Source organism: Anser brachyrhynchus (genome assembly GCF_964034855.1).
Source record: "Anser brachyrhynchus genome assembly, chromosome: 14".
NCBI classification, from domain to species: Eukaryota; Metazoa; Chordata; class Aves; order Anseriformes; family Anatidae; genus Anser; species Anser brachyrhynchus.
The window spans coordinates 3540289-3684467 of record NC_137709.1 but is presented as its reverse complement, the minus strand read 5'-3'; the positions used below and the strand labels follow the sequence as shown (position 1 = coordinate 3684467).

The following is a 144179-nucleotide window of genomic DNA, read 5'->3' as shown; positions in this document are numbered from 1 at the left end:
AATGAGGCTAATCTGGGACAAAACTAATGAGATTTGAAATATTTATTTGCATTGCAAAACAGCAAAGAGGGACTGAAAGAAGATACCAGAATCCTGTTTAAAAGCACACCAGCGTGTATGCCTGCACACACGCTCACTCACACACATACACATTTTTTTTCTTTAAGCAAAAGCAAACCAGATTGCATTACCCAATAAGATTAGTACTTTATTGAACCTCATTATAGGTTCACGTCCTCCCATAGTCATATCCCACTGTGTTATTTTTGGCACATGGAGCCATCATGATTTAGTATCCTGTGTGAGAAAAATGAAGTCTCTTTCTAAAATATGTTGACTATTATTCCAGATGTGGTAGTTGCCTGAGATTCTTTTCAAGCAGGTTTTTATGGCTGAGGCTGTTTGAATCAGGCATTATTTATTTATATGTTGGAGTTAAAGAAGGGGTGGGAGTAGTTTTTAATGAAAGCTAAAGGAAAAGGGATAATAAAGTGTGCTCACTGGAGAAAGAAATATTTACACATAACTCTTGTATGTTTCCCAAGAAAAATAAAATGAGGGTATATTGAAAAGCACAGTTATTATTTGGCATTCTCCTGCAACAGCAAAATCCCAGGAAAAGGCTGAATTTTAAGTAATTAGACTTTCCAGTTAATTAACTGGTTATAGCTAACCGTGTTATTGGCAGGAGGTCAGGGAGAGGCAATGAGTCACCGCAGATTCTTGCAAGGCAAGATCACGGCTTTGCGGATCGGGCCGAGGCGGAGGCAGGGGGGCGAGGGGAGCGGGGCTGGCTGCGGCCGCACGGAGCTGCCCTGCTGGCTGCCCGAGGCTTGATTTACGGCTGGCCCACCGCGAGCAGAAGAGGTGTTTGCACAACCCGACCGGGCACACACATGCAAAACGAACATGGGGAGTCAGAGGAGAAAGCCGCTCGGGCTAAGGAAGAAAGGGAAATTAATGCGTTGGGTGAGGAATAACAAGAGATGAAAGTGGCGATGAAACTACCCAGGGAATGAGAATTTTGGCACTGATGCCAGTCGGGTGAGGATGTGGCCCCCATGTGGAAAAGGACTGTGTCCATCGGTGTGCTTGTGGGCGTTAACTGGCCTGTAATTCTTACAGTTGTAGGAGAACTTTCTCCATGAGCAAATTCCTTCTCAATGCTCACGGAGGAGCCTCCCGTGGGTGGAAGACGTGATGCAGAGCAGCAGTTCCTCTGGAGCATGGAGTGCCAGCATCTCCACAGAGCAGTGGGCTGGGATTTGAAATTCAGATTACCAAGAATCCCCCCTAAGAAGGCAATATGTATATAGATATATGTAAACCTCCACAAATCCTGAAGGACACTCATCCAGAAGACAAGCTCATAAGGAAACATGTTCAGGCCCAAATTTCCATGAACCATCCAACCAGCTGATCCAGCCCCAAGTCTGTTCCCACAGGGGTTTTGCCTTCTATCTTCCCTCCTGCGTGTCTTGAGCAGACCTGGAAATGGAAGCACAGAAATACGACTGGGCAGAAAGCTTCCTCGTGGTGCTTCCCCATCGCTGGGAGGACCAAAGCCCTGGGAACTGTGCTGCATTGCTGGGCTGGTTTGGCAGAGCAAGACGGAATGGTCAGAGCTGAGCACAAAGGATGGGTTTGGATCTTTCTCCAACCTTCTTCGAGGGTTTGGTTTACCAGGATTCACCATCAGGAACTTGTTCGTGTGCTTGGTGATTTCTGGAGCTGCAGCCCCCCGCCAGCAGCCTCGCGGCCAACTTTGTGCTGCTCCGCGTTTCCATGACAGCTGCGTGCTGGGACATCTTCTAAACACAGACAGAATAAGGAGAGAGCCTGCTGTTGGGTTTTGTTTGTTTGCTTTTCCCTCCTGATATAACAAATATTTCCAAAGATGAAAAAAAATAAAATAAAATAAAATAAAATAAAATAAAATAAAATAAAATAAAATAAAATAAAATAAAATAAAATAAAATAAAATAAAATAAAATAAAATAAAATAAAATAAAATAAAATAAAATAAAGTAAAATAAATACTTCCACATCTGCGTTCACACCTAGACTCCCTCAGCAGTTATTTCAAATCCACATTTCAAAGGCCGAGCTGCTCCCCAGTTGTCTGGACAAGATGTGTAATTCCTCATGCCGTGCTTTTCACACACGAGCAGCACTTGTCCCTTTGTGCTGATGTCCCTCGTCCCTCCGAGCTGATGTCCCTTATCTCTTAGTGCTGATGCCCTTTTTCCCTTAGTACTGATGCTCCTCATCCCTTTCCAGGCAGTACGTAGGATATGTGGTTTGAAGATGTCAACAGCCACTGCTAATTGCAGGGTCGTAAGATCCCTGCCTTTTGTTTCTGTATTTCTGCCAAGCCACCTGAGGGTGTTGATGTAACCGCATTGGGAAATTTTATAGAGCCCAGCCCACAAACAGCCACGTCTGATCCAGCTCCTGCAGATCCTGCCCCAGATTGCTGCCCCATCCCTACACGTCCAGGCTGAGGGATTTAACAGAGCTGATCAGCGAGCAGCAGAAATGTATGAAATCAGTACAAATTGGCTCATTTGCTGTGTAGGGATATAACAAAAACCTACTTTTAATTAATAACAACATATCCTACATTATGCCTGAATCCAGTGGCAAGAGCTGGTTTATTATGAAAGCATCACACGGCTGGCAACACACCTGGATGCAGAATTAGCTCCTGGAAATTAATTCCTCGACCGCAGAGTTCCCTGCTCTGATAACAGCTCATGTGAATTTAGCTCACTCTGCACAGGAACGGATGAAGAGTGCTCGAACACTCCTCACAGCCTCTTGAGAGAGTGGGAGCAGGGACCTCGCTAGATTTTGTTGCTGCTTCATGAGCCAGTATTATCTCTTGCCTCATGAGCAGGCCCCGTGATTCTGTGTTTAGTACGTAGGGATAAAGGGAAAGAGAAGACAAGCTCTCAAAATCAACAATGAACAGAGCAAAATATCCTCTGGCAAAAAAAAAAAAAAAAAAAAAAAAAAAGGCACAAGCTTGCTGGGGTCTGCCTTCAAGAAAAAAAAAAAAACTCCATCCCAGGCACAATGTAATTCTTGTTTATTAGCGGCTCTGTGCAATGCAGTGGGAAAAGTGGCATGGAAATGGAAAAAAAAGTGGGGATCAGCTGGCTCAGAGCACAACAGGGGCCTATGTGCGGCCTGTATGAGGCCTGCAGGTGGCTTCGTGGGGCTGTGCCGACACCCGGCCTGCGCTCCTGCCCTCAATGCCTGCCTTTATCTGCAGGGCACGCGCCTCGGCCTCGCTCACACATGCACACACACACACACTTGTGTTTATAAAAGGGCTGAGAACTTCTTTAGAAGGGTAATACCCAGGAGATGACAAAGGAAACGTGGCCGGGAGAGGAGCGCGGGGCTGGGTTACGGCATTTTCGCACCCCCTCGAGCAGAAGCTGGTGGTCCCGCAGCAGGCCCGGGCTGGGCGTGAGGCTGGCCGGGGTCTGCGAGCGTCCCAGGGGACCTGGGGAGCCCGGCTTCCCTTCCTCTTCTGCCGGGCTGACACCGCTAGAGCCCCCCGATGGGCCTGCACGAGTGAGAAGAGAAATCGGCATTTTTTTGGCTGGCTTTTCAAAAGAGCACTCGGCAGCTCCCAGGGTTCTCGCTATTGGCAAAAAAATAAAGGGGATAAATCTAGAAAATGAAACGTATATCTGCTGCTCTAAATCTATTTGCTGATAGCCAGATGTTAGCTTTAATCTGAGTATTTCAGCTAGGAGGCACAGAAGGGCCGGCTACAGATCAGGTACAGGGAGGTTCGCTTTTATCCTGTGGCCTTCATCAAGTCCTCAGGAAACTGAGGAAAAAATATTACCCGTTTGATGCCGTGATAACGCAAACTAGGTTGGGCTGAGGCAAGGGCACGAAATGGAGGAGAGCTGCATGGGGAACCGCAGATCCTTTCGGATGATGCAGATATTTTCTAAAAAGCACCAGGCAGAATGCAAAGAGAAGGCAGAGCTGTTGTCACCCTGAAAATTGGCTGCCTCCCAATCTGCTGATGTGCTCGGGTGAGGTATTTGCACAAAATATCACATTTTCAAGCAATCTGGCCATTCCTACTGATTTCTCTCTGTCATGCTTCACCCTCACGGCGGCTCTTTCTCCAGCAGCATGCTGCCCCTGACCGCAGCTCCCAGCGCCGCTGCCCCCCTGCTGCCACCACGGGCACCCTGGTGCCAAGGCCCCCGCCAGTTCTGGCACTTTCCCATTGCCTCTTCAGAACACTCGACATGATTTTTTTTTTGTGCAGAACATTCTTTTGGGGGTAAAAAAAGCGAGAATTTCACGTTTCAGCCATTGCATAGGCACACCGAGGTACTAGCGTGAGGTTTAACATTTTTCCAGCATTACTCAGCACTCAGGAAAAAAAAATAAAAAAAAGTCAGACGATGGATTTATATCTTTGCATTTCAGTGGATGTGAAGGGTCTAAAATCTCCCTCATGTTTCTTTTTATTGATTGCTCCCAAGATGAAACAATTGGAAGTTTGAGTAAATTTATAACTAGCTTGTGAAATAAACCTCACATCTAGCAAAGATATTACACTGAACAGGAAACAAGCCCACAGAAATTCATTATGTTCCCAGAATTAAATGAAAACAATATAGTTTATGGAGCATAGAATGTAGTTACAGTAAAAATGAAAGGAAAATCCCCCCGCTGCACAGACAGCTTGCGCCGAGGTCCGGGGTCCTCGGGAGCGAGCACGTTGTAGCTGCCAGCTTTGTGTCATCACTTCGGCACTCCTGATCTCTCAAACGTGCACCAAACTGCAGCAGAAAAACACATGGGTACAGTCTCGTGCCTCTTTTCATCCCAAAAATGTGACCTGCTGAGCCCCTCCATAGCACTGGGGACCCCAGAGGGCAGGAGATGCAGTGATCCTCCTGGGGATGCAGCGTCCCACAACCGATGGCACAGCCTTTCGGGCTGGCAGTGAAAGGCGAAAGGCTCTTGATAGCCAGCCTCCCCGAGCATTTATTTTTAGAGAAAGAAGCATTCCTCTCCCACCTCCTCTGTGACCTGAGCTGAAGGGCTACAGTGGGAATCTGTTTGCTGGATTTGCAGAAGCGGAAAACTGCTTGCTGCTGGGTAAACATTGAGAAATATATATGTATATATATATATAATAAATGATGTTTCCATATCGCAGGCAGATGTTGGGATATAAAAGGGTAACTGTAGGTTCAAACACATCTTGAAAAGGCTTTAAAATCCTGACCAGCGATGCCCAAACCCATGACAGCAATGTGCAGCTGTTGGGCTGTGGCACCCAGTCCCCAGCAGCAGGGCCGTGGCTCAGGCTATTTGTTAATGGCCCTGCAGGTGAAAAGGGAAAGATATGGAGCACATTTAATGATGCTGGTTTTGCCCAGCCACCCCCGTGCTGTCCCCATACCATCCTTGGCCAGTTCAGCCCCGTTTGCAGCTATCGCGGCAGCGGCCAGAGCTGCATGTTTGTTGCTGATGAAAGCAAAGCTGGTTTCAGGCTGACAAAACCAGGTTGTATTAAACCGTGCTAATTAAGAACTCACCCGACATGGGAAAGCCTGCTCGGTGGCCCATAAAGAATAACTCTGACAGTTGTTAACAAATGGCCGAGGATCTCGGTGTGCAGCAAGCCCCGGTCACCAGGTTAATGGAGAGGCCGCCGAGCGAGACGGGCTCCTTCCCTGGACATACAGACACACGGACAGGGGCAACTGACGGCAACGGGCAAAGTGGGGACCAGCAGGTCTGGGGACACAGCTGGAAAGTCCCCATGGCCAGTGCTCACCCAAGCCTGCAGCCCCAGGAGGGTTTTAAAACAGGAACGGGGAAGGACCCTCCCGTGGCTGTGGCTCCCAGTTCTTGTAACAAGGGAAGAAAATTTGGCTGGGCAAGCACAGGAAGGGAATGGAAAGAATGAGTGAACCTGGCGGGTGTGGGGTCCCCTCCCAGTCTTTGTCCCTTGTTCCTGCCATCATCTGAACATGCATCCCCTGAAGAAGGGAGGGCCAAGTGCTGTGGCAGCTGCACGGCACAGCTCAGGCAGCCCTCCGCTGCCTGGGGAAAGCTGCTCGAGCAGCACCAGCCAGAGCTCACATCAGGCAAACGAAAAGCCATAAAATGGCCTCATCATCCCTGCAGTGAGGCAAGGAGGAGTGAAAAGCCAAAAGCGAGAGAGACAGCTTACAGCAGGGTCACTTCTGTAGGAATTACCGCATGGAAGAAATGGAGTCAGAACTGATTCATGGTCCCCGCTGCTCAAAAGGCTGGGGAGAGGGGCTGCGTGGGGAAGGACTTCCCTCCAACACCGCATTTCCAACAGGATCCTTTTACCTCTGGAAAAAAAGGTTTCCAATGCGCTGAAATAAGAGAAGATGTAACAAATAGCGTAATGGAAACCTGGCCAGGCTGGGTCCCTGCGCTGGCTTTTCCTGGTGCGTGCAGCGAGTTTCCAAGGGCTGCAGCCCAGCTCGCTCCTGCGTGGGGCGCGCCCCACGGAAAGGCAGCAGGAAAGTTTCCTGGCACCGCAGCCCCTTGCCCTGGCAGAGACGTTTAAAAGAAACCAGGTTCCCACTGCTAAAAAGCTGGCCCAACAAAGAGAAAAAAAAAAGAAAAAAAAAAGAAAAAAAAAAGTAGAAATGAGAATATTAACTTCTTTGTGAGTTTTAACACAGCTATTTATGCTGTGAACAGCAAAATTAATAAAGCCTGGGTCTCTCCATACTTTTCCTTGGTTTTGATTTTAAAGGTCAAGCAAGAGTGCTCTTTTCCAGGGCTGGGCTATTCAGAGCAGCTGTCACACCTGGGGGCTCCAGAGCGTCTTCTGCATAAGCCGGTCTGTAACAGTTCTCAACCAGGACAAACGTACATCGCTTCTATTTTCTTACACTTTTAAGAATTTAATTCTGAGCTCTCTCTTGCTGTGTGCCCAATTTGGATAAATCGATGATTAGGTTCAGAAGCTGCAGGCGGGCAGGAGAGGTTGGAGGGGGCAGGCACAGGCAGAGACATGAGCGCAGGGAAGCTCACTTCGTAATTCAGGCTCAGGGCTGCTCGACCCAGGCTGCCTTCATTTCCGAATAGCATGGAAGCGTCTGCAGTGTTATCCTTTCCCCAATTATGAGGAGTATCGGTCCTCTGTGAGCGGTGTTTCTGGCCAGGTTCAGCTTTGAGGTCATCAGGACTTCCAGTGAGTTGAGAACTGGGCACATCCTCAAACACTGCCCTCAGCACGCAGCAAAGAGCCTCCACCACCCGCCGTGACCTAATTGTCACGGGAGGCTGCTGGGTTCTCCAAACCCAAGCCCTGTTCGCACTGAGGTCAACACTAAAACTCCCTTCTGCTCCAGCGAGGGCGAAAGCTGGGCCAGAGCAAAACACTTTGGAAAAATCCCACTCCATTGAGGCATTTAGATGATTACATATGGCGATGAAAATTACAGATTGCTTAGATGAGATACCATTTATCCACTTGCAGACAAAGGCTAAATAAATAGCTGCAGATTTATCTCATGGTTTGACAGCATCTCTTTCAGGCCACCAAATTTCTGGGCTCTGTATATCTGCTACTGTGGGTCAGATGCCTTCATCCCTTGGGCTGAACAAGTCTTTTGGCCCCAAAAGCCATGGGCATGGACACGCCACAGCCTATCCCGTGTGTCCCTTCCACACAGAGAAAACCCTGAGTGCAGCCCAAAGCACTTCTGATGCTGGATGATTTTGGAAATAGCATGGCCAGCAGGAAGCCCAACCTCACGGGCTTCTCTTCTAATATTCAGAAGGTGCTTTTATAATAAATGTAAATATTTGTCACAATTTACAGCTGTTTCCATTTATTATTCCACAATCTTAATGGAAATATTGCAGAGGAAGCCAAACAATGAATCTTTTGAGCATCATCCACGTCTGGTGTGTGTGTACCAAGGCTCATTTCTTTCTCGCTCTCAGCCTGCTGATGTTCACCAGGACACCGACTACACGGCAGAGCTTTCTCAGCCTCCTGCACATCCAAAGGCTGCATTTAAATGGCAATTATTCCCGCAGTGACTTATGTGGTTGAGCTGCTGAGGCCAGGACTGGCAGGAAACACATGTTAGAAATTAGTGTATGTCTGGTACTGTCTCCTTTCTCTGTTTCTCCAGGTGGCTGAGCAACAGCAAGCGCAAGAACACTTTCTGATGCTGACCCTGGTTAATGTGAGCATAAATACAAGGTTAATACCCCAAGGATGGTTGATGAAGGAAAAAGTGAAGAAAAGTAATCAGGATGAGGAAAGTAATTCAAACAATTCATTGAAAAATGTGCACCTTTGCCTTGTATTCTGACAACAAAGAGCGAGGATTACCATGAAATAGGAGAATAGCATGTGTTATGTTACTTACTCCTCGGGAAGTAAATCAACACCGTACAGAAGATGTTAAATCTCGAAGTAAAGCTAACGCTGTCGCTGTCTTGAACCAGGCAGCGCGCCCCAGCAGCAGGCAGTGTGCGCAGGCCCCTCTGGGTGAAATCAGGTGGCTTTCCTCTATGGACGGATGATGTTTTCTTGCAATCTTACAGCTCAGGGCTTTCAAACCCATTGCAGGGGGGAGCGGAGCGGAGCCGTAGTCACTCAGCAGTCATCCCTGCATCACTGCGTGAAACGCTTCGTGCTCTGCCTCCTCCTCGGGACTCATCTCCTCTGCCAGGGACAGGCTCGGGGAAGCCAGCAGCGTCCCCAGGAGTGAGGAGCACCAGCAGAGCCGCTGCGTTCAGTGCTGGGGACCTTGGTGCAAGTCAGGATCAGCCAAAAAAGCAGAACTCTGTGATGGCAGGGGAATTGCTCATCGCCTCTGTCATTTTCTTGTCTTTATGTATTATTTCAGTACCACACTTAGCATTTTTCCTACGTCTTTGGGAAAGCAGCATTCTCCCACTTAGCCCTGCTGGGTAGGGCCAGAGGACCGTGAGCTTTTATTGTCCTCCTGGCAAGAGGAGACCAAGGGCCTGACAAGTTGGAAGAAACGTGCTGGTGGCTGAGGCAGGATCACATCCTAGAAGAACTGAAATGTGGTAAAATAGGAAAACCTGTGGTTTTGCCATTTACCTGGAAGAGACTTGACACCCCCATGGGTGGAGGCGGAGGCTCTGCACCTTTCGGGGAGCTGCTCCGCAGGATGCCAGAGCTGCCAGGGCATGCAGAAGACGTGACTGGGGAAGGGAGGCTGAACATTGCCCCCTCCCTTTTCCAGCCCTCTCAAATTGACCTTCCCCGAGCCATTCAATGATGTCATTTTGGGCAAATATATGCACTAAGTCCTGCATTTTTTAATGCCAGAGACTATAGCACTTTCCTGTGGGAAGGAAGAGGGAAATTCCTGCTCCCTCCCCCACCGCATACTCACTCAAAGCACAATCTGTCCCAGAGCCTTAATAAATTTTTATGCGTACTTCAGGCCAGTTTCTGCTCTCAAATTCATCAAGGTAAATCTGGAAGGAGCAGACTCCAGTGGAGCTGCTCCAGTTTCCCTAGGAGCAACGTCGCCCTTCCTCTGCCCAGAGCAAACAGATGAAAACGATGAGAAACGCAGCTTTGGCATCCCCCTCCCGGGCTGGACCCCTTCCTCTTCTCGCTTGTCCTAAGTTTTCCTTCATGACCTGTGATCTCCTTTGATTAGCTTATCTGCTATGTTTCACGTCCCTAGATGGGAGCTTGGGATAAGATTTGGGATGGCCACTTCTGCCTAGGAACGCTCTAGAAGCATCCCCAGCATCTGCGCAGCTCTGTCCATGCGAGGTCCTTCCACCCTGGGGCCAAATCAGCAGAAGCAGGTCCTCTCCTTCATCCATGGGCCTCTCACCTACGTAAACCTGCTCTCAGTCAAATACCAGCCTCCTGGATCCCTACCAGCACTGCCAGCAGGCACTCTGAGTCCCGTAAGAGCCAGCCAAGCTCCCAGCCCGGGCTGAGCAGCTCCGACACCCCTGGATCCCCACCCAGAGGTGCAGCCGTGGGGCAGCACTGCCCCTCGGGCTCAGCACCATGCAGCACCAAGCCATGGGCACGTCTCCAAGGCAGCCTTCAGCACGTGCAGGACACCACAGGGGATCAAAGCAGAGGGGCAAGAGATCCCTCCCCAGATGACGGAGGGATCAAGATAAGAGAAGTAGCTCTTGTTCATAAAAAGAAACATTCCCAGAACATTATGGCCAGCGCAGGAGCGGGTGAGTGTGCACTCACCCCCTTTCCTGATTTACAGCGTTGAGGATGAGCGTTAGGAAGCGCGAGTCTTTTCAAGAGAGAGGCTGCAGCACGAACAATAGGCAAGGTTATGAATACTTCTACCGCTGACTATAAATTCTTCCTGAATGTGTAGAGGGAGAGTTCAGAATGAGCTTGCTTGGTTACAAAAACATATTTCAAGTCATTTCAGACACAATGAAATGAAAATTAATACAATTTATGTTTCCAGCCTTCCATAAGGCAATAATCTCGTCAAACAGCAAAGCACAGCTCTCTTATTCTGCTCCTCTGCCGTCTTTGGGGGCCGCAGACCAGAGAGAAGACAAAGGGTTTTAACCCTCTGAAGTCATCCTTTTTTGCATCTTAGGTTCCCTCTGCCTGTTACAGCCTTTCCAATTCAGCTTGGTGTCTCGCTTTTTGCTTCTGGGTCGCTTTTGCCCTCCTACCTTCCAACCACGTGTCAGCCTGGGATCGGGGAGGGGAGGAGAGCCGAAGCTGGAAGAAGTCCCGCTCACGGCAAAAGTCCAACTCGAGGCGAGCTCCCTGGTGCCCAGCCAAGCCTTGTGCTCGGCTCGTCCTGGCCGTTCGTCTCCCCCTTGTTCCTGACAGAGCCGCGCTGCAGGAGCAGCACTACATCTTTATGTCAGCTGTGAAATAAGCCTTGTCAGGCCCCACCATGTCATCCGACCACCCAGCAATGCATTAAAATATACCACATCGCTTATAATCGCTAGCTGTAGACAAAGAGCCTGCCTAAACCACTCTTCCCTCAAAGAAAACCAGACGTACTTGCAAGACCTTCAATTAGCCCTTAAGCCACCTTCTCCTCCCTGCTCCACTCATCCCTGAAGTCCCTGGAAAACAGATGGTTCCTGCAGCTCGCCTGCGAGTTTAATAAATCTGGTGTCTGGTGGGCCAAATGAGAGGAAGCAGGTTTCGGAACGAGGGGGCTGCGGCGAGGAGCCCCCACCAGATACTCCCCCGGTCATTGCGAATTTCAGCTGATGCTCGAGCCCCTCGCTGGGAGGAGGAGGAGCTCCCTGGGCCTCTCCCCTTCCCTCTCTCTACCCCTCCAAGCTCACAAAATCGTTAAGGCTTCACCAGCTCCGTCCAGATCTGGAATTCCCCCCAGGAACACGCTGGCAGCCAGGGCTGGTCCCAGAGCTCTGCTAACGGGCTGCTGGTGTGAAATTCGGCCGGAGGAGCCCGAGAAAACCAACGCCTGCCCCTGGGGACAAAGACCACTGTCACCTCCCCAAGCGTGGCAGCTGGGAGCTGTGTCCAACACGTCCCTGCCCCGTCCCAGATAAATCATGCTCTGCGGACAGGAGGCAGATAATGTCATCCTACATGTGCTGTCTCAGAGAAGGAACAAAGGCTGAGTTTATCTCCTCAGGCACCCCAGAGGAAACACAGCCGCTGGCTTTCCTTTACTCGTTGGACATTTACACAATCCGCCCCTAATCGTTCACAGGGCGCCTTGGGGAGCGATGAAGCCATACCTGCCGTATTCCTTCATGGCTCTCCCTCTTAGATATTTCCTGCAGGAACCCCAGCAAATCTCCTGTAATGCCACTATCTGCCTGCTGCTCATAACCGGTAATAGGGATAAGCCCCTGCGTGCACAGACGTGGGACGAGTGATGGGAGAAAGCATCCCCCTTCCAACAGCAGCCCAGGAGAAAGCACCACAGGCATCGGCACCTCGCGCGCAGCTATAAAACTCAGGTCCAATCTGGACCAAACATGTGCCAAAAATATGGACATATTCAGCCCAGGGTAGCGATGAATACTTATAATCAGCTCATAAAGAGGACTTTTGTCAGCTGTTTAGGCAGTTTTCCTGGATGGGGAGACTGATGTGATGAGTTCAGGAGCAGTGGCTCGGGTGCCACCCTGTCCCCCTGCCCTGAGCTGCAGGGGGGCTGCACAAATGGTGGGGAAGAAGGAAATGAAAGGATGGATTTTGCTACTTTTAATTTAAATCTCAGTTTGTTGGAGAGTGTCAGATAGCTCTTATAGGTATACGCTGGGCTTATCTCCCCATTGCAGCTCCCAGGAAGGAAATCTCTTTGCAGGTTAGCTCAGGCTGCCCTGAGGTTTGGGTAACGCGATGTGGCTCACTCGGCCACAGACGGGGGTGTCTTCGCAGGTGCAGTCACCCCACGTTCTGCACAGGGCCATAAAACATCAGCCAGGCTCCATTTCCTTCCTCATCCTGACGGAGCATAAAGAAGAAATGGCCGTGATCCCCAAAGCCCCTCTGAACATGCAGAGGGCTCAGACGCTGCTGTAACGAGCTGCTATCACCATGGCCGGGGAGCTGAAGTATTTCAAGACGTTGCTCGTTGCGAAGTTAATGATCTGTTCGTGGCGAGAGCACACGCAGATTCAGGCTGGAGGGATGGAGTCAGCCTACCCGCCCTGAATCTTGTGAAATTAACCTTCTCCTGGAGTCTGACCTCAGGAATGGGACCGGGGAAAGCCATCGATGTACGAGAAGAAGCTGTGATTGCAATCAGGTGGAAGGCCCCGAGCGTGGCAGATGCAGGCATGGGTGTTTTCTAAAGAAATCTTCTTGCCTCAAACCTGGAATGGACTGACGGATGAGTGCAGCTCAGACACAGGTGAATGATATAAAAACAAACAAAAAAGCATACAAAGGTTCAAACAGAAAACAACCCACGTGAGTGGCTACCAGCCGGGCTAGCAAGAGTTAATTAGCTTTGTTTCAATAAGTGGAAAATTCTGCAGAACAAACCAACATAAAACCTCACCAGACTAATTCCAGGCGAAGAACAGGGCTGTTGCTTTAACGCACTTGAGTGTTAACAGAGAAAACAGAGGACTGTGTTCACATCTGAAGAGTGTGCTAAAAGAAACGCTTGAGTTTACAGGCAGAAAATTATTGAGAGAGAAAAGCTTGTTACATAAAAGTATATAGAAGTAATATAAAAGTACACCCTCCGAGTCCAAGCACTCGGATGCACGGAGCACAAGATCATCATCAGCGCCTGTTTTGCTGATGTGCGAGTATTTCAGTTCGCCGAAGTAATTTTGAAGTGTTTATATAAAAAGGAGAATTGTGGCGAACCACTTGGAAATCACCTCTAAACGCTGAGGGCAGAGCACTTGAGCATCCGAGTTTGCCAGGGAAGAAGAACTTGAGGGAACAGAACCTCGGAACAGCCAAGGACATTTCAATGCAGAGGGAAAATTAAGTGGACAAGATGAGAAACGGGGAAAGGCTGCTAGGCATATCTTCGAAAAAAAGCCTCTTCGCGTATCCGTGGCCTTGAGGACAAATAACTTTCAAGCACTCTTGCAAGCATGAGTGCAGGGGAATTGAGGGGAAGGAGAATTTGCTATTAACGTGGTTCTGACTCATTGGCGTGAGCTCAGCTCTTCTCGGTCTGAACACTCCTCTGTAGAGCAGCTCAGGTTTTGCAGGAGGAGAAGCTCGAGGCCCGCACAGAAGGGCCAGGGGCCAAAGGCAGACCAGGACGTGATCTTTCCGAGCCCCATCCAAGGCCTGGTAAAGCCACCAAGAAACATTTCAGGAGACGCTGAATCTGGCACGGGATGCTTGAGTGCCTCAGAATCTCACAGGTATTCCACGGGAAGCCTGGGAGCAAGAGATGTGTTTGAGGGAGGCTTTTATTTTATTGCAGGAGCCAAAATGAATATACCGTGCATTACTTCAAAATCTGGATTTTTGAAATGTCACCTTTTAGTGAGGAAGGCTTCTTTTTTTTTCAGAATCTCACACTCTGCATGTAATTCATTCTGGAACGCTACTCATTTTTAGACAGGAACCCCTTTCACCGCCAGCTCCGTGTGGGAAGAAAAAGGTTGTTTCCCTGGATGCCCACATGCAGAAGTCGAGGTGTGTCGCCCTCCCTGCTGTAAGCAGCCAGCTCTGGTCCCAGAACACATCTGCCGGCACTCGGTGTCACCCACCGGGGCGCTGATCGTGGCCCCCAGCCGGGGCTCCGGTGACGTGCAGGTCTTGGGTGAGCTGCAGCCTTCATTTTGAGTTGCATCGAATGCTGCTTTCAGTACTGGAGATGCTCCAAGACTGTCTTAGCTGTGGGAAAAATGAATGAATAAATAAATAAATAAATAAGTAAAATAAAATAAACATTTATTGTTTCAAGAAGAATCTCCTCTCAGGGGCAGGCAGGCAGGCAGGGCCTGCAGTGACGAGACCTGCCAGAGGATAAGGAAGGGCTTACTGCTCCTGATTCTGTAAAGGGGCCAGAGCTCAGGTCCCCCTTCTGCAAGGCAGCGAAACGCAGACTTAGTGTTTAGCACGGGAAGAGTCTCTCCCACTTAGGAGAAGCTTTTTTCCCCAGCACATTTAAAAAGATTGGACAGAAAACCAGGAGGAAAAAAAAAAATCCCACAATAAGTGGGAAACTGAGAAGGAGGTCTAATAATAATAAACGTTCATCGCTTCTCGAAGGAGTGTTTGCTGTCTCAGAGAAAAATCGTCTGTGGGTCTGAGCCAAGGATGTGCCGTGTCGCCCCAGGGCCACCTCCAGTGCTGGCAGCAGGGGGGTGTTACTTTTTTTTTCTGGAGCAGGGGGGGAGAAGGGGAGAGGAGGAAGCTTTTTTGTGGATAGCTCAGCAAAAAAAAATAGGAATATTTCCCCAATGTTGCAAGGTTTCTCTCAATGTACTTCACTCGGGCACTGTAACTCCACGTGCTGTTGCCCTGACGGGCGATCTCACGGTTCCCATTGCCCTCGGGAACGCCCTGAAACCTTCCTGCACACGCAGAGGCAGGGCTTCCTCCAGAAGGAGCCGCAGAATTTAATTAACTCTACTCCATGTTTGCAGTCCTGTGATTTCTCTTACCTTTAACGTGAACTCACATATGGATTAAAGTGAAATAAAACCTACAATTTGAGTTCAATTCAAAGCTGATTGGAAACATGTATTACCTTTCCTTGACCCGGCAGTCAGAAGGGAAGTTATTACAGTTCTTTAGTGAGTTTGTAAACTCTTTACTGCTGTGGCAGTTTTAATCCTGCTGAGAGAAAATTTGATCTGGAAAATAAATTGCTCCCATTTTATTCTTATGTTTCACAATCTCAGGTTGAGATAGCAAATAAGCATCAAGTTGCTTTGGAATCAACAAGCGAGAGCATTATCAGCATCCAGATGGCGGTTTTAGGTTAAATAATAAGCAACCATAAATAACGATAAAGAAGTGCTCTAGGTCTTGCAGACTTTAACATGCTGACATGAGACAGAAAAAAAAATAATAATAATGGAAATTTTAGAGATCCATTTACACCGGGACCAAGAACCAAGTTGTACGTCTGAACAAAACTAACTGACAAGCAGATAATGCGCTCCCAGAGAAGCCATCGGATTGTCACCAAGTCTGCAAACACTTTGGGGTCGCACAGAAGAGAAGCACATACTCGGGATGCTGAAATACTGGAAACAGTTTCAGGAAAGTGAGAACGCAACAACAGAGGGCCGGTCCCCCCGAGCCCAGAGCAAAGTCCCGTTGGCTGTGATGCGCTCACAGGCCCTCGCGGCTGGCGGCACATCCGCCGAACTGCACCGGGAACAAAGCGCGCACTCCGAGCGACGAAGCTGATTAACACGTTACGAAGGGGAGAATTAGATCTTCTCTCTCTTGAGGTCTTCAGAGCAAGGCAGGATGCGTTTCTTTCCGGAAGATGCGCTTTGGCAAAGCAGGAGTTACGAGGTTCCAGGCAGAAATCAGCTGGGCAGCGTTTATCGGCCCGTGATAGATGAGGTGTACCGGCGCTGTACCTAATCTAATGTTCCTCCAGCTTCCAATGCCACAAATCTCTGAGCAAGAAAAAACATGAAGGGTTTCACCCAGGAAGTCTAAATCAAATATCTGGTGCCTTTGCTCAAATTAAGCAAATCAAATACTCCGTGCAGGGCTGAAGTGCCTTGCCAGCTGGGGCAGTTCCACTCCCGTGTGCACTTTTTTGCATTTGCACCGTGGCGAGGCACTAATCTCCCGTGCAGTGTAAGGTTCTCAGCCTTTCCTTTCAGTGTACCACCACGAGGTGCTTCTGCTCGCTCTCACACTGGGGAGACCTCAGCCCGCTCAGATGCTGGAGCTGGTGTCCACAGGAAAGGAGCCAACGCCATCAGGGTCAAAGAACTTCTTATATTTTAGCAGCAGAGTGAAATGCCACCTGCTAAGGATTTTTCCATAATTCCTTAAAAATAAACCAACGAAGAAGGCTCAGGAAATAGGAAAAGAATTTTTTCCCTCTACTCCTAATTCCCCTGCCAAGCCGAATGCTTGTGGAAGCCACCTGGGCATCTGAGCACTTTGAAACACGCAGCCTGCTAGCAGGGTTTTCTCTAGCACCTGGGCACCCAGTACCCACGGTTGCTGAGATTCATCTGCCACATCATTAAGACAGAAATGTTAAACACTCCAGGATATTCAGCTGAAAATTGGGTTTTATTATTCTAAACGAGCTTCAGTCTCTCACCAGGCAGAAAAGATCAATACTATTTCTTTTTAACCCAAATAAATTATTCACACTGTACAGCAGCGTCAACACAAAATTATTTACAGGAACGAAATCGTGCCACCCCTTTTTAGTCTCTCCGCTTTTTGCATGGTGCAAGGGTAAGATGGAAAAAAAGATGGATTGATGCTGAAAGCAAATCAGAAGATGACCCAGTGTAAATGGAGCATAAGGGAAGAACTTTCTGGACTTGTTTTCTCTGCTGACATCTGTTCCTTCCGACACGTAACATTACAGAGAATGATACTCTGCTTTCATGGGCGAACAAAGACCTAATGGTAAAATGGAAATAAAATCAGAAGCACACAAAACGTGCGTAACGGGCCTCACCGCAGATGAACCAGCAGGCAGGGGCTGGTGCTCAGGCTTGCAAAAGGAGGAGGCAGAGGACGGATGCAGCGTGCTGCTTCCCCTGCCTCCTCTCCCTGCTGCCGCAAGCTGGCTTTCAGGGGCTCCTAGCCTGACATTCAAGCCCAAGCCACCGTGTTTCACACCGACCGGCTGAGCTGCAGGACTAGGATTTAGTCAGACCTCTGCTTCTACAAAAGGTACTGCCTGGTAATTTCACTGAGTGCTCCCTCCTTTTGCCTTACAGCAAAAAAAACTGATTGTCCCGTGCTCGATTCCTCTACCTACACACAGCTTCACAGATCCATGCCCTATTCCTACTCCACCACCTCCTTCCCGAGCTGAAATCCTTCTGCTTAGCCTCTCCTCTTCTGGCAGCAGTCACGTATTTCTGGCTCTCTGCATCGCTCTTCTCCAGACCTTCCCCTGAGCGAAAGCCTTCCAGCAGCCCCCACCTCTGGGCATAGCTGCTAAACCAGGAGCTCTGCAACAGCCCCAGCCCTCCCGTCCCCCCCGGCTGCCACGGGAGGGGACGGGGATGATGTCCCCCCGTCCCTGCCAGGGGACACAGCCCTGTCCCCAGCCCTGCTCCCGTCCCTCCCCAGCCCCCTGTACTGCTCCTGCGGAGGAGGACTGAGCACAGGATTTCTTCACATCGCTGCAACCAGCTGACTGCGCTCCCCCCGGCCCCGGTTTGACTTTGTATCATTAAACATCAAGGTAGGGTCCAGAATATCTAAAGCCTTTGAGTGGTCAATGTAACCTACACCCGTCAAAAGCTCCTGATCCACGGCCAAAGCTAACTCATTAGGTACCAGAGAACCAGCACTTGTAACACTGTTTTTCTTGAAAAGCTGACTGCAGTGGGGATATTATATGAGGAATGTTTAAATGGAATATATTTTTTACTCGGTCGGTAATAACCCTACGAGGTTTGTAATTGCTCAGGTCTTGCAGGTCATGAGTTATTAAAATGCAGTTATTAATTTTGCATACCTACCGATGTCTGGTGTAATGCTCCAAGAGCTACCCCACGGCTCAGGGATGCTCTGAGATCAGGAGGGTAAGAAGTGTCCTAGGGGACAGATCCTGCTCCTGGCTCACAAAACTCCTTGCTCACAGCAAAACATTTCAGCCAGGCTTTGTGGGCTGCTTTTGTTTCCTTTCTGCCTCTAAAAACCTGCCAGGGAAATGCTGTGCTAACACGTTAGCCAGTGCTGTGCTCGGCACATGAAGGGAGAAGGAGGGGGGGGACAAACACAGGCACCGAAACCCCGAGGTCACTGCGCCGATGAGAAGCACAGAGCAGGCTTTGTGCAGATCTGCCCTGCCAGCTCCCTTCATTCTTGACTTGAAACACTTGCTGATAATCCACTCCTTGACCTCTCCTACACAGGATGCAGTGTCACTATATGGAAGCCATATGGAACAAAGGGATCGCTCTCGGTACACGCTGAGCACACAAAACTGAAGTTTACAATGGCACCGGAGCCCAGGCAGCTGGGGCGGCTGCTTGCCAGCGTGCCCTCGTGCTGGCAGCTGGACGCTCGTGTGCCTGGTGTGATAAAGCCCAGCACATCAGCCTCTCCTCGGAGGCATTTCGGCCAGAGGATGTGTTTGTACGTACCTCTCCGTAACTGAGCTAGCTCCTGAATTTATCGTCCTGCTTTCTTTTCCCTTTGGATGTTCGTTAAAACTGTGAAATGTTTTCTAGAACATGAGAAACAGAAAGGATTCTTGATGTTCCCGTTCCTTTGAAGGAGGGTACCTGGTTCCCATTAATACCCTACGTGTTACGGGACGAAGCTACGGACGATTTGCTTCCTAGCGATTGCAGATTGGAGTACAAAGCTCAGCAATACTCAGAAAATGCACCGAGTTTCTGCTCCAAATGCTTTAAATGTGCACACATATGTCATGTCTAAAATGTAGAAATATCTCATTATTTGCTGATCGGTCCCCAGACAGGGCTTGAACAACTCCCTCCGGGATAAATGACCTGCGTGTGTGTTGAGGCACCCAGCTCAAAAGCAGCAGTATTTTACGAAGAAACAGCAAGACTCCAAATTTACCCCTTTGGTACAGAAACGAGCGCGAGGCTTCAAACAAGCCTGGCTGCAGATTGAGAAGGATGGAGCTCCGTGTAAGGCCTTGACCATCTCGTTCCATATTTCTTCGCTAATCTCTTTCTCTAATAGCAGAAACGATGTTCTGGCAGATGCAAAAGGCACCCGATGACCAAATTCTAGCTGCCGTTTCCATCCCACGTTTACCACAAGGTGCTAGTCGTGCCCTGCCCTGCATTTCCAGCACTTCTGGAGCAGATGGCTGGAGGCAGATCGCAACCAGCGCCTTGTCTCCCCGCTCCTTTGCCTTTCGGGAGGGTTTTATTGGAAATCTCATCTGCTCCCATTGGTTTGGTCCCGCGCCAGCTCTAAATGAGAAATGGCCCATTTCTTGCTTCATTTCCCCCTCAAAATTCACAGAGAGTGCTCAGGGAAGCCTGACAGCTTTGAATAAAGCCCTGTCCAAAAAGCCCAGCACGGGCTGAATCTGCAGCTGGAAGCAAACGCCAGGTCTTCAGCCCATCGGTGCTGCACCGGCACCACTTGGGGGTCACTGCTCTCTGCTTGCTTTTTGGCAAATCGTAGTGAAAATCAAATTTCTCAGTGTATGGCAAGGCACAAGCAATGGCTCCTTGACCAAGACAAGTGAAACCTTTCTCCAATTTCCAGCTGGGAAAAAAGAGGGTAATCTGGGGCTAATTGTTCAGGTATCAGGTTCAAGTGTTTGGTGTCCAGCAGGAAAAAGGTGGAGAAAAATGTGATGTGTTTTGAAGCAGAGATTGAGCGACCTTCCTCACACACAGATCCCAGCTTGCTTCTTTTGGGTGGCAAAAAAAAATGAAGGGCAAAATGTGTCTTTTCTTGTAAGCTAGCAGCTGACCTCAGCACAGCCTGAGGGCATTTTAAACCTATCTCCGTCTTTATTACGTGTGTCATATGCCCCTATTCATCCTTTGTAGTTTAAAGCAAAAATGACCTTTTATAGCTATCTAAAGCGTAATTTTGCTCGTGTTCTCCACTCTCACCATTTGTTTTGAGTTAAATATCAAACAGATGTGCACCCATTTTTAAAAAAAAAATGTTTAATATTAGAGAGCATGCCCTCATATAAGACTGGGAAAGCCTTTCAGGGAAATAAGCCTTTCAAATAAAAAGGCATATTAGTAAATTTTAAGGTGATTTTAACTGTATATTTTCAAGCATTAAAGGAAACAGATCCAGCAAGCCATAAAGTGACAAGTGGGAGGTGGGGAAAGATATACGGTACTAGTTTGAAAGAGAAATTAGACCAGGAACAGGGTGGAAAAATCCGCCTACCCTGGAGCTATTTGGATTCACGGGTCTGGGGGCAGGGAGGGAGGGAGGGCTGAAGGCTGGGAGGGGGCACAGGTACAAGCATCAGCTGCATCCCTCACCCCTCTCAGATGCAGGCTGCCGCCTGACCGAATCACACCACGGAGAAGGTGACAGCCCCAAGGCTTGTTTTATGTCTCATGACCAAGAGATAAAGAGGTTTTCTGAAGCCAGCTCTCGGGCTGAATCTTGTGCTGCGGCTCCGACGAACGGATCAATCAGCTCAGCAAAAGCTTTGCTCCAGTTCCCTTCCTGACTCTGCAGTGCTGCATTAAACATTCCACATCCCCTAATATTTCTTGGTGTTGCACATATTTAAAGCTCGGAACCAAATTACCTGGCTCCTATGCTCTGCAACAGCCATCTCCTCTGATGGCTAATGCTGAAATTAAAGTATTTCCATGTGGCTGCTTGGATTTCTTCTCCTGTAGGAAAGGACTTTCTCTGCTGACATATGCCTGCAAATTACATTTCCATTTGGCACCCAAGGTGGTTTGCACAGTATCATTCTGCTCTGTTCTGGGGCTGTTTCGTTTGCAGTTTGTGGCACTAGGGAGGAGAGCTGATACGCCTGGGGAACGGCGGAGCTGGTGGTGTTTTACAAACCCAGAGCTGTGTCCACTGGCACGGAGCAGCAGGATGTGACTGGTTATCGCTGCATTAGGCTGCTGCAGCGCGGCCTGGAACCCAGAACAATCCAAAGTCATTTTCCTTAATGACTGCTTAAGGGAAATCATCCCGTTACCATCTACTTGGGTCTGCCAATGCAGCCAAGCCCGGGGGTCTGTAGGAATGAGAACTTTGCAGGCTCGGGGAAATAATTCCCTCGCTTGCTTGCTCTCTGCCTCTTTTATGAGCCAGGCTGCCAGCCTGCACATCCACAGCAGCCCCGCGGGTCCGATTGTTTAGCTTTACTTGTGGTAAATTCAAGGTTTGAGAAGTGCACCGCGGACCTGGGAGGCACCTTCCCGACTGCCACCGTGCCGAGCGATCTCTGAACCAGGGCCTCACAGCTCCGAGAGCCCCGGAGCCTGGGGCAGCAGGAAAAGCCTGCGTTTGGGTAACCTTTGTGCACCCCTGGTGAACCTCACCCCGTGGGCAAACCTCTCCACACAGGCTGTGCACGAGGGCAAGCAGAGCCCCGAGCTTTGGCCTGACGCTGCACCAGCCCTGCAGCCCTCATCTGCCATTACCAAACCGTTTGCCTTCATATCCATGAGGGTCACTCGCCAGCCAGCTGCTCAATTCCACCCTAATGAAGAGCGTTGGCCTGTTTGCTTAACCTGGGGTGACTCCACTTAGCACTTCTGGTTTCTTGTAAAACTCCACACCAGCATTGCGTGCACCAGGCTCGTGCAGCGCCCAGCTGAGGCTGAACAAGGACCATCTCCTGGTGCCTGCTCCGGGTCCATCAGCTCCATCACCACGCCACGGGACAAGCTGCAGTCCCAGCGCCTTGCAGGTACGGCTGTGTGTTGCTCTTTCACGGCCACCCTCACTGGAGTCAGCGTGTGTTTTGCATGCTAACCATGCTGCAAGGTTTGTCCACTCTATCATGAATATTGGGGTCAGAAAGCATTGCTTTCATCCAGAGCTATTTGTCTCTTTGTTCGTCTCCTTAGCTAATTTATGAAGTCTATCATCACACCCTAGGTCCAGCACAGGGTCCTCAGTCCCTGAATTAGGGCGGATTTTGATTGTGTTCACTCACAAAAGAGCAGCTTGGCCACTCGGAGGCCTTCCAGCTGACTAGGGCCTGCTCCATCCCCCAGGCAGTGCTTGCATCTGGAGAGGGAAATTAGCACGAGTCAGATGGAGAACAGGAGCAAAACAAGACGTAGCTGTATTATTCAGGCAACTCAAATCACAACCCAACAGAACTCAATAGTGTTTTTTTTAAAAGCAGTCCATTAAATCAGGACAACTCTATAAAAGTAGCTTTTCACCCTAACTATTGAAATAGAACAATGAAATTACCGCTGCTAGCTGGACTGTTACTTAGCTCGGTAGGATTTTCCCATCCTTCACGGAGAACAAACACAGCAGCAGCCAGAATGTCAATGTGTGGTACCGAGCACTGAGAATCATTTAGATTCCAAACCAGCCCATCCTAATCCTTGCCTCCCCACTAGCCGAGTTATTTGTCGGATAACCAGAAACACCTGGGTACAAGGAATTTCCTGCTGCAATTCAGCCTTAATTTCCTCAGATAGTAAAAACCTAAGGCTCGCAAAGGTGAAAGAAACCAGCAGTCAATCAAGTAAATCACCACCACCACCACCGCAGCAGTGATAGTACATTCTAAATTAAATTTTAATTCCCACCTGATGGTTCACCGGGAGTTACTTTTATACGAACCATTCATCTGACCCACCTTTGTATTTCAGACGATTTGTTGGGGTCCCATTAGTTATTAACACCCATCCAAGTTCCAGGACGGCTTTTGCTGTACTTGTGATCAGAATCAAAATTCGAACCAAAGAAGGCAAGGTCTGTAGGTGTTAGCTGGACAGATACATTAAGCCTAAACAGACAGCAGTACTGTGGAAAGCAATGAGCAACAGAAATGCCAAGAAATTTCCCCAAATTAAAGCACATCCTTAAAGCCAGGTTTTTAAGAGGAATATTCATGGAGTTTCTATTTTTACATGCTCAGCATGGCATCTGCAGGCATTTCTGTTTGCAGTTCTGCCAGACCTGCCAAAGCAACAGACAAAACTAAAGGATGTTTTGGCAAAAAGAAAAAAAAAAAAGAAAAAAAAAAAGCTGCAGAGTTAAAAAAAAAAAAAAAGTGAATGCCATAAAAGATTCACCAAAAATTGCTGACACTCTTTTTTTCTTCTCAGTAAATATAAATATGAATGTTCAGAAATGCCAATGAAAACTAGATTCTTTATGCTAAGAAGAAGCTTCACTAGGCAGCTTCCTAACACACTTGAAGACCTAAAACCAGGAAGCTTGCTGTCCTCTCTGGGCAGGGGACAACAGCCTTACGAGCTGTGCTAACAGACAGCTGTCAGTACCAACCAGTAAAACCCCCTAGCACAGCTGCGGCCAGCTTCATCGGCAGGTCCCAGGAGGCATTCGATCCAACAGCTCATATTGCAGCTTCAGCACCCCAAATACTGGGAAATTCAGCCACACAATTCTGTGCTGGAAAGCCTTTTGCTGTATGGGTGAGGAGAGATATACAACTTTCCTCTTGATCAGCTTCATAATTACTTCGAGCTGAAAATATTCGTTATCAATGTGAGTCAGAAGCATCTTTAAGGAACGACTTGGCTCTAACACATTGCAGTGTGGGCCTTTTTAAGACAAGTCTATTTTAGAACAGTCGTGTTGGTGGTGTTTGAGCAGCAGCAGCAGCAGCGAGGCTGCTGGCACATCTATTTTCAGACAGCCCCACAGTAACAACCTGCACACACCACTTGCCTCTCTCGCATCGGGATCAGTGCAAGGCAACTGAGACCTTCGCAAACCCTGAGACAAAGTGTGAAGCAGGTGTCTGTGCCTGCAGAGACAGGCAGCGACAACCCACAATTAGTAAGGTGGAAAAAAACCTGAGGCAAAGGCATAGGAGATTCTGCCGCTGTAATTTAGGAAACAGAATAAGGTGTTAGGGCAACAACTGAGGGATGTGCTTGCCAGAGTGGAATTCATGTTGGAAAACAGGAATCCTATGCTCTCAAGGAGAAAACCAAGCAGAGGGAACATTCGGGTTTTTATCTGTTCTCATTTCTGTTATGCTACAAAACTGGCCAAAGCCATGAAATCTCACCATACGCATTGCTGGGACCTTCTGCAGGAGAGGGAGGGTCTCGGTCTGACGCCTCTGTAGGGCCCAGCTCCCCAGTGGTCAACTTTCTCCTACGGACCTCATTCAGGAGAAGACAGAGGACGAGCTGCCAAACCACAAGGACAACATTTAAAACATTTAATCTGAAAATAGTTAGAGCTCTTCTTCCTCAGGGGAGGAGATTCGTTTCTCCTTCCTCGAGGTTTTCTGTATATTCCTCCCTCTCGTTTACCCCGGGCAATTTTTTAATTCATAAACTTTATTCTGTAGGTGGGATTTTCCAATCTCCTGGCTGTTTATCGCAATTAGGGTTGCCTCTGTAGTGATATCGTGTCTATTAAAAAATGTTTATCACTCCCCACTTTAAGCACATTTCAGAGCATGGCTGTTGCTCAGCAACAGAAGAAAGCTGGCTGCTGCTTCCTGAGCAGAAAATCGTGAGCGTAATCACCTCATGTCATCCCTTTCACTGATAATTAGACAAATTATGTTGAAGGAAATGCCTCATATTAAGGTTGCAGCAGTGATTTTTGCTTCCACCTGCAGGATCGGATCTTGGCTCCTCTTCTGGGCAGCCAGAAAAGCTTCGTGTTTTAGGAGAAGTGTTACTGCTAAGTCCTCGTAACGCAGGAGAGCCCTGGAGCCGTCACCCAGATGAGGTCACATAAGAAAGGGAAGAATCACACTCAGACCTCTTGAAATCCATCCCAACGCCCCATCCCCACAAAGAGCCTACCCGAACTGCATGCAGACGTTTTCTCTGGGTCTCCACAACCCTTTCGGCTTCCCATGGCCTGGAGGCCTGCCTGGGTCCGAGATCCTGTGCGTGCCCTCAGCTCCGTGAGCCACCAGAAATAGAGGCTCCTCCTCGAGGCCTGCCCTCCCCGGAGCTCACCTCAGCTGGATTGATCCCTGTCTCTGGATGCAACGTGCTCCAGTAGCAGTTACACACCATCTCGGGTGGCACTGATGATCCCATGGAGGCCTGGTCCTGTTGTGCAAAGGAGGACTCCTCCAGGGCCCCTTCCAGTGCCCACAAGAGGAAAGCACGGGCACCTGAACAGCTCAGAGACTTCATAAAATGAGCAATTAATTTTAATCCCCACTAGATGGTGCAGGAAGTCAATAAATGTCAATCGTCCTCTAACACTGGACTTGACTTTCAAGCACTTCCATGTTCCCCTGCAGTACCTCATCAGATGTTTCTCTCGGGAAGCCCTGAGCAGAGCTCGAGCTTCGTTCCGAACAGCACCTGCCTGCCTGCCATGCACCAGGGAGAGTTTTAAAGCACCTTTTGGGCATAGCTCTCTGGCTTTATACAGCACATCATTATTACGACGAATAATAAAAACAATGCTAATAATAATACCTATATAGAAATTACTTGTAAGACTTAACAGAAATTGAGTTCCGCTGACATTTAGGACTCCTCTATGAGATTTAATAGGAAATTGCATCCTTTTTCTATGATAAGGTGGTTTAATGTATCAAAAGACAAGATCTGTTGTCTTATAATTACATTGTAAATGATTTGAAAGTACAGATTGTACAGCTCCTAGTACAAATGGCCTAATTCGTGGTTAAAGACCTCCAAGATTCTGGAATAATATAAAAATATACATAAAGGTAATGAAACCCTGATGTTTTTTATAATTATTTCTGTCCTGCAAGATTACAATAGCTTCAAAACCCTATTTCAGCTTTCTGAATCTCAGGCCATAAACCAGAGGAGTATTGCAGGATCAATATGCAAGCTATTTAGAAGGCTGTTTGATGCACATATGACTTTCTGTAACACTGACACATGGCAGCATGTAGATCTAAAACCAACAACAAAACATGCACACGCTTGGGTAAGGATGAAAGAGAGAACGAACATGGCAGATGTTAGCTGGATCATATAATGCTTAGCTGGAAGGCACTCAGATACTCTCTGGTGATGAAGGTGGAATAACATCCTGTATAGATGAGAATGCAATTTACCCAAGGAGCTTGCAAGCAAATAAAAATATATATATATACAGTACCATACTCATGAAGCAAGCCCTCTCTCTTCAGTCCTAAATTTTGCCATGAGGCAGTGCTCCTAAATACCTAAATCTGTATGGGTCAGATGAGTTTCCAGCTCTCTGAACACAAATCAAATCCAAAGAGATAATGAGCCAAACAGGGACATTAATTATTTTTTATGTTGTCATTTATTTTGAGACATTTAATTAATGTCATAAAAATATATAATATACATTTTCAATAAAGAATTCAAAGTACCACAATCAAAGATCACATGACCTTAGTTTCATTATGAAAAGTACCTGGATTCAATAAAAAGAGGACATAGCTTTATCCTAGACATAAATTTGGTTCAGGCAGCAATATTGAGAGAGGTTAAATGCTAAAGAAAACTAATCTCTTAAGGCAATATGAATCATAGGAAAAGAGGTTGTGGTAAAGCGATAATAAAAATCACAGCTGTAATTTTCTTCTCCCAGAACCGATGCCTACTGGCTAATGTACCACACTGCCGGTGCCTCCACACCGCAGCCATGGAATCGTAAACCTGGCCGAGCAGGGGCCGAATCGCAGGGTTTGTAGGTCACAGATGGGAAGTGAAGGTAGGGGTAGATGCCATCTGCTCCGTATTAAGCCACGAGCATCTCCTTAACATGGCTGGCTTGCAATCTTCAAAGTGCCACCGGGGTAAAATGCCACGAGCACATCGTCTTCTGGTGTCAAATGGTGCTGCAGCGTTGTTTCAGTGGAGCTGTGCCGGTTTCCTCTGACTGACAACTTGGTGCCATGTATTTCCAGTTAGCATAGTTGCTTGCTTACATTTATGAGGCCAGTTTAGATTAAGCAAAGGCAGTTTAAAAGTTGTCCTTTGCTCCTCACTGTTTATTGTCTTTGCTGTCAGCCTGAAAGTGAGACTACCCCAAACAAAGTCAGTTATCTTTATTGCCATTCGCACAACAGCTTTAGATTTTGATGTGCTCAAAATCTGGAGTCGAACAGCAGAGATCAGCCTCTTGGACAGCACATCTGGTCAGTCGTTTGGGTTCTGGAGCATCATCTACAGAGCAGTACAGGAAACCTTCCTGTTGTTCTGCTTTGTTTTCCAGTTGTTTCCTTTCTTTGTCTTAAACCTCAGCATGTTTGGGGTTTAAGTTTTTTAATAGTCCCTTGGGGGGGGTCAAATTTGATCTGAAGAAATATATCAGAAAGTAACTCTTCCTGTAATGCTCTGATGCCATCACAGGCAGCTAGCTGCTGTGTAGGAGTGCTCAGCACAGCAGTAAAGGCTTGCCACAGAAAGGCCTTTAATTGGAGCTCCTTAAGTTAGAGCAACACTAGCTGTCTGCTACGACTTGCTTTTTCTAAAGAACATGATAAATGCCTCTAGGAAGGAATGAGCTAAAAAAAAAAAAAGGGAAAAACAATGTCCTTGTTCTCCAGTTTTATTTTGGTTTCCTTTTGTCTTCCCGAGTCCAAACTGGAAAAACACAATAATGTGGGGCAAGCCTGTCAACCCCCATTGAAAAAGGCTGTGTCTTGCAACCATTGCTTCCTGAAGGGTGGAGCTGCAACATGTTCTCACACATTTGCAAAGGAGATGACTCCCTCATTAGGAAAATGCAGGTAGGTTTCCCTCCTGGCAACAGAAAAAAATAAAAATAAAAAAAAAAATCTTGCTTTAAATGATCATTCTGATTGGCACCGTTGCTGAGAGGCTTGGGAAGAGAAGACTTAGATTAAGTCTGCTTCTTTAACAAATCAGTTTGACCCAGTATTTTCCTGATACCTACATGAAAATCTTGGCTGCCCATGGATTATCCTGCTATGAGCTGCCTAAAACCATAACGAGCATCTCTGGGATGCCAAATGCGCTAGCTCTCTCTCACATCGGAACCTCTTTGATGAAAACATGAGATGCACAGGCTGGAACTGAGTTGGCTCTCAAGGGAAGGGCGATACTTCCCAGGAATGAAAATCCCTCCTCTGTTGCTCACCAGCTGGATGCGGACAGCACCAGCTCATGTTCCTGACAATTTTCATATGTGGGCATCAGACGGGCTCTGAAATGGATGAAAGCCGAAACCTTCCGCAGCAAGGTCTGCCTGGATTTGGTGCTCGGGAAGAAAAAGAGCAAAATTGCTGAGAGGGACCGAACTCTTTTAGGCTCTTCAGCAAACCAGGGACACTTCCACTAAAATATTGGACTTATTCATAATTTCTCTAACCCTCAGACCATTTATTGCCAAGCCCTGAGGAAGTGTTCCAACATCTCTCCTTTCCCATTTCCCTGGCAGCCCTGCAGCAGCACTCAGGATTTATTCCTTTCTTGAAAGTCCAGACTAAGTCTTCGGTTTGATCCATCACCTCCCTCACCTCCCCGTACAGGAGCTGTCTTCACATTCTGATATATTCCCCGTGTGTTTCTCTATTACTTTAAAACTATTTTTTATTTAATTACACTAAATCTGCTTTTATAAGTGCTAGTTTGTCTGATAACCAAAATACGGTCATTGGGGTTGTGCTTTTCAGTGCTTTAATAGGGAGCCAGCTCTCCTGCATGGCTTCTGGAGGAACAGATGTAGGGCAGGTAAAGCGGCCTGGGGAATGGGAGCCCAGCAGCCGGGGAGAACACTGCACTCAGGCATGTTTTACACAACCCAGAGCCCTGACAAATAACAGTTTAAACAAAACATTAGCTACCTTATGAAATACACTGCGAGTACCGCCTAATGAGAAAATACCCATCTTCAAGATGTGTATCTGACAGAGGTCTTTATTAGATAAAATCAGCAAATTCTCTTCAAATGAATCCTCTTGCAGCCTCCACAGCTCGTATCTGCTCATTCCAGCTGCAACGTTAAATCTGTTCGCTTCTCACACTATAATCCCCTCGTATAAACAGTCACTGGCAATTCTTATACAACGCTAACTGATCACAACCTCCTTATTTTAACTTCAGTAGCTAATCCAGTCAGATAGCAAAAATGAGGGGGTTCCACTTGCCTTTTGCACAACTGCTCTCCGAGGCCTGCGGAGTTATCTCCCGGATTTAAAGAAGGGAGCGGTGCAGATCAGAGCTGCGGTTGTATCACAGCAACTACAGTGCAGCCATCTGCGAGGGAGCAGCACGCATGCACGCAGCAGCCCCAGCAACAAACGGCTCTCTCTGCAGCAGGAGACGACAATTTCACGAGCATCCGTCGTGGAGAAAAAAAAATAAACTAAAAAAAGCAATAGCCCTGGGCGACAACCTACCATAGGTCTCCTGAAATCTTAAAGCTATGCACTACAGGATCAAGCATGGGAACAGGGGGCTCTCAGTAAAATAACGTGAATTTCCTAGAAAACAAAGGTGGTGATCTCCTATAACTCCCTCCCATGGCGCTTCCTCATCCTACATTTCTCCCTCCTCACACCCTCTGACTGGTAGAAACAGGAAAAGATGTGGCGGTAATAAAACATCCACTGTCTGCTTTGTCTTCAGGCTGAGGTGATGGCATGGATCTCTGCAGAAAACAAAAAGTTACTGCAGATGATGTAATTTTAAAACCATCTGTTGTAATTTACTGAATAATGAAGCGAAGCCTTGCTCTGCCCAGCCTGAGAGTGGTTTTCCCTTGCTCTGGCACATCCCTGCAATGCCACCAGCCTCTTCCAGACACCTCCGGGCACAAAGGCGCACGGGCGGATTGCGGTGCCCCAGCCCTCCCTGGTGGCTGCCCAAACACTCCTCATCCGCGGAAACTGTGAAATGCCCCAAGTTACTTCAGCCCAGCTCAGAAGCATTACAGCAGAGCCAGTTGTGCAATGCTCTCCGAGGAAGTTGTCTCCACCTCCCCAGGGAGGGCCGAGGTCACACGGAGTATGCAGCAAGCCCGAGTCGAACCCGAGTTCATTGAGCATTGATCGACTCAGGTTCAGATGCAATTCCAAAGGTAAAATCATATGTCGCCTCCCCAGCCCTCCTTTTATCTTATATAGCAACTTGGAATCCTTTCCCTCTTCTCTCTTTTAATGCCTGCTCACTTCTTTTGATGTCTGAAATAAAACTCGGCGTGCTGGAAAGATCGCAGTTAGTGTGTGGGAACCCAACCGTCGCGTTCCTGTTGGGCTCCCATCTGATTGCAGGTGCAAAGACCTCGTGCTCCACACATCGGCTGCTAGATTTTGCTTAGAGTCTGAAGAAAATAACATGAGAAAAGGCTGAATTAGAGAAACAGCCTGATCTTGGCTAAGCATCCTACTTCTGGTTTAGGGAGGTTTAGAGCTCGCCAGCAGCTGCAGCCTTCACCCTCCACGCGTTTTCTTTCCTTTCCATACGGGCAGGCATGAGGCTGCTGGGTCGGTAGGCACTGAAGTACACGGCATGCTGACACTGGGCATGAAGCACTGCACAGGGAGACAGGGAAGGCGTTGCAGTTCACCATTCATCTTCTTTGCTTTTTGTAGCTGTCTTTAAGAAGCCTCCATGGCACAAGGTGCCAACCGCGCGTCGCCTCCTGGCGAGCTGTGCCGCGTGACGGTGTCAAACCAAAATGTCAGACACGGGACCGGGACGGATCCCCCCAAGCAGCAAAGCCCATTTTTGTGGCAGAAAACAATCACACGGGCCTTCAGACCGTGGAGTCTCCTAAGGAGGAAAGCAAACCGCTGCAGGAGCAGAGCGGGGAGCGCTGTCTGGGGGGGGAACCAGCTCTGCGGCCACAGCTGCTTGCCTCTCCCTGCACATTTGCCAACTTTCATTTTTTGGCACTCAGGTTGGAGAAATTTTTGCTTTTTGCCAGGTGAAAGGCGTTGGCTGAGCTGAGGTTACTCGGTAGTAAATTCTTTCTAGAGCTCTGTTTAACATTGCTTGGACCCAGCGCAGTTTGCCCATCTGCTCACTAGCTGCTGCGTCCCTTATGGGTGCTGAGACGTCAGCAGCATTTCAGCCCTCAGTTTTATGGCTCCCATTATTTCCTCCTCCTTTCTCAGGCATTCTGCTGAGCAGGTGCCTTGCTGATCGCAGTATATGAGCTTGGATGCAGACGCCAGGGCCTGAAAGACATTTCAATTCCTCCAAAACCCAGGCATTTTTCAGCAGTTTTTTGGCAGCCCGTGTCAATGTCTTTGAACACACTTTTTGTTTTGCGTCGGATCTCTCCTCTGAGCCCTTTGTCCCAGGTTTAGTGCCCCCAGCGCAGGAATGGATCTGGTTTGGATTAGAGCGGTAGCTTCTCTGTGGCCTCTGCAAGCTGAAATCTCAGCCTGTACATTTTTGTTCAGTGCTCTGCCTGTAATCCGCATTGTCTCAGCAGCAATAGGGCTGTGTCATCAGCTGCTTTTAATGGCTGCCAATTTCCTTTCTTCTTTCGCATAGCTCGGAGGAAGTCAGGCTAACCTGGCAGGCCCCGATCTGCTTGGCTTGTTGGCTTTCCCTTCCCTTTCTGCATGCTCCTGCCTGTTTTCGTGGCCAGCATTACTCCGGGTTTTGGAGGCTGCATCTCTGTGAGGTTCTGCAAGCCAGTCGTGTCAGGAAATTGCAAAATTTCAGCAAAATTTCAGCCTTCAAATCACCACAGTACAGTACAATCATTTTTTAATTTTTTTTTCTTTTTTTCTTTTTTTTTTCTTTTTTTTTTTTTTTTGGCTGCAGCCTGTGACATAAGGACCTCTCTATGTGCCAGCAGTGCTTACATCTCCATTAGCTGGAGCACAGCCCGTGATCATTTTTCTTCGCAGCCTTGCACGCTTCCCGCCCTGACTTCTGGATAGCAGCAGAAGCTGCCTCCAGAACAGACGAGCTTATCGGAGCGGCCTTCATAAATCAGGTCTTGCCTTTAACCTTAAGCCAGAGCTCTCAGCGTAAGATAAAGTGGTGCCAGACCACACAGTTCATCTCGAAGACGGAGGTATAAGCCTCGGAGCCTGGCTTCATTCCCGGGCAGATGCCAGCCCTAGACACATCCTGCTCGCAGGGCTCGGCCAGCGCTGGCTTCTCGTGCTTTGGCTGTTGTTCAGCGCTGGATTCAGAATACAGCTCAGTGACAGATGCAATAAACCCTTCTCTCATCTGCCTCCCATTGCTACCCAAGGAACAGTATGATTTTTGTCAGCTCTTGCTTGACCCTCTCGTTTCTTTCAGTGCTTAATAATGCTTCCAGCAAAGTATTGCCATCAAATCCTAGCTGATCTTTTTCCTCTTGGGAATGAAAGCAAAAAATAAAAATGCTTCCATAAGGAATTCAGGTCATCTGAGTGCTCCTTCTCCCTTCCAGTCGGTTCAGGTAGGTATAAAATTGACAGCTGACTTTTTTATTAATTCACACATAATAACAATTATTTGGCGCTCCTCCACAGCTACTCCAAAGTCAACGCGAGAGCGTTCATCAGCTACCTGCACCATCTCTCTGATGTGATGTGGCCTACAAATGAGTGGTCTGGCAGCTGATGGAGGCTTTAAGGACCCAAAGCTCTTCCAGCAGGGTCTGTAAGAGGCATTTCCAGCAGCACAATTCCAGCTCAGCCTAAACCCGAGTCAGAAGTTCTGCTGTTTAAACGCAATTTAAACTCCACCTGCTGGCTGAGCTCCTTAACGGCATCAGCTCGGCGTCCCCTTTCAGTGCTTAGGGGCTAAAGAAAAATACCACGCTAAATCCGACTGAGAAAAACACAAGGCAGGGCTTTCTAAAGTGATCGATGATTTTCGTAGCTCTGTTTAATGGACAGATATCTAAAAGATCTGATTTGCAAAATCACTGATCACTTTTGAAAATGTTGGGCAGAACAACACAGGAATAACGAAATGCAAATGAGTCTAAGGAGAAACAAGAAAAAAGTCCCCTCAGTTTAAAAAATAAATAAATGTATTTTATGAAAAAGGCTTGAGATAGCGGTTTGAGTAACCAGATGTAGCTTCATTTGCCAAATCCAGTTTCCAGAGATATCTTTCAAATAATTATATAGCAGTGGACTTAATTGTGTAAACAGATGCAGAACTCAAAGTATATCATGATAACGGGCAACGAGATTGGTGCAGAAAGTGGACATTCACTGAGGATTCCTGCATGCCTATCTTTTAACAAAGCCACGCATGGAAAGAAAATTAGGATTTTGCTTTCTTTTCTTTATTTTAGTACCAAAAAAAAAAAGCAACTTCAGTGGAAAAGCAATATAGAGAGCCGTTTAAGGATATGAGGTGCATTCAAGAGAAGTGCTGTGCCCTACTAAATGTTTCCATCTGTGATAAGGGTAATTTAGCATAAAACTGCACATCTCTTATTTTCTAAAAGCTGGCCAGACCTTAGAAAAAATGTTATGATATTAATGAGACAGAAACCTCTGAGAATTCAATGCATAGCATGTAGGGAAATAAAAAATTAATTTAGGAGGCATATTCCCAAGCGGCGGGGGTTGTCCACAACAATCAGCACACTCAGCAAGTCACCAAATACTATTTCCTTTTCAAAATAGTACTTAGATTTAGATTTTCATTTTGTTACATATTCATATTTCATATTCATTTATTATCCAATAAACTGTTTATGTGACTGTATTTCTAGTCTACGAATTGTTCGGGAAGTATTCACCACAAGTATCACCTGGAGAATGCTTTGATTTCCATGGTTTGAGTTGTGGGACAGGTCAACCGACACGTGAGCCTAATTCTGCTTGCCTGCTTGATCCACAAGCCCCGCAATGACCCTCTAGGCACCTCCAAACAAATATCCTGACATTTTCCTCAATGATATTCACCCCAATGTTTTCCATAAGCCACTTTTTTATGAACAAAAATGTCATCCGATGAATGAGCAAGAAGCAAGTAGAAGGGAATACCATATCCCAAAATAAGTTGTAGGGCTTTATGTAAATACGGTAACGAGGAATATTTTTCTGTCAAAAAAAAAAAAAAAGGAAAAAAAAATGCTTTTCTGTTTATACATTAAAGACACCAGTTTATTCTTACTGTGCCTAATGACATAGCGTGGAAACGACAAAATAAAAGTCTGTCTCACATCTCTAGGCTTGTGCTTGGTTTCTGGGCATTGATGTTTTCCTGCCTTTGTAATGGGTAAAATAATAAGTTCCTTCTTCCAAAGGACTATGTAGAAGGATGGACCTGTTTGCTTGTTGGTACATAGTTGGATGCTGGTTACCCCATCAAAAGCAGTACGTATGAGCACAATCGTATCACAAAGACCATGAGAAATAATAATAATAATAATAATAACAATAATAATAAATCCAGCAATAATCACATGTTTCTCATAAACATGTGTAAGCTCTTTAAAAGCACAAGTTCTGAACAGTTGTCAGGAAACCAGGACTCCAGTTAGGCCCAGTTGGTCACGGTCCATGCCTGGGACAGCTGCTGGCCTGGCTGGCCCCGCGGTGCAGTGCAGGTGACTCCCGCAGAGGGAGATGTTGCTTTGTTCCTTCCTGCTGTTTTCCAGCCATGCTATGGGAAAACCTTCGTGTGTTCCAGTCATTGCACTGACTCTTCGCAGCATGCAGGTTTTTAAGACGAGCAGAGCATACACTGGAACTTGTTGCTGATGTGTATTCCTGAATTAAACGTGTGTGTTGTCCCCACACACAGCTTTTCTTCCGATTTCTGCTCCACCAGCAGCTGGAGGTGGACTGTTACAAACCGACACGGCAGATCTTGCTGAGCCAGCGTTACCACATTTACGGTTCGTGCCTGTTTCCTCAGCCATGCCTGTTTCCTTAGCCCACCCCAGCTACGTCTCCCAGCCTGGAGGCAGCAAGGGGTGCCCTGCAGCAGCACCCCCCAGCGCTGCAGGTCCTTCCCCAAAGCCCCCTGTGACGGCACCGCATGGCTCTGCTTGGGCACAAACATGCAGGAACAATTCCACACAAGCATCCAGCACCATCATTTCTTGCTTTGTTTTCTCTCTGCACAGAGAACCCTCTTCAAAATAAATAGGAAGTGCAATGGTCTCTGATTTGAACGGATTCACAAAGGGCATTTTAAACTGAGGATGTTAGCCCCTAGCAATCTTCCGTTTGCTGTGACAGTGATCTTCGTATCTGTGCATTTTGTTGAATTTAAAGAGGAGGGTTTGTCTCATGAGATGAATATGGAAGCCGCTGATTTCAGAGCTGCCTGGTACTATGGCGGACGCCAAATCTCTTGACTCCTTCATGAACTATATTCTATATAATATCTGTTGTCCAGCACAGGAGCTTTTTTAATTAATATTCCTTAGAGAGGCGATCTGATTTTTCTCTTGGAGGCAAAGAAATGGGTCCATTTTAAAAATAACCTGTTATTTGAAGTGATGCATCAGCGAGCTCTCATGCAGAAGAGCAGTTAGTAAAGTATGCCATAGCAACAGCCACATCTTAATAGACGATCATCTCCTGGACATCTCCCCCTGCATTTCTGCAATTACCAACTCTGTCTCCTACCATCTGCAATTACATAAAATCCCTCTGGCAACTATAGCTATTGCTTACATGGAAAATTAATGTTGGGGAAGCTATGGGATTTAATAACTAAAAATAAGAGATGTGAGTTATTACTGCCTGACTATCCACCAAGCTTTCCACCAGCTACCAGGAACCACTGAGCAGACCATCATGGGACGTAATTTTGAATCCTCTGGCTTAATGATATAAATCATAGCTCTTAGATTTAATACTTCATTTGCACAATAACACAGAACTTTCCCCAGCCACTTGACATTCAAAATGCAGTCATGCAAGAGGCTGCTTTGAATAGCAGAAGAAAATGAGCTGCGTTGCTTAATGCACAACCTGAACCAGGTTACGCTCCGAGCAGAAGGCTGACACTACACATAAGAGGCAGACAAGTGTGCCTGCTCTCTGTGTGCTCCAGCGTGCTTCAGTCTTATTTTAGAGCACGCTTCTTCCGTACTGCTGGGAGACAAGCATTCATGCTTCCTGATGTCACTGCGTCATCCTGCAGTTTTGCTAACAACTTGGTAACTCAAAACGGCATTTTGCTTTTATTTTGATGAAGTATGTTTTGAAATGCATTAGGTCGCTTTTATTTTGAAGAAGCAGGTTTTGAAATGCATTATATTGGAGGTTAATGTTTTCCCAACTCTTCAGATTAATTACGACTTTACAGATTTTTGGCATGTCTTTGAATCACAGCATCCATTAGCTGTATAAATGACTTCACAATCTGGGTTAAAAAGTGCAAGTATCATCATGGTTTTCATCTTCCAGATTTAAAATGGAAAAAGGTTGTCTTCCTTTTTAAAAAGTGGCATTTAAAAAATTTTCAAAGCAATTAAAGGTTTTTGTGTGTGTGTATGATAGGGGACATTGATAAAAAGTTGCATAGATGATACTTTTCTAGAAGAAAACAATTACAGCAACAGCATAGACATTCAAAAATTTGGTTGTTACAAATTTCATTTTTGGAAAAACACAAAAGGTTGCCTGCCACCAAAAAAAAAAAAATGGTTTTTGAACAAAAGACATCAATTATCTGTACTAACTCCTCTCTGTTTACCAGCCTGGAAAATGAATCCCAGACACCCACTTCTGCTCTGAAAGTATTAATCTAACCATAACATATTAGCACCAGTTGGCGCTTCTGCTACAGAATAACATGTCTGGCAATAATATAGAGTTGACAGTGCCTTGAGAACATTGAGGCAGGAAAAAATAATTGTTTTCTACATTCAGCAGGGGAGTACACTCACAATTGTTGGGACCTGAATGTCAAAGCAAGGAGTGGCTATCTGAAAATGGGATCCATTCCTTTCACCTATGGTAGAGGATGGCTGGGTGTAAAACAGCAGCTCGCTTTGACAAAGTCAGCTGTTGGTTTCTGAAGGATGCTGGAAACCAAACTGCAGTTCTCTGTCTATATAATGAAGGTAAAAAGGGATCATTATGATCACTGGTTCTGACCCTGCACAAAACAGGTATCAAAACTCATGCTATGGTTCCAGCAACAGTTCCAGGCGTTTGTGGTCAATCTCTCTTGCATAAGCTCCTGATCTTGATGGGTTAATTTTGAATAACGGGGAATCTGCATATCTTTATCGTGGCAGGAAACCAGAGCGAAGGGAAAGAAAAGATCTGCTCCACACGTCTGACTTCCGTAGTGCAGAATTTCTCATAACAGTAACGACCATGGTGGGTTATAACAACCTGTATTGAGGCCAGTGTCAGCCCTCTGGAAATCACAGTTAATGCTCTCTGCGCTCAGTGGGGACGGATGCTGGCTCTGTGCGTTGCATTAAAGCGTGATGAGCATTGACTGGATTTGGTAGGAGGTCACTGTGCCCGTCTGACGCAGAACGCAAGGATGTCAATAGCATTACACAAATTATGGGTATATATAGGTGATTGTGACCTGATTTTAAGGAGTTAACCGAAGCACAGATTAGTGGTATAGTCTGCAGAAAGAAAGAGAGCAGACTAAGCAGCTGAAGGAGGTTCAGATAGTCCCTCCAGAGAAGTAGGTCACTCCTGAGGAATTTGAACTTTCTCTTGACCACGTGAAGGTGGAAGGAAACCAGCAGGGATCTGCTGGCTTTGCACACTAAATCCAGAGAAGATATTTCAGCAAACTGAAGTAACCTAGGCCATGTATTCTAAATATCCAATATAATAAACACACAAAAGCACCACTGACAAATGAGGTGACACATTCAGAATTAAGATAGCTATCCCAAAGTGAAAATGCTTACCTAAGTTTAAGGGGATTACATCAGCTGCAACCCTCCCTGCGTTGCTCCTTCCCCTCCCAAGCAGTATTTCCTTCTCTGCCACCTATGCTGCATAAACAAGTTAGGCGTTTAGATTCTCAATCACTTAAAACTATCTTCTGCAAATAGTCCCTTGAGGTTGCTCAAATTGATTATAGAGTCAGGATGTCAAAATGAAAAAAAAAAAACAAACCCACAAAAATGTAAGAACACAAACTGTTTGTATTAATCATAAAAGCAGCAGAGCTCTCGGAAAGGTGCTTTTTATCATCCTATATCTAAATAAATACATCACTAATCTGGCAAAGGGAATAAAACCTAAGCCAAAGTTTGTTTTAGTGAGGTAGTTTATGGAGTGTAGTTTTACAGAGTTTTGTAAGCAATGCTCCCTTTTATACAATCATTTGTGCCACTCTGTCCTTTCAAAGCCAGCCAAAATGAGCCCTCTTTGCAGACCCAGCAGACATTCAGGATGATAAATCTGTGCTTTGGTGGGAGGTGAGGCAGTCAGTGTTAACATTACAATGATCAACATCAGTCTCTGCGCCAGCATCCTATTCCATGGACAAATTGTTCAGGCTCTCTGCAAACTCAGGCAGAGCTCAGGCGAACTTCAGAAATTCTCTCCAGTTGTGTTTGGAAAGCTTTCTTCAAAGGCACAAGATCGAGATTCCTCTTAAAAACAGAGAACATGAACGATGACAGTAGAAGGGTATAGACAGCAACCTATGCTGGTTTGCAGATAACTGTCTTCACCTGGTCGCTGGGTATCAGTCCCATTAGACAAACAATACTGCGGGTTCTTTAAATTCATATAGACCTTCCCAGCTTTTCACGTCAACAGAGATGTTTGGGTTGGTTTGTTTGTTTTTAAATAACATTCGTGTGGGTGACAGCAAAACGGGGTGGGGAGAGCCGAGCACTGGAGGAGCGGTTCTGCTCCACGCACTGCAACAGCCCATGGAAGGGCTCCTGTGTGGGCAAGGGAAGAGAAGAGGAGCGGTGCTTACTGCGGTGTGAACGCGGAGGAGGAGGTGGGAGGGAGACGGCGTGTGTGGATGGGAACCTGGAAAGCAGAGCATGTCCTCAGCTGTGTAAGATGAGCCATGGCAGATGGCCTAATAAGTACTGTATCCATATCCTTAGGTTAAGGGCTGTCAGGGACTATGCGGTGCTTTACTTAGCGGGGAGTCTTTGTTAGGCAAAACTGCGTGTGTGAATAGCGTTGGGTTTGCAATTAGTGCTCAGGGAGCACAGCCAGACCGTGGTTGCATTTGACTGTGCGCTGCACTGCAATGAAATGAGGGATGTCTTGGGAGAGCAGGAGTTTAGCCGCACTAAAAACCAGACCGATCCTGGCCATTTTTATGGATGAGAACAGCAAAATTATAATTACTGAGCTTGGTTAGCGGAATTGCATGGTATTGCTATTGGGGGCCACATTCACTGCACACAGCCCTGCCTGTACTGTGCCTTCTCTCCATCTATTTCAGAAACTTTTTTGGGTGATGTGTCTCAGGCCAGGGGCGATATTAACCCTCATTTCTTTTATATAATCCTCCCCCAGTTCTCTAGTTTTCGTTCTTCCTTTATACCACTCCCTTCCTTTCTGCTTTCTTTATCATACGACAAAGCTTCTGTGAATATGTGCTGATGCTGAGCAAAACAAGGAGAGCTGGAGCATGGGGTGGTGAAGAGAAACTCCTTGCCTCTACCTGCTGTTCCTCTGCCTTTCTCACCCCTTGCCCCTAAGAGTTAATGGCAACGATGCTGTGCCACTGCCACTGTCACCTGTCACAGCTCCAGCAACACCAAGGGACAGAGGGGAAGAGGCCACAGGCTGTGTCTTGCACTGGGCACTGACGAGAGGGAGCAGCAGAAGGGCCTGGGAGCAGCTGGGGGACAGCAGGAGCAGGGAACGTGCTGAGGGGACACCAGTCCCTGCCCCGTGACCCTCAGCCGGTGCGGGCAGGGGCCGCGGGCGGCAGGGAGCTGGCTCTCCCGATGCGGCAAGGTGCGCTCAAGGACATCTGTGCCACCACAGCAGGAATTCCTCCAAAAGCTCCATCTGGGGCCTTCGCAAAATGGCAGCCAGCCACTTTTGTACAGTAGAAGAAAGCATTTCTCGCAACGACTCAGTGCCTCCTCTCTCCCCGAACAAGGAACTTCGCTCGGGGAAGGATGCGGCACCGAGCCCGCGCTCTGTCCTCCCCACCCGTCTCCTCCCCTGCCTTCCCTCCTTTAGGAGCGGGCACATTTTGTACACGATGGCCGAGGCCTTATGTCCACACAGGGGCCGGGCGTCAGGGAACGGAGGGGAACTGAGGAGAATTGAGGAGAACTGAGGGGAACTGAGGCGAACTGAGGGGAACCGGGGAGAGCCGCCTCCACAGCCCGGCGGGCACCGCTCAGACAAGGGTGGGCGGCGGAGGGGACGGAGGTGGCGGCGCCGAGGGGACCGTGGACGGTGAGGGGACCGTGAGGGGACCGTGAGGGGACCGGGGGGGAACTGAGGAGACCGGGGGCGTCCCCGTGAGGGGCGGAGGAGGCGGGGAGGGGCTGAGGGAAGGGGCTGAGGGGAGGGGAGGGACGCGGCGCGGGGCACTGTGGGAGCCCGCCCAGCCGTTCCCGTTGGCCCCGCGGGCGCAGCGCAGGCAGCGGGAGCGGGGCGGCCGCCGGCAGACATCTTGCGGCCGGGACCGCGCCGTAAGTCGCCGCCGTGGGGCTGTGGCCGCGTGTGGGGACGGGGGAGCCGCGCCCGCCCTTACCGGCGGGCCGGGGCCGCTGCCGGCGCCGCTGAGGGGCCGCTGGAGGCGGTGGCGCTGGGGAGGGGTCCCGGGGGCAGCCCCCTCGCTGAGGGGGATGGGGGGGGGGGGTTGGGTTTTGGGGTGAATTTGGGTGTGGTTTTTTTTTGTTTGTCTCGCCTGGGTTGTGGAGGCCTGTGTCTGCTCAGGCCGGGGGAGCCGGCGTGGTGGTGGCAGCGAGGTTTGGGGGGTCGGCGGGCGGGCTGCGGGGTGGGGGCTGCACCGGGGGGGCGCCGGGCCCGCCGGGACCCGGCCTCGCCTCAGCCCTCCCGGCCCGGCCCGGCCCTAGCCCGGTGCCGGGGACCCGCAGCGCCCGCCGCCAGCTGCAGGCGACGAGCAGCAGGAGGTGTCCTCAGCCCGCTCCGCCTCGGGTGGAGAACCCGCGGCGTAAAAGTTACCTGCCCAACGCGAACGGCTTTGGTAAAAAAAAAAACAAAAAAAAAAAACCGAGCCGAATGGCTTTCGTAGACCCGTCACAGGCATCCAGGAGGGGTGAAAATCAGCGTTCGGCTGGAAAAGGGGCCCCTTGTGATTTCCGAGCTGTCACCTCCCGTGTAGGCTGCAATATGTCTGCCTGCGGGAGCCCGGCAGCCGCACGGGCTGTCCCTGGTAGGGGCTGCGAGGAAAGGTGGGTGCGGGGGCTTAGGGCACGGGGCATCTTACAGAGCACCCAGACCTAGGCAGGGGACCGACGTGTTCGCGCACGTAGCAGGCGGCGAGGGGAACGACTGCTTCCGTAACTCGCATCTCCTGTAATCCTTTGGTTTCCATCTAATCTCTCAAAGTAAGTTGCAGAAGGCCGGGGCGCTCGCATCTGGAGCGGGCGTTTGGAGCCAGCGTGTTTGGAAGCCCAGTGGTGTAAGCCAGGTTGCATCGTTTGTGCTGATGGAAAGAAAACGGCTGTTGCGATGGGGTTTGGATGAGGCTTGTTATTTCTCTCTCGACCGTGGAAGTGGAGGACCGTTTTTTCCCCAGGACTATGTGAGGCTGTCACTTAGCAACAGGTCTGTGGGGAACTTTGCAGATCCGCTGCCTCCCCCGTTCCTGAGAGTCGGTCGAAGTAAATGAGCTAAGCAGCAAGTGAGCAGCTACTGGAAACCGAACCTGGGTTCTTGGGCACAGCACTGAGTTGAAAGGTTCAGGCATGAACGAGACAATTACAGTTGCTTCGACGAACACATTTTAGCAATTGAACATGATATATTTTGTATCAAGCATTCCCTAGCCAACTCCTGAGTGTATTTCTAAAAGTGGTCTGAAAGAAAGGAGTTACATTGCTTTTTTTCCCAGGTTATTTTGCTGTGTTGCTACATTGTGGTGGCGGTTGTGTTTTCCAGGTAGTGGTTGCAGGTTACTTTGCTGTATTATATATTGTAACCTTGCACACTGAAATGTTTTAGGCCCCTTGGGTTCCTAAAGAGTAACTTTGTTTTGTTGTGTATGAGGCAGAGAGTACTGTTTGCCAGTAAAACTAAATGTTGATAGTGCAAATTAAGCCGTAACTGATCTAAGAATTCATAGTTAAGGCTATAATTTGGCCTAATGATGGTAATATAGGAAGAGTGCTTAAGTATTGCTTATTTTATAGATCAGCATTAGCAGAAAGAAAAACCTGCTACTGCAAAATTGCAAAGAAGGGATAACGGAGCAGGAAGCGTTAACTGATGCCACAAGAGGAAAAAAGAGCCTCCAGAGAGAGCCTCCCTTGGGAGGAAGAGTATTGATCCAGGGGCAGGTCAGTGAGCATTAGGCTTTGTCAGCGCGGTGCTTCTGAGAGGTGGATTTGGAAAAGAAGTGTTCTAGGTGCAGTGCTTGCTCACTTGTCAGGGAGGGATGTAAACAAGAGCCTCTCTGTGCACAGAGAGGTTGTAGTGCCTTACCCAGACCCACCCTGAAGAACAGATGGACAGGATTCAGCTTGTGGCCCTTGCTCCAAAAAGGGTGATGCTAGAAGCACATCACTCACAGCCTCATCTGTGGGCTGAGTTCTTGCACTCCCTCCCCTCAGCAGTACAACATCTTCATTAAATTTTTGGGTTTTCCCTTGGAAGCATCCATGTGAATTCTTTACTGTGTTTTCACTGGTGTCCAAAATGTCAAGTGGCAAACAAGTTTTCAAAATGTTCTTTGAAACAGTTTTTCCTGAACGCTGAATTCATAAACAGTCCAGTGATTTAAGGTCCTATACCAAATTTGACACTTCCTACCTACTATACAAATAGCTACAACACACAACTGGACTTGTTTTCCTGCTAGCACTCCCAACAGCGGTCAGCGAATACAATTGTATTTACATTTTCCTGACTATTGGTGGCAGGATGCCCAGCTAAAACTCATGTCACACTCCCAGCACTGTTCAGAGTGGGCATTTACACATTAAGAGGATATTTGTTTCAAGGTTTCAGACCCATTGTGGAAGGAAGGGACTTCTGCCAGTTGAATAAAATTGTGCAATAGTATTCTGTTTTGCACGCAGATTTGGTGAAAATGTTATTTCTCTTTTCGTCCTGCTCTACATTCTCATGATGGGAGTTTGAGTCTTACTAACCTTCAGCAAAAAAAAAAAGAGTACATCCATAGGGCACTGGTAGATGAGGAATATTCTTTCAGGTTTTCATGTGAAAATAAATGTATACTGCTACCTTTGCAGATAAGAAATTACTGTAGTGCTGGAACAGCTGTTGTGCAACCAGTTTCACTCCTCTCTTCCAGACCACAAAGAATTGCTTCTTTGATAAAGCACTTAAGCTGAAATTTGAAATCACGTCAGACCAAACAGTTACTGAGTTATTAGCTCTTCTTTTATGACTGTAGTACCTAGAAACCACGGTCACAGCCTGAGACACTGTTGTGCTAGGCAAGCATTATTAGAGACCATTTTTTTTACCGACTCTGTAAGCAGTGCATTTTATAAATATGTCAGACTAGCTTCTGATTAGCCAAGAACACAGCAAATTAGTTGTCAAAGCAAATTCAAGTGTACCTTTTCAGAACGAGTTCAGTGAGCATCTATTATAGTACATAAATAGATTTAAGATGGAGTGGCAGCACTTACTTGTTAATCTTTTGAAATAATGGAAAGAAAATAGCATTGCAGTTAAGCCCTTGCGATACAAAAGTGGACTTTTCAGCTTAGTCTTTGTATGGGAAAGAGGAGAAAAATAATTACTAAATCCTAGTATTTGTCCTGTTGTAGTAATGGTCTCCTGCATTCCCCTATACTTACAGATGTGATCCTGTAGCTCTAAATATAATCATCTGGTTGCTGAGTGCAGTTAATACACCAAGGTAAGCCCACGATGAGAACAATCCCTGTCTGACAGCAGTGGAACTCACAGCAATTTTTGAAGTCATTAAAAAGCAGTACCTGAAAACTATTAATAGTGAGTGGTCTTTTATTGCTGCTGGTGGATGAAAGGGTCAGAGTGACTGAGTTAATGAAGTAGTGGTATCTGAGCTATCAGAAATCAGGCATCACTTGGCTGGGACGTGCAGTCTGTGCCTCCAGAACTGTCTGATGTTAAACTTTCAGAAAAACACATGCCTGTGGACATTTAATGTAGATGGCATTTAAAAGTGTGTTATAGTGGAGTATCAGCCTTCGTACAGAAAGCTATGGCCAACAGCCAGCTTCAAGCAGAAAAATATTAATTATGCTGATTTCTTTGCTACACCTGAATATTATTTTGCTTCTTAAGATATTTATTTGTGGCTTGCAAACGCTTGACAGCAGAGGAGCCTTGTTTGAGTCTTTGCTGTGAGCTAATATAATACCCTCACATTCTTGTTTCTGTACATTTTGAAACATTAGAAAGTGGCATGAATCTTGCTACAGTCTTTAAGAGGCTTTCAGAAGGCTGTGAGTCAGGTGCTGCGTTCTGCAGCTGGGGCAATCTGTGTCCAAGCACAGCAGAGCCACTGGAGAGCACAGCATTAAATTTTAGTCAGAGTCAAAGGTGGGCTTATCGAAGTTGACCCCTCAGTGATATCCCATGATTATCACAGTGATAATTCTGTGAACTGTCGCCTTGAAACTATATCATTTTATTGTCAAGACTGTGAAGACGCTAAGCATTTGACAAAATTTCTCAGTAATTGCATTGCAAAGGCAAGAGAAGAGTAAGAAAGGAAAAGACTGGTCCATTGACTGTGATTTTTTTTTTTTTCCACCTGCCCAAATCTTGTCTGAGCTATGGTACATGTGATAAAGTTCCCTTTGGCAAGCACTGCCTCCCTCATCTGCTGGCTAGCAGTGACTCAGCAAGCAGCTCTGGTTCATTAATGTTGGCTGTGATCCAGAGTTTCTGGTGCTACAAAGATAAACCATTCGAAAACATGTAAGGCACGTAGTTTTCTTTGGTTTTTGATCTGTTGCCCTGCTCTTTACGTTTAACTTCAATAAATTTCTTTGTGGCTGTTGCAAGTGAAATCTCTTTTCTTTCCCTTCTCTTTTGCCATAGAAAACCAGAACTGGAGAAAAGTCTCTGAGAGCTCACTGGGCCACCCAACGCTCTGCTCAAAGGCAGGACAAGCAAGTTCTGTAATGATCCCAAATCCATGATTAAGCCCCAAAAAAGCTCTTCCATTCCACGCTCTCTTTTCCCTTCCAAATCAAGTGGTTGGCAAAATGAAACGTGGTGCTTAGAACTGAACTGGAATTTCCCTCCCTTCACTCCCAGTATGTAAAGACAGTAATTCATTATGTCTGGTAAGGATGGGATCCTTGAGACAGGAGGCTCTGAAACTCTATCACATTTTACATTTAATATTAAAAGTTTCAAAAGTGCTTGCTTTGTTCAGTAGGCAAGCCCCCAGCTTTCTGGTTTGGGCAGAGTTTTTCTTTGTAAATGCGCTTACAAGTAGATAGCTCTTTAACGTACAGTATGAGAGGATTGGGTTGTCAGGATATTTCCAGGGTCATCCTAAGTATTGAGAGAAATGTGACCAGCAGTATAAAATAAAAGGGGAAATGAACCTCTAGATTTTGCGGAAGAAGTAAAATAATCTTTTTATGCAAGAAAAAAAAATACGCTTTTATATATGGATAGGCGTTAGATAGTTGCAGATGCTAGGAAACTTGAAGGTATTAAGTAGAAAATAGTACATTAAAGGGGAGAACACTTCCTGATCTCCAAATATGATGGAAACTAAAAGCAAAGTGTATTGCTCCAGCCCGATAAGGGAGACTGGTTGAGCATGACCAAAGACAATTGGCAGTATGTTAACAACAAACTTAGCATCACTTTGAGTAGATGATATTTATCCAGGGACAGTGATTCACAGTAACTTTTGTTTCTACATATGAAGGAACTGCTTCCCTTACTTTATGAATAATCATTGTCTTGGAACTGAAAATGAAAGGGCAGTGCTCTTTCATCTCCTTCTGTTGCCAGTTACAGCGTGGCCATCCATGTATTTCTTCCATTTGGATTTTTAGGTTGGGTGAGCTGTATTTACTGCAGCTCCTTCAAAGCTACTTTGGCAATAAGTCTATATCACCCCGTATTTTACTCATGCTTTGATCCAAATGTTGTAGCAGCTCACGGGTGGATGACATTCTCCCAAGGGAAAACAAAAAAAAAAATGACATCAGGAAATAAGGACTTCCATATTGTCTTCCAGCTAGCCTGACCATCCCATAAACTCAGTGAGCTGGATTCCACAGATCAAGACCACAGCCATCTGAGGAGAGGCTTTGTGAGAGCTCACATCTGTGTCACTCTCAAAGACCTGATCCAATTGCTCAGCTCAGGGGAGACAAGAAGCCCCAGAACTTCTCCATTATTTGCTTCCTTTTTCTACTCCTTTCCCATCTTCCTTCTACATGGACTGTGCAAGTTCTGTATCCTGATTTTTGGGAAAATAGGCAGTCCAGAACAAATATGTTCCTTTTTCAACATCTCTGCTGAATTGAATTGTTTCTTCCTTTATTTTCCCCTCAGTAGAAGTGCGAGTAGATTATTCAATTGTTCCCATCCCAATTCTCAGACTCATACCAGTTAGGAGGTCAGATCTGTAATGAACACAGGGCGTTCAGTTTCAGCTTTTCCTTCCCCAAGCTAACCTGTTCCGCACATCAGGATCCTTGCTATAGCTGTGGAAATCAAATGGATTTTCACAAGGAATTAATGACCTGTTTTTAGAAGTGTTATGTGTTACAAAATGTACTTTATTGTGACAGCTAAAATTCAATTACAAATGGTTAATATAAATTTACCATTTAAAGCTTGCAGGTTTTCCTTGGAAAAAATCTGATTTTTGTCATTCGCCTATCAGTTACAAAACAAAGGAATTACAGGTGAAGCTAGAAGCACAGCTGTTTCTCATGCCCATTTTCTCTCTTGCTTAAATTCAGTGAACTTCTTAACATTTGTGAGATTAAACATCTGTAGCGCTGATGAAAATGGAGTATGGACCATAAGAATTTGCAGGCAGAAAGCCCGTAGCCAAGTGAAAGCCCCACCCAGCCATTCTCGGAACAATGGCAGAGCTAACAAGATGACAAAATGCAGCTAAATTGAAAGGTTTGTAAACCAGCTGTGGGCTCCAGTTTAGGAGGTTTCTCTAGGGAAGAAAATGTCCTCTTCACAGAGCGTGAGCTGTTACAGAGCCGAGTTTGCAGCGAAGGAAAGGGGAAGCAGGGCTTTTGATGGCTTCCTACTTCCAGTTTCCTGTCTGGATTTTGACATCACTTTCATAAACGTAGCCTGACTTTTGTCTGAGCTAAAAAGGTGGGATTGTTCTGTTTACCTTTAACAAGCCATAAACTTGTTGCATTTATTTTACTTAATGTGCTATGCAGTTACAGAGTCCTTGATGAGTAAAGTGTGGAGGTGGAAAGGAAAATAAATGTTTAAGTTGTAAATTTCTTTTATCCTGAGTGGTCTTGATTTGATACTTACGTAGTCTGTATCTCAGTGACTCACTGAGGTTTAAAAGACTCCAGGACATGTCAGTACAGATCAGTAGTTGCAAAATTAGAGTTGGTGAACCTGTTTTGCCTAATTCTGAGTTCACGCAATCATGGATTCAGATGGTTGGCAAATACAGTTAAGTTCATATGGAGAAGGAGAGAATTCAGCGTAAACATGAGGAAAAAAATAGAAAGGGAAGCAAAGAACTAACTGCTGTGATGGGAAAGCAGGCTTGGAGAGTTTCTGCTGAGTACATAAACACAGCAACAACTTTGCATTCATATCAGGTAAAATTTGGGCATCCAGGAAAGAGCCGGGATGTATCACTGATGTATACCACTGGTTTTCCTAGAGTTCAGACATGCTGGAGGGAGGGGGGGAGGGGGAGAACAGCCTCCTTCCCACTGAGTTAATTTCAAACCCCAGTGCATTGCCTAAACCTTCAAAGACACTTTGAGAATCTGCAAACTCTCCACCTCTTTGGGTTTGCCAGCTTCTATTTTACAGCCTGAGCAGAAATCAAAGAGAGAAAAAAATATTTGACAGCTGTATCAGCAGCAGGTTTCTTCACAGAGATAAACTGAGATGCAGTTGTCAGATAGCTGCTGGGTGTTTAGACTACTGTTATATTAGGGAAAGATAGCAGACAGAAGGTTGTACCACAGCAACATGCCATCTAGGAATCTGATTAACTTCAGTGTGGAGGTAGCTGGATGCTGGTAGGTTCAAAGCTCAAGGGGTTCATTTCAGGTCTTTCTAAAAAACCCATTTAGTGTACAGGAGATGTAGTTTACCATGCATAGGTCTGTGTTCTGTAAATCCGCACAGTCTTGAAAATCCGTGCTTCTAGGGAACATAAATTAAATGTACAAGAGCCTTAGTGTGGATATGGTTTCCTAGTTGGGATCATAGTTATTCATGAGTATAACAGTCCTACCGTGGTTGTTCAAATGCCAAATCAACAGTTTTTCCAGGAGAGCAGAGATTCATGACAGTTCTCCCTGCAGAAAGCATCCTCTGCTTTCATGCTGAAGCTCAATTTTACATCTTAGGTGGTTATCACACTTCGTTCCACTAATGGTGCCAGTTTTAACACGTTAGAAATTTCAGAAAAGTAATTCCAAAGCCAATTTATATGAAGTTGCTTCTCTGATTACAGCTTGAAATCATTTAAATACTGTATTCCCTCTTGATAACATTTTATCTTTTTTTTCCTTAATATGTAGAGCGTTGTTCCAGACCCAATACAGCCAAAATGTCCAGCAGGGGTGGGAAGAAGAAGTCAACCAAGACTTCGCGCTCTGCAAAGGCTGGGGTCATATTCCCTGTTGGAAGAATGCTGCGTTATATTAAGAAAGGCCACCCGAAGTACAGAATTGGTGTAGGTGCTCCAGTGTACATGGCTGCTGTACTGGAATATCTGACTGGTAGGTTTTGAAGAACAATGTGAAATAGCAAAAGTTAAAGAAATAATATAAAGTGAATTTGCACACTATGCTAATGGAAAAGCATTAACGGATCCTTTGATTTTTAGACTAAATAAAAAGTTACCGCTGACTTAAGTGCCATGTTGTTCTTGCATCTTAGTCAAAACCAAGGTACAGCTACCCCTACGTCAGAATTTTGATGGCTTTTGTGCATTGCAGTATTTGATTTGCTTTGACCTGTTGTAAACACACTTTTCCACATAGGCAGTCAGAAGGATTCTTACTGACATGAAGTATGGGCTAGGCCTTTAGTGTTGCAGTCCCCTTCCTGCTCTGATTTTGTGCCTCGTGGCTTTGTTTGGGTTATAATTGTTGATAAGGGAATACGTTCCTTTTAAATAGAGAGCTTCTCAGTGTTTACGCAGGGCTCAGGTTGCTTACGGTGGTGTTTAAGCATTTTTCCTCAATTTACAGATTATTTTTGAGACTATGTAGGCCCTTTGCAGTTTGATGGGGTCTGTGTGTAAATGCACACTGTTCCTCTGCCACAGATCAGCATAGCTTAATTGCTTTTGGTTGTAGTCATTTTTCTGTTTCTCTCATCACAACAGAATGAGAACACCTTAAATGTTTATCCCATCTTAACAATGCCCTCTTGGAGGCTGAAAGTATTTTGTCCTCTGTTTAGAAGGAAACTTCAGTGGAAGAAAGTGCTTTGTCCAAAGACATCCTCAACAAGATATGCAAGTAAAGAGCATTACATAGCAATTCTTTGCTCATACAAGACTTATGACATTGCAAATTTACCCCACAAAACAGCATATAAAGTAGTCTTCTGAAGGAAAATGAACCCCAACTGCAATAGCATCAACATATGGACTTTTTGCAGTACCATTTTTTTTCCGGAATAAAATGGACAAGAATGAAGGATCAATTCAGGTTGCATTCACGTGGCCAGACTGACTTGCAAGCATGTACCTGTAAGCTAGGGATTTAGCAAAATGCACAAGTGCTAAATGGGTGAGTGCTGGGAGACAGGTTCTATCAGCATGACTACAAAAAAAAAACTTGTATTGGATCTCATGTCTCATAAAGAAATTCTGTGTACAGTGCATGTGCTTATTTCAGTGTTATGGTTGCAACAGATGCAAGTGTTTCAGGGGATAGTGGTCTTTAAGCTGTAATCAGTTGTGGTTTTTTTTCACTGTGATTTGAGCAAGGCATGTAGTATATATAACACATGACCTGAGTCTGACAGCTATGATCATACACATTTAAGGCAATTTTAGATACGCCTCATCATATATATTGACAATGAAGGATAGAAATAGGCTTGTTTTCTATAAAGCTTCCAACCCTAAAGATTGGTAACATCAGATAAAAATTAAGAGTGCTTGTTTTCTGTAAGGTATTTATATTACATTATTGAATTTTCTAAGCCATCAGACTTTTTTTTTCACTTGTTCGTGCTCATGGTTTTATTTATTTGAGCCTTTTCTTTAAAAGAATGCTTTTAAACTTCATAGATGGCCTTAAAAATTAACATTTCCTTCAGCTAGGTTCCTGCTTAGAGCAATAACAACTCAAATAAAATGCTTCTTAGGGTGAATGGGGCTTTGAATGCTGCCCTTTTAAAGAAACAGAACAGTGCAGGTGAGCTCAAGGCACTGCTAATGAGCAGCACATGTTATTGGTTAACTCTTTGATTTAAAGGTTTTCTCAAGCAGTGATAGCTTAGGCAGCAGAGAATAGGCTGGGGAAATAGAGGTGTTTCTTTAACTGCCATGCATCCTTGGAAACTGGTTGAGATCTAAAATAAATAAATTCATACCCATCACTCTGTCAGGAAATAGAAAAATGGGCGGGGGGGAAGAGGGAGCAAAGCTATTGGGGGGGAAAGTACCTCCTTTCTTCTCCTTCAGAACACTTTTAAGCGTTTCGTATTGCTGTTCCCCGCCCCCCCCCCCCCCCCCCCCCCCCCAAAAAAAAGAAAGGTAAGGTAGATAGTCCTAGGATCCTGTATTAGGATTAGGATTTTCTTTCATTCTTATACATAGATGCATCTCAAAAACATAAACACTCTTTTTCCTTATCGAGTTAGTAATAGTTTTGTTTTATGACTGTTTCAGTCTGGTGACTTTTTTCCACCGTTCTTTAAGTCTTTTACACTCTATATAGCATAATCTATTTACCTTTAATAATGAGTATATTTTCTGAACTTCAAGTAACTCATCATTTTCAGTGTGATTCAGAAATACTTCCTGGAAATGGGATGCTTAGAGATTTTTCTTCTGTGTGGTGTTATTTTATTTTTTAACTTCTTGGTGATTATTATTTCAGGAAACCAGAGAAATCTTGACTTCTTTATGGGAGAGTTTTCAAAGATGCTCATGTCAGCACCTGATCTGAGGCTAAATGAAAGCGTTTGAACCTTTTCAAAATAAAAGGAGGAATGTGACCTAATAGAAATGAGACCATGCAAAGTGCTATAATAAACTGGCTAAATCAAAAAAGCAATCCTGTGCATCCAGGAAGGAGAGGAGAAACATAAAATATCAAAAGCAGTTGCAGGAAAGAAGATCTTTAGAAAAGACTGGGAAGGGAAATGACAGAAACGTGACCTAATAGGAAGAAACCTACTAAGGTTTGAAAACTAGTTCATGTGTGTACAGAATATGGCACTGGCTTTAATCCTGTAGAAGATGAGGTGCTAAATTTTGCTGGCCTGTGCAAAAGTTTAACTCTGAATGTAAATCTGAAATTAGGCCATAATGTGCTCAGATCTGGGATTTTTTTTTTATTCAGCTTGGGATTTGAACTTTTATAACGCTTCCAGCTGTTCAGACTTACAGTTCTGTTCCGGATCCATCTGTGGGTATGACTTTATCTGCTTTTTACTTTGAAGGTAACTTCTTGTTACCATATATACACTGCTATTCATCAAAAAGTGAAAATGCACACTCGGTAACTTCTTGTAGTGTGTGTGTCTGTTTGGACTTTAAGCCCTTCTTCAGCCTCTGCTCAACAAAGTGCTTTTCAAACTACATTTGTGTTCTCCTTGTGCTTTTGTTAGCACGTTTGTGTACTGTATACCTCCAAGAGAAGGAATGTGTACTGTTTTAGCACGCAAATTACTTTGGCTGTTTCAGTTGCTGTGAACTAAAAACTTTTCATGTTTGCTGTGCCATGCATATTTGTGTTGTACCAGCATTGAAGCAAGTGGACGTACTTCCTTTCTTTGCTCCAGAGGAATAGTGTTCGTGATGAACTAAAATGTATGGTTCTTATTTCTTCTTGGCAGTAACAGTTCATACAGTGCTGCCTATCTTGTAGAGAGATGACATAGAATAACTGACTAGTTTCTGCTTATGCTATAGAACTAGTCTTAAGCATTATTAACTAGTTTAAACTGGCAAGAAGTTCAATGTTACTAGTTCCTTCTGTTGTCTTTCCTAATTGTGGTATTTCCCTTACAATTGTTCATTGCTTGTATATCTCCCCATAGGTGTAGTTTGGAAAACTACATCCACTCCTTATTTTCTCTGCAAAGTAGTGCATATCAGTTAATATCAAATAAAATACTGAGCCAGTCAAGAGGTCAGACTTCGTTTGGGGCATTGCAGCCGCTCTGATGACGTATGGTTTTTATTTGGCAGAACTGATCCAGCCCTACAAGTAAACAGTTATCTTTCCTTCAGACCTATAGCTTGCAGAGGTTACAGCATAGTCCAAACTCTCTTACTCACTAAAAGACACTCGTTTGCCCTTGGAAAAAAAAAAATTCTCTTGAGTATATTTAGAGGTAGCAAGAACCGGGCCTGCAAGCGATTTCTGCTCCCCCTTGCCCCCAGTCGCTTTCTCTGTGCTGTAAATAATTTTCATTTGCCAAAATGTCATAGCAAATAAGGAGAAGGAGAAGTTTATAAAACAGCAGGAGAACAGAAATACAGAAGAAATAAGACTTTGATTTATACTTGTTCTGTACTTACTGAAGTAAGGTAGGAGAAAAATGTCTGGTTTCTCCATTAGACTTTTTTTCCAGTGGGATTTTATTGCCCATTGTGTATTGTTGATCATGTATTCTGTCAAAATGTAAACTAAGCACCTTTTCGGTCCCAGGGTTAGAATTGCGTCTGAGGCATTCTGGTGCTTACCCGAGTTTTTGTTTTCAGGCTTTCTGATGTCACCAGAATCCCTTAATGGAGGTTCATGTGCTGGAGCTCAGTTCGTTGCATTTTCATCTTGATTAATTTTCGATGTGGAAAACTTTCTTAGGCCAGCTGCTGATTGGCTGCAAAATGAAAGTCCTTCCCGAATGCAGTAAGTTTAACTGCTCGCTTCAGATGCTCACTTTCCAACATGCAAGCTAATCAGCTTGAACTGCTCTTCACCTCTCGTGTTCTGCTCGCTGCTGAACATTTTTACAGGGTCACAGAGGAAAACAATGATTTGCCCTGTTTGTCAAAGCAGAAGTAAAGCTGAACTGCTTTCAGGCAGAGGGGTAGCTCAGAGGGCCACACTAAAAAACAAGACATTAGGTTAAAAGCAGATTGAAGTTCCAGGCATTTTGAGACAACATAATAGCGGTCTTTAGGGAGTAATGAAATTTAAGAAGGGAATTAATTGACAGTATCTATTTGATACAGTTGAAACGTATTCACTACCAGGATACATTTCTTCTATTTAAACAGGCAGCTTTAGAAACGCTAATCCCTATTACAGTGTTGTGCCACAAACTGTGTCCCAGAAGAGGTTTAAAATAAATTAAGGGGCTTGTAGGACCCATGCTCTATTTAAGCAAGCATGAAACTACCTCTTCAGATGCAGGGTGTTTTTAACATGGATTAATACTGGGCCTAAAATACAGCAAGGTCGCAGAGACCTTTGAAAAATACCTTTATAGAAAGCTCCTTTGTAAAATTCCTCTTTTACGTAAGGCTTGAGTCATTTTCTTAACAGAGGTGGGATTCACAGCTATGCTTTTAAGAAATGCCACTTTAGATTTAAAACTTTGCACTGTTATCATTTGAGTGGCTAACTTTCTTTCTGAACTAATAAAGGCATGAGTTAGTCTGCTTCAGATGTATGTAAATGAGGAGTTTTCTTTCACTGATAAGACTTCCCTTGGCTCCAGCCCTGTAAACACTTAAGCATGTGCCTGTCTTAACTTGTAGTCTCATAAATTTCACTGGCTGTTCTAGTTACAGAAGCTGAGTTTACACAAAATGACTTGCCAGGTCAGGGTCCCACTGTATTCTCCAAGCCACACAGATCAGGTTTGATGAAAAACGATAACTGAAAGCATTTTCACATAACAAAAGCCCTCACAATGCATACTGATTAGCCAGTATAGATATTTATTTCAGAAGGGTAAATATCAAAATTTGCATTTTGATGTGTCATATTGAGATAATGTACACAGTGGTAGGTTAGGGTTGTTGGGGCTTTTTTGTTTTTACATCTTGATCATGAATAACTTTATCCCACTGATAACTGTTAAATTCAAGTTATATTTTAATATTCTAAGATATAGAGTTATATGTTTTCTCTTTACTCTAGTAATATTACATCTCTTTATTTGCCTAAGTTACAACTATAAGTTACTGTTCAATTTAATAGTGGTGCAGTCATCATTCAAAAATGTATAAGGGGAAAGGGTGTTGCAGAAAATTCCTGCTAGGCTGAAGAACACCCCAACAGAAATTCCGTGTGAGGGTTGAAATGGGCCTCATACTAGATAAGAAATGAAATAAGTAATTTAAAAGCTGTGCTTTACCATTGATAAATTCCTTCTGTTGTAGGCAATTTTAAAATGCATGTTGGATTTGTCTTCTAAGAAATGTGTATTACAATTTCAGTGGAAAGAACTGGGGTTAACTGCCACTGTCCCGTTAGACAAGAGAGCTGATAGCATCGTTGGTCATTCCTTCAGGCCTTCCTTCTCTGACGTGAAATCCTTGTTAACCCCACCTTGTAGAACACATGAAGTAATACAGGATATTGCTGCGAGAAATTAGCAGTAATAGCAGACTGAAATAAAATACACATGGTGTTTCTAACCTTTTAGACATTACAGCCATGCATGTAAATGCTTTCATTAGTTCATGATATGTTTTTTTATTCTGTCCTCAGAACGAGTGCTATTATTTTGTGTTCTTGAATATCCGTGGCATATAACAGCGGTTCAGTTGCAAGCAGCTAATCTGCAGGGTTGGAATTTATATGGGAGCTCACAATTTGAAGGGATCCTGGCTCAGGGCTGTGAAACAGGTTTTCAGCAATGTATAGCGGCAGACTTTTATAAACTTTGATGGAGAGTTTAAAAGAGTAATATTAATTTTCACTTGAATATGTCAGAGCTGGTTTGTTTTGTGACATCACAGGTAAGAGCTAGTTTTTTTCCTCAGCTTTTTTCAAAGTTTAGAGGTTCTTTCATCAAGTATTGTAAGAATGCTTTTTTTTTTTTAATATTTTTTTCTGTAGGGATTATATAAGAGTGCCTGAACTCTGGTCACATTATGTGTTTGCCTTGGGTCTTCAGTCTTCTTTTCCACACTGTATTTATCTCTAATTTTCTTTCAGGGATGAAATTCCATATAGATTGTTAGGTGCAGTCAGACGAAATGCTCTGTCCTTGACATAAACTTCCTCGGGGAAGAAATACATTTAGGGGTTCTGCAGTGAAAGAGAGTATTTTTTAAATAAACAGGAGGTACTTTTCCTCCAAATTACAAAAATGTCTGTGATGTAGTGAGGCTTGTTATTGCAAGATGTTATGGATTCCAGAAATTTGAATGGTTGTAGAAAACAATTAGACACATCCATCGAAATAAATCCCATTGGGGGATACACATGAAGATAGCATTTCTAGCTTCAGAAGCCCCTAAGCTGCAGATGTCTGGTAGTGTTCTTGAAAAACAGCATTTTAAGTTTGCCTTTTCCTTTAATCCTCTGGAGAATCTGCAGTTGGGCACTGGCAGGGGACAGGTTATCAGGTTAGATGCATTTTTTTGCTCTGATGAAATTATAGCTAGATTAGACTACCCTTGAACACTCAAAGTAATAGAACATTTTACATGATATATTCTCCAGGCATAGATTTAAAAAAAAAAAAAAAAGTTGAATATTCTGTATAGTCTCTCCTCTACAAAAATATTTGTAACTATTTTTCTTCTAAATAATAACAGTTGTATTTGTGTGCAGATACATGTATTTATTGTGACTTCGATTGCCATCTTGGTACAAAAAACAAAGACTTGGAGTGGTGGAAGGACTTAGTGACAAGGATTTAATGAGGCGTAGTATTTTCGATAATAAATTTGGAAACCTACTTCCTCTGCTGTCAGAGGCGGCGTCTAATACAACCATTATCACCATCTGCCAGATCTTGTTGAAATGACTACACTGCAAAAACGAGAGCACAGCATATATGGATTGCGTCAGGTCGTTGTTTTGTAGAGCCCTTGACAGTGACTTGGATGCTTTTTTCTTCTTTACGTGGGCATGGCTGCACACACCCTTGCTATACGGAACCATTCCTCTCCTCTGCCCAGGGTTTGGAGTCACTCGAGTAAAATCCAAAATTTCAATATGAAGTCCTCTCCTCCTTTTCTTTGCTGAATAACCTTATTAATGTTCACCGAGTGTCAGTAGATGATTGTCAGCTGCCACTTCTTTAATGTTTGGATATGCAGATTCCTAACATGTGCCTGCAAAGGTCAGAGACTAAGCGAGGACCGAGTCTGAAGACATCAGTAGTCTCCTGCACTCTGTAACAGCCAGGCCAGAGCATACGTGCTGCATTTGATCAAGTGACGTCTGGCAGCAGTTAAATTAATCATGTTTGAGTGTATTTCTAAAACATATGTAAACTCTTAGGAATAACAGCAAAGTGTAAAATGCTGGGTAGAGGAAACTCCACAGAAACAAAAGGGTTAATTTGAGTTGGATAGGATTCTTTAAGTCAGTGGAGAAGAAATAGGCTATCACTTTTTAAATTAGTACTCGGTGTGACTGTTATAATAAATAACATTTGAGATTTAAGTTCATTTGAGATTTAGGTTCATTTTCAAGTTTCATCAAAAAGTGAACTCATACATTTTACAGATCAATATTTAACCAAGAATTTAAAAAAAAAAAATTAGGAAGTTAAATAGCTTTAGATCTCCTACCAAAAAAAAAAAAAAAAGTAACGGATTGTATTAAAGTGTGGAAATGAGGAAAGAGCTCAAAAGAAGTGTGAGTCAGATCAGAAGGCTCTAAGTGGAAGTGGCTTTTGTGGCCTGAACTTGGATTTTATGTAAACAGCAGTCTGTCATCTGCCTCACAGAAAAGCAAAACTTACAATAACTTGGCAAAGTTAACAGTTTCTCCTTCGAGGGGCCTAGTTTTGATACAGCTCAGAGACTAAAAACTGAAGTGATTTTTTTTATCGCATCCTAAGAGAATGATTGCTCTGTTGAGAGTTGAGGTTTCATCAAGGCTTGTTCAAAGCAGTAAAATTTCTTGAATTGATTTTCACTGCATCAAATTTCCATGACTTTGAACCGAGGCTGAGAACTGTTTTATTGGAATGCATACGAGGGAAAGTGTTATTAAATGATTCTGCCTTCACTGTTAGGACTGCAGATTCCAGGGGGACTGGGTGGAATACACAGAGAGAAGAATGCAGGAAACTCTTAACAATCTTGGTTGATTGGGGTTGATTGGGTTAAAACCTTCCGGAATCATGTAAAATGATTCTGAAGTCAATAAAACGCTGATGGAAGGATGATTAATTTAAAGTACAATAAACAGACTCCTTGTCATGTAGCTGGCTTTGTAGTAAATGCACGTTTTCTCAATGGAATTGTATCAACATTCATTTTGCTTTCATTTCTGGATATTGTTCTCAATTTTATTTTGAGGAGAGGCTTCAAAATTTTTTAGAAACCCCGGACTTGTTCCTTGTTGGAACTTTTGTGTTTAGAAATTGGCTTTGTGTCAACACATCACCTGTTAGTTGTTAAGAGCTTAATTTTCAAAGCTATGATTTCATCTCCCAGAAGAAAAGGTGGACAAAGGGATTCGATGCAAACAGCGGTGTTTTAGCTCGAGACGTAAACCAAAAAAAAAAAAAATAATAATAATTTTGGGATGAACTCAGACCAGATTGAATTGAGCATTTACATTTAGGAAGTACTACAGCCTAGAATGCGTGCTAAGCTGAAGGCTTTGTCATTTAAGCTTTTTAGTCAGTAATGACCAGTAATACTTTGAAAATTAGGATGAACGAACTGGTGTATTCTATATGAGTGGGAGAAGAATGCATTTACTTTTGTTTCCATATAGGTCTGCAGTTCGTACTGTGCCTGCTTTATTTATGTCTAATAGTAATTTGCTTTATTTTAACCTCATTGTTGTGTTCTTGTCCCAAAATCTGCAAGTGTTGTGAAACACCAAAGTAATGGTACTCAAGGCACAGCAGTACCACTGTGAAATAGGCAAATACAGATAGTGGAACTGGGAACTTTGTGGGATGTCCAAGAGATGATCAGAGGAGAGAAGTCTCCAAGTAAAGGGTGAGGAACCTGTTCTGGAAATTTGCTTTAGGATGAGGTAACTATGGAGACTTCTAACACTTCTTGCTTGTGTTTGAGTAGGAAATGCCTTGAAGAGCTTTTCCTGTGGTCTTATCTCAGGCTTCATTACAGAGATACACAACCTGTTTTCTTTTCTCCTTTTAAAATGTTTAACTGAATTTTAAACAGCTCAGGAGAAAAAAAAAATGCTTTTGTTCAAGTGCTGAGAACAGGCTTAGACCAGTTTTGGTTACCAATATCCATTTGCCTAGTTCCAAATGTTGCAAAGGATTTTTTCATTTGATATAAATGACAATTTTGTATACATTAATTTTTAAGAGAAAATTTCCTAACATAAGATTTTCTTCCCACTTTAACCATTTCTTTTAAAGATGGAAAAGAAAAACATTAACTATAATTGTGTATTTTGAATCAAACTAGTGTGTTTATACTTGCAATGTAGAAGTAATTCATATGTGAATCTATCACATGCTGACATTACATTCCTTCTTATTTCTTTCCTAATTATATGCTTTCCACAGCTTTTTACTCAACTTTTTCTTATAGTTGCAGTTAAAGCAATACGTATTGTTCTGCTTTTTTGAAATATACTTAATAGCACAGAAGAAGTCATTTGTAAGTCAAACATGAAGAGTATCTCTTCTAGTTAACCTGAGATTTCAATAAGTAAAAACCAAAGAAATGTACTTACAAAAGCTTATAATATTGAAATATGTTTTTATTTTCTTCAAATATAAAAAACACGTTAAAAAGAATCTTCTGTAAAGTGTCTCATAGCTGCCTCTTGCTTGAGTGGTGGTGGTATAATTATTCCCTAGTGTGGAGTGAATATATGGAAGGAGTGGAATAGACATTATACAACTTACTTGCATCCTTTTTGTGAGCCCTCATTTTTTAAAAATTATATTGTTTTGGTCTTCTGGCTGGATGCATACGTGCCAAGTGAATCCTCACATCATGGAAGCTCTTAAGACTTTTTTACTTTGACAAAAGCAAAGCTTTCTATCTCAACTTTGTTCAGTTGCATGAGTTGAGTTTTGAATATCAATTTGTTGTGAATTCTCTTAAATTGATATTTTCTTGTTTACATATTCAGACAGACTTAAATTGGTTTGTGTTTATAAATCGCAAACTTAGATGTAATTAAATTATTAAACTTGCTACAGTATTAAATATAGAGAGAGAGAGGGGGGAAAAAAATCAATGCACTAGGCCCTCCATTTGACTGCCTGTGTCCCAGTCTAACGATGCTCTCTGTCCAGGGATGCTGCACACTTTGTCCCAGTGTTGGAAGATGACCTTTAAGGAAACAACTCTTTCTTGACTCAAAGCTTTGAACCTGGTAGAAGGGAACTTCCAAAGCTGCCCCAAAGAAGGGTCTGACCAGAGAATTCAGGTCCAATCTCAATTTTAAATACCTTTTTCCACCTTCTCCTCTTTCAGCTACACGCCTAAATCCAGAGAGATTATTCTGAAAAGTTGATTCTCCCTTACAGAGCAAGCTAGATTTTCATCTAATTTAAGATTGGTTTCAGACATGGCTGAAACACCATTTAAACCCTTCGAGCTGAAGTAGCGTAAAACAGATGTGAAAGGAAAGTTGGCCGCACGTCCTCTCCAGCCGAGTAGTTCGGATCCCATCCGGATCCAGAAAGTCTTCATTTCCAACATTTATAAGAGCTCCGATCTGCTGGGTTTGGGTCAGTTTTGTCTCTGTCAGTGATAAATCAAAACGTTGCTGCCTGTATTGGTGTCAGCCCCTTTGAGGGTCCCCCTTTGGCCAGATTTGTTCACCTGGCGTAGTTTTGCTGCTCTCTGCACGCCCCAGCAGTGCTCGGTTATTGTTGGAGAGCTGTGAGGAGAAGGCCAGAGGAAAAATTCCCCCCTCCGTGCCCTCCTCCTCTCCCAAAGCTCCTCTTTTGTGGTCCTCGACACCAGTGCAAAGCGTTCTGTTCCTGCAGAGGAAGTGGGGTACCTCAACTTCCCTAAAGGACCATTAGAAAACTGTAATTTCAAAATGAGTTTCCTGTCCAAGGAAGAGGGCTTAGCACTTAGAAGAACAGTTCTCCACTGTACAGGGCAGACATTTTAGTTTTATGAGGAACAAATAAAACATTCCTCTGTGCTTTACAGGCGTAACACTTTCTTAGGCCCTTTAGTTACGAAATGACCTGTCTGCATAGTTATGCTGATCGGTTGCAGAGAATAACACGGCCCGACTGTTCAGCCCTGCCTGACGCAGTAAAGAAGCGGAGGTGGGGGAAGCAGGGGCAAACTGCAAAGTGGGCTGCTGTTTGTGGCAAAGCCTTCCCCTGCTTCGCGGCCAGCAATAAAGTCTGAGATGCAAACAGAGCAAGTCCTGCGCTGGAGAGGTGGAGATGTTATTGCGGTGACACAGAGGCTTCCTGAGGTCAGTGGGGATGTGCGGGGTATACCCCAGAGCACAGCTTGTCCTTCTGAATGTGGCACAGGTCTTCTGAATGTCTTCTGTCACTACAGGCAGCTGTGTGCTCGGCCAAATGCAAGCTAGACCTCAAATGTCTGAGCTGCGGCTTGTAAGAAGTACGTGGAAAGGATTATGCCAGCTTAATTCTGTTCTTTGGAGGTGTGGAAAGCGTAGTCAGGTTGACCTTACCCTGTTAATCCCGCTTGAAAAATAAAGTAATTCATGTCAGCATGAAACGTTATAAGAGTTACTTCTGGGGGCTTAGTTTTGTATTCTGCCTTGCCCTGTAATACAGTGAATTGTGCGCTTTAAAGAACACAAAAATATCGAAGGCCTATGAAGCCTTGAGACCATGAAACTCAACTGCAGAGCATCCGGAAGCAGCTGGAAGTTTTACAGTAGGTGTCATAACTAGCTTATTGTAGGACTTACAGTGAAAAATAATTGGTGAATCATGTTAAATTCAGTCTAACGAGAAGCCGTAGTCTGTGCTAGTACTGCTGAAGATTTACTGTGTGTTGCAGTAAAGGCATGTGGCGATGTGGCCTTTGGTTCTAGGCTTTCATTTCAAGATTACTGTCTTAATTTACTCTATTTGCCTCTAAAGCAAGCTTGTGGTAGGGCTTTCATGGTGTAGTCAGTTGTTAAATGTGAAAACAATTTCATACACTAGTTCTGATGTTAAATTTTAACATTTTCATGTCCTATATATATATATATAAAAAGGGGGACATTTTCATTTCTTTTTTTCTCTTTTTCTCCAAAAGTTTACAGGTTTACAGAAGGTAGTATACCAGAAGCAATAGTGAAACACAGGCTTGTGCAGAGGATGAAAAGGTTTTGTATAATGGAGACACCAATAGCATGTAATTGCAAAGTCAGATAAACATATGCCATCTTTTTTATTGTTCCCCAGACTTTCTTGTAATTAATTTTGGTCTTTGCCTAAGGCTTGTTGGATTGAAGACAGATAAGTTAGCAGGTAAAGCTCCAGCCTTGCACTTCACGGATCCTTACAGGAGAGCAAGTTAATCTTTTCTAATTCAATGACAGTCGTCATGTGCACACCTGTTAAACATAATTTGTCAGGAGTGGAATTTTTTTCTAAAAGGATGATTTACTAGGAGCAAACAAGCATGACTTATCAATTACCTTTTCTGGACAAAAACATCTTCTCAGAGACAGAAAATCATTAAGTCAGTGTAGCAACGGAGTTTGTATTTTTAGTACCCTAACTTGGACGTTGCTTCTATAATGTTACAAAGAAGGAACTGAGAACAGGAGCTTCTCCAGTAACAAAAAAAGTAGAAGCAATGCAAGCCAGAAGTCACATTTGTGACAGGTTTGAGGAAAAAACTGTAGCTTTTGTACATCTAGTACTCTTTCCCCTTGTAGAAGGGGGATTGCAGGAAATAAACACGCAGTAACCTTGAGAACACTGAGAAGTCAAGAATCTAGAGGAAAGGCTTTAAAAGGACAAATATATATATTAAACGTTATATATAGTTTAGACCATAGGTCTTCAGGTGTCTATTCTGCCTTCAGCAATTATACATAGAAAAGCAAATGAAAATTTTAGGGTTAGATGCCTCATTGAGGGTATTTTGTGGCAGTCAAGAGTAACATACGATTCAGATAACTTTTTTGCTTGGATGCTAAATAACACATACTGATTTTTCTTAATGATCACAATGTAATTAAAAGGGGCTTACTCTTTTTTTTTTTCACAGCGGAAATTCTGGAATTGGCTGGAAATGCAGCAAGGGACAACAAGAAGGGTCGAGTCACTCCTAGACACATCCTGTTGGCTGTAGCAAACGATGAAGAATTAAATCAGGTAAGAAAAAACCCCACTGTGTGAGGGCCAGGATTTCCTTCAGGGCTTTTAAAATTGTCTTTCCATATAGCTGAATTGTAATTCAAGACCTCTGCTTATTGAACAGCCCACCAGGAAACAGCTCATTCACTCACTAGCACACTCGCTATGTAGCTAACTAGAGCAGTCAGCTTAATTATGTATTTCAGGACACTTAAGATGTGTGAAAATGCAAGGGAGCTCTAGTGTGACATTTGCTTGCACAATTACAGCCACTTCTGTTAAAGATTGGAACGTTGTTATAAGCTCTGTAGAGAAGTGGTGGAAATCTTCTGCATACTTCTTTGGTTGGTTTTTGTCTCCCCCTTAACCAGTTTAGGACTCAGTGGGACCTATCCCATTCCTACTGAAGTCTGTCATGACAACCACAGAATTAAAAGCTCTGGAACTCTTGCAAGACTGTGTCCTTTACAAATTTCAAGATGTCTAACTTAGCCAAAAAATAATTCAGGCATTATTATTACAGTGTTGTGGTGGCAGCCAGAGGCACTGGCCAGGTTTAATGTCTCTTTGTGTGAGGTGCTGTAAAAATACACCTAAAAAGACACTTTTTCCAACCCTGTGCATCATGATGGAGCAGGAAAAAAAAAATCCCCAAACCATCCTCCTTCTGTCTGAAAATTGCTAATACTTTCCATTCATCGTTCTCTTGTAAGCTCAGAGCCTCAGTGGGTTGTGGTTGGGGAGCAGGGAGCAGTAAACGTGAATCGGAAGGTGGGAATACCTGAGGGACTTTGATATCACCGTTTGTATCCTTCCTAATACTGAATTAGTCCCAATTAGATGTTTAAAAAAATGGATTAAAGTGGTTTTAAATGCAGAACATGATTTATTTCACCTCTGCTTTTAAAGGCTTGAATGAACTGCACACTTTTGAGTATTGATCTGCTTTTCTTCAACTACATAAAGATTTTTTTGAAGAAAGACTTACAGGTATAGAGATTTGTATAAATGTTACCCTCCATTTGAAGTTTCTTTTTCTAAGAACTAATTTCTGTTTTAAAAAAATGCCCACTCAAGAAAATTCAGCAACAGAGACGTAATACTGTGTTGCCCACAGCATGGTACATGTTGCAGTCCTGTACCATGGACTTCGGGGCCCCGTCACTCAAAAAACAGGGCAGCCCCAGCCACAGACATGAGGGCATTGCAGGGCAGCCTGTTTTCTAGTAGCTGGGTAAGCCTTCATTGCATGGCTTCACAGCTTAATGAAGAAACAGCTCTTGTGTGAGCCCAAGTGACATTCACAGTAAGAAGCATATGTGCAAGAGGAATATATATTCCCTTTACAGTTACACCTTATTACATTACCTTACCTTATTATCAACTTTTATTGATATTTCATGTTTCATGTCTCTCTTCAAAGACATACGTTGAGAAACGTACAATAATTGATTAAAACTCAAGGCAATCTACAAAATTTGCAGTAAATGCCGTTTTCTGTTTATTGGTGAGTAAATGCTGGAATTTGTCATCTACAACTTTTATTTTTTATTAGCTATTGAAAGGGGTCACCATAGCCAGTGGTGGAGTGTTACCCAATATTCACCCAGAGCTGTTGGCAAAGAAGCGGGGGTCAAAAGGAAAACTGGAAGCCATCATCACTCCACCTCCAGCAAAGAAGGCAAAGTCTCCATCACAGAAAAAAACTGTATCAAAGAAAACAGGCGGCAAGAAAGGGGCAAGGAAATCGAAGGTAGAGTAATCAGTTTATTTGAAACACAAACTCGGTTATAGTAGCTGTAGAGAGCATCATGTGGGGTAGTTCAGGGATTTCAGTAGCAGCAAAAGCAAATGCCGAAGGAGGAGTGCTGCCCAGTCCCTAGGGTAGGTGGAAGAAGTAGCACAGGTCTCCAGGACAGGCAGGCAAGCCAGGCAAGACTCCTCAGTGTTTAGACTTGGTGTTTTTAACTCTGCGGAAGAAATTAAACTAATTCAAAAGGAAGTGTGGAGGTGAGAGAACAAGAGGACCAAAATGTGATTTTTCTTATGCTAGAAAGCTAGGAAGAACATGTAACTGCCTTTTTTCCATTTTTAGTTTCAGTTTGTAGGAGTAGAGAATCTTTCTAATTTGTGCATGTGTAGTGAAGGATAATTCCTTCTGCAAAACTATTGTAAAGCAATAGGTTATGAAAGTAGGAAGAAAAGTACATATATTTTACCTGAAATTGACGGTGCATTTGAAAATGTTGCCTTCAAACAAAACTTCTATATTCATCCTGTATGTCTCTGTTATTGTTTACTTGGAGACTTCTGATTGTTTCACTTGGTTTTTTGAACTGTTGAATTTAATTTTCCCTTTTAGAACACCTAGTAGCTGACATCTCAAGTTCAGTGTTTCTAATAACCAAGCACTAATAATTTTCCTAAATCTGGATTATTATTTTTTTTCCTGCTTGATTACAAAAGCAGGAAGTCTGTTGTGGGGTTCTGTTTTTCTTCCATACAATACAATAAACTGTATTGTCTGCTTAATATATTGGTATTCAGCTAACAGTAAATTCCAGGGGAACTGAAATAGGACCCCTGAAAATCTAATTTTGAAAACAATTATGTAAAGTAAAGCATGGCTTCAGCTCTTAAAAGCACCAACATACCTTTGCATCAGTCATCTTAGCTGGTTTGCCACAGATTTAGTTTATATACTTTGGAAAGGAACCAGTAGGATAACATTGGCTTGCTTAGTGATTCAGGTGTGCTTTTAGCTTCAGCATAGATATCGGTGAGGTAACAAATATTTGTATGAAATCACAAGTAGTAGTTTTATCAAAAATTATTTTTGGCATCACTTGAGTTGATAACTGCAACAGTCAATTCACTATCTTCATGATGCATCTTTTTCAAAATGTTTTTATTTTTATTCAGTAAATCAATGCATTCCTGAAGCCTATCATTTTACTTCAGTTAGAAAATAAATAAAATAATAATGATGATTGAGGGGACTCCCCCTCTACAGTTTTACTGGCTATAAAGGAAAGTGATCAGGTTAAACAAGACAGAAAATTGTTCACTCTTTCTTATTGTTAGGCAGGTAGAAAGTAGAAGTATTCTTCTGACACTGGCTCTAAGGTCAGACAGATTTCAAAACCGTATTTCTAAAAATGTTCGGGAAACCTGTAATCGCCTCCCTTCACAGAGGGACAAAATTTGCACTCTGACAAGCCAGTTTTAACCTTAGAATGAGCGTCTGCCCACACATAGATATGTAGGGGTTTTTGTTTGGTTGGGTTTTTTTGCACACAAGTCGTTAGAAAGCTGTTAAAAATTTGTGGTTGTTGATATTTTTCCTTCAACACTTAAGACAACTGTCCCATAAATAGCGTACTATCATAGGCAAGAAAAGCACATATATAGATATGCAGACTTTGAGGTCAGTTTTGTTATTGATTCCTTCAGCTGTTAGCAGTTACTTTAGACTTAAGGATAAAATCCAAATGCCAGTTTCTGTACTGGCATTTTATTGCCTGGTAAGCATTTATGGCATGTCATATATCTTAGTGTTATTAAACAGTGTTTTTCTCTTAGTCTTGAGTTAACTAATTAACTATATTTTTGGAAGAAGAAGCAGGGAGAAGTGAGCAAATCAGCCAGTGCTGACAGTACAACAGAGGGAACTCCTGCAGATGGTTTCACAGTCCTGTCCACAAAAAGTCTGTTTCTTGGCCAGAAGGTATGCTTATACATTTTTATAAATGAATACCTATTTTCAGTGCTGCTTAGGGAATAGCCCCTCCCACCACCCCCTTTTCCCCAAAAATGTCTAGGCACAATTGGTATTTCCCTGTTGAGCACGTGGGGGTGTGTGATATTAGTTTTTGAAGAAAGAAATTCTCTGAAACAACTTCTAGAACACTTTAAAAATACATGAATGAGTCTTTATGTGCCTACGTAATTAAATATTCAAATAGAAGGAAAGCCTGTGTGCTTGTAATCTATCTCACCTTATTCACAGACGGCATAATTGGAACTGCTAATCTTTTGCCAAAGGTGAAATTATTTTAAGAATGAAATGGCTCTTCTGAAGGGCATCCCTCTTCATTCCTGTTGTGAAGGATTTACATTTTTTAATCAAAACCTACTTTAGACATTTGATTATAGTAGTTTTGTGTTTTGTTCTTTGGTTTTTTTTTTGTTTTTTGTTTTTACAAAAGTTAATGCTGTGTAATAATGAATGATGCTTTTATGAAAAGCTATAAGTCAATGATCCTTTTTTCCCTGTGAATATGCTTTGGGACATGGGGTGGTTTAATACAAATACTTGTGTTTAAAGAGACAACTCATTTAAAGAGACAATTCAATAAATTAATTTGGTCTTTTATCTTGAAATCTGCCTGTAGTTTGCCATACAAAATTTTATTAAGTAAAACTGCATCTTTCTTCTATCATTCGGTAATCAGATCATTGTGTTGTAAGCCATAAAAGATGAACCATTTTTGTCCATTGTGGAATGTATCCTCTGACTCGTTTTTATTTCATGTTGAGGTTGTTCTCCATTTACCTTTCCACAACTTGCTTACTAAGTTTAAGATGCATGAAAGTAACATTATGTCTTGCAAGACCTCGTTTTCCCCAGTTAAATTTGCAGCTAGAGCCAGATTGTTGGTTTGGTAGGTTTTTATGTTTTGGTAGGCTTTTTGCTGTTTGAGTACTTCTACGGGGGGTGGCTTAGAACATATTTTTAAAAACATTTTGATGACTAAATTGGAACCCAAAACTTATAAACCAAGTTACTGGTTCAAGAAGGCAGGTAAGAAAGAGTTTTATACCTGACTTTGAGCTCCTTGTAGTTAGTTACCATAGGAAACCTGTAATCAGAACTAATGTGTTCTAACGAGGCTGGCCTACAAATCAATGGGGCTTTGCTGTTGGGCTCAGAGGAAGAAAATCGTGAACTCCAGGACTGCTTTAAGCAGTGGTGAGCACAGCCAGTGTCTGTCGGAGAGCTTTCCAGTGAGTACCTTGTACTGGGAAATGGACTTTCTGGCTTTCTCGTTCCCTTGGAGTGCAGCCCCCTGTAAGGACATGGGGTGCTATGTGCCCATCCTCATACTGGTTCTTTGTCTGTTAGCCCCGCATTTTTTCCACTGACGTGAGAGAGCCAGGTGTTAGGCTGTATTTCTAACACAGTACATGTAAATAAGAGAAAAATGAAAACCAGTTTGGCTCCTGTGAGGGAATAGTCCAAATGAAATGGATGATTTTCTCAAGGGTGGAAAATGTACAGATGTTGTTGAGATATTTCAAGCACAGATTATATTTTGCTTTTGACTCCATGAGAGAAACCCTCTTTAGAAGCAGTAAATGATTAGTATAAACATCTACATAAAAAGTAGGCTATGTCTAACAAATATACAAATTTTCTGTATCTTGTTATGTGGGAGTTTAAAATGAAATTCTTGTTTGTGTTGACTTACTCCCAAAACAGCATGTTTAGACCAACCTGAATTCTTTCAAGCATCCATGTTAAGACTGAAAATGGGAAATCCTACAATGCAAAAGAAAACTTCACACTGCAGTGATCAAAAACATTTCATGTAGCATAAAAACAAAAAGGCACCCCTGTTATGCTGGCTCATTCCTAGAAATGTTTTTAAAGTATTCTACAGAAATTATTTTCCAAACGTGCATTTTCCAAATCAAAATATTGATTTTCTTCTGTTAAAAAAGGCAGAATTAAAACTTTCAGTCATGGATCCAGTGGGACCTCAGTGCTGCCTGTCTCCTACACTTCTGATGGGCCAGGAGGTTTCTGGCTGAGCCAGGGAGTCTGCTGCTGAGTGCAGGGTTAGCAGACTGGGAGCTCACTGGTGGTGGTCGATAATTATTTGTGACACATGGTAATCTCAGGTAATTGGGTTTCTATTTTGGAAATTTACAAATGAAACGTAACAACATCTTTAAAAACTGTAGTGACTTTGAATCAACTAAGTGCTTCTACTTAGCTACATGCAATTGCTGTTTAAAAGGATAATAGTGATATTTAAAACGTTTATCAAAGTCTGTTAATTCTGATGCTTAACAGAAAAAAATCTGTTTAGTTGTAGCTGTCTTAAATTAGTGCCACATGATTTTCATAAACACGATGATAAAAGAATTTTCTTCAACAGCTGTCCTAGACAAGCGTTGTGGTTCAATTCCTTAGGCTCGTGCATGCCGTGTATTTTCAAAGGACATGAAGACAAAAGGTGATTGATTGCCTGTTTGGAGGAGGACCTTTCTTCCATTTAAGATAGCTTCACTTTTAAAGAGCATTTTGAAGGAAGGAAAACCTTCTAGTCTGTTGGGCAGGGAGAAAAGCACATTCAGGTGGTTCACATGGAGGCCTGGAAATACGACTCCTGGCTTCTGGAGCTGGCTGATTCTGAGATGCTGTGAATCACCTCATCTTTCTCTGTTGTCTTCCTCATTTGTGAAATGGAGACACAGCTACACTCTTCACATGGATGGCAGGAAAGCTTAATACGTTAAAACGTTTTGAGCTGTTCAGCTGGAACGCAAAAATGATCGTATTGATCACAGCTATTTAATTTGTCTTGAATTTGTACATACAGATTTTCAGTGTACTTTAATGATCTGCGTTCTCTAATAGAAATGTAAACTACAGTGCAAACACAGACACCTAAAACCAAAAAAAAAAAAGTGTCTTTTGAACTTGATATCCTTGAACACCTTTACAGCATGTCTCTTTGGTCTGCAGAACTGCTGTCTGCTAGAACAGCAAATAATTTGCTAGATGTGGAGAAGGAAGAAAATAATCTTGGTCTTAGCAGCACATAATTCAGAGCTTAAAGCAAATATCTTTTTTCTTGTCCTCACATTTGCAGAAGGGGAAAGGAAAGGTTTTATTCACAAGAATGGCTCTTCATACGTCTAATATCCCCAGATTTAATTAATGAAAAACACAATGGAAAATATTGCTAACCTGAGTATTGTTCAGTTTTTCACTGTTATTGCTTTAAATCTTAAGACAACAGCTGACATTCAGCTAGAAGTTCCTGGAGATCAGGAAATGGCTAAGAACCCTTCAGTTATACTTGCAGAAATGTGTTAGTTCTACACTATACAATATTAAAATCCAGTTAATATTTAAATGATTGCACATCCTACAAATGACATCCCAGTGGAAATGTGATATTCTGCGCGTTAGCTAGTTTAATTTTCCTGAGACAGTTATGGAGCAGAGGCAGACTTGTAAGACCTCAAGCCTAAGCATCAGGGTTTGGACATTCAGAAAGATCTCAGCTTGTTGGTCTGCAAAAGACACTTCTGGTTTTCTGTATGAAGCTCAAATCAGAAAAAGTTCCAAGAATTTAAAGGTAATTCTGTCTGAACTAAGAAATGCAAGGCTTAGCTCAGTAGAAAGTACCCATGTATGTGCCAAGTGCCATCTGCATTTTATCTAGCATTTAATGTAAATGTTACCTAAAGATATGTCCATTCTTTATTGCACATGTATGAGCAAGTTGTTGTATGTTGTGTTTTTTTTAGAGTGGCCCTTTAGGGATTCATTTCTTCTGTCTAAAATAAATGCTTCATACTATTGAGTAGTAAAATTGAGCAATTACTCAATGGAGTATTTAAACCTATAGGAAAACTTTTGGTTTTTACTGTACTACTTGACAATCGGCTAACAGTACATTGAACAGTAAATGCAAAACTCAGCAAAATAATGCTTAGCTGCCAACACATCATCAGTTATGAGCAGCTTTTTAAGCATTTTCTTATTCCTGTTGAGTTGAAGCTTTAATTGCCAACTGGTTGCTTTGCAAATCCCGTATATGAGTAGGTGCAGAGAGAGTTTAAAAGTCTGAAAGCAAGATGGTAGTCAGCCAATAAATCTGGGGCAAAAACTTTTAGAATATAGGGCATTAGGGATCAGAAAGTCACTTATAAAATGAATGAAATGTGCTTAGGAACATACTAAAATTTCCACAAAACAGTCTTTTGGTGTGTGCATGTATTTTGTTGATTGTTTTTTTTTATTTCAAAATTCATAGTTTCTTTAACATTTTGGTTTGACTTGATTTGACTTTTTTTTTTAAACAGCAGTTGCTTGTAGTCAAACTCAAGACTCAAACTCAAGTATGAATAACTCACCAAGTGTGAAGTATTAAAGGATTCTAAGCTATTTGGAAAGTAAGCGTTCTTAGATTTGTTACAGACTCCCGTACAGACTTATACTTAAAACAGGGCTGAATTACACTCATTTTTAGCCAAAATCACCCTATATTAAAGGAACATCGTTTTTTCACGTAACATATGCAAAATATATGATATTGCAGAAAAGCAAGGTCAATTCATGTAATCAGATGAATGAAACGGAAATAGTTTTATCCATAAAACTTAAATAAATGTATGCTGGCCTCCTTAAATGTCTATTCATTTGTGCTGGTTTCATGAATTGGTTTGTATTGCCACTAATAAACTCACACATGGAGAAGATATAAAAAGTTAAGTTTACAGAATGTGGATTACAATCCACGAGATGAAATTCAGTTATTGATGAGATTAGTTGCCCTGCCTGAATGTAGATGTTAAGCTTCATATGTTGAATCCAGTGGGCTTTGCACATCAAATTGTCTCAAATTATGGAGTTGTTGCTGTGACGTGTGTCACAGGAGACACTCGAACCGTCAGCAGCAAGGAAATCGTGCCATTGCTTTACACCTCAGCACCAGTCAGTTACCGCTTATGGTCTGTGTATTCCATTGGCTTCTTACCTGTTTGTAAATCTTGCTCAGGAAGTGATGGTAGAAGTTGAAATCTCTCACATTTCATTAATTCTTCTCAGAACACGTGGTGTGGATGTGAGCTTACTCTGTAGATATCTATGCTAACTTCCTCACCGTAAGCCAGTAAGAAATCCTTCTGATGTCGTAACAAATAGCAATTGAGAGGCGTGTTTAAAATGCAGGGGTGTTACTTGGAGTTAATGGGCATTAATGGCTGGGGTTAAAATTTCTATTTTCATAAATAACATGAGGAAGTAAGGCAAATAAAATAATAACTAGAAGTGGGAAGCACATGAGTGTGCCTGTTTGCAGTATGTTACTGGTCACAAAGCCAGCAGAACTGGGCATGTGAAATGTAAAGGTTTTGCAAAGTAAAAGAAGTGTGGCCCCTTGCTAGGGTGGAGTGAGCTCTGGAGCCAAGAGCCTGCTTTCCTGAAGACATGCTCCAGTTTGCTAGCTTAAATAAGGAAAAGCGGTATCTTTCTTCCAGCTTCAGTGCTGAACAGTCACAGCACATGCATGTGACTAATGCAATTAATGCATGTGAAATTATTAGGGTGTCTTTCATCTATCCTTTCAGGAAAAACAAATAGCCCTTTATAATGCTAAAATAAGAATTCCAGATAGAAGACAGGCTAAAGCTGAGACAGAGCCGTGTTAGTAGGTACATTTACTTCCTCCTGGTGTGAACAATGTTTGAGTCTTGTGTTTGAATATTATTTTTTTTGGATAACAACCTTCCTTATGACCTGCCTTTTATTTTGCGTATTTGTTTGCAGTGATGCTATCTCCATCTGTGTTGCAAAGCTCACTTTTCTGCAGCTTCTCTGTGATTTCCCAGCTGTCCTGTTATTTCCCACCTCATGCTTTTCTTTTCAGCTGAACCTTATTCACAGTGAAATCAGTAATTTAGCCGGCTTCGAGGTGGAGGCCATTATCAATCCTACCAATGCTGACATTGACCTTAAAGATGACCTAGGTAAATGGGGCATGGGTTGACACAACTAATGGTCACATGGAAATTATGGAACCCAGAATTTACTCTGTAGGGTTTCATACGTTGAATAAGAGCCAAATTCAAATCTTCCAAGTTCTCTTTTGTTGAAGAACTATATTCACAAGACATTTTTACCAAATCTGAAAACTTGCGGCTATTGCTAATCTTCAAGCTGAATTCAGTTTAAACAAATTAAATTCTTTTCCATAATGATCATATGTGACTGTTAGCTATTTTGGGGGGTTTCTTATGTGGCTTCTTTGAGGACTAAAATACTTTTTTTTTTGTCAGGTTGTTTTCAAAATAAGCAGTTTCTCCATTCTAACTGCAATCTCTGTGTTTTTTGGTTTTGTGGTTTTTTTATAATCAGAGTAGGCATAACATTATTTAAAAAGGAATGATTAAATAATTAACTATCCTCATTTTTTTTCTGTCTTGATTTCATGTTTGATTCAGTCAAATTATGTTTCCATTGTGTTTAAATTACTCCCTGTCACATTCTCATTCAGCTGAAAACAGAAGCTGATATTACACCAACACTGAACTTGCAGATATTATCATCGATGGGGTATCACTTTTAAACATCTATCTTGTTACAAATTGAAAACCAAATCCTGCTTCAACTGTCTCTTCTTCAGCAAATGTCAAAGAAAAATTAACTTCCCTGCATTATGTACTGCCTTCCCCTGTTACTTGATTAGAGCTGCTGCTGTCTTTTTTTTAAACTTCCTTAATGGAATGCAACCCATAATTCTCCTACTACTGCATTTCCTATGGGAATGTTCTTATGTGATTTAATAAGAAAAAGACCTAAGAAAGCTAATTTTTAAGTCAGTCTTTCTCTGAGATATGTATATTTTTACGTGTCTCGGCCTTTACAACACATAATTAGAGAATATGCCTTGCCTTTAAAATATAAGGTCAATCACTTACATGTTTTAAATCATATTCAGTAAAACCCTGCAAATACGTGGTTTCTTCCATATGAAGGAGACTGCCATTTTTAGAAACAAAATGATAACTTGCTATTCATATGAAGATTAGCGCTTGTCAGCTTATTGATGCTGACAAAATGGAGAAACTAGTTATTTTGTTTGGCTTGATGATCCTGAATTTCTTTTTTTAAACAGATTCCGTATTTTAGTGTCATGCTTTGTGGGGAACTAGTTGTTCTAGGTTTCTGCAAAGTGAAATGGGGAATAAGCTGATCTTAAAGCTTTGGAAATGATCTCATTTGATTGCTCTGACTTGTCATTTTAACATTGATTTGATCATGTCGTACTCAATATTCCTCCTCCTGTTCCCTACACCCCTTTCTCTACACACACCTGCACACACAACTCAGCATACTCCTTTGGCGCAAGGTTTGGAGATGTAAAGGTAGGAAATATGGACGTTGGTACATGTGTAAATGTAGAGCCTGTGCTGGGTCTCTGTCCAACGTGGTTGATATACATCTGTTTACCTGTTGTAGTTGCAAGTTGTACAGGCTGACATTGCCACGATCGACAGTGATGCTGTCGTTCACCCGACAAACTCTGACTTCTACACCGGTGGTGAAGTAGGTAATGGAAAGTTCAGTGCTGCGGAGTTTGTATGTGTGTGCATGGTCAATCAGCAGCCACAAGCTTGTTGTAGCTATGCAGATTTGCATTTATTTCTCACTTCCAGCAGTCCTGACGGATAGTAAAAAGAAATTAATTATTGTAAACTCAGTAGGCATTTCTGATTTGTATCACCAAATCAGATTTTCAGAAGTAACGATAGAACGCACTATCAAAATCTGAAGTGCAAGAACAGTATATGTGCAATGCAGGCATGTGAGCAAGGAAAATGAATTACCACATTGCTTGTTTGGCATGTTAAATGCCTGTTTTCAATACAGTTTGAGTCTCGATCTTTAGATTTCTGGCCACTTCCAGTACGTTCTCTCCATGCCAAGTTTCAGATGTTCACATCTGACATGCTGGATCTAGCCCACGTGTATTTTCTGAACTCTTTTAAGATTGATTAGCTTTTTTCATGCTTTAACTTTTAGACCAATTGCCTTTGTAGCCCTGCTCAATGGTCCTTACAAGCACATGGCTAGAGATGCAACACACGTTTTTCATATGGTCGGTCATCTAAGCTGCACTGATGAAAGAAGGCATCGTAATACAGCATGACAGACGTCTTAAATTATATCTCTGGTTTGCTCAGGGTAACTCCTATCTTGGTAATACCCTTCTCTAAGTACAGTATTTTGAAGGATTTCATAAACAGGCAGCAACACTTTAACTGAACTGCTGTAGTAATGTGAGAAGGCAAATCAGAATTTGGGCTGAATATGGAAGTTGCTGATAAGGGTGATGACACACCGTGCTTTTTTAAAGAAAAAAAAAAAGTCACATTATCCCAGCCTCTGTTTTACATCTCATCTTAACTCATCACCACCGTGCAAAGGGTTAGTTACCCTTTGTGCCGGAGGCCCTGCTTCAGTGCTGGCTTGAAGGGCACTTGTCCTGCTACGAGGCGGGCAAGCCTTACACAGCTGCTGTTTCTGAAGGAGCTACTTTCTGAGTAATGTGCAGAAAAATGTAGTTCTGTGTAGCCTGTCGGAGCGGGAACAGCTGTGACTTGGCTGGCTAAACATTATGCAGAGACATTAAAATAAAAGTGTCATAATACCCTGTATCTAAAGAATGTGCTTCTAAAGTCTGTCAGACTCATTTAGCTAATGTGCTCGTCTCCTGTCCTTTGACAAAGAACTGCTTAAGAAGCTACCCTACAAAGAAAATTGTCTCTCAAAGCCGCACTGCTCATACCTTAGCGTAGGTTCCTGTTGCCTCTGACTGCTGTAAGAAAGAATAGAAGTGCACAAATGCCTAGCTTCCAGTGATTAACTTTTACCCATCTAAATTTTTTTTAATTTTTTGTTGTTTTTTTCCCTAACAATGTAAATGTACTGGGGGCTTATCCTGAGAATTTTAGAGCCTAAATTTCTGCTAACGCTGTTTTCAACACTGATACCAATGCCTGCTTGGAAAGCATGAGATAATGACCTTATTCTCATGGGAGTGGCACATATTTATGCCTGTGAGCAAATAAGCTGCTAACCTTGAAGCTGTGAAGCAAGACTTCCATCAAGAAACTTGCTAATGTAGTGGAAAATGATTAAATACAGTATGTCCTTTCCAAGATGAGCTAATTTATGACATAGTTCTGAAATATAATTTCAATATAGACCATTACTATTAAGCAGAAGAAGGACGTATTTAGGAGAGAATGCAGAAACCATCACTGATTCATACCCCATACTACTCTTGCTCTTCTTTGCACCATATCTGTGAGAAGAGTGCTCCATGAAATAAACTGACAAGGTTGTTCATTGCTGTTAATTATAAATTAATTCCCAGTAGAAGGGAAAAAGTGGTCTTCCTGGATTGAATTAAACAAAACTAGGCTCAATTCCATTAAACGTACAACAGCTTTGCAATGGCAAAGAGATGACCTAGTTAATAGATCTTTTCTGTTCCAAAGTTCTATACAAGGCTTAATTACGTTTTGCCTTGAAACAAGAGAAATTAAGGATTATGAGCGTCATGGGGTTTAGAACTGATTGAGTTCATGGATTCACGGGGAATATAACTGGAATTATATACACGAGTGAACAGGGATGATATGGAAATACACAAACAAGAATATAACTAGGATGGAGAAGTGCTTCTTTCCCTCCCTGACAGAGTGATTTCACAAGTCCCTGGTGTCAGCCACACCAGGTAAATAAGTTGAGCAAAGGGCCCTGTGTGTCGTGCTGCCATCTGCGAAAGGCAGTGCCCTTCGAAGCCCCTCCGTCCCGGGGGGATCTCTGTTCAGAGCACGCTCTCTTAGGACACCTTGCTGCTATCGATAAAGCCATTACTGTCTTGCCTAAGAGATTTGCTGGGCGGTGCCTCCCGCTCTGTTGTACAGGTAGCTCTCAGTTTCAGAAAAAAATCTCAGTGAGGAATTTGTCTAAATAACCTTAGACTAAAGTATTTACACAAATAAGCTTAAACGAGTACATGGAGCAAGGTGTACTCTGACATACGCAGTCTGACCTTGCAGTCCGACTTGTGGCAAACACCAATTGTGAATTGGTTATGAAGAAAGCAGAATATGAGATATGTTTTTTAATTATCCTCAGCTTTTGTACCCCAAAAGCAATAAACCGCCAATCGCAAAATAGAGGTAGGGTCACACGGTCAGTTTTTGAACGAACAAATGCCTTGTTTTCAAGAAACAAGAAACTTCTAATATTCACGTTGGAAGAAATTCAGCAACGGTGTCAAAACAAAAGCTTCTGGCAGTCCTCTTAGTTGTTAGAGCCATAGCTCTGTACGTTAAACTGAATCTTGGAGGAGGGGCTCTGCTTCCTTGAGCATACAATATGTGCACTTCCATCAGAAAATGCGGTTTTTTCTTTCTTCATCAGTGAAAGTAAGGGGTTTCACCAAATGAATGTCTAGATCTTTAGAGATCCTTTTCTGAATTTTTGGAAATCAGTTTTCAAAGTAATGTCTCAAATAAGAGCCTTTATGATACCACTGCTTTTTACTTATTTACCTGTATATTTAATATGCAGTATACAGTACAAAATTATTTGGGATGCTTATGTAGTTAGGAAAATGCTTTCTTGGGCTGTTTTTATTATATTAATACCTAAAACTAGAGCTGCAAAATAAGATCTAAACCATTTAGTGATGGACTGCCTTTGTAAATGGCATACCTTTTGGTTGCCCTGATAATGCTGCACAGCTCTTCTCCTCCCAAAATGACTTTGTCCAGCTCCTTAGCTGTAGTTAGAGAAGTTCATTGGAGGAATATGTTCCTTAGAGATTCTCCTTATTTCTGAGGCTCTTCCTCTTGGTTAAAGGTGGCTCAACAAGCTGGGCAGTTACCAAGTAAAGCAGCCCGCTGCACTCACGAGACTGTTTCATTCCTGGTGCCACCTGTTGGGGTCAGGGACCAAGATCAGGTGAGTCTCAAATTCTTATTGTGGCAAATGGCTCTTTAAAACCATTTATAAGAGAGAGGGGAAATGAACCTTGACGGCAGGAATTATGAACCTTCACCACTCTTGAGCTAGCACGTTCTTTTGCAACGTTTCACACTGACAGATGCTTCTGATAAGGAAGGAGATAGGGACGCCATGTCAGATGTTTTGACATGAAAATCACGGTCTGAGAATGTTAGCAAGGGATTCAGACGCGAGGTTTTTGGGTTCTTAGGGTTGTCTTTTTTGGTTTTTCATTTTTGTTGTTGTTGTTGTTGTTTTTAATGAGTAGCTAATTCTGAAGTCCCAAAAGGTTTAGATCTTACTTTGCAGTCCCCAAAAAATGTTTGGGCAGAAAAATCTAGACTGATGTAATTGCAAATAATGATGAGTCATGTGTCTGCCGTGGAAACCTGGGATCAGAGGAGTAAAATAACAATTCTCTGTTCAGGGAGCACTTTGGAAAAGAAAGGCGGCAAGGAGTTTGTGGAAGCTGTCATTGAGCTTCGGAAAAAGAACGGGCCCTTGGACATAGCTGGAGGTGAGGCTCTGCGCTTCGGAAACCTGCAGGGAAAAAAAACACTGGGGTCACGAGATTCAACGTCTGCGGCAGTCCTCGTCGCAGTCAGCTGGCCAAGCTCATTCTAGCACACCTCTTGGGTTCATGGTGTCCGCAGGCAACTCTGCTGGGTTACACGGTACTTGTACTCTCCAGAGTTAAAATACACACAGTGCATCTTAAGTAACCATTACCAAAGCAAGCAGCAAATGGTGTGGTGATGTAACATTACAAGTAAAAACAGGCTGTTCAAGGATACACACATACACAAAGAATTTTGATTATTAAGGGCACAGGTCATAAAAGCCATTAATTGGATGCTTATTTTTCAGAACAGTTGAGTCCAACTCTGTTAAACATCTGCTTTGCTAAAAAGCCACTGACTTTCACTGAATTTAAGCACGTGCCTAAAGTTAAGCAGCTGTTGGGTAATTGGTCTAAACAGTGCCAAAATCATCACTGTAGAAGGTTATGATTTTTTGATGCCTAGTTATCAAAATTTATGTAATATCTGAGAAAAATCTACTATAGGAGTACTAACGTTTGGTAATGACAATTTGACACCATCTGTGATATTGCTGATACATGTTGTTCATATAGAATGCTGGTTCTGCCATCTGTGTTTATGCTATAAAAATAAATAGAGTGCATGCAGTTTTGTAAACGCATTTTGACTAAAGCTGAGGGGGAGATGTAAAACTTGAGCTATGGCAGGAAAAAATATGACTGTTTACTTCTGGTGCTTAATACAAATTTTTCCCTTGCTTTTTAAAATTTTTAATAAGTTTTTCTTGGAATTGTTCTACTAAAATATGTAGAATCAATTACTCTTATTTTTTTCAGTTGCTTATGTACGCCATTCCTTATCAACCTATTAACGAGTTGATCAAACTGTGCTAACAAATAGATTGCAATTTGGAGAGAAAAATTTTCTTCTCAAACATCAATGCGTCCCTCAGATCTGAGTGCTGCTTGGCAGCCTGACCCTGTAGGGAGCTCTCTGCTACCCCAGCAGAAACTGGACTGCTGGAGAAGAATTGACATAAATCAATTTCTCAGTTATATGGATATCCAGTTTTCACATTTCCCAATTGCATGGGTATCCCTTTTAGTATAATAACCACAATCTTTACCTGAAATATAACTGTAAATAGCACAGAATGTGGCCATGATTCTTTCTGTTCGTTTCTATACCAAAAGTAAAACTTCCCCTTTCAGAGCATTTGCATTTGAAGTAAGGGATGGCCACTTTCGGTAATTAACGGCTGTCTTCAACAAAATCCTTATGAGTCAATTAACGGCTGCCCTAGAATACACTCTCTGTCTGAGAAGCATTATAGTTGGTGATGCGTATCGATACAGTATTTTATTCGTTCAGTGTGAAGATATTATCAGCATTTCACATCTGACTAGAGATATGTCAGCTGCTTTTATTAGATTTTTCTTGGATTTACGATGTAGTCTGGATCTGCCAACGTTTTAGTTGCATATAAGGACAAATTAAAGTTGCCTAACACTGAGGTTATTCAACATGTTGAGAATTTACAAACCTATAAAGACATAAATCCTTGTGCTTCCATTGTCCTTTAAAGTGTACTCTCCTGATTAACCTCCTGTCAGAATGCCACATGACAAAGTCTATTTTCTGTCTTCTTCAGCAGCTGCAGGATAGTATCCATATGTGATGATAGTGCTCCAAGAGTTATTTCTACTATATTTAAATTACAAAATGCCTCGTAAACATTCCAGAGTGGAGTAGAGCCTCTAAGCACCTTTGCAAAACTGATTTTTTAAAATTTAAACAAACAAAAAAGGTATTTTTCTTATTTTTTTTTTGAACAAACTCCCATTTTATTCCTGTGCTTCTGTGGCCTTGTATGATTATGTCCCAAAGCCTGTTATCGGGCTGACTCTTTGTGAAGGTTTGATGCGTGTCCTTGTGAGACCGACTAGATTTATTCCTTCCATGAGCTTGTGAATAAGATGTTCTAGTTTCATCTCTATTTTTAAACAACCAAAATTTACAAGTTCTTATCTGCAGCCACAGAGCGGTGAGGTCAGAAATGGCAGGGATCTCTCGCCCAGCTTTCCGGCAGGCAGAGCGCGGTTCGCTGCCCTGCGATGGGAAGCGGTGAACCCAGGATGCGTTCTGTTACCGAGACAGGGGCTGCTCTGGAGACTGGGTGTACGCAGTCTGTTGGCAGGCCCTCTTGTGTCTTGGCGATCCCCACGTGTCCCTGACAGTATCCTGGTGATAATATGATTAGTATGGTAAAAGTTCTCCATTTCTTCATACATCCAAGGCCTCACCTGTTGGCATATAAACAGCGTGAATCGAACTTTGTAAATCTATAAACGCAACCTGGCCAACTGTTTGTCAAAAATGTGACAAACGTTAACTAAGAGAGGCATTGTTTAAGTGGTCTTGGACGACCCATGCACATAAAAGCTTGAATAAAACTAGGCCCAACGTTTTGAAATCACAAAAAATATTCTTTATAGTTACTCAGAGACAAAGATGGAAATAAAGCAGATACTTGAATTCAACTCTTTTCCAGCCTTCCTTATCAGTTTGCAGAACACTAACAGCTCTGAAATAACCCAATTTGTGGTTCGGTGTGATCAGAAGTTGGCTAAACAAGCTGTGTGTTTAGCAGGAGTAGCTGAAGGTCACACAAGTCGTAACACCGACAGTGCAGCGTCCTGGGATTTACTGTAGCTCTGCAATAAACTCCGAACCGAAGCGTGATCATCTCTTGAACAGGTTTATGTCCTAGCATATTACTGCCTTTCTCCTCCGACATTACATAGAGTTTGCACAGTCCCCAGTAGGAATGTGTTGCCTTTGATGTCAGTCATGAATTCTTGCTCTCTCTAAAATAAGCTCTATTATAACTGTGATTTATAAATTACCACAGCAAAGTACAGCTGGAAGTGGAAAAGTCTCTGTAATCATGTTGTTATATTTTAAGGCTGTGTGATTTGTAATCTAAAACATTCACAGGGGCTAAAGGAATGTCTGTCAATTGTTTGCTATTTTAATCACATATGCATTCTTTTAATCCTAATGAGAGGAAAGCAATTATGTTTCACTTTCATTTCTTACTAGCTGTTGTCAGTGCTGGCCATGGATTGCCTGCAAAATTTGTGATCCACTGTAATAGCCCAGGCTGGGGCTCAGACAAATGCGAGGAGCTGCTGGAAAAGACAGTGAAGAACTGCTTGGCTCTGGCTGATGAAAAGAAGCTGAAATCAATTGCGTTTCCTTCAATTGGCAGTGGCAGGTAAGGCTGTTACATAAACATGATAGTTGATACAGGCTACGTTTCCTAAGTGCCATCTCATATGTACCTGTCCCTTCTCAGGTACAAAACTCATTTCTACAATGCTAACTTCATTCTTGCTCATTTGGATCAGTTCCCTGAATGCAATGTTTCTTCTGGGTTCCTTCAAGCTGCACATGGAGCCTGTAGTATTCTGAGGAGCAGTTAAACTTCAGCGTGTCTAGCAGTGATCCCTGCAGGCCTTTGAAGCATACAAATAGATTGAAGAGCATAAAAATAACTTTTTAAGAGTATATTAAAAGTATTTTTTCAGACTATTATTTGTTCATATAAACTGGGGATATGGAGGAGAGCACGAAGAAAAGTGGTCTCTTTTACCTAGTTTTACTGCATGCCGTAGAATGGCCAGAAGACGTAGAATCATAGAAAGGTTTGGGTTGGCAGGGACCTTAAATATCATCCAGTTCCAACCCCCTGCCCTGGTCAGGGACACCTCCCACCAGCCCAGGTTGCTCCAAGCCCCGTCCAGCCTGGCCTTGAACACCTCCAGGGATGGAGCAACCACAGCTTCTCTGGGCAACCTGTTCCAGTGCCTCACCACCCTCATGGTAAAGAATTTGTTACTTATATCTAATCTAAATCTACCCTCTTTTAGTTTAAAGCCCTTACTCCTTGTCCTATCACTACACTCCCTGATAAAGAGTCCTTTACACGTCTTAGTATTTGTTTAAGCAGTAGACCTGAAGTGCCTTGATTCTCTGGATTTCCAAAATCACTGCAAGCTTTCACCCAAACTCCATAAGCTGAACTCCACGCAGTTTTATATCGTGGGACTCTCCCAGGGAAAAAAAAAAAGTTTTAAAAAGTCTTTGTCAAGATTTTTGAAAGCCAGAGTATAAAGTTAAGGTCCTCTAGATTTGTACAGGATTCTCAGTGCCTTTGAATGCTGGATAATGTTTTTAAGAATCTAAATATGGACTAGCATTTTAATTTAAGGCTCTTGTGTTTGGAAAGGATAGGGAGGTTTGGAGCACTTGGCCCTTGGTGGCTCAGAACGAAGACCAAATCTATGCTGAATCACACAGTGGTGTATTTAACTCTGAACAGCTGCCACTTTTGAAATTGCAATGAAAGAATTTGGCTGATCTTCACCAAGAATCTTCTTCCCATTGTGCCATGTTGCAACATTAGGTTAATATTGCATATTCTTTGTAGGGCAGAAAGCACTATTTGAGCTTTTGGGTGAATGACAGTGAAGAAATAGAAATTTTATTAGGATAATAAATTTAAGTGACTTGTGTCAGATGCAGCTCCAAATAAGGTGGTTTTGTATGGGTGGCATTTTAAGGAGGTAACTTGAGCAAACTTTATGGAATGGTAGAGCAATATAGTGGAAGATTTATACTGACCTGGTGAATTAGCTGTCGGATAAAGCAAGGCTACAAAAAATACCTTCCGTGGAGCCCTTTTTTTTTCTGGAGAGCTCCCAGTGAAGAACCTTTCCAAACCGTTGCTGCAAAGTAGTTGAGTGGTGTTGGAAGATGATGAAACCCTGAATAATCATGAGATCCACGTTCTGTTATGAAATCTGGTTACTGACAGGCAAGATCTGTGGCTATGTTCTCAGCTTGGCATATGCATGTTGCTCTTACTCAAGCCAGTTGAAGTGGTGCTTTGAAAAGATGGAGAGGAATCAACAGGCATTGAGAAATGTATGAGGTTGTATATTTTCCCTCTCCTCTTTAATTAGAGTAGTTCAAGCATAAATGAATTTTGGAGAAAACAGAATATATTCTGACAATACTCTTTACTTGTTTTTATAAAGTCAGAAGTGCTAAAAGAAGTAAAGCTTTTAAAGAAAGCAAATGCCAAAGACACCACATGTATGCAGCTGTTCTAGTACAGACATCTGTCAAGCAGACATCACCCAATAAACCCACATAAACAATTTCATTCTCTTTTATAGTTGAGGAATGGGATTACATGAGGGCAGTTCAAATAAATCATGGGGGAAAATAAAATAGCATACTTGTAGTGTTCGGTGGGCCAGATGCTCAGCTACAGCCAACTTGTGGAAAGCACAAATTGGGTGCTGTACAAAGGTAGCCTGGAGTTCACTCTGGTAGGGCCAGCAGGAGAACAGGGAAAGAAGAGTTCGGGATTGAAAATAAAATCATCCTCAAAGTAGGGATTTCGTTCTGAGGCTCCAACTTTGATCTGAATTGACACTAGCTTGGCTAAAGCCTCAAGCCACATTTCACGAGAATTTAACTCAGACCAGTAGATCGATGCAAGAGGCTCCTGTTTCTTCTTGCAGCGCACACACGGCCATTGGTCAGCATCCTACTTCCGATTTTTCCACTTTGTCTCTTTTCCTTCTTTAGAGAGTGGTCCTAAACAGCTCATTTTCATCAGCTTCCCTGTGTGCGTGCCTCCCTTTGATCAGGCTGCTCTTCTTTCGTTAGCCCAGCCACGACCACTTTGCAGGGATGCAGCTGAAGTGGAGGTTGCATGGCTTCAGAGTCCTTGTCAGCACTGCAGAAACAGCGTGTACCCTGATTTTGATGCTGGCCTGTTCAGGAGCAAAGTTCCTCAGATATCTGCTCGCTATGTGCCAGGACGCAGCATTGCTACGTAACCGGCAAGGGATCAGATGCGGAGGCGCACTGACTCCAGGGCCCTTTCTCTGCGTAAGCCAACAGCAGGAATTAGCTCCGATGTCAGAACTGTGCTGTCAGTCGATTACCTTATCACGCAGCTGGTTCTGCCTGAGCAGCTCAGTTGTCTTTGGAAGAGAACAAGTGTTTTCACAGTGCTTTTTCCTTTTTTTCTCTCCTTCAGTGAGAGAACAAAATAGGCATTTTCAGAAAAGAAAGAAACAGCATGATGTGCTATTCCATGTCATCACTTCTGAAATATCACAAGCACTGTCCTCAGGCAGCGGGTGTAATACCCCGTTACAGGCAGCACTACCCCAGAATTGCTCTCACAGTATATTTTATGGTCAGGTAATGTGCAGTAAGCGGTCCGTGACACAGGCAATTGCCTTTCTCATTTTGTGTCTTGCAGCGTGTAATGAGAGGGAGAGTACAACAGTGTTTTATTTGCAGAGGTTGGTGCTTCAGTGGGCAAATGCTGTCATGTTGCACCTGTTAACACCAGAGGTGAATTTAGTCCAGCTTCTTCGAATTGCTGAGGAAACTCAGAAACTCAGAAACTCACCTGTGTAATTTTTAAATTATTAATAATATTTCCCAATATTATAGGACAGTGTAACACACTTCTGTTGGCTTAAATGGAAGAATATATTAAACGTTACCAATCTTTTTGGATAAAAAAAGATGGAAACTTGTCAAACTTAGAACTGTTAAGTCACTATCCATCTCTGCCACTCTGTATTGAAAATACACGTGAAAGTGGTTTTAGTATCTCCTTATCACCCTGTGTCTAAGAAAGATTTGCATAAATGCACACGTTATTACTTGGAGTGTTGACTGTCGTGCATCTGTAAGTGCATGTCAGTCAACCAAATGACGTTCAACAGCCTCTTCAAATTCTGTTGGGTCCTGCTCTTAACAGAAGGGTGACATCCCATCACCTTCAGACTGATTATTTCCGTGTACTTTACTGCAGCTTGGGGATTGCTCAGACTTTGACGAGGGCAAAACCACCCACTGGTGGGCAGAAGCACTTCCTGAGTAATACGGCAGCAAAGCTTAGACCACATTCCAGTACCAGGTGTAATTTGGGGCTTTTGCCATGACCTGTAAAACTTTTTTCACAGTTGAGGTCGTGGCTTTGTTCAGACTGCTCTACTTGTGCTTGGCCTGTTCTAACATTAGATGAAACTTTCAGACAAGAGCTACAAGAGATAAATGAGGAAAGAAAACTGTAAGCAGAGTTCCTAGGCTACGTACTCAGCTTTGAAATTTGGCCACGCACAGTTTAGTCATCTGAGAAAGCAGCAAGGTTTTTGTTTTCTCCTCTCATGCTGCTGTTATGCCAAGTTCCAGGTCCCTTTTTATTTTTCTTCAGGGGTTGGTTTACTTTCACGATGGGTTTGACTCTGCAACTCTAAGGTATATGCAGTTTTCCTGAACGCTTCAGGCTGGCTGGCCATTGGATTCCTCGTCTGTTAAATGAGAATAATTGAGCCTTTGGCTGGTGAAAGGTTCAACACATTAATGTGTGTGGACTGTGTTCGTGTATTGGGAATGCTTTCTTCTGTTTGAACATTTTAAGTCTTGCTTAAACAAACAACTTTGTAGCTTCTAATTCAGACTGTAAACACTAGCTTTGTAGCTTTATTTACTGTGCTGCATTAGAGAAAAGGCTGAGCCTTCCCTGCAAGGTTATGCCATCAAAAGCTTGTTCAGCAGGTCTTGATCTCCTTTCTTTTTTTTTCTGTTTCTTTTACTAGAAATGGTTTCCCAAAGCAAACGGCTGCCCAGCTGATCCTGAAAGCCATCTCCAGCTATTTTGTGTCAACAATGTCCTCTTCAATCAAGACGGTGTACTTTGTGCTCTTTGACAGTGAGAGTATAGGGATATACGTGCAGGAAATGGCCAAACTAGATGCCAACTAAGCATAGGAACCTACACAGTATCAGCTCCCTTCTACCCATCTTCTTCCCCCAAATCCTTAACTCATTGTGAAGCAGAACATCCCTTATTTTAAATTTTGCTCATCTAGGGAAATAAAGGTGTTTTTTTTGGATTTGTTTTAGTTTTTTTTTTTACTTTCTAAAATGTTTTATGTTGGCACTGATAGTTGGCATTACTGCTGTTAATGCACTGTATCCCAGGCATCGTCTGAACTTAGTGTAATCTAGGAGATTTTATAGTTTTATTTTAATGAAGTATGGTTGAAGCAGAAAGCTGTTAGGAATATGTAGTCTTTTACATGTGAAAGAAACAGGCCGACCCTATTTTGTAACTGTGTTGTGGTGCTTTATCAATACATTGAGTGGCGTTCCTTTCATTTTTTAAAAGAACAGATGCTATAAACCTAATTTGTGTTTGTTTATTGTCTTAATGATAAATCTGGAAGAAAAGATACAGAAACCCTGTTGTTCTTAATTATATTTACAATTTTGAAATTGTGTGAATTGATTTAGTAAAATGTTTGAACTGTTGCTGTCAGTGTACTTTAATTTTTCTCTTAAGTCTTTATTTTATGAATTCTGAAAAGGTAGCTGGGAGAAGGATGATGAAACACCAGATCTGAGCTAGCAGCCTGGAAGCTTGTTTGGAGATGGTAGGCATCTTACATGTACTGGCTGGATGACTACATGCTCGGTGACACAACTGCACTTTCTGCAGTGAGCACTCAGACTTTCCTGTTGGTGCTTCAGATCCTCCTGTTCAGAATCTGACTTAATTGGCTGTTTATTTCAAGAGGTCCAAGCCTTTTATATCAAGTAAGGCCTAGGGTTTTTTTTTTGAACTAGTTCCAATCATTGAATATTGGCTTGTTTGAAGCCTTTTTCTATTTTTTTTTCCAAATCTTTATGAGCCCAGTTTGTACTGGTTGCCATATAGTTTGCACAGCTGAAATCCATACCAACATAAACCTTACGGAAGCCACTTGTTTTTGTACTCTGAGAAAGAAGAGGTTACATGTTCAAAAGCTATTGCATATGAATGCTCTCTCTGAAGAGGAAGCTCTTCCTTTGAAGTCTTCAGCCTACTTTCTATATAGTAGGCATACGTTTTCGATTTCTACAGAAAATTTCATTTGCTGATGAAAGAGTGCTTCCCATCCATCCTGGGTTGATCCAGAGCACTGAGTGGACAAAATTTGACTGACTGTTAAAAGTAAGCTCAGGACCCAGTATATGTATCCTGGATATCAAATATTAAAAACACATAGTTTAAGCTCCTGCAAGAGTTTGTTTTTTTGCACAGAATTTGGAATACTTGCAGTTTCAAGTGGAGTGCTCCAGAGGAACAACAGTGACAATACTAGAAGACAATTTAAGATAACAGTGCTGCTCTAAACATGTACACAAAGTTAAGAGGAGCAGAGAGTAAGTTAACTCTGTGCATCAAACATGTAAGGTGTTTGACCATACTACGAATGCAAACTTAATTTTTAAATGGCCGAAGTGTCAGTCTTTAATGGCAGCAGGTTAAGTGGCAATAAATAAGATGCAGTACTTTAGAATTTGTGAAAGGCACACTGCACTTTCCACAAATTTCACTAGGTGTCACTAAAAGGACTGAAGAGTAGACAGAAGCATGGATGAGGGTCACAAGGAAACACATAGTATGAAAAGGGCCCTGAGTTTTTAAGCTCAGAAGGGCATTTTTAATACAGGAGGAGTGTACACATCAAACCAACTGTGTACCCAACAAATTACAGCTTCTTGGCCTCTTTGCACTGTAGAATTTACTGTAATGTGTAAAGTCTTTTTAAGTCCCAAAATTTAGATGTCAGTAACATGAAAAGTGTTTGATCAGGTGTATTTTCAAAGTAGTTAAAAGTACAACACCCCATGGTATTTAAATCTGACTTTTACACTGTTACACAAAATGAAGGGATGGCAACTTCTGTCTTTCAAGTATGAAAATCCTGAAGCAAACTGTAATGCAATTCAGATTACATGGACTTGTTTCTCCTGGCTTCAAATCTTCTCTGCTTATTCAGCCACTGGCACCACGAATAGCTCCACTGCTCCATTAGATTGCTTGTGACACGCAATTTGCCTTGTTTGAATCCAGGTCCTTTTGCCAATAAAGACCCATGAGCAGCTCCCACCTGGTGAGGATCTGAGCTCTCAGCATCACATCCCACAGTGAACAGAAACACTTATCAGTGCTTCTTACAGTGCCTTGAATAAGAAGGACAATGCCATGCTCACAGTGGGCAGGGCCCCAGCCTGAGAGCTTTCAGGAAGTCTGTTCTCATTATAACTCATAACTGAAACATCTTTTGCTCCTGTTTAAAATTGCTGGCAATTTTGAAGGTAGTATCATAGGCAGCATCACTGTATTCTCCTTTTGTGCAAATACCAGAGCTTCCTCCTCCTTCCTAGCATTCACTTAAAAGCTCATAAAGCCTTGGTGTTTGCAGTAAATACCGTGATTCCATTGCTTTGACCCAGCCTGCTCTGAAAGTGACCTTGAACTGCTGCCCAGCTGGTCCCTACTGCACTTGGAGCAGGGGAAGTTTGCCTAGAGGAGGAGTTGGTGGTCTCTGACACAGCCTTGCCTTCCCAGTCAGCACTCACCCATGTTTCCCACAGCCTGAAGAATGCTGCTCTGAGGTCCTTAAATCCAGCAGGCTTTGTCAGGAAAGCAGAAGCCAAAGATCCTGAAGCAAGCTTGAACTCAGCCACATGGTGCAGCTCGAGTAGATTATGGCATATGGTCAAGAACCTAAAAAGCAACATATCTGGTTACATGCATAACAAGGAAAACAGAGGAAATTCCTGCTAACATGTACTGCAACCAAGACGATACCACTTTGGGAATCTTCCTAGCATTTTGTTATAGTTAAGTGTGCAAGCTCCATGCAAAAAATAATCACACTTCAGGAGAGCCACATACAGAAAGTCTCAAAGTAACTTTACAGCTTGTTCTTCTCTTGGTAAGACCTTTAGGGATCTTATCTGAAAAGAACAGTTAAAATCACTGTCCTCTCTTTAGCAATTCAGGTACTTTAAAAGGTTAAAAGCTTTTTGTCACCAGTAGCAATTTCAATCAACTGCTTCAAATCTTGCTCTCCACTACTATTCTGCTTTTAGTCCAGAATTTTTTCACTGTGGAAGAGAAAGAACGGTATTAAAATGAATTTTGAGTGCATCAAAAGTCATGTAACTTCAGCAGTTTGCTCTGATTTTGCAGGCTATCATCCTCCCAAAGCTTTTCTCATCCTAAGTTGACAGCCTGTGTGATTAGTTAAGCAGGTATAATTACCCTACCACATTCACAGTCAGGTTGCCAGGCTGGGTTTTAGAAGCAATTAGCTGCTGACAGAAGTGTTACTTTGCCCTAGAGAGGAAGTAAGCAAAAATGTAAATCTGGGGTCTTTCCCCTGCCCCCCCTCTGCAGAGGAACAGCCCGCATTCATGCTGCAGCTCTTCTGCCTCTTTGGGTCCTTGCTTCCTGAAGTCCAGCCCCCACGTCCCACCCCACCCCAAAATGGAAGCAATGAACAACATTTGTGTAACCTCTAGTTTTCTAAAAGAGTTTGAGGAGGGCAGATTATTTAGGAACAGCAGCACAGATGTGTCTTCTGGATGATTAGTGCAGTGACGGACAGGTTAGACTTTGGGCCTCATGTTACATTCCACTCGAATCAGCCCTCCCTACTTCATGATTAGTTTAAGATTCATTAACAAAACTTGCTGCATTTGCTTCAGCTCCTCTCTCAACTTTTCAGAATTTGGATGTAGCATTTTGGCAGAGTCAGAGGTACAAGCAGGCTCCTAGCACTCGCATCCAGCCCACAACCCCGACTGAGATCTCCCCACTGCTCTTAGACATGCCCTGGACATTGGGTATGACCCAGGCTGCTTCAGCTCATCCTGCCCTGCAACAGAGAGGGGGCATCAGTAAAAGCAAGGTGGCCAAGCAAAGGCTGATCCCAATAAAGGTGGGCGATGGGAAGCACGGAAATGTATTGGGGCTTTTTTGCCGAGAACAAATGCTGCTTATGTACAAGCTTATCATAATTACAAAATGTCATTCTATGACTCATTAGGAGCAGCATCAGCATGATTATAAGCACTATATGAAAATGTGAAGATATTAATAGCTAGAAGGGAGAGCTGCTGATCCTTCAGCATTCAGACATACCATGGTGAAGTCGGCGAAGTATTTGTGCAAGCGCGAGGAAGGCTGGAATCCGATGCACCAGGCCTGAGCAGAGCACTTTGAGAAATACTTTTCCTCAATAAAAAGGAGGCAGGAACTTTGTTTCTCTCCAGACATCTGATGAATCTGAGAAGCTAAGAATTCAGAGAGAGTACACCAAAAGGTAAGATAAAGCACGGAACAGGGGTGCACAGGCTGAAACAGCGAGAAGACTCCTTGTTAGCCAAACAAGCAGAAGTTTGCAGAAAAACAAGGCTCCAATTTCCCTGTGTTAACACCAAGTTTTTGTGAGCTCTCTTCCCCTTGATCCTAGCTAAAATTGGGTTTTCTAGCCTGAATAACAGCATTGACAGGAGCTGCAGGTGCCCGGGCACTTGAAGATCAGGTCTGTAGCCCGTGGTAACTAGTGACATACTGTGCTCCGTGGTGGTTTTACGGAGGACAGTAATACCTAAAGCTGCAGTGGCAACCCAGAGGGAGCAGCATAATTGATAGGCCTGAAGAGTGCAGGTAAGTAGAAGGATTGTATTTATATCCCCGGCGTGAAACCCAATGGGAGCCAGGCTATTGCACACTGGCTAAAGCGCTTGAAAATTGCCACCAATTCCTTTCTGTATTGAGTTCTTCAGAGATTTAGTTCATTCCTCCATCGAATCCTACTTAATGCCTCCACAACTCATGTTTAACCATTATCACTAGCAGCCAGCTCATAAACGCTTCCTCCTTGTCAGACACCACGGACAGGAATCAAGGGGAGATGATACCGCCGTTCCCTAATACAAAGCAAGGAGCGACAACGCTTCACAGCGTAGCCTACGAAATCCCAACTCTTCCCCGCTTTCTCACCAGCCTGGCTAACAGAAGAAATTTGATATTTCTGCACCTTGAAATGACTAGCCTTCTTAGGCTTAGGAGAATAAATTAAAGTTGAGCCAAAGTATGCCTCAGCTGCAGCGATGGGCAGATTGATTTGCTTTCCATCTGGGAGATTAAATTCCACTGCCAAAAAAATGGCACCAGCATAATTAGCTGTCAGTCAAGTTGCAAAGAGACAGACTATGTGGGATAATTGAAAGCCCTGCAGCTTCTCATTACATACTACAGTAGCCCTATTTGCAAATTTCCACCTTGAGGAGGTTCCCCGAATATTGTCAGGATTGTACTTACTCCTCCTGGCGCATTCTTCTGAAGTGAAACAGGAATATTGTGCAGAGATGGATTAATTTTAAGTAATTCTCACTTAACCTAAGTTGGCTATAATATATTTGTCAACAGCCCCTGACAGCTCCACTAGGCTTTAATTGCAAGCAAATCCAAACAACCAGAAGGAAGCAGTAGCTCTTCAACTCCGCTTATGCCCAGGAGACACCTTTCTAGGCCTAAAAACCTCCTAAAAAAATCACCTCCCTTCTTTTTTTTTTTTTCTCCACACAATATCCCTCCCTTATGGTTTCTCTTATTATTTCTCATAATGAGCCTATCAGCCTGCAGTGTTACAGATGTGTATGTTTCATTTAAAATAATCAACTTTTCTTTTCCCCCTCCCGTTTCGTGAAGCTCGGGAGTGGTTCAGCAATGGCTGAGCGTACAGAAAAAGTTTCGGAGAGCTGAGCGGCTCTGATGGTCACGTTGATGGCTGCGGGCTCATTTTGGTAAGATGGTGAGAGGCAAAGAGGGCCCTAAGAGTAAGACACATTACAGTCCTCATCCTAAAAACACAGGGAGCATGCAAAGCATTTGACTTGTGTATAAAAGCAGCCAGTACTGACCGCAATCTCTTTTTCAGGTGAGCATCTCTACTTTGTCACCCTTCACCAGAAACTGCCCAGCTCACCAATAAAACAAAGAATTGGGCCCATCACTCTTGCCAATTCCCCACTTTTTAACAGGAAACGGTTACTGCCAGCTCTGCTGAAGGCTTCTGCCATCCTTCACTCCCCAGGAGAGGAGGCAGGGCTGTGCCACTGGCCTTACAACCAGGCATTATCTGATCACGTCTGCACTAATGTGCTTTTATGCCAGTGTAACCGAGGTGGGAGGAGATGGGGGAGATTCTGTGGGCTTTGCCTGCTTCTGGCAGCTTTAAGGTTCTCCACGCAGAAAGGTTACTGCTTCCCACAGAAGAGGGAGCCAGTGTCACACCTCCCACATGGCTCTGAAAGCTCTGAGCTAATAAAGCCCAGCCTAATACACTAATAACTCTTCTTAAACCAGAGCTTTCATTATAAAGAGTAATTTATGTTCACCTTTAAGAGCACCACAAGCCTGAGCCCTCTTACAGGCCCAGATTTGCCTTTTGCCTCCCTGTAGCACTTCCCTGGAGCTGGGAGTATTTCCAGACCTGCTGGGGACTCACTGGTGTAAACTGGGAGCCAAATGGAACCGAACGGGTAGCTCAAGAAGTGCCGAAGCTGAAGTAACTACCTCGCTGCTGTGATGTGGTGGGAGGCTGGCTTGGCACAAACCAGCAAGGCAGAAACTGCAGAAATCGGCGTGAAACTATTTCTGATCATTTCAGCTCCATCAGAAGTATAAACACAATCTACTCCTACGTCTAGAGGGAGCAGGTTGGGATTTCGCGCGCAGTCGTGTCTCCTGCTGGCTTATCCTCACGCAGGTTAGGAAAGGAAAAATCGTCCCTCTTGTCTGGGTACAATGGGCCTTTATGATTTATTAGACAGTCCTCCTTTTTTGCCTCAATTACTCACTTCAAAAGGGGGTGGAAATGGGACATTCCTAGCCCTAATACTAAATGCATGTAGTCAATAAAAAAAGAAAAAACACTGAAAAATGTTTAAAGGGAGGGTGCTTAAGTTATTGCAACCCTTGGGAGCATTAATGTATGTGCCAACAAGTTACTGTATGCGGCTTTAACATGCTTATTTATTCTGCTGTGTAATAAAACTGTCTTAAACAGTGCCAAAACCTGTTTGCCATGGCAACCCCTCATCACACATGTGTTCCAGTACTACTTACAAGCACCTTCTTAAAGAGAAATACACAGCAGGATGAATGGCTCGTGACCTCCGGGGCATTTTACAAAGTTTTAAGCACCCAAGTAAATATTACTTTGGACTGAACTATTTCTCCCAGGTATTCCCCCCCCCCCCCCTTTTTGAGTAACTCTTTAAGCAGTGAAGCAAAGCCTGTTCCCTGCTCACTTCCCTCCAAGTGGGGTTGTAAGGACTTGGACAAAGCACAGAGCCCAGCTTTTACCTGGCAGGCCTCAGGTGCTGCCTCTTGGCTGGGGAGGCATGGCAGGAATCAGCTGGTCTTCTGCAGTTTCAGGGGCACCGCAGCTGTTCCTGGAGTAATTACTCATCCTTTGTATTGGCACAAGAAAATAGATGCTTCCCTCCTCCCACTCACACTAAATGCTTGCTCTGTCTAGCCACTGGCCTTTAAATCCGAGCGTGCACATGTTCGTAATAAAGCCACGTAATGTTAGCGTTACACTTACCAGCTCCGTGAGTGCCCAGCCCAGGAAAGGGGTTGACTCTGGGTCCTTTTTCCATTGCTTAAGTTACTGCTGTGCCTTAAAACTGGCGAGACAAGCTCGTTTCCCACAGCACGGGGAAGATGCATCCTAGCAGGAACTTACCTGAGGCAGGGTAGGTACAGCACAGCCTGCTGAACCATCCTCAAGTACAGGGCTCTGCAGCGTGGGGATCCCTGGAGGAAAGTGGGTCCCTCGGGTGGCTTCCTCCAACACGCCTGCCCACAGCTACACACAGCTCTACGTGGAGGAGCAGTTCCTCAGCCTTGCTGGGTACAAACTCCCACTGGCTCAGCAAGCAAAGCCTGGTTGATCGAGGTTTATTATTATTATTGGCTGTTTGTTCTGCCAATGCCTCTGCTGCCCATGAGCAGCATATTTCATATTTCCCAAGCTGATCACAGGCCAGCACGCTAGGATGCTGCACCTTTACTCTGCCTGTTTGGGGAGGGCCGGGCTGGCTGCCCGTGCTCAGGAGGCTGAGGAGGCCAGATGCTGCTGGGGGAGGCTCACCAGCAGCTGCAAGGACCCCGCTCATCTGCCTGCCTGACAAAGCCGCTCAGCCCCTGAGGACGACTCCCAGGAGATCCCCACCACCACCACCACCGGAGCGCTGCCTGGGTGGGGTCCATGCTTGGGACATCCATGACTCTGCTAACCTCACTGGACTCTACTAATTCGATCGCTAGAGGAATCACAGAACAGAATCACAGTGTATCGGGTTGGAAGGGACCCACAAAGATCACCGATTCCAGCTCCTGGCTCCACACAGCGCTACCTAAGAATTAAAACTTTACACAAGTTAGGGGCGTCTTAGTCTTCTGGCACCATAACACGAATTTCTGCACAAGAAAGCTCAGTTTAATCCTTACAGAAAAACCTCTCTGAAATTTATCGGGCTCTTCTAGGCCACGCACGTCCTCCAGGGTTGACGAACTCCCCACACTTCGTCTCCCAGCTAAATCCCAATCCCAGACCCTCACAGAGCCTGGTGGGAGGGAGAGAGCCAGTCCCCAAAAGGCAAAGGGAACCTTACCAGAAACATTCGCAGTGACATTGCCTCTTGTCGTCAGGTCCAGGGGAAAGACCTTTCCAGCACCCAGGAGAGAAATCCTAGAAAGTACCAAAATACAGTCATTTGAAAAATAAATAGGTGTATATAAAGCAAGGAAAGAAAACAGTGTATTCTTAATGCTCCATTATTAACGGTACTCAGTAAGGGATTTTCTGCTTTGCTGGAGCATGTAACAGGCTTAAATAAGAATCCCTATCAGAACATAACTTTGTAATTATGTAGATAACGTTTGCTATTGTAACAACAACGTAAGTGCTCAAGCTCCATTGGTTACACATTTCTTTGGGTAACAGAGATGTCTCTCAGCTCGTGCTTCAGCAAGACCACAAGTGTCACCTTGACAAACGAGCAACCATTTAAGACTCCAGGCATTTAGTAGTGCTGTCCTCTGCTCTTAGGGAGAAGTTCAGCTACTGGTTCCTGGCACAATTCCTAAAGAGTTGTGCCAGGGATGAATGTTGATCTTCTAGCCCCATGAGCAGCATTAGTTAACCATTTCCAGCCTCATCATTAGCAAACCTCAGCACTAGCTCAGTGCATCCTTTCAGAGCTCAGCAGGCAGTACTCAAAGTGAAAACCTCCAGGAGCTCCCAGCAGAGGGGAAAAAAAGCATCTTTGTGGTGCTTGTAGTGAAATTTTCCTGTTTTCACCATGTTTGTTTGTAGAAAGCCTCTAGAAATAGAGCTATCTGGGGACTGTATCCAAACACTTCCGTGTTTCTCTCTCTCCCCAGAATAACACCACCGCTCCTGGGTGTTTGGGGGGAAGCAGGTGAAATATTCCATTTTCTTTCTTTTCTCACTGATTGACCACGTTTGTGATCTCAGTGACCAACACGGAACATAAACGTCCCTGCAAATATAAGTTCCAGGACATAACCCAAGATTTCTCAGTGTGCAGAACTGAAGTGTAACAGTTCTGTACAGTAAGTGATTCCTTCTGGTAAGCTGTGACCTGCTCCTGTGCGATTGCAGTGGATGTGTTTTACTGCCCTGGCAGTGGGATCGATCCCTTCCACAGTAAGTCTTGTAAACAGATCCGTTCCTTGCCGGAGAGCTGATTTTTGATCAGCTCCGTGTGAGTCAAAAATTGTGCTGAAATGTCTGATTACGAACACTTCTGTCATGTCTTACGGCTTCCCAAATCCCAACTGGAAAACATCTTGATATAATACCGTGTCATCAGTTTAAAAGAACATATAAAGTTAGGTTTATTGAGCTGCAATCTTGCAGTGCATTTGCAAAATTCAGAAAATATGTTAATGTGTTATTTCTCCTAAAAGTAGTCACTGAAAACACACACTGATCTACTTGTGCATGTGTTTACAATTATTTCTGCACGTTACTGTGCCCAAATAACTGTTAGAAAAATTTCCAAGCTAGTGTGTGTATGTTTAGTTTTACTCAAATTCCCATAAATGCATAAGAAATCTCTGCTGCCTAGAGACTCGAAAATGTAGTTTTAACTGGAATCAAATATCATGAGTGATACCTATTACTGCATCCTACCCACCTATTCCATTATAACTTGGAGGCATCGTAATATTTCGTGTCATTACATAGTGCTGGAGGCATGAAAACTCTCCAGGCTGATTAGCATCTTGCCATTCCTCACAGTAAAGCACCTAATCCATCGGAAAGGACTGCTAGCTCTCGGCTGATCATTCATTTGTCTCATTGAAACCCTATGACTCCATTTTAAGAGCTTTTTTATAGACTCGTATAAAGGAGAAAGTGAACTTTTTAACATGTTTGCACTCCACTAAGTCAATACACATAAAAAGAAGTACAACTGGGGTTCCTACACGGATATATGGCCCAGAAGTGCTAAGCTGGTAAAGAGATCCAGCTACTAGTTAGGCAGGAGATTAACATGATTGCCTTTTCTTCACATTGCTAACTGCCTCCTAGAAGCAAGGGGCATCCAGAAAACCGACAGGAGGATGAGCCAGGTCCTGGACTCCCCAGACAGAGGTTTTACCCAGTAAATTCATGTGGCTTTTTGCCAGACTAGTACATCTTAACTCTGGTTATAGTTGCCTATCAGTCTTTTCAAGGCCAGTCTAAATTAACAGCATTTATAGTTGCTACATACAGAACATGAAGACTTTGTGGTGGATGTTAGAAAACAAGCTCTCTTTGGATGGACACATGCACACCCCTTTAGCAGAGTCCCATAGCACCACTGTTACTGATGGTATTGATGGTATAGGGCCTTGCTGTTCAAGGAAATGCACAACTTCAAGATGATGAGTAGCCTCTGTCCCAACAGGTCTATAATGCAAATACCTGGTACTTGTCCAGATCTTTCCCACATCAATACAGAGAGCTGAGTCAAGGGAGGGAGAAATTAAAAGCAGCTTCTCTCCACTGCTGTTGTTCCAGGCACTTGGCCCCTCACTCCAATGCCTGCGAGATGGTAAGAGAGAGGAACTTAGAGGAAGCAAAACAGAAGATTCTCAGCAGCTGCAAGATGCAGCAAATGAAAGGAACATGTTTTTAAATAGAAACCATCAGTACCAGTACAGCTGTCAACTGCACTTTGCCCAAAAAGGGAATTTTTATTAAGCTCTGTAAAAGCTTCTAAATCTGGAACTTTAAAAGCATTTTTCTCTGTATAAAATGAAAACTTACAATGGCATATCTTCATTGAAAGCCAACGTTAGAGCAAGAGCTTCACCAAGAGAATAGCTGAGATGAATGTTGTTATTAATTATCATTTAAACTTCTACAGTTTGTGAAACGCTGTTGAAGTAAAGTTGATCAGGATCTCCCAGCCAGATGGCTAAGGAAATGCCATCCACCAGCCTTTCCCACAGGTTATCTCCTTCATACCTTGTAACTTCCAAGATGTCCACACCACCAGCAAAGTTTAACAGAGGTTTAATCTGAAGTTAACAATCCCAGTACAGTACCGCTGATTGCTCAGGTTGCAGGAATCTGAGTGGCATTTGGGAAGCAATGAAAGAAATACAGAAAACCTCAAAGGACAGTCTGAGGCCATTATCTTAGGCCATGTAAATCAACACAGCCCTGGACTGTCTCTAGGTCTGAAAGATTTTGCTTCTTGAATCCAGTGCTGAGCTGTGCAGCCAGGAAGCAGGGACTGAAGGAGGCAACAGTACAGACAAGCAATGGATTTATCAAGCAGCATATATTGGTCAGGAAACGCACAGAGAATCTCAGGACCTTCATCATCCGGCCCAACAGTTCATCCCACACCACCACAAGTGGTTCCCAGTGGTTCTGGTCGTCCTCTGACCCCACAGAGCCAAGCTTCCTGGAGTGAGCAGCAGGCAAGAGAGAAGGGATCACAGAGGACCATGCATAAGAAGCCTCCTGCATTTCCAACTTCCTCAGCAAGTCTGAAAACAGCGACCCTGTCCACCAACCAGGTGTGAACGTCAGCACGAATTAGCCAAAAATGAAATGAAAGTTCAAGCGAGGAGGTGTAGCAAGGCAAGCAGGCCTTCAGCTGCTGGATCCCAATAGACATGTACACAACAAGACAAATATGTTCATTTGTAAGCCTAAAATTTACAAGAGCCCAGCTGCATCGCCCTGCTCCAACACAATGTGTCCATAACTGTATTAAGAGACCAACTGCTGAGGAAAGTGACCCGGAGAACTGGGTACTTACACAAACTTGGACCTTTAACTTCCTGGTGGCACCTTTCCCATGTTGTAAGATATGGATATAAACACAACCCTTGTCTCACAGTATAAAAAATGTTTAGGATTGTAAACCATCAGATTAGAATGAGTTACAGCAACAGGGACTAACTAATCAAGACACTTCCACTACTTGTTACCTCTGACTGGACAGAAGACCTGGGAGCCACCAAAGGCACTGCTGAGCTTCGCCAAGCAGCAGACAAGGCTTCTTGTCATGGGCAAATTTACCGTGGAAGATTTGAGGTGAACAGTGAAAGACACTGACAGGTACAGCAGTGCAGGCCGTGCCCGGTGCCCACCGCAGTCAAATATTTTGAAGTCAGCTCTCAGATACAGAGGTGGTTTCAGAGCAGTGGCCATGCAGGGCATGTTCCCTAGGCCCATACCCAAAGTTTTGCAGGAAAATCTTGATTTATGTACCCAAATAGCACCAAATTGACCTCATCACCCAGGGATTAAGGTAATCTTGCAATAATTGCAAGCTTCCTATATAACTGGAAATACTGATTTGTGCTGTTTAAAAGGGAAAAAGGTTTAGAAAATTTTGATTCCACAGGAACTGTAGACCCTTCAAACAGCAAGGTAGTTAGCTTTTAATTCCCAAAGTCTTAAAAGGACACCGAAAAAGAAAATATCATCATCTTTAGGCAAGTGAGTACAGTACAGCAGGTAACATGTAAGTGAAGTGTTTAAGTGTTTCTACTGTTACTCTAACTCGTAATGTACTTGGGAAGACCTGCTGGAAGTTCAGCTATCACAGGCAACTTGACAACAATTTGAAATATGGCATACCCAAAATAACATCTGGGACACAACAAGCAGTCTAAGCAGCAAATACAATGTTTGCCCATACGTTATGAGCCTGAACATGTGGAATAACATAATGAGAGTTTGAAATGCTTTAAAGTTTAACTTTATTACCTCACTCAGTGCCCTGTTAACTAGGTCTAATTTTAATCAGCCAACTGTCTTAATTTAGTTGCAGCTGAATTATCTTCTAGGGATGGTGGGAACTACATGTCACTGCCACATTACATTTATTCAAGGACCAGCATTCCTGGAGTGCTTCTCATTCTAAGTGGCTTTGTTTCAGAAACAACGGGTAGTATAATTTTATCTGGCCCTGATGACAGTCTTGGGATGGATTTCACCATACTCTCACAATGATAGGTTTCTCAGAGGTCCTCCGAGTTTCTAAGCTGTCCATATCAGCAGAATGACCACGACTCTACTCGCAACTTGGAGGAGAGGCCATAAGAGACAGGCCATCCTGAAGACAACTCTCAAGCCAAAATACATGGACCTTTCCATATCGGTACAGTCCAACAAGAGCTCTCTAACTCCCCTTATCTCTAAATGGCAAGATTTCCAAGCAGCTCTTTTCCTTTAAAATTAAAGGGACAACCTGTTTTTTTAATTAAAAAAGCCAGTGCCCTCCTGAGAGATACACAAAAGGGAGGGGAAACCACAGCCAAGTGAACAGGATCCACTCTCTGATATGCAGTTTGTGCATGGTTAATGGATGTTGGGCATTAATATTTCTTACCCTTTTGTCTGTGTTCACTGTAATAGAAACCCCTGTCTAGACTGAGTGGCTACTACAAGTAATCCCAGTAATATCCAGTAAAATCACTCTGAAATGCGATAGCTATAGTTATCAAGGAGCACCAGGATTAACTTGATTGATTGAACAATGGACTTCTGGTTTTTAACATGATCTATATGTGTCCCAAAATCAAAAAATATACATATGGTTGTAAACCCTTCAATTCAGGGCAACTTATCATAGTCTGTAAATGTACCGACACACCCTAAAAGGAGAGAGATTAGTGCTGCTTCAAAATGAAAGGATAAATGGCAATGGCCATAAAGAAATACTTTCACTTAACCAGCCACTGCTTCTGCAAGGACAGGACACATCAGCCTCTCTACTGGCAGCCAGGGAACAAACAATACATACTTGCCTCAATCTTTCCTTAAAAGTCCTCTTCTGAAAAGACATCACAGCTGATGATGTTTGTGGTAAGTTCAACCAAGAGAGACATCTCCTCCTGGAGCAGCCTCTGCAGTAACTCAGTAAACTACCATGCCATGGGACAAGGAGAGCTGGAGCCTACCTAGAGGGATAAGATTAGTTTCACTGTACTTGATGAATTTAAATGGGTGGTAAAGTTTCTGGGTCAAGGTGTAGAGTGTCATCTACTTCCACTATGAGCACCTGGTGGTTTTCTTGCTAACCTGGGCCTGCAAGGGTGCACCTGATATCGTTGCTTTGAGCTGAGATAATCTGGGGTGCTTATGGCTGACCTTTCCAAGGGCTGATTCACAACAATTAATAATTAGTCAGAGATGTAAGACCTGGAACTAGAACTCCTGCATCCATGTCTAGCTCAGCCTACAGTCCTCTTCAGAAGTTTGGTCAAACTCTTGAGTTCTTTTTATAGACTAGTGTGGGCCTGGAAACAAGAAACACAATTTCTATCCAGCTAAACAGAGCCAACAGTAACCAAATGTACAGTTAGGTAGAGGATAGATCACTTCTCATGCTAGGAAAACATCAACCTTCAGAAAAGTTACACGTTAGCTCACGTTCTTTCAAGGAACCACCACTTAAAAGTGGAATTTTATATTGGGAATTCACAATCAATTCCCACTATTTTAAAAGGGAATTATGTCAATATAGTTGCAGCAGCACCTGGCTGTACAGAAGGTGACAAGAGTCACCTAGCTAATGATAGCTTTTGTACTATGATATTCTCTTCAGGGACAGCTTTGGAATGACCTCACAAAAAGATGGGCACTTCTTCTCATCTATAGCATGCTAACAGACGTTGCAATTGCAAGAAAACCACTAACCTTAGTGAATTCTTCATTTGTTCATATTATTTGTGCCTCAATCACACGATGACATAAAATACTTGGTCATTAAGTTTTCAAGCTCTACCATGTGCTGCAGCAAAATGACAAACATCCTTCCAACCCTCTCTGCCTTCCTTTTTATGATGTACCTGTGAATCATGCTTCCTTTTGTTCCTGCATGAAAATGGCAGAACAGGTGGTTCCTGTTTGTTTGAAAAACACAATTAAAAGAGCTCTCACTGTATTGCTAATTGTTGAGTAGCTCACACTTACTCACCTGGGACAAGTCTGCTGTAACGAGGCCGCTTGTTCCCTTTGTTTCTGTAAGCAATCCAATTTGAATAGGGCAGAGCAGGAAAGGGAGCTCTATGGAAATTCCCCCATTCATTTATTTTTAACTTTTCTGGTGGAAATGTTTTTGTTTCCAGAATCTGGGGCTGTACCTGTTGCCTTCCTCAAATTCTGATGGAATCTGATGTTTAAAATGAGCAAGAGATACTTGATTTAAGTCCCTTCCCTTCCACCAGCCAGTGTGGAGCTTTCACAGCTCCTTAGGTGAGGATAAATTTCCATGTCTAGCAAAACATGGGTAAAGAACTCTGCACTGACCTGACTTTGAACCTTTTGCTGAGCCATTCTCAGTGCAGGAAAATATTTATTTTATTACAGCTCTGCAGAACTCATCCCAGCCCAGATACTCAGATTAAGACCAAATGTGTTGAGCTTGCATTAGGTGAAGTCATGAGAGATTTGTGTTTGGGATTTTATCTATGTTTCTTTTGTAGATGTTACCGATGCTGAAATGGCACAAAATAAAAGAATTGCAGTAATAACAGTTCTCATGGCATCTTTCAGGTTCTTCTGGGGACTTCATAAAGGGGATAGCCCTATCCTGTGTCAAATGTTGTTTCTGAAGGATTATGTAACACTAGTCTCTCTGAATCCTGAGAAATTCCTTTTACAAGAAATTTCATGAGGCTCTTCTGGCTGGCTGAGCAACTTCGAGTCTTTGAGCCTTGGCTTACATCAGCTCTCTGCACATCACAGGGCCTGCAGACATCTCCGGGCCCTGCTCAGCAACACCGCTAGAAACAGAGAGATGGAGGAGGGAACCTCTGCCCAGCCAGAAATGGAAAAACGTTGAGCTATAGAGAACTCATAGCGGACATTTGTCTCTAGGCACAGCCCAGATTTGATCTTGGGAATCCTGAAATATGATAGAAGGGACCATCTGACTGTACTGAGACTTAAGTCTGAGATGTACAGTCAGACACCCATGAAACACTCATAAGTTTCTGATTTTCACTGCATTAATGGCTATTTCGATATCAGCGAAAGAACTGAACACTCCTGGGACTAGACACTGATGAAACCATTTAAGAGTTTTCTCACCAAAATTTCTAAGTAATCCATGTTCTCATGGTAACAGCAAAATCCCTGTTAAAATATAGTTGCAAATATCCTGTTTCTTTTTATGGCCGAGCTGATATATCAGACCTGAGATATGAGATATACGATATTTCCATTACAACCATAATGTCTCCTTGGGACCTATATGGTGTCACTGTGTATTACCAGACTTCAAGAGCGATCTTGAATACAAAGACTTTATTTACTAAAATATCACACGTAGCAGTTCCTGATTCTTCTATTGTAATACGAGGATAATGAAAAATAATGAAAAATAAAAGATAATTTGAATATTTTAAAGCCTAAATGTAATTGTTAAACTTAGGTAGTATAGTAGGGAAAAAGAGAGGAAAATAGTGTGAAATATTTCAAAAGTTTTTTTTTATCTGACCATGATCACAGGGGAGACGCCAAATGAATAACCTGAAGTTTTATTAGTGTCTCTGGGCTTGTTTCTGTGACTGTGTGAAAGAAACCTTTATAAAGGAAGCATTATCTGAAGACATCCCCCAGGTTTTAATACCATTTTCGGAAAGTGTAACAATATATCACTAATACAGAAACCGAGATCTGCCACAGCATTATCTATCTGATCTGTTTGGAAGTAGCCTGAGACGCAAGAAAGGGTGGTGAGATGCAGATGTTATCAATTAGCCAAAGAAGTTAACAAAACAACTTCAAACCGCAGCAGTTGTTCCAGCTGAGAAGCCTTGAAGGGGGCATTGAGCTGTTGCTGTGCGCTCCCTTCTTTTGTATGCACTGATAGGAAGCCCGTCAGACCACAGCTGTGAAATCCCAGCTTTGGCAACCAGATCCTCCCCAGCAAATCCAAGAGGAAGGAGGCAAGACTGGCATTGAAAGGGCTGCCTAGTCCTCAAGGCAAAAACCACAGCTAAAGCACAACAGGTCTTACGCAAAGGGCATTTGGTAGACGAAGTGAGTGATAAGGAGAAGTAAACCCGCTTCTGTCAGGGCAGAACCAGCGGTGACACGAAGGTTATGTGAATTGCTATTAAAAAGAAATCCTTCAAGTCAGGACAAATAAGGAAAATGTTTGGGAACAGAAGATCGAGGCTAGAAATAGAGTGGAAATGCGTTTGTTCTGTGCCCTGAAATGCCACCACCTGACTGAGCTGGGGTAGAACAGGATACGTGGGGTTTTGCACAGACTTCTTTATCTTCGGACTATGCTGAATCCTTAGCACCAGCCATTGGTTGTTAGCTAGTACAGCCAAACTAAGGTCCTAGGAAAATCAGGGATTTGTTTTATTTTCTACTGGAAATAAATTAAAAAAAAAAAGAAGCAAGCAGATGTTCAGAGCACAGGAGATGGATGTCCTTCCTTTCCTCCCAGCTGTCGGGCTCCCAGCCCTGTCTCACTCCCTGGTAGTTCAGCTTCTGACCATCCCAGCAGGTCCTTTATGTCCTAACTTGGATACTGATGGCCAGCCTTCAGACACCCCCATGGGGCCTGACGTGGTTGTGCTCTCAACCCTGAAGGCACTCCAGGTTCAAGAGCAGTCTGAGGGTCCTGCAGGATGTAAGTCAATGTCTAAAGCCTGTGCGTACCAGCAGAGCAGAGCAAGTGGTGCTTTCCATGGAAGCTTACGTGGGTAGAGCAGGAGAAGCTGCTTATCACCTCTGCGAGTAAAACTCCTCCAGGCTGCAAGTCCGGACCTACTTTTGCAAAAATCAGAGCAGAGTCTGGGAAAAAAGTATGCTCAAGATAAATACAACTTGCCTGCAAAGTTGTGATGTCCTAGCCTTGAGCGTGACAAGACCCTTGGTGGTGTTCATGGCCCAATATCTTGGGTGGGAGACAAAAATGTACCACGGTGTTCAGCACATGAGGCTCTTTGGTGACAAGCCCACAAGGCAGAACATCCCAGCAGGGATCGTGAACTACAGGGTTGGGAGCACCAGGAGGCCAGAACTGAGGATAGCTGAGTAATTGCACTTATCGCACTTGATTAAAAATCCATTTTATTCAGAAGAGTGCAGCCAGAGGTTTATAAGGCAAAACATGCTGTAGAGAGTGTGTGTTGCTGGGGCTTGAAAGAAATAATAGCAATACATTCCCTGATGTTGAAGTGACAAGAGAGAAACAGTAAAAAGTTGCTGTACCTGCAGTTTTTCAGCATGCTCTACTAAGCGCAGAGGGCAAAGGGGACTGGAGGAGGCTGTTTCATTGCCTTGGAGCAAAGACACATCCCTTTTCTGCCATGAGTCCTGCATGATATGGCCACCAGCCCAGGGCTGCTGCGATTTGTGGCGCATCATTTGGCGTGCATCTGCTGTAGCCTTGTCTAAGGTAAAACACTGACACCACTGAGCTCATTTCCAAGTGCTTGCACCAGCATACGGGCAGTCTGAACAGGGTCTGAGTCATGCGGTTGGGAGGCACCTGGTACGCCAGTCCTTATATAAAATCGGACTGAGAGAGGCCCCCTGGGTCACCGAGCCTTGTCTCCTGCTATCACAGGCACCATGTCGGATAATCCCCTTCATAAACACAGCAGCAGCTGGGGGAGAGAAGCCTGGAATGGCTGAGGATGCTGAATGTGAGGTGTTAGAGGGTCCAGAGTCAGGGGGATTTGGAGTATGCAAAGAATGCAGCTTTGTGCTGTTTAGAGGAGCAAAATAATATTTTATTAACAAAGCTGGAAAGTCATATACCCAGGGAAACACCCGAGACCTTAATTATGCCAGAGAGGCATCAGGGTAATGCACTATTTGCTTTCTAATTCTGGCCCTAAGTTCAAAGAACTATTTTTTTCTGTTTCAACATTTGGTTGAATACAACACGCCAGCAACAGAGAAAAAAAAAAAGAAAAAAAAAGAAGAAGAAAAAAAAAAGCACTGGTTTCCACTCCTGCAAATACTGCGTCTGTTTTAAATCATGAGAAAGGGAGACTTCTAATGAGGCTGATTCATATAATGATGTATTTTACAAGCTATTCTCAGCAGATTCACTGCAATATGTCATTCTTTATGTACCATGAGAGATATATGAGCACACAAGCTTACAGAGGGTGGGGAAGTCTCTGAATAACTGTCCAGTTTTGCACCTTGTGCTGGAGGAGGAAGAATTGGAAGTTCACACAGGCTATTGCTTCCAAACCTTCCAGACCTCGGGTCAGCTGTGAACTCCACTCCAATAAATGTGAACATTACAAGACTTGTGTCTTAAAACTTATTTCCAAGGAAGTCTCTCGTTTTATTGCAACACGAATAAGAGACTCTAAGGTAATATTTACTTTGTTTTACATTTCATAAAAAAAAAAAAAAAAAGACTGTGATTTCATGGAGGCTCTAACAGGAATACCTCTTTCCATCCAAGCGGAAGAAATCATGTTCAGGACCTTTCCCGAGGGCTCGAGAAAAGCACGCTAACATGGAAACTCCCACTCTGCTTTATTTGTGAGTTACTCTTGCAGGAGGATGAGGCTGGAATTGAGAGAAGCTATAACTGGACTAACTGGCCAAAGCCTGTGACATTAAGGGGCAGGCAAGGATGCTGAGAGGATAATCCCAGAGATGCAGCTCTCCAGCTGATGAAAATCAGAAGAGCCAGATAATCACTGAGAGAGATTCCCAACTAGAAAGAAGGTAATTGCAGGGGCTTTAAGAAAAAGGGTGCAGTGGTTTCTCCAGGTCTGTCTGTCACTCCCGTCATTGCTGCCTTTCCCAGCACTGTCTTTTAAGATGCCGGAGGAGGGGCTGAAACCCTTTTAATGAAGCGAAAGGATGAACGGGAGGCCTGTCCAGAACAGCAGTGGAAAGAGAAAAGTCAAATGCAGGGAGCCCGGTGCGTGGCGAAACCAGAGCTGCAGCCTGCTCCAGACCCCGGAGCTGCCGAGGCGCAGACGTCTTCAGGAACCCTCCACGGGGCGCCCCAAAGAGCTGCGGCCAGGTGAGAGCGTGAGCTACATCCACGTGTGGCTGCGGGGTGAGGCCGTGGGGCCGTGCCAGCACCCAGCCACACGCCAGCCCGCAACGACGGCCCCGCAACGACGGCCCCTGACCGCTCGCCGCAGGACGGGCAGCCTCCGACCGGTGAGTCCCGCCTGGCCCGGGCTTCTCCACCCCGGTGGCACAGCCGCAGGTCTGTTCCGTGCTTCTCCTCGCGGGCCTGCTGCCTGCCGCATCGAAGGGGCCCTGCTTTAGCCTTTTTCTCAGCGCCGATGTAGCAACCTGACTTCTGGCAAGGGGAGCTGGCTGCCGCTCCCCTGCTGGGCTGCCAATATACCTCCTCTTTCTGGCCCGAGGGGCCACCAGAGAGCAATACGGGCTGTTGCCAACTCTGTCTGCCTGGGAACAAGGGACCCGGCCTGGAGCCCGAGCCCAGAGCTTAGCGGTTCCCTGCTGCTAGCCCACAGAGCAGCCCTGATGGATTTCTTCAAGGCTGGGTTTCTTAAAGACTTTACTTACTAATTTTCTTAATTTTTTGTGGCCTCGTCAGTGACTTTGCCGTAACACTGGGGTCAGCCACCAGCTGCTGCCTATTCCCACGGTATAACCTGCCCACTTCACCGTCTTTCCTTAAATGTAATATGTGGTGCATTTGTGTCTGGTACTTTCTCTTGTTTCTGCAATTGAAATTTTATCCGTTCGTGGAGTGCCCGAAATTCTGCAGAGACACTTGGCCTGAATACTCATTTCATTGTTGAAAGCCAATACTGCTTTAACAGATGCAGTAAAATGGTGAGAATCTAAAGTTCACTTTTCTGCTTTAAATACCACAGATGAAAGAAGTCTACTCCACATAACCGAATGCCTCTCTTGCTTGCTGGCACATTAGCTTTAAAGGTGTTCTGGTAGTTTTCAGCGCTCTATTTTACCTAAATGCTTTCGTCCAGATCCTCAGCTGGAGTAGATGGATGCAGCTACACAGCAGTCAGCAGAACTGTGCTGATTTATACCACCAGGCAGACTTTTATTTGTAGATAGCCTTAGAAAGTAATCACCAGGCTCCCTCAAGCTGATTCCACATGACTTGCAACTGCAGTTTTGACGCAGTGCTGTTCCCGAAGCTTCGGCACCCCGCGCAGCACGTTCCCTCTGGGTAGGCATCTGTCCGCAGTACAAAGGAGTCCAGAGCAGCACCTGTGGCAAACTCCCAGCCTCCACTTGAAGTATCCCTCATCCTTAGACATGGTTAACTCTGTAATTACCGTATTGCCTTGGACAATTTCAAGCAACATTTCATAATGGCACAGAAATCTCCAGACCAAGCTGTCAAATTATTTTCCTTGCAATGACTTTAAAAACACAAAAACGTATCATTTCCTCACCTCCGAGGAACAAACACAGAGCGACCCAAAGCACCGGCAGCGTGCACTCTGTCTAAACCCAATGTCTTCAGGTTCTCTTTCAATATCATTTCTGCCCTGTGAGTTAGACCAGTGCCGACCAGTTCCCTTCTGCTTTTGCAGCCTCTGAACACCCTGTGGAGATGTTAGGCTCTGTTTAGTGTACAGAACTCATAGCCCTGAGTTACATGGCTATCTTCATTCAGCAACACAGGTCCTCTGTTCTCTGCCGACCTTGCACGTTTGTCACCATTTGAAAACAATTATTTTCCTCTGACTTGGCATTTTTGGCTGCTACCCAACTGCTTGCGGGCACTTTGGGATTTATCGTTTGAGCCCCTCAAAGGAATAGTTATCTTGAAAGTTGAAAATATTTTCAAAAGGCTAAAACGTATCTTTCAGCCGAGTGTGGTTTGAGAATTGCTTCATATGGATCTAACTGATTCATTTTCTTGCAATGAAGTGATTGCAGGAATAGCTGGAGACTGGGGCAGGGGGAAGAGGCTGATTGTCTCCTACCACCAGGGACTCTAAAATAGTTGTATAATTTACTTCCTCTGAGGTGTTCTACATAGCAGACAAATGTCCATCTGACCTTCTACATGGAATAATTTCCAAATAAATGGTATAGAATAAAGAAATTTGGTTAGTAAGCAAAGCTAATAAATACTTTAAATGTTTGAAAGAAAAGGAGAGAGGAAGATTCAATGATTTTGACCAGCTTCAGTTCCCAGCGAAGCATTTAGTGTCCACAGGGAATCCTTACACACCTCGGCACAAAGGTCCTGACAAGGACAGCATGGCTTCCACCACGGACCATGCAAGTGGGGAATCTCAGCATCCCTGCATGCTGTATAGTGATGGTGTAATGTAATCCAAACGGGTATCTGGATCCCAACTTTCCTGGCTAGCATTTAGCTGTAGGGAAGCCCAAGCAAGCCCCTAAACTCCGAACAGGGGGAACAGTGTGTGCAGCAGAAATGAGATTCCAGATGTGGAATTGGCACCATTTCCCTACCTGAAACTTTCCAGGTCTTGGTCTCAAAGGTGACTACCTGACAGAGAAAAACAGAAATAAAACAAATGATCTCAAAGTGTTTTCCATGTTGCAGTTAGGTCTCAGTCTTTGTAGTCAAGCCATCTTTGAACCATCCACAAGCACACTAGCCAAAATAAATCAATAAATATTTAAATAAATAAATAAATAAATAAATCCATTTTTCTGATGTGAAGTACTCTTCTTTCCTGGGGCTTTCCTCCAGCACCTCATTCTGTTCTTACTTTTTATAACTACGGAAGGAAAAAATGCTCAACTAGGTTTTGAATTTGTACTTTGATTACTTGCTGTGTCATACAAGAGGACACTGCAAGTGGCACTGTTTGCAGCCTTCCTAGTAAACACTCTTCTACTGATCACAGAAAGATCTGGATGGTAAAAAAATAGAAGTGAATCCATGCACCTTGATACTGTCAGCAGAATGTCAGTAATTTTTGTTAATGACTTTAGCCCAAGTGAGATGAACTGAAGGGTCGGTGTGATTTGTGCCATTGTTCTGCTGGTGAGGGTCATGCTTGGTGTTGAAGATCAATACCACTTGACCAGTCAAAGAGCAAAACAGTAAATCTATACAAGGTCCTGCATAGACAGAGAGTTGGGTATGTACACAGTTATTTCCAATGTAAATAAAATCAATGAGTAGCCACACAGGGTCTAAAAAGGATTTTCAAAGCTCTGTCATTACATGAATCTATTCACTTGTGATTAAATGAGCCTTTTCTCCTTCCATTCACTAACATAACTTCCTTGTAACTATTACAGCAAAAGTAATATATAAAGGTCACCTTTACATAGGCATTTAGCAGTCTATATTACATTATAACAGGTGGACATGAGTACAAAAGCCAGCACCACTCGACAATAAGCTTCCGGCTGCTTCCAGCCAGCCATGGATTGTGGTCTGGGAAAATACTCACTCAGGAAAATCGATCAGGGACAGGACAGGGACATGACATAGTCTGACATCTCTGCTTTCTACAAAGCACACAGACTTCTACAAGCAGATGTGTCAAGTGATGGAACTGAGCCTGCCTGTTTTAAAAAAGTTGTCCTACATTGATGCTAGCCTTGGCCACACTTCACAATAATTCCTGGCATTCCCTTTGACTGTTTCTCAGCACGTCAGTGCCTTGATGATCTCACTGGAAAGCTCTTCTCGCAGGATGTGCTGTCCTGCCCAGACTTGGTTTCTACTTATGCCAGTGCTACCTGCATCTACTGATCCATTGGGAGCATCCACAGCTCCTTGGGATTTCCTTCCTACCTGAGAGACCACAATTAGAAAATGTTAATGAACTACAGTTACAAGTTGCTAAATCTGTTCCTTTAAAGGAAAGTGAAACTATGAGTAGGATAAGAGAGTCGGGGGGAAAATTCCTAACACCTGGAGTCCAACAAACTTTAGAATAAAATACAATAAATTTGTTTAGCGAGTGGCAGCAGCACTTGGTAGGAATGCAATAGTGAAGCACACCATTTATCAAAGCTGTGCTTTGCCTCACAGCTTTATCAGCCAGATTTCTTTGCAGAGCTTGACTACATCATCCTCTGAAAAGCTCATATAAAAATACAGTTTTTCTAAGTATATATATTATAAAATTTATATTATATATTATGTATAAATGTAATATGTATAAATTTTATAATATATATTTATAGATATATATTTATATAACAAATATAAACCATCTAAATGTACTTATTTTTGTAAGGAGTCCTTTAAAAAATAGTTCCTAAATTTATGAGCAAAAATACAATAAAATAGAAGAAAGTCAGTGACACATTTTAGTGCAGTTTATCTACCAGCTGAATCCTCCCGTCTTGCACAAAGCATTTCACATAAAGGCAGTGAGTAAAGTCCTGCTGGGGTTAAGGTGTTCTCTCTGAAACACAGGGTGACATTTCAGCTGCTTTATTAGCCCATGGCTGAGTTGGTATCCGCATTCCTGACAAGGCAGACAGGATTTAGAGAAGTCCGGATGCAGATCTGCTGACTCCCCCCTTCTGGAGGAGGGACGGGGGTCTTCCCTGCACCCAGGTGAACAATGAAGCACCTTCCGTGAGTGCCCTGTGCTCTTTTACTTACACCCATGCACAGGAGAAGCCAGCCTTACTATGAGTAGCAACTACAAAATGGAGGCCCTGAACCCCTGGTGTATCATCACTGCAAGTTAGGCACGTTCACACCTGAAATGCTGCCACACACCAAAAGGGTCTTTGGGATAAGGAAGTCAGGAAGGAACTCGCAGGCTGTTCACTGCAGCTCCTGGAAGCACCCTGCATGCCCAGGTTTTAGCTGAGCAGCAGGACCAGAATATGGCAATATCGTCTAGGAGATATCAGCAACGCCCGGGGGAGTTACTGTAAAATCCTGGCGACTTAGATGTTTATATAACTGAGAGCCAGACGTCCTTCAGAAGCATGCTTACTGCTTCCCTCAGGCCAAGGTACTGGTGCAAACACACCAGCCGCTGCCTGATGAGGCAACTGCCTTTCCCCTTCGTACCCTTTGCAGCAGGGCACTGCCCTTTGGCTTCGGCTGCGATGCCCCCTCAGTTGTGGGTGTGCAAGAAGAGGTGCAGGCCCAAGCCCAAGGCATTATCACACTCTTCTCCAGAGAATGCTCTATGAAAATTGCAGCGCTTCGGTCAGTGTGTTCGTAGCTTGCTCATCCTTTTAGAGAAACAGGCTGCAAACGGATGGTGAGTTCATTGTTATTGCAGAAGTGTCTTTTAAAGATGCTCCCCCAGGGCTGCCTTGAAGCTTCTGCTTGACAGGTGTATGTAACGTACCAAGATCCAGGGAGAAATCCTCTCTTGTCAGTTGAACTGAAATGAGTCAATGAACAGAAATGAGGTCTTCTCGTGAGAGAACAATGAGAACAGAATCGGGGGGTTCACACATGGATTAATTTACAGCATCTCTAAGCATTTGCCATTTCAGTACTTGGAAATCCTGTCACATTCCTTGAGAAAGTATGAATTATAAATTCTTGCCGAAGACCTCACACATACAGATGTTTTGAGAGTTAGTAGCCAGCTTAGTTTTCTTTTTCTGTGTAACCAAAAAGAGAGCAGGGATTGCAGCATACCCCAGTTAATCTATTGCCTGATAGTGGCAGCACTGCCCTACACTGCTTAATGTTTTGTCATTCAGTAAGATATTCTTCTACACTTATGATATAACTAGATATAAAGCATTTTGATCTTTTTTGTTATTATTATATTTATTTATTTATTTGTATTCAGGTAGACTTCTGCATTAAATAAAGCCCATACCTCAAGGTACAGCCAATATTAGGCAAGTCAAACCAAAATATAATGTTAACAAATTCATAGTTTGGCATCTGAAAAGATTTTACCTTTTTTTCCACCAAAATATACTATAATCAACTATAAATCTCACAGCATTCTTACAGAAAACAAGCCTGATTACACCACGAGGTGCAATTGAAGCAGGAAGGTGTATTTATACAGCACACAGAAATGTACTGAGATATCCAGAGAAGATTAGGGTTTTTTGCTGCTGCACTGTCCTCTGGGTTTAAAAATAGCAGTTCTGCTGCAGAGCACTGTAACTCTGTCTCAGATTTTCGGCTGGAACCATTTGACAGAAAGACAAGCAAGGTATCTGCTTTAAACCTGAGATTGCACTGTAGATCTCTCCAAGATTACTATCTCAAAGTCCTATGGGCTTGACAAAAGGGTGGTTAATATTTTATTTGATTACTTAATTTGGAAAATCCTCCACTCCTCTAGACTATGTCTTTAATTAATTATTCATCAACTATTCTACCTTGAGATAATCCAAGATGCTCTGTATCTGGTATAAGTATGAGTGAAAAATTGGCTGTACACAAACTTATAAGATACTACAGTTAGTCTGAAAACATTTTTTCTTGAAGTTTTGTGTTTCTCTGAGGAGTTACAGTCCTCATCCAGCAGGCACATCACCGTGTCATTTTACCCTCCATGCACTGCACTCAGATATACCAAAGGGAAACCAGAGGCATATTGCATTTTGCATCCGCAGTTGTCACAAGCCCAATAATGTGCACCAAGCTCAACACATTTATTGTTGCTGCACATGGTATTGCTGCATTGCAATGCAGGGAATAGAGCTGACATGATAAAGCCGATTTTTATTTCTTTTCTGGAGGTACATTCCTCAGCCTGATTTCCTCCAGCCAGGCTGTGATAAGGAAGCACAACTCTTACAAAATCTGCCCCGTGCTGAACTGTCTGACTTCAGGATCCGTTTTTTGGTAACCATTTCTCTTGCCGCGACTACATCAGTAAGCAGTGATAACAGCTCTTTTCTCCAGGGCCACATTAAGCTGCTTCGGGGCAGACTTTTTTATGTTCTCTTTCTCATGCCATTATGCACAGGCTTCATGTCCAAAAAAATCATCTGTCACATCCAGTTCCTGCAGCATTATTCTGACAAAAATCAGTCACTAAGAAAGTCCTTGATGTCAGAGGTTTCATCAAAGCAAAGTAATAAATACTGCAGCAGTCAGCTTGTCTTCAGAGTCCTGGTGGTTTTGCCAGAAATCTCACTTACTCCTTCAACACTGTGTTGTCAAAAGAATTTCATTTGTTGGAGTTTCTCTTCCCTTCCACTGCCTTTTTTTTTCCCTCCTCCCCTTTTCCTTTTCTTCTCTTCCCAAGGAAATGAGGGGCAAATACAAGTGAGATACCGTCCCATCTTTATCAGTCCACCATCTGCAAATGGTTTCATTCTTCTGACAATTTCACATGCAACCTTATAAAAAGACCTGGCTCACTTATGCTGCTAACTTCAAAGATGTACAAAGCTGTGCTGGACCACTCTGTGCTGGTGGGGCAGATAGGAAGAGGCTGTGTTTGATTTCTGTGAGAATCTCTCTCTGTCTCAAATGGGGAATAGGTGAGAAAACATTTCTTCCAGTGGTAGAGCTCAATTCTTCTTCAAAATGAAGGCAGAGAAAAAATTAGCAGCCAAGTGCTAAGTGAAGCAAGGAAACCCTAGAAGTAAGGAACGAACCTCAAAATTCCCCCCTCCATTCTGCGGAGAAGGCCATGAAAGCTCTTGGCAGCCCTGCAAATATTTCAATGGGATTTAATACTGTTCTTTCCTCCTTTTAATACTTTCCCTGTGCCAGAAGTTTTGTGAACCCCTGTTGGCAGGCTACCAAGCTCAAGTCAACTGCGTAGTGCCCGTCTGAACCCGAGCCATCTTTTCTTTGGGATGGTGCTGTAGAGACGCCAGATGTGAGGTGGCAGTGTCCGACCTCCCTGTCTTTCACCGCTACCTCCTGTGGATCCCAAATAGTTGTGCAGTGCACTCAGCTCTTCCAGCCCCCGTTCAAATTCAATGGGCCTTGGGAATGCCCCAGACCTCCCAGTCCTGTGCTCCACCTAGCCTGCTTCCCTGGAGTCAATGGTTCAGCACAAAACTTCTGTACCTGCCAGAAGGACAAACAGAGACAAATCTTTTCTGCATCCTTGCTGAAGGCACCTTTCTGAATTTTCCAGCGGCTGCTTTCTTCACATGAGCATTTCACTATTTTCTTTCTGTTAGGGAAGGCCATGACATTTTATTTTACCCAGTGGAAAATTCAAACAAAAATAAAGCTATTTTTATTTTCATTTATATTTCCAGTTCGTTCTAATATCAAGGGAAAGTACATTAGCCCCTTTTCTTTCAAAATGGCTTTTAAATGAAAACATGTTTTTCCCCATGATGAAGACATGGCTTTCTGTTCACTTGAGCACTGTTGTTTTTGTTTGAAGTACTTCTGATGAGAGTTACTTTGACTCTCTCTAATTTGAGAGCCCCCATGTAGCAAGGCAAAACATTGCTTGAAATGAAGAAAACAAATCTCTGATTTTAGTCCTTTGACAAAATAAAAATTAAAAAAAAAATAAAAAAAAAATTTAATGTTAAAAAACAATTGTTTAATAAAAGAGGAGAAAGTCTTGGATATTCCTCTTTGGCTCTGTGCTCGAATTGAAGGTTTTTAAAATTCTCTTTGACTGGTCACAAGCCCAGAGGATTTCTTTTTTTATTTTTTAAGCCTCTCTAGAAAGTGCAGCTTTTTCTCTAGGGACAAGTTCTAAAAGAAACAAATCAAAGATGAGGAATTTTAGTAGTCAGTCCACTCTCTGGCTCATTCCTTTGTCTCTCTCCTGTCAAGACACTTTGACTCCGCATCCCCCACATATCTCAGCCTTTCGAGGCATTTATAAATTATAGAAGTATTTATTATTGTGGGGAAAATATGATCATTCACTGAACTCATTGTGAACTTTGCACACATGCTTACTGCTTTTGTCCACAGATCTTTTTGCTAGGAAGCAGCCCCCTTGGTTAAAATCCACAGACTGACTTCTAAGGCTGAGATGTTGGCAGGTGATTTCAGGCTTATACTGGAGAACCCAGAGCAAGAACAAAATGCTAGCATGCCTACTGTAACCTCCTCTTTTCTAACCCAAATCTGAAACTTTTCTTCATTTTTTTTACAGTTTATCATATAGATACAGCAAGCATGATGTCAGTGTGTAAATCTCTGGAAAAAGCCTACCCGTCATTCCGCATAGTTTTATGGAGAAAATGTTTGGAGCTTTTCAATTCCTAGTGCTGCTAAAATAAATGTCAAACAGGAAGGGACATGAACAATTTCGAATGCAACTTAACTGTAAGTTTCCCTTTTTCTGGTAAATAATAGAAGGATCAGCTAGCAGATAATATTTAACAGGGCTCTTGTTATTGCTCCGTTCCTGCAATGCTATCGAACAGGACAGTTTAATGTAGAAGAGGATTTAGAATGTCCAGGCATGGAAGAGATTGATAATTCCTAAGCCAGGGGATCTGCTCCACTGCTGACTGTGGAAATACATGACAACGCCATGTTTCTTTTCATACTCTTCCTTGTAGCTGAAAAGAACAAAGTTCCTCTCCGTGTGTGTGCTATTTTGATGCAGCAAAGACATTTCATGGATATAGACACTCCGGATTTGAACTCAAGCCCCCAGAGAAGGCCACTTAATCCTGAGAAACACCTACAGAAGCCCCCTTAAAGACTCCTCACTTACTATGTCTTGTGTGATATCTTCCATTAACGCTACCAGGGACCCGTACTCTGCTGGATCACTAAATGATCTGCTCTCCACAAGGCCAGAAAATGAATGCGTTTAATAAGGATTAACCCGTGCTGGCACTAGGGAGCAATAAATATCACAGCGCCAGCATTTGTAACGCTATAGTTATCATTGTGTCAGCATTTCTGTTATAAACCAGGGTTGGGGTGGATTAGAACTCAGCCATAAAATTTTCTCCAGGCTGAAACTTGGCATAAAAAAGAAATATCAGTCTATGATTGTTTTCTTTCTTTTTTTTTTTAAACTTAGGAAAAAAATTCTCTTCAGTCTATTTTAAGTTGTAAAAAGCAAGAATATGAAACTCTTCCTAAATTCTTGAAAATGGCATCTAGGCCTCTGGGAATGAAGAAAGACTCTGGCTGTGACTGCATTACAGAGTGAGTTTTCATTGGGGTATCAGAAGTTCAGGGATTAAAGACGCTTTTTGGTATTTCTTGAAAGCCAAAAGCTTTGTCATATTATATCAAAGAGCTCAGTTCTTTAGCATTGGGGTTTTGAAAATACTTCTTGCTCTGCTTCTTGCCTTAAAAAATGAGTAGTTTTATACTACCAGTATCTCCAAACCACACTCTGTACCCTGACCAAACCCCACACAAATAGCCCCACTGCACTCCCTCCTTGTGCTAGGCTGTGGTGGCTGAGGGGGCAGACTGGGGGAACCGAACTCAGGTTGCTTTGGGGTTTTATTCTGTGCTCAGACCTGACTTTTCTGGCAGAATTAGTTCCCTCTCAGAAATCAGATGCATGACTGTGGGGATCGATGTGAAAGAAAGACGTCCTGATACTGCTGGTACTGGGAGGCACGGAGGACGAGGAGGTACAGATGTCTGCTGTGGGATGTCACGCGTGGGTCTGAGCCAGCTCGCAGCTGCAGAGGCTCCTCGCTGCTCCGTGCTTCCCGCGGTACGACAGCACTGCGCGGGTTGCGCTGTTACTGGGAGAGCTGCTGTTTGGAGAAAAACACGATTTAATCCGCAGTGTCCAAAGACGTACTACCGAAAGGGTCACCACTGTTTTGTGTAGACCTCAGGAGGAGAACATGGATTAATTTGTTCCCTCAAAATCAGTTTTTCTTTTAGAAACAGGAGTGCTATTTTGTTTCTCGTGCAGTCTGAGGTATAACATCGAGTTCCAGTTTCCCTTAAGGCTTAAGTTCAGCCTTAAGAAGCTGAACTTCATCCTCCTTCTACTAGGATGGTTTTATTTTAGTTACCAAATATTTGAGGTTAAAGTGAATAGTTCATCTTTAATGGGATTATCTCTTTCAATGTTTGCTTTCATTACAGTTTGAATTGCTCTGAGCATGAGAATCTAACCTCACCAAAAGCATATTTTTGTAATTTGATACAAACTAAATTTAACCTTTGACTCTCATCTATAAAGACGTTAGTTTTTTCCATCGAAAAGCAGAATGTTAGATTAAAGATCTGGCAGTTTCAATTTCCAGGTTGCTAACCTTCCTGTGATTGGGTCCCAAAATGTGGAAAGCTGTGTATTTAACAAAGGTATTTAATATTAATTGTAACAGTCAAGATGGTTTTATACTTGCTACTTATAGTATCTGACTGGAGATACTCTACAGACTTTTTAAAGGGAGAACAATTTTCTTGACCTATACTGCACAGTAGAGTGGACCTCTTTTAACAGAGGTATTTGAAATAAAATCTTTCTTTTGAAAAACTTTACTAGTTCATCGTAGTGCTTTTGTTAAAAAAAAAAATATTATCCAAATGCTTTGGAATATTAAGTCTGTACTTAGAAAAAGCAACTTAAAGTTCTCTCTCCTGAGGATTGGCTTTAAATGTGATACAGAAAGGGAAACAAATTCTTTGTATTATTCTATATTTTCCCCAGTAAATCATCAGGGAAATTGGAGGGGAGGGGTTGCTTTCTAGAAAAACTATATGTTGTTGTTCCCTGCTGGAAGAATTCTTCTAAATACGTGGAGTTTTTCACTTCTGCTTTGATGAAATGAAGCGTTGAAACTTTTACTGAGAAAGTTTTATAGATATTTGTCAGAAAGGGTTTTTTTAAGAAAAAATAATTGTGTGAATGAAAAATTATTATGTCCCCAGTCCTGCAAAAGATAGATCATAAGTGGATCAACTGTCAAAGCTCTGGTGAAGTCAATGATACTTCTTCCCTGCATTTCTGCCGTAATGAAGTAACGGGGGAAATGGCTCATTGCATACGTCAGGGCACAAAGGGGAACATGGGAGCAATTATTTATTTATTTAACATAGGAAAATTCAATACGAATTCAACAGAATCCTTCCAGCAGTTACATTTTCTATGACTATATTTTTCTACAATTCATGGGAAAGCCTGCGTGTTCGTATACTTATTCAGCTTCCATGCAGAAGGCTCATTTAGGTACAAAAATTATACTCTGTTAAATCTGTTTTGTACTCTGTTAAATCAGGGGAGCAAGCAAGAGAAAAAGAAACCTGCCTTACATGTCAGCTCTGCAGTCATCAGAGAAGGATACTGCAACTAAAATTCAAATCGTAACACATACAGCACTAATAAATGGTCAGCTTAGAAGCATTTCCTGTTTATACGCTGTGTTAATAAGCATCCATCACCCATGTCACATATACGGGATACCAAATTCAAATGTCAAACAAAATGTAAGAGGTCACACATTTTCCTTTGCTAACTAAAAGTGTAATTCATAAATATTATTGCTACCAAACTCTCCATCTACAGCACTTGTTTAGAAATATGCACATGTAATATAAATTGTGATTAAGTTAAATGGGTATATTATTTCCTGTTTTAAGGGTGAACAGCAGCATGAATTATGTTTTACTCAATAGGCATTTCAATAAAAACCTGTGGACTAACAAGCTGCTATCATACAGTTCAGCTGCGCAGACTAACATGAGAAGGGTCTTATGATCCACAACTGATATTTAAGCTGTTTCTCTGTCTGTTATTTCTGTTGGTGCACAGAAAAAAAAAATATTTCCTTAACTCAAAACCTCTTTCCATTTTTTGTTATAAGAAAAAAAAAACTAAAATAAAAATTAAAAATTTTTTTAAAAGCACAATTTGGTTGTTGGGGCTTTCCAAGTGTAAAATTAATAAGATAAATGTGATCAGCTAACCTCAATCCTTTTATTTTTACTGATTTAAGAAATGTAGGATTTAAGTAAGTCTCTCTGTAAAGATAATCAACACATCTCAATTTTGAAATTACTCATTTTAGTTTGTAGAAATCAAACCCTCAAGGAACAAAATAAAACAAAGATTTTGGAAGTGGCCTAAACATATTTTTGAAAATGGGAAATGTGTCTTCTGTGTCTTCTAGTCATTAGATTTTGTAGAATTCTCTGGCTAGCCTTCCGTTGTGTCTCTTTTTGTTTGATACTGTATTTCCAGTTAATTTGTAGCATTTTAGGGTCTGAGGTCACCTTAAAGAGTTACAAAGATTTAACCGGGCTTTAATGAGGCTTACACAACTTTACCATAACTGTTAATATATATATATATACACATATATATATATAATTAGATGAGATTTAAATGAATTAGAAGTTTAAAAATGTAAATTATGATATTACAGGTAATAATGCTGTACTGACAAAATGTTCTCCTTTCAGGCCCAATTAAAGATCTTTCTCATAAACAAAATCAATGAAATCATTAAAATGGAATTAAAATTATACTATTGCCATACTATACACATACCATTGCTATGCAAAAATTGACAGCCACTTAACTGTTCTGATTGCAATTATACATTAGGAGCAAAGGCATATTTTGCTAAAGAAATGTCTTAGACTGGATGTAAAGAGGGTTATTCCCACCGAGGAGCTGCATAGCCCAAGATAAGCAAGCCCCGTTACTGCTTGTCTTGAAGAACTGCCTACAAAACTTGGTTGCAAATACTGTCAAATCAAAGGCTTTCAAGGCGAGTAAGAATGCCACACATTCCCAAGTTATCTACAACTCTTTTTTTAAAGCTTTGGTAGAAAAGAGATTTTACCAAGTTGCTGGAGTCTGGTGTTCTTTTAAAAGCTTGTAAAATGGGAGTCTGAATATTTTGTTTTATTAGAAGGACCATAGTGCACAGCAAACGCAAAGAAGATTACTAAAAAGGAAGGGGTGCTAAATCTTTTAAGATACTCAGAAATGAAAATAAGTTCCACATTCTGAAAATGGTAGGAAACCAGACATATAGCAGCACCGTGTATTAATATAATTGAGACTGTTTTACAGTAGTATAAAATCTTTGATGTGTCCCTGTTAATGGAGTGAAGGAGACACCAAGGCAGATACTATCAAAAAGGAAAATATCGTTCCATTTAAGCATTCCAGTGGAGGAAAGAGAGTCTCATTCACTGCAATTCCAACACTCATAAATAACTAACTGTGTTAATCTTACTCTCTCTGGTTTGGTCACTGATTTTCAGTAGTTGAAAACCTAATTGAGTCAATGTATTGTCACTGATATGTATCACTGAGTGATTTCCTTGAAAGCAGCCACAAAATACAAAAGAATTCCCAAATCTGTGTTTATAAATCCCTGTTTTGTGTTGCTGTGGGGTTACGCTGCTTTTCCACAACTGCTTAGATCGGTTTTTGGTATCCCTGAAAAATCCCCCGAGGCAATTTCCAGGACAAGGTCTGTTTTTCCACCTTAGTGCATGGACCAATATTGTCTTTCCATCTCCAGAGTGGAAAGGGAAAGCCCCAGATGATCCAGGGAGCAGCCTCTGGCAGGCAGCTCCAAAGCAAAGAGATACTGGGCAGCAGGCTCTGGAGGTGATCTGGAGAAAAAGACCTCCTGTGGGGAGGCACCAGGCCTTTCTGGATCCCAGGGGGGGCCTGGAGCTTGCAAAGCAGCCCTACAGCTCAGTCCATGAGGGGAGAAAATATGAAGGTGAGGGGAAGAGAAGGGCAGCAACCACTGCCCTCTTGACTGGATGATGTATGGGAAAGCCCACAAGGAAAACCTCTCCCAGGATTTAACAGGAAAAGGGGTGGGGGTGTGATCCAGCCCCAGGTTAGGAACCCCTGCACGTTCAAAGGAAAGCTTTTATGAGTAAAGACAATGCCCTCACATGAGTGAAGATCAAACCCTTCCTAATCTTCTGTTGCAACAGACAAATGACTTAATAACTGTCTGCATGTTCTCCACGTAAGCTTTTTAAAAATAACTGACAAAGTTAGTAGAATTGGTATCTCTAACTGTTGAAAATAGAATAGACGAGAATAAGGAAGAACACATTTTCTTTTCTCTCCAAAAGGACGAGTCATTGCTTTTTTTCCTTTCCTCAGACAAGCAGTGTCATTTCCTTGGGAGATATAAATTGCCATGAAGACACGTAAAAATAGCGCACAGGTATGCTTTTCTGCTCCAAAAGTGCCCTGTGCGTGTTCCAGCTGATCCGTTAGCTGGTGGGTCTACAAAATCTGCTCTTTTTGTGTGCTGCTTGCTAAAATCCCCGTTCATGCCCCCATTATCTTTTTGTGCAGTTAAGGAAATCTCTCCCTCCTGTAGACATTCCGTGACTATGCACAGACAGACAGGCACACCTTTGCCTAATGATAATTTATGCAAAAAATAACCAACGTCGTTTCCACAGATATTTCTAGTATTGTGATGCTTTACTGGTGCTCATTTCCCCTCCTCCCCAAGACCTGTTTTAATTAAAATGAAAAGCCAGAAATTTTAATACATCTTAAAAGAGCTTTGTACTGCTTTCATTTCATACACACAGTTCTTTAACACAGCTCCTCCACCGAAGGAGGCAAAAGTGCTTAACTGCTACTTTTCCATTTTCTTTGCAATCCCATCTGTGAAATTTTACAGCTGAAAGGAGATGATACAACATCGAGCCACAGGTACACAACCATGATTTTTTCAAGAGCCTGAGGCAAGGATTTGGGAAGTTAACAATACCACAGACACTAGCAAGGGGTTCAGGAAAAGAGAAAGCTCATACAAGAGCTGACCACCAATTAAGGCAAAGGGGATTTCTAACATGTACTCGTAATTTGCATTTCTTTTCAAAAATAAATAAAAACATTAAAATTATGCGTTATCCACATACTACAGACACAATTATCTCCAATACAATTGGTATGGGTGTGACTGGCAGAGATCTCTCTACTGTTAGCCATCTCCCCCAAAGAACAGAGTCGGCAACCCTTCAATAAAAAGCTGATTGATTTGTGCACAAAAGATCCTGTGTGTGCTGAAAGGTGCAAGGTCCTGGGGACTGGGGTTACGCAATGGATGAAGGCTATCTAGGAAGGGTTGTCCTGTTTGCACCCCTAGTATTCAAGTTTTTGGTCCTCCCAAAATGCCCAGAAATTTATAGTTCTTCTTTTAGTGCCTAAACCACCAAAATGTAAACGCTGAAGTGACTCTGTGTACGGCTGTCTAAAACAAACGTGTTTGGAAACAACATTTGAAGAGGTGGAGCAGAGCAGAATGGTCACGGACTGCAGTGAAAGTGACCCTATATCCTCACAGGAAAATGGAGCTCCGATGTGGTACTCTTTTAACCTTGAAAATAAATTAAAGTTTTCAATACATTTTCTTCTAGTTGCACATTGCTTAACTTTGTGCATCTTCTCTGTGTGTGCACCATGGAGAGCAGGACACGGGGAATTAATTGTAATTCACAACCTGTGGCCTCCTTTATAACCCCAAAACAAATAGACAGAGAGAAAACAATGCACATACCAGCACCCCAGTAGAGAATAGATGTAGTGGAAAACATGATTTGCGCTCTGGATAAGGGCTTGGGAAGTATTATTTCTCACCAGTGTGCCAATTTCTCTCTTTTTTTTTTTTCTTCCCCACAAGGTTGTTTATGGAGTATACGCCTCCTTAATTTGCAGGGGGTACCTTAACAAGGTGCACTGTGTGGGATAAGCCACAATCTGCATGTATAAAGGTGATTAACATATTATTATTAGCTACATTTTTGGGGTGAAGAGGAGAAAAAAAAAAAAGAAAGCAAGCTGATCAATCAGTTAGAAACTTGGCTTTCATAGCTACAATTGGCTTGGAGTTCAGTATACAGCTGTTGCAATGCACAAGGGCTGAACTGGAGCAAAATTGGAGAGAAGCCATCCCCAAAAAGGAGCAACTTCTTTCCTTTTTCCAGTAATGTTACAGCTCTTCCTTTGTGCCAGAGACAAATGATGCATTCTGAGGGGAGGAAGGCTTTGGGACACAAATTTTATAGTAAAAGCCAAATGATATTTCTTCCTGTTTATAATTGCATGCCTCTGGCTAGTCCCCTCAGCAATGCACCAACTCCTCCCAGGCACTGAGCATGTGTACAGATGCAGAGAGCTAAATCTGCATTAAACCCTTCGATGGCAAACGTAACACAATTGCCAGGTCACACGAGAAATTTTATCCATCCATGGCCAATTCAGTCAATTTAATTACCCAGCAACTGTGTGTGTAACATTTAGTCCTTGCTACCACTTGTTTTGTTCCTCTGATATTCAATCACTTATTTATCTCTGTTGCCAAAGGGACACACCTGAGTTCTGATTTATGGAGCACAGTTGCAAGGGAAGAGCAGCCCGGTTGACTGTTGATTACTGCATTTCTGTTTAGTGACTAACAGGTTCGACCTGAATCAGTAACTTGAAGGGAAATTATTGAATGAAACTTCAATCCTTCCACCTGCCCACATTGTTCAAAGTAACAGATTTTTCTCATTACCAGTGCAGGTTTTTCATGCACCTCTGAGGTATGTTGCAGTATTTCTTTCCAGACAGCAATTAAGTGTTTCTCTAGACTGGATGGGTTTTAGATTGGTGGGGTGGCAGCTATGGGTAACGAGGGCTTTTTTAATAGGAAAACGAGGTTGTGAAACAACACAAACTAGTGGGCTTCACAAATAGGTGTAGCCTTCTGGTTTCTGGCCCTGTTTATGGATGTTTGGAGCACTTACAGTTCACATTTAAGGCAAATAGAGCTTCAAATGTTCAGTTATGTTAAAGACATTGAAGTCTATTGTGTCCCTTGAACCTCGAGACACAGCAGCCTTTTAACTGCAACTTCCTGTGGCTCATTTCCAGTACAGAAATATAAACATGTGAGGTCTGCTGACTCTCTATCTCCGTTTAGACTCTGGGAACTTGATAAATGCAAAACATTTGCTTACCTTATGAGAAGAGGAAGTCATGCTCTCTATTGCAAAATTTTGATGGCAGAAAGGAGGGCTTGCTGCTGTAAACCAAGGAAAATAATGCTAGAAAACTGAATTTTCAGACAGATTGTGCGGATTACTTTTTATGATTTCTGACTGTTTTGACTTGGCAAAGCAGGAGTCTAACAAAACAAGTGATGAAGGCTCCTGGCATGTGACTTCTCATATATTTAGCAAGTATTTGTAAGCTTTATTAAGTCAAGATGACTCATTCATCTTGAGTTGCTTACATGTATGTTTCATGTGCTATACTACGTAGACCAATAGAAAGTGTTAGTCATTTGTTTTATTACTTCAGGGTTATATTTCAGCAAAACTATCTAGTTTTGATGCTGTTTATTTTCAGAACAGCTCGGGGTGGATTTTGTAGGTCTGCAAACCACTGGCCTTTCTAACTTTTTTTCTTGGCAAAGGAGACCTAAAAATGCGAAGTAGAATCTCAGTTTTCAGTTTAAAATTAAAAGGATAAGTTGCGTTTTCTTTTCTTTGGGGACCTTGTTCTTGGAAATGTAACTCTGGTAAAGGCAGAGCAACTACTTTTGCTGATACTCTTTCACCACTCTTTGCGCAAGGCCTGGTCTTTTGAAGCCAGGAAAAAGAGAAAAGCGAAGCGAAGCGAAGCGAAGCGAAGCGAAGCGAAGCGAAGAGAAGAGAAGAGAAGAGAAGAGAAGAGAAGAGAAGAGAAGAGAAGAGAAGAGAAGAGAAGAGAAGAGAAGAGAAGAGAAGAGAAGAGAAGAGAAGAGAAGAGAAGAGAAGAGAAGAGAAGAGAAAAACACGAGAAAAACACAACAAAAACAAACAACAACAACAACAACAAACATAGGTATTTCAATTTGGGGAAAGTCTCTACATGTGATTAAGTCTAGAGAAGAGGGTGACAATGACACAGGTATATGCCACAGGAGATGTGGGTATTTTAATCCTTTTCTTGACTTCAACATGTCCCACTCAAGGACATTTACATTGTCTCTTATAGCCGTAGCAGCCACTGGCTGCCCAGAAGATCCGTACCAGCAACTGCTAGGTTTACGTACATCGCCCTGCAGTAAGTACTTGGAAAAATCATGCCCAGGAGAGACTTACGGATCTCTCGGTCTATAATCATAACTGTGCAACCATTGGAGTAGAGGTTATGTCCAGCCCTGCTATGGCTACACAAACTCACTATGCCCATAACTGATAAAAGAAGTGCTTATCACAAGCGAGTGACCTTTTTTTTTTTTTTTGACCAGAAAAAGGGGTCAGCCCACTGTGTAGATTGTGGCACGATCTAATGAGCTGTTTAACAGTCTGACAAAGGGATCAGATTGAGCTAGTGAACCATTATTAAGTCTCACAAGCCACAAGGCAATAATTCGGGAAATAAGCATTCAACATATGACCTAAATCTAACTGAGGTTTGTTCATCTAGCCAGATATTAGTATAAGCCAGTTCTCGAATTGCTGTCTGAAGCCAGAAAACCACACAGCTAGGTCTTATTTAAAAATAAAAATAATAAAATAAAATAAAAGTATGTATTTCTGTGGAAAAAATGTTGTTCCAACTAGAGGAAATTCATGGACAGTGCCTTCCTTCTGCTAAAACCTTTGCCTTTTCACTGGAAAAAGGAAAACCTGGGCACTGAAACATATCTGCTGAAAAGTACAAATGTTATGTTTTAATTCTTGCCAACAAGATGTTGTTAATGGAAACTTTATTTTCATCACATTTTCTGAAGAAAAATCTTGCCCAGTGTTTTATCACTGATGTATACATCACTAATTTCAATTTCTAAAGTCTATGATACATTGTTTTCATTCATTTCTTGATCACATCAACAGTCATTATTATTACTTTCTCTTAACATTGCAGACCAACAGAACATCTTCCAGGAAATAAAGTGGGGGAAAATTAACTGTTTTCAGTGGACACGTCTTTTAAATCTTCAAAAGAGAATAACTGCAATGGCATGTGAGGGGTTCTTGAACTGAAAAATGTTTCAGTGATAGAGATATACATGTGTATGTATTTATACCCAAATATATGAAGACACAGCCACTTGTATGTACACAGGTATAATGCACACACAAATAGCGTATACGTGTTGCAAGGTAAATAAATGGAAATAGGTTTATGCTTCATAGCCAAATGCACTCAACAGTATCCAAAAGAACCCTGAGAACAACGTTGTAGAAGTATATTGTATCTGCAATAAGAATCTACCTAATCTATTCTGGATGTCATAGGTTTTTGGCTGATGTTTCAGGGTGCTCCAATGTTGCCAGTTGTGCAGTAAATCTGCTGGGTCATATTACTAGACATATCATACCATTCACGGTGCAAATGAGCCATCAGCAAAGGGTAAATAGAGATTATTTGTTAAAAAAAAAAAAAAAGACAGACAATTATAAGCAGGACTGCCCTATCTTCTTACTGCCGTGTGAATGAAAAATGAGTTATAATGTAGAACACATGGGCCACATAATGAAAGTCCTGGAAAGCCAATATGGCTCAGAAAAAGCTGGCTCGCACGCATTACATACCACTGCACCCACCATTCAGGAATGTAAAGCGCAACAACAAAATGCGCAACACCTCGAACCAGACACCACTCTTGCCTAGATTTTTTTCGGATGACAAAGAAGCAGTAATGTTGTCCAGTGCTTAAGGTACTTTGGGGGAAACCTTACCAGAATAACCTTCAGTCTGGCAGACAGGTATCAACACTGAGTGAAGAGTTGTCCATTTTGAAGGCCCAAGGCAGCATAGTAATAACGGGGATGGTCCTTCTCTTCATTCAAAACAATTATTTTTGCACCAAATTCAATAAAACATGGCTTAACCAATGCATGTATTTTTCAAAAGACATGATTTGAAGAGGCACAATATTTAAGGAGACATTTTTTCATTAGATCAAATAGTCTCGCTAAGACATCAGAGAAGTTTTGGGGTACAAAAGCCCTTGTAGAACTAATTGACATCAAGCCCAATGTGGACTGAAAAAACCTTCTCTTTGTGGTATATTTATGTTAGTAATTTAGTTAGTAAGAGCAAAAAGAGTATCGGTATCTGAGGAGCCAAGACAGATGATCAGCTGGAGTTCTGGAGGCTTATCTGGAGAAGGAGATTGTGTGAGGAAAATTGTCATGTGCAATAAAACCAGAGTGAAGTGATGGAGATTCTGTTGTGTCCCTTGGGAAAATGTTCCATTAACAATTTTTACAATATTTGAAAGTTTACTTTTTAGTTCTAGTTTTGATTTTTCCAGGTTTGGTCTTGAGCCAGGGAGTTCTGTCTGCCAGCCTTAAACAGGTTTCTACTTATGATATTTGAGGATTGGTAGTGCAACCCTGTGGTTCACTTCCTCTGATGTATTTTTCTTTCCACTTATCAGATTTTCCACCCTTTTTTAATCAGTGTCTTCTTCTGTACAGAAAAAGAAGTCCTAACTTTCCCTTTTTGGAGATCAAACTTAATACAGCTCAGACTGCATAGAAATGTATTTAGAAAATGCATATGAAAAGTCTAGTGGGATTCTAAGGAAAGCTATAAAGCTCTGCAATGAACACAAGCTAGAACGAGTTCCTGGAGCCTTCTAAAAGAAAATTTCTGCCTCATTAAAAATTAACATTTTAAAGTTAATCTCAGTTTGAGTGGTAAATACAAAATGAGCTCAGCAAAGGTAAGAAATAAGTCGGATTCCACAAGGCATATCCTGCATGGTCAGTCCATTGCCTGAGCGACTGTGGATTTATGCTGTTGTAAATAACAGCAGAATTGTTCCCCTTATCAGGAGATTTAACTATATTGTGCCTTGCACTCTTGTTATTCTTTGGAAGGCCTTTATGTAACATTACTGGTTGCCTTGAAAAAATTGGGATTAACTTGGAAGACATATATTGCAAATTGGATTAGACTTCAAAGAGGTGTTGCCAAAGAGAACTTTTAAAAGGCTTTAAAAAATGAATTATACCAATACAGGCTCTTTCTCTTTGAACATGGGAAAAAAAAAAAAAAAAAAAGCAGAGCTTAATATTTTTTAAATACACTCAACAATTAAGTTGCTTGGTACTCAAGCAAACCACACTGTGAGGTTTTCAAAGGACAAGGGATATTTTAGTATCCCTATCAACGCCATGTTTCTCCTCACCTTTCCTGTCTTTCCTGAAGTAAAGGCAGCCATTTTCTGTTAACAGCCCAGAATGCGCACACCAGCAATGGATATGGCATGGAAGAGGGAAGCAGTGGCAACCTCTCCTCCTAAGGGCATGGAGCAAATGCTGAAATGAAGAAACAACCCAACAACTCAGCCAAAGGAGACAGTAAAAGTTAAACTTTTGCAAGACAAGGCAGAGCCCACAGGGAGGCGCATAGGCCGCAGGCTCGCCTCAGTGATTGCCATGGTGACACCAGGCCCCGCCTGGGCCTGTGGTGGCCTGAAGCCCACCTGAAGCCTGTGTTCTCAGCACATGGCTCCTACCCTGCACTTAAAATACAACACTGATACCCCTGCCAAAGCTGCTAAAACACCTCTCCATATGGCACCTTGCTGTATACTCTTTGCCAGCCCTGATCCAGCAAGGGTGACTGTGATGGCAGAGCCTGTGGCTTGGTCAGATTGCTGTTTCCCAGCTACGTGTAAAATGGCTCCTTCATTTTTATCCCTTCCAGCTAGATTGTGGCTATGCGCTTCTCAGGCACTGCAAAATGAGCTCTGAAACAGCAAGTAGGATTTAAACTGGGGACACAGAAGAAGCAATAAACTGACTTATGGCCGGTGCCTTTTGGCCAGCATCTGCCCAAAACCTCTGTGTGTGCTTTGGCCCAGAGGAGCTGGGGCAAGCAGTGAGGAGGGATGGCTTCACACAGCTCATAGCTCACCTTAAAGCTTTAATATTTAAGCCTTTGAGTGGCTTTCTCCATCTATGTTTAGTCCACCCTTCTTCACCCTTGTTTATTTATCATCAAGGCTTTCAAGTAATCTGTTTTACTGCAGAGAAGGCTGGAGCAGTGACTGGTTAATGAAGTGCTTCTCCAGGCATGTTCGGTTGTTTGTAAGGGCATGTGAAGCACACGGTAGAAGTGCCAAGCATCGTTGTTATACAGACCTTGGCCTACTGCAGATTTTCTATGGGGAAGAGTAAATACAGAGGGTAAAATGTCATTGTTTTTGTAGAACATAATAGCTCTGTCTTTTTCTCCTGAGAAGCCTGGGAACTCCAAACAAATTTGGGGGTAGTTTTATTAAACAAAAATATTCTTGCATTATGAGCTAATTTATATCTTTCCAGCCCAGCCCTGGAAAAGGTCAGTTTAACAAATCATTCTCTCAGGAGCTGGGGAGGAGTTATGAGCTCACAGTAATCCTCCTAATTGCACTATACCTCAGTTTCTCATTTTGTTAATCAGTGGCCAACAAATCCTGGCCTTCAAAGCCCATTATCAACCTGTTCCTTACTCTCCCTTTGGATACACACACCGCACATCTCTCTGGCTTAGGTGTCTTACAGGTTTCCTTCTGTGTCTTTCTTATACACAATCACAACCAGTTTTCGAATATAGGTCAACTATAAATAACAGGGGTGCTGCTGCATGTATGGATTAGCGCTGACAAAGCAGCAGAACAGAATGAGCACCGGTGGCCAGCTTCGCTCCTGCGGGGAGCTTTAAAATCCAGTCTGGCTTCCAGAAGATCTCTGCCAGTGGAAACTGCCCAGGCGCAACACTTCATCATTGTATCTCCTGCCTGGGTCAGCCCCACCCAGCTTTATTATTAGACAAAATTTTACAATTGGAAGCTCAGGTCAATTTTGCACAATCTGCAAATTAAAAAGAAAGAAAGAAAAGAAAAGAAAAAAAAAGGCGGTTTGAATTTTCTCCAAACTTTACATGACCCTTCTCCCTTCCCTTCGGAGTAGATCTGGCAATTTTCAGGTCTAATGAATTTTCCAAGTCTCAGTAAAAGGGGAAGTTGCCTACAACCCTGCCTACAGGCTTCCAGGCCTGCTGGCTCCTCAAAGCTCAGCAGAGCTTTCCATTCTAGTGCCTCTTTGTGGTGTGTGCATTAAAGTTCTAAGCTCCTCCGTCCTTTCTTTTCTCTCCTCTATTTTGCTTATAGTCTGTCTCAAACACAAAAGAAAAAAAAAAAAAAGGTATTAGAAGTTGAGTTTGGCTGAAGAACAATGACATCTGTTCCAGTGTCAGGTGACTGCCATTTTTTGAGGGTTTTGTGACAAGAACATTGCTTAAGAGCATGACTAGATGAGAAACATGTCCCACCTCCATCTCTGGATTCTTGCTCTAAGACTGTGGAAGCTGCGAAAAATCCATTTTCTGCAGCTTCTTCAGAAGCTGGGATTTATTTTATAAGAACACTCAACTATTTTATCAGCTGTTTCAGATCAAGTATCCTCTCATATCCAGAGGAGTAGTGGCTACTTCTCAGTTTCCTCTCCAGCCCTCTGGAATTATATTCTTAAGAAAGAAAATAACAGTAGTCATTGTTAACTAGCCATAGCCTGTATGTTTGAGTTAGTTCTACAAAGGCTATGGAATATCAACCTTTGCTGTTCTTTTGGTGTCTGCACATTACAACACATCATGTTCAAACAGTATATACAAGAGTTAACTTAGAATGAGGTCAAAACACCATGACAGCAAGATTCAAATGGATTTTCTGCCTCAGTACTCAAAATCGTTGCATGGGTTTGTGGCATAATTGCATCGCCATACTCAAGTACAGAGAATGGTGGTGGTTGAATGTCTTACACTGGGTTCTTGGGTTTTATAAGTCACCAGTGTGATCTGGCTTCATGCTGAGTTTGCTCTGTCTGAAGACTTGAACACCTCAGTTAGACCCAGGTGCTGATTGTCCGGAAACTCATTTGTATGCATTGACAAGAGGGAAATATAGAGTGTTTAGAAGCAGATGGCTTTTCCTGTGTTCTCTAAAGCAGCCACAGACACTGTACAGTCACACGGACCCCTCTGCTACAATCCAGTTTTATGTGCATGGTATTTCCTAATGACATAATACCAGAAACAGCACAGACCTCCTCACCAGACCTGGCTGTAGAGTTCTTCCCAGAGCCTGTTCAGTCCAGGCTCCTTCTACCTAGAAGGCCTCTCCCACTTCCTGCACGTGGAGGCTGAAACAGCCACCTGCAACAGAATTCACTAAACATCTCCCTAAAGAACCCGTAATGTCACATGCTACATGCTCAGAAGCTCTCTTGGACATCTAAGCACATTAATGTTCCCTTTCTGTATGTAAAAAGAAGGGCCATGTTGCTATATGTCCAAAACCAAACAAAATCTCCTCTGTTTTGAACACAGAAGAAAAGGGCTGACCTCATTCATCTCAGGTTTCCTCCGTTTTGTCTCATTTTTTTAACAGCTTCTCAATAGGCAGGTAGAAGTCTGAATGGGCTGTTCCAAAGCATCTGTGTACCACCTCCTATAACTGGAGGACCTTAAAGTCTTTCCAAAATTTTGCGCTTGGCCCATCTTCTGTTGAGGAGTTGCCACTACCAGAAAGCTGTCCTTGTCTGTCACTTCTTATTGGAGGCTGGATGCCATGGAGGCAGTCACTTGTCCCCTAGTCTACTCACCAACATCTGTTGCACCATCAGCCCTCAGCCCCCGCCATATCACATGAACTGCAGACTCCGCACCAGAGGATTTACACTGAGCTAGAGGCAGCCATGATTTATGTTGCAATACAAATTGCATCGTAAGTTATGCTTTCCTCAAAGGCAAGGGATGCTGACAAGAGCACCTGTTGTCCAGATTCTTCCCGTCTCCCCACACTAGTGTCCTTCAATGTCAAGTCGTGCCCAACATGGTTTAGCATTCAGGTCACAGGATTCTGCAAGCTGAAAACATTGAGGATAGTTGCTCAGACAAATTTTTGAGGGGGTGCATTAGTGTTTTTTAGTACACAGGAATGGAGGACTCAAGTCAAAATTTGTAGAGAAAATTTGTAGAGACAAAATAATGATTAGAGCTAGCCGGGCTGTCTAGTCTGAATGTCCTTGATAAGAACAGAATTAGGAATAAGAAGTATCAAACCAGCAAAAGATGTGACAGATTACTTGTGGCTTTTCTTGTTTTAGCTTCTTTTTCTTATATGCTAGCACATGCTGATATAGGTTTGAAAAGTCAACAAGGCAAGTGTAACAAAGATCTTTTCAAAGTTTACATCATTCATCTTCATACTTACTAAGTTTTTCAAACTCCAAAAGTTAAAAGCTTTGTTTGTTTCAATACTGGTGACCAGTTCAAATCAATAAAATAGAGATGAGGAATGGTCAGCTATTTAGGAGAATGAAACATTCTGTTTCAATGGATCATCTTTTCCGCTTTTCTCTACCTCTTTATGGAAGTGTTTAGTTCCCATCATGCTGTCCATGAAGACTGGGGTTTTCTTTCATTTAATTGGCTTGCATCTTATCTACATCACCTAGAATGTGGTCCTGCAAACCAGCACCAGCCATTCAAGATAGAATAGCAAAGGAAGTGGCATAACCATCTGCTGGAGCTTCCACACAGAGCCCTCCTTTTCCCCTGTGAACATTTTGACTAGATATTTTTTTTTTTTTTTTTGGCTTTCCATGCATACCCAGTCACTTGAATTAACTCTACTTCCAGAACTGCCCATTGTGGTTATTACATATGCCCAAAGCAGTCATTTAGAGTTGTTCGGTGCAGCTGGTGAAAAATGCCCTATGTTGAACTTTGCAGTGTGCACACATACTTCTCTGTCTTGTCTACGGCACCCAAAAGGACATGACAGAATAGCAGAAGTGAGCAGGCTGAGTCTTATACTTCAGTCCCCACCAGTGTCCTTTGGACTCCCTCCTTTGTAACATGCCTGTTGTTGCGATGCACAAAGACTCGTATCTTTGAGAGGAACCATAGGAAAAGGTGTGTCGTATTTGTTCAAAAATTAATTATTGATGTCAGTCAAACTCCTCAGCCTTGAAGGTGTGAAGGGGAAACGTTAAACCTGTGCAAAGGTCAGATGTACCAGGACCTGCCTATTCAATGAAAGGAACTAAGGCAGAATGATGAATTGCCAATGAGTTCCTGTGTGTTCAAGCAAGTAACAAACTATTAACCTGTAAAACTGAACGTTGCAATGCAGGAATTCATTTGATTCATACAGATTTGGGGTAGAGTTTTCAATGAAATATCTAAGCAGAAAGTTTTGTGAGATTCAAATCAGATCTGTTGAATTCTTTCTCTGTATTTTAATCTTGGGCTCTCTAATTCGGCGCCAAAAAACATGCAAAAGAAAGACAGAAGTTGTTCAGAGAACCAGAGGGGCTCCTCGGCTATACACAAAGGCGGAAAGCACGGGACTCTTTTGCCAGACTTTTGGTCTACCAATTTTACTTTTGGTTAAAGCTGATATCCACATTCCCATGGACAGAACAAGAAAATGTTGCTGGTATATATAAAAAAAAAAAAGAGCAAATGGACATTCCATCTCTGGATACTGGAGTCTGTTATTATGGAACCATTCATTGAACTGGGATATTAAAGTACTGCTTGGTTTGTTGTTCTCTTGTTTCAGAAACAGACTGCTAGGAAACAAGGACTCTCTTAAGGTCAAGTTTTTCACTGAGTTATACTTAAAGATCAAGTGCAACTAAACCCACTAAATTACACAACCACACTCTGATATGGATGGAACAGCAAATAAATAAAAAAACAGAAGTTTCGATAATAACGTCCTTCAAAAACCTTGAGGCCAACACTTTTTCAATGATCCATGAGGGTTCCCAATCCCCCCCATTTCTTGGGATGCAGATTCTTTCATTAATCTGATTTTTCTGCTACAGAATTGGAGTGTATGTTAAGAGAAGACTCAAAGGCTGAAGTTATACACAGCCAGCTGCAATGCTTGCATGTGATCTATAGTCCCAGCTCACAGAGAGTTTTTAATTTAATGATTTTACAGGCCTGGTGCTCCCACACTTACTTGGATATGAACAGGCACTCACTCCCTTAGCAAGATGGGAACCTAAACCAGACCAGACTTTTATTGTTCAGGTCCTTAAAAGTTGTTCTCTCTATTTGCTTTCCTTAGTAATCCATGAGTGTTGAACATCTGGGACTCATCATCTGTTTTCTGACAACGATGAAGAATCTCATATTTTGAGCAAGCCCAGCAAAGCTCAGTGTCCCTCCCAGTAGGTTACTAGACTGAGTCAAAAGAACCCAGTGGATGGTCCCCCGAGTTTCTGGACATCCATCTTCATATGGGCAAGCTCTACCTGATTTGGATGGGAAGTCACATCAATTTCAATCTCTCCTACATGGTTTTTGTACACAACTGCCAACGCTAATTTGATCAAGGACATCAGCTTATGCCATGACACTCAAAAAAGCCAGGAGGCATTCCATTTCCGTGATAAAAATAAATTTTCAAGATACTTTTTGGAAATATGCATACATTTTAAAAATAAATCACACCAAAGAAAGTAAACAAAAAGCCTCTGCTAGTTTATGATACCAATTTCAGTTCAAAGTGAATTCAGACCTATGACTTTAGTTATGTCTGCACTGGAACTTGACAGCAAGGCAACATTAGACAAAATTTCCTACGTGTTCAGAGGGAACCTGCAAGCACAGCTTCTTGCAGGGCTCCAGGGTAACTGCATCCTTCCCCAGTGTATGCAAAGACCTCAGCCTTTTCATACTGTTATATGTGCAAGGTCCAACTGCGTGGATGGGGAATGGGTGTGTAGACACATAGCACACTCAACACAGTCCTTGAGGATACACTCTGCATCCAGTGCTGACACAGGCAGCCTCTGTAAGGCAGGGATGCTAATGCAAAAACAGGCCTGCAGGATTTGAAGGGGAGTTACGGGTACTCACCACCTTGCTTAACAGGGTCAAAGACTATTTAGAAGACTATTTAAAAGACTATTAAAGAAAAAAAAAAACTATTTAAAGAAAAAGAAAAAGAAAAAGAAAAAAAAAGGAAGGGAAAAAAAAAGAAAAGAAAAGAAAAGAAAAGAAAAATTCTTATTCTCATTAAGGTTGGCAGGATTGGCCTGCCTGAGAACTGAAATAACTTAGATAACTTAGTGCACTGCAGCTAGATTTGGATCGCAAGCATAGGGGAATACTTAGACCCAAGCTTGTATTTCACGTACTTCACAGGTTCTGAAGATTACGAAGATCAACTTTGAATTGCAGCTGTAGTCAACAGCAGACCTGACCAGACAGATGCAAACACACCTGAGTAATGCAACTTCAGCTTGGAGTTTAACACGAATAAGTAACCTGAGTCAAATTCATTCACATGTGTTTTTGAAGGCTGCAGTTCTCTGCTGGAGCAGCTAAGGCTCCAGAGCAAAGTGCTGACACCCTTACCAGAAAGACAATTCAGCTGGCTACAAACATCAGCGACCATATTTGCATCTGTCATCACAAATATATTTCGGTTCTAGATGGGAGGAGAAAAGAAAACAAACACAACTTTTTCTGGTTAAACAGAAACAGAGTATGGTATCGCCGAGGCTTTCTAAAGGAGAGTTTATTTAATTTATTCTTCTGTACACACAGCTAGTTTGCTAGGATATTATAACTCAACTCATTTCTCTGGTGACCCATGGCAACCTCTGGATCAAAAGGATTACTCGTGACTCATAACTTACCTTGGCTAAATATAAATATAGGGCTTTAGGTTAAGTAATCTAGGCCTTAATCAATAAAACATTTAAAGTGACAGTACAAGGGGGGATTTCAAAAGTTGTGCTATTTTAATATTAACTCCTAATACCTGAGTTTCTGGAGCTGTTCTTTTCTGGTTTTAACGGAGATGCCCCACCCCGAGGATTTTCCATGCATTTGGTGCACACGCATACAGCTGCACACAGTTTGAATGTTCTCCTGTTCCGTAGCGGCCGTATGCTCATTTTTCCCCACAGGAAATCCAAGCAATTGCCCCTGTGTAGAATACCACAATTAGGTGACCATAATTGCATCCTTAATGAGCTTGTACATGTTTTGAGTGCCAGTTTCTCAGATGTGGCCACCTAAATGGGTATCTAAATCTCACTTTTGGGTGGTGAGGTTGAGAAAAAAACGTATGAAAGTCTTATTTCATGTACTTAAATTGGACCGTTTAAATGCCCAATACTTGCTTAAGTGCCTGTATTTCAATATCAGATCTTAAGTGCAAATCTGCCAGCCCTGTGGGCTAATGTTGGCAACTGGAGGTTGGGAAAATAGAAATTGAATAAAATATGACCCTTCTAAAAGAAGACTGGAAACTTTCCAAATAACTACGAGGATGTAAAGATTACAAAATTGTTTCTTCCCAGCCTGGGAAATCTGCAGGGTCATTCCTGCTTATAGCCACAGGGGCTGGTTGAGGGAAGTGGATGATCTTGGCCAGCCCACGACGCCAATCTGAGCCCTGTGCATCCAGCTGAGCACAGGGCAGGATCCCCACTCCCTACTCCCAAAGCAACGCAGCTTCTACAACCCATACCTCCTCCTTTCTCTTGCTGGGGGAATTCATGGGCGTTTGTCACAGCACTTTGGAAGGCCATGCTGGTACCACTCAGTACAGCCACCCCAAGGGTGCTGGAGCTGTACGCAGTGACAACAAGCTGGAGTCTTAGATACCCAAAGTTTTCCTGTGTTTGTAGTACAGCTTAGCTAGCTTGTGGCAAGGAATGAAATGCAGCCTGGTGCAACCTCGCTAATATCCACTTTCACACATAGATGGATGGGAAAGGGGCATCTTCCAAGTGTATAGGCACCAAAAGATTAGGCTTGGTATGAAATAAAATGATTTTCTGACTGGGCAGGTAGTCAAAATATTGATAAGAAGCTGGCTTGATCTGTAATTATTTTAATATTATTGTTTAGCTGGCACCTTACAAACAGACATAAACTGTGCCGTCTCTCATCTATAGTTCCACTGATTTCAGTGGAGGTTCTCTGGACTAACAAGCCTTCCTCAGAGCTTGTATGGTCCAATTTATGAATAAGCGGAACTACTCATTTGAGTTATTAAATCACTGCATTTTTTCCTTTCCGAGGGAAAGAGCAAAATTTGTATCTGGCTTTTATTCTTGCCTGGAGTAATGGAAAAGAGCAGATTAATTGCAGCTTTAAAAACCCTTCCATGAGTTCTTCAGTATGAATTATTTTATATAATTCACAGAGAAGGTGACATGATTTACATCAACATATACAGTTAAATTGTCCTATATTGTAAACCATTAGCAAAGAGGGATGAAGGGCTTATGAAGAGGAGTGGAGAGACTACAGTGTTATGACAGAATGAAAAATTTCTGGACATGCAAGAAGACATCACATTGTTTCCATTGGAAGATAGTTGTGTATGTTTCCTACAGCAACTATAAGATCTTTGGCCTGTGCACTGTAGACTATACTTTGTTTATTTTTATTATATACCAGAAACTTTTGTACTAAAGAGCAGAGGAGATTGCACTTCAACTCTTAAAGCTGGGGGAGGTCCACTATGGAGACATGTGGCAGAGGGATGTGACTCACAGCAGATTGGCCTTATCCAGTCTGCATAGTTCCTCCAAGTCCTCAACAGTGCAAGAAGAAAAATTTTTATACCCAGGCTGGTGCTTGAAGAGATCTGAGGCACAGTTGCCCCGTGTCTTCATTCCCAAGTGAACGTGTCCTCAGTGTCAGCAACTTGGGCCTCAAAGCCAGAGCTGCCAGGACACGAATCCCCTGACAGACCACTTTGTCTGCTGCAATCCTTAGGGAAAAAGAGCATTTTCCTATCCACTACAGGCCTCTGATATTTTCTTCTTCTTGGTGTTGGCTTCAGCCTTGCCTGTTTGTCATTGTTTTCTTTCTAGTGCTGAACGTGCCTGGAGAAAAATAGTCAACCCGTCTCTTAATCATTCCTGAAACTGTGTTTCAAAAAACATTCTTGTTTTCTAAAAGGTGTTTGATTTTTTTTTCCCCTGGAGACCCATTTAACTTTCCTTTCTAATCTCCTAACAATCAGGAATGAGGTCTTTAGTGGTTCTGCTTGTTGTGAAACAGCTTTGGGAGATAATTCCAAGTCCATGTTAACCACACTTCAAATAATCTTTGTATGACTGTGATGCAAACCCATAATCTCTCAAAGCAAGTTTATAACCATTTTAACAACCAAGACTGATGGAGGTTATTGCAGGATGGGCAGGGAGAGAGGGGTGAAGAACTGACCAAGGAAGCACAGTTCAGTTTGTCTTCCAAACAGCTCCGTATCTCTTACAGCTTTACAAGGATGAAGTGACTGATGAACAAACAAGGAGGCCTAATCTCAAATAAAGAAGGGGGGTCCCATTCTGACCAGCAGCCTTCTTCTGGAAGGTCATATAAGCACATAGTTGTTTCTTTGCAGTGAAGCAAATGATTGAGTTTCATAGGACTCAGAACCTTCAAACATAAATGAAACATACCCTTGGGATAATGAATTTAACAAGCTGTGAGGTCTGAATGCGCACACGTAGCAGCTGTGTGCTGTCCTTGGGGACGTCAATGGTGAGTGAAAAGAGAGGTAAAAAATTTGTATTTTAAAACCGAAGAATATATTGCATGAAACTGTTCCCCAGTCAAAGTCCACATCCGACTACGCTCTTTGGATCTGCCTTTTCATAAAAGAAACACTACACGTACCAGGGACAGAATACAGACTGGGGTTTGAAAATAAAATGGTTTCAACAGCCTTTCAAAGGAGTCTCCAAGAACACAGCAAAGTATACAGTAATGTACAGTGGCAGGAGAAGATAGAAGAAGATAAAAGCTTCTAAATATAATTTTTGACTGCTTTTTGTTTACTCAATTGCTTTTAATTAAGCCTCAGATGGCACGGAAAGCCAGGCAAATGTGGAGAACAAAAAGGGAAGCAAGAAATCCAGCCCCTCAACCCTATGCTCTCTAGCTGAATTTTCACAGCTTTGAAACACGGTCTTCCTCCATGGGGCGCAATGCTTCTGTCTGAACCTGCCTGGGAGAATTTATTATCCCTGTGTGCAAGTCTTTGAAACCATGATTTTAACGGTAATAATTTCTAAGCAGTGAAATTCATGAGAGGCTGTAATATAATGCCAGGTCTATCCTATTATGGTTTTAATTGGAATATACATTTTATGTGTTATTAGAGAAATGTTACTGTCCTCCTTATGCTTAATACTATATGAATACCTAAAGCCCTCTAATGACCATGTAATTTATTGTCCCTATAGTTATGGCATTAAGCTACAAGTCACCTAATACTTGCAAACATTGTAAACTCCAATTACAGCTACACCAGTGATCCCTCTGTCAACTGAGCTAAAAATGACTGAATGATAAGGTTAAGCACTGAGCCACGTAACACAGTTATCTGGAGCTCAGCACCTGTACTACAGAGAAATGTCCAATAAACTATGGTTAAATAGTTTTACTTTGTTATCAGATATAAGTATAGCAAATAAAACCAGCTTCCAGAATGATGTTGATCACTACGATTCCTCCAATCTTTTATGTATTTGTCAGCTTTATCCTAATTTACTGCTAACAGTCGATCACTGATTCTCAAGAACCTGGGAGATTTCTCAGGCACCACAGTGGGTTCTGGCTGCCCCAACAGAAATCTTGGAGGTTCACGAAAAGTTGCCCACAGCTTCCATGCAAGGTGGAATATTCTCTTCAAATACCCACAGCTATTTGAGAAAGTAGCAAACTCAAGCAAGAGAATTCAGACACTTGGGAACAGGTTAGGCAGTTTTTGACTTTCAAGTGACAAGTAACCATTTGGGGATAACCTTTACCTAGAAAGCAAGGTAACCTTCAGCAACGATTGTAAATCACCAGAATACAAAAGCAGATCTTATCTGGCAACTTCAACCAAGGAGTCAATTATTCACTCAGCACAGAGAAGTGCATCCCTTTCTGTTCCATCGATAAATAGGGCTCAGGTCAGTAAAATACTTCCTGGCAGGTGACCCCCAAGATGTCATAGTTTCTATTGTCTTTTTAAGATCTCCAGCATCACAGTCAGCTGTATATCCAAAGATGTGTTCTGGATATGTTTTCCATGGCATAAACATTGACATTCTTGTGGTAGGCAAGCAAGTGTAAACATGTGTGTTGTGTTCCAATCAGCCTATCAATAAGCAAAGCAAAAAGGTACTGTAAAGACCAACCAAAATAAATAAAAATAAATAAAAATAAAAATAAATAAAAATAAAAATGAAAAATAAAAAAGCCTCCCAAAATGGAAGATCTCAAATATAATAACTGGAGAGATAACTAGTGCCAGAAGACATGAAGACATTTGCAGTTTTGTTTCTTCATTGGCTTTTTCTTAACAGGAAAGGTATAAATCTAATCTGTAGACCATAAAAAAAAAAAAAAAAAAAAAGCAATCTACATGCATAAACCAAACTGCCTCCTTGTAAGGTTCGCTATCAGCACAAATGGCTCTTCAGGATCATTACTGATTTTATCTACAAAACAATTTTTTTCTTTGCTCTGAAAAAAGGTGGCTGGAAACAAAAGGAGCTATTTAGCTTGATCTCCTCTCTGAGCAGTTCTGCTCCCCATAATTTTTGAGAGGCTACCAGATACCTAGCCCCAAAGTTAGATTTTCAAAATTTGGTATTTCAAAAGCAGGCAGAGTTGAAATTCAATTACAAAAGTGACCTGGGAGTCCTGGTGTACCCCCAGAAAGAGAGGACAACTTAAAAATTGACCCAGACAGATGGCCGTCCCTCATTCAGATGCTCTGCACTGTAACTCCGAGGTACCATACGTGGGCCACAGTTGCTGTAATTTTGAGTGAAGCTGTAAATGAAACACAAACATGCAACCTATCCTGGGGACGTTCTGTTTCTATGTAGTAAGGCCTTGCCTAAATGGTCTATTTCAAATGTTCCTGAGATGCACCATTAGGCCGAGGCTGACTCTATCCATACTGTTATGTTTCATTTCCTTTTCAAAGGTGGAGTTGTGTGAGAACTATCACTTACTTCACTGAAGACACCGTGTTTACCTCCAGAGCCACTCGTGCTGCCCAGTGTGCTATTTGCTTCACAGCCCCATAGCGTACAAAATGGCGGTTGGACTGGAAGGTCTTCCCCAGCCTAGGTGATTCTGTGAAAAGCGCTGTAAAAACCCAGGTTGGTCTGTGTGATTTCCTGTAAGACATAAATTATACGTGTGCATAGATGTTCTCACAGCCTGTAATTTGTATTTTTTGGAGAGTTTCGAGCCACACAAGAGGCACTAGTTAAAGAGAATTCCAGCACCAGTTGCACTGAGAATATTACAAATGTTAGTGGAAATTGTCTCCTGGCTGATCCGTGATGTCTGTGTAATTCCTCTGGCTAAGCATTCCTCTTGAAAGAATACATGTAGCAAACTGAATGCATAAAATGGATAAATCACCTTTCCTCATTCATGATTTGTGATTGCTCACTTAAACCACCGAACGTTTCTGCAGCCCAGAGACGTGAAGTAAAACTTGCTAAAGAGGAAAACGACAAATTATGCATTTCAGCTACACATTTTTAAGAGGAACGAGCATTCAAACTACATTTTGTAACACATTTCAGATCTGTATGGCTTCATACATTTCCCATGACCATCCAAATATTCATGAAGAATTAATAACATGGTCCTGCCTTTAGCAAGTTCCATTCATTCTTATTTGTATCTGGCTATAATCAGCACTGAGACCCCAAATATTGGACGACTGCATTTGATTCTTGAGTTCTTTTCTTTTTGTTTATGTCAAAGCAAATTAGCTGGAAGGAGCCTGACGAGGAAATCGACCAAACTGTGGAAGGTCGAGAGGGCATTTCACTGAAATGTAATATAATAAGTACAATTTAAACAATGACAAATCCCATTCACCTCTTTTGTTTTCTTGAAATGTTTAGAATTATTTTTAACCGTCTTTTTAATAAATAAAATTGTTCTATTAGTTTGTCATACATTTGGATTTCATTAATTTTAGAACATTTTCCAGGCATCTAAAATTAAACAGATGTCATCGGGCTCATTTAGACCTCAAATAACCCTTGCAACAAAACCAATTATTCAAGGGTCAGCTGGAAGTTGGAATTTTATAATAATAATAATAAAAAAGTTTAAAAGTTAAAAAAGAAAACGAAGAAGAAAAAGAAGAAGAAACAATGCCAATTCTCTGTCCACACAACTCTTAGTGCAAAAGCTGAAAATCTGTTTTATTATTAAGGAAAAGGGTGGAGCCAAAGACTGAAAGCTCAGGAAAGCTGATTTATTCCTTGAATGCACTAAATGTTCCCTTTCCAGTGGGGATTAGTCAAGAAATCTTTCTTCCAGCTTTCTTGCTCTATCATGGAGATGGATAAGAGGAGAAAGGGTTTTTTTTAGTTTTTTTTTCTGAAAGTTGGTCCAGTTGTTCAAAGAAATTCTCAAAACATCATGATCAGGTCTGGGAAAGTGGAATCCAGAGAAACACAGCAGAATAGACAAAGGCAGAACCTGGGAGTCCAAACTACAACCCCATACTCTAAACAACACTTCCACCTACTGTAAGAAAGGGGGTTTAATTTTGCCTTGTAAGCAGAAATTGTAATTTATGGGGGAAATTTTAGGCAGTGGAAAAAAGATTTGCATCTCTACTAGCCTCTTTGAAATGTCCACCCCTTCAGCCAGGACTCAGCTCCATGAACAGCTGACCTGACGTCTGGCACAAAGGGGTGAAAGTAAAAGTAAGTAAAAGTCTGCAACAGGAGAGCTGGGGGAGTGGGAAGAGGCTGACATCGAGCCTCAAGGACGGGTTGGAGACTGGCTGGAGAACGTGCTACAGGAGTGTTCCCCAGCAGATATCTCAGGGGGCAACGCTGAGCCAGTAGAAGTTGCTTGGGAGAAATAAATGGCTTCTGTTATTCCTACAGAAAGGGAAGCTTAAAAACATGGTAGAAGGCCAATTGCTTTCCCTTTTCCCTCACCTTGCCAAAGAGGGAACCGGGTTCCCAGCTCTGTAAGCATCTCCAGATTTACAGGGGAGTGTCTGCGATCAGACGCTAAAACTCCAACCATTGTGATTTCTTTGCTGAAAATTAAGAGCTGGGTTTTACTTTGCTGAGCAGGAGGGAAAATGAAAATTGCTTTTCCTTTGTAACCTGAGAGGCTTAGCCGAGTTCTCCTGCCAGACGGCAGAGATCTGCAGTGGCCCCTGCCCTAAACTATACCATCCTACTTAGCTGCCAGGATCGCTCGATGGAGCCCTAGAAGAAGAAAAAAAAAAAAAAAAGAATAATGTATTGTATGAAAACTTTATTACCATGACTTTAAAATCCCACTGCTGGAGGTTGAGGATCTCTCTGAAATACTATCAGGCACAATGGAAGGGGAGTAGAGGGCTGACATCTTAAAAGGTATTTAATCATTGGTCTCTGAAAATCATAGGGGTTTTTGTAGTTGTTTTTTTTCTC

At 42.7% G+C, this 144179-nt stretch overlaps 2 protein-coding genes and 1 long non-coding RNA gene across 24 annotated transcripts; 2 read left to right on the top strand and 1 right to left on the bottom strand.

The window, feature by feature from the left end:
- Positions 1-30220: 30220 nt before the first annotated feature.
- On the top strand, positions 30221-38257 carry LOC308177820. Its single transcript, XR_013939427.1, has 2 exons — positions 30221-30307; positions 30822-38257. It is a non-coding gene; the product is annotated as an uncharacterized lncRNA (long non-coding RNA).
- Positions 38258-40625: 2368 nt separating this feature from the next.
- MACROH2A1 (macroH2A.1 histone) lies at positions 40626-86834 on the top strand. Of its 9 annotated transcripts, XM_080555613.1 has the most exons (12): positions 40649-40771; positions 44098-44157; positions 45330-45391; positions 47225-47393; positions 49010-49210; positions 62968-63074; positions 64612-64809; positions 66673-66783; positions 72725-72824; positions 78308-78397; positions 81525-81699; positions 86120-86834. In XM_080555613.1, exons 5-12 carry the CDS (start codon positions 49039-49041, stop codon positions 86283-86285), a joined length of 1119 nt encoding a protein of 372 aa, XP_080411739.1. In that variant the 5' UTR covers positions 40649-40771; positions 44098-44157; positions 45330-45391; positions 47225-47393; positions 49010-49038; the 3' UTR covers positions 86286-86834. The 9 variants fall into 9 exon arrangements, with proteins under 9 accessions (XP_080411743.1, XP_080411741.1, XP_080411742.1 ...); XM_080555614.1 differs by lacking the exon at positions 47225-47393; XM_080555611.1 differs by lacking the exons at positions 45330-45391; positions 47225-47393.
- On the bottom strand, positions 81714-101797 carry LOC308177818 (uncharacterized protein). 14 transcript variants are annotated; one of them, XM_080555621.1, is made up of 8 exons: positions 101621-101786; positions 100729-100881; positions 97379-97498; positions 95052-95128; positions 94121-94191; positions 90502-90653; positions 88932-89079; positions 81714-81940 (listed from the first exon to the last, which is right to left on the bottom strand). In XM_080555621.1, the coding sequence occupies exons 2-8, from the start codon at positions 100764-100766 to the stop codon at positions 81920-81922; spliced, it is 627 nt and encodes a 208-aa protein (XP_080411747.1). In that variant the 5' UTR covers positions 100767-100881; positions 101621-101786; the 3' UTR covers positions 81714-81919. The 14 variants fall into 14 exon arrangements, 6 of the variants coding, with proteins under 6 accessions (XP_080411747.1, XP_080411746.1, XP_080411749.1 ...); XM_080555620.1 differs by lacking the exon at positions 81714-81940 and adding an exon at positions 87171-87484 and having other exon boundaries at positions 101621-101787; XR_013939420.1 differs by lacking the exon at positions 81714-81940 and adding an exon at positions 93736-93824 and having other exon boundaries at positions 87787-89079; positions 101621-101789.
- Positions 101798-144179: the final 42382 nt, after the last annotated feature.

What these genes read in the sequence shown, in the direction of transcription:
- MACROH2A1 (XM_080555610.1), top strand. An exon ending in TGTACTGGAATATCTGACTG is followed by an intron (nt 49,211 to 62,967) that starts GTAGGTTTTGAA and finishes TTTTTTTCACAG; the next exon opens with CGGAAATTCTGGAATTGGCT. An exon ending in ACGATGAAGAATTAAATCAG is followed by an intron (nt 63,075 to 64,611) that starts GTAAGAAAAAAC and finishes ATTTTTTATTAG; the next exon opens with CTATTGAAAGGGGTCACCAT.
- LOC308177818 (XM_080555620.1), bottom strand. Translation starts at nt 100,766, where the DNA reads ATGTCTTTTCAGAAGAGGACTTTTAAGGAAAGATTGAG. An exon ending in CTGTACCTACCCTGCCTCAG is followed by an intron (nt 90,654 to 94,120) that starts GTAAGTTCCTGC and finishes CTGAATTCTTAG; the next exon opens with CTTCTCAGATTCATCAGATG. An exon ending in TCAGGCTGTGGGAAACATGG is followed by an intron (nt 87,485 to 88,931) that starts GTGAGTGCTGAC and finishes TTGTCCACTCAG; the next exon opens with TGCTCTGGATCAACCCAGGA.